Source organism: Onychomys torridus, chromosome 7 (genome assembly GCF_903995425.1).
Source record: "Onychomys torridus chromosome 7, mOncTor1.1, whole genome shotgun sequence".
In the NCBI taxonomy this organism is placed as follows: domain Eukaryota; kingdom Metazoa; phylum Chordata; class Mammalia; order Rodentia; family Cricetidae; genus Onychomys; species Onychomys torridus.
The window spans coordinates 111,864,101-112,007,786 of NC_050449.1; the positions used below are offsets into that span (position 1 = coordinate 111,864,101).

General features: G+C 49.9%; 2 protein-coding genes across 4 annotated transcripts in view; both read right to left on the reverse strand.

Moving 5' to 3' along the window:
* Positions 1-4,052: 4,052 nt before the first annotated feature.
* Positions 4,053-102,493, reverse strand: Scn5a (sodium voltage-gated channel alpha subunit 5). The gene is made up of 27 exons (XM_036193999.1): positions 102,367-102,493; positions 85,772-86,098; positions 83,511-83,629; positions 74,333-74,422; positions 72,981-73,109; positions 66,310-66,401; positions 62,448-62,678; positions 60,761-60,824; positions 59,617-59,758; positions 59,004-59,201; positions 57,780-57,959; positions 56,958-57,311; positions 53,319-53,451; positions 51,868-52,106; positions 41,899-42,072; positions 40,498-40,854; positions 35,249-35,689; positions 30,425-30,545; positions 29,643-29,797; positions 20,141-20,314; positions 17,396-17,518; positions 14,793-15,074; positions 13,350-13,403; positions 12,599-12,736; positions 11,914-12,018; positions 10,126-10,396; positions 4,053-7,345 (listed from the first exon to the last, which is right to left on the reverse strand). Exons 2-27 carry the CDS (start codon positions 86,042-86,044, stop codon positions 6,108-6,110), a joined length of 5,877 nt encoding a protein of 1,958 aa, XP_036049892.1. The 5' UTR covers positions 86,045-86,098; positions 102,367-102,493; the 3' UTR covers positions 4,053-6,107.
* A 27,043-nt stretch (positions 102,494-129,536) lies between these two features.
* Positions 129,537-143,686, reverse strand: part of Scn10a (sodium voltage-gated channel alpha subunit 10) — a 95,537-nt gene continuing 81,387 nt past the window's right edge. Inside the window, exons 21-27 of one of the 3 annotated variants that reach the window (XM_036193021.1) lie at positions 142,625-142,747; positions 141,417-141,701; positions 140,437-140,490; positions 139,281-139,418; positions 138,324-138,428; positions 134,460-134,730; positions 129,537-131,137 (exon numbers count right to left, since the gene is read on the reverse strand). In XM_036193021.1, the coding sequence (XP_036048914.1) occupies positions 129,921-131,137; positions 134,460-134,730; positions 138,324-138,428; positions 139,281-139,418; positions 140,437-140,490; positions 141,417-141,701; positions 142,625-142,747 (2,193 nt within the window). In that variant the 3' untranslated portion in view covers positions 129,537-129,920. Of the gene's footprint in view, positions 131,138-134,459; positions 134,731-138,323; positions 138,429-139,276; positions 139,419-140,436; positions 140,491-141,416; positions 141,702-142,624; positions 142,748-143,686 lie in introns of all 3 variants that reach the window. The other 2 variants (XM_036193024.1, XM_036193022.1) reach the window with 2 other exon arrangements.

Below are 143,686 nucleotides of genomic sequence, written 5' to 3' on the forward strand. Positions count from 1 at the left end.
AGCAGCTTGGCCTTAAGGTCCCTGTGAGACACCCTGCACCTCAGAGAACTGGGCACCTGTCACCCTTTGTCATTTCTGAGCAAAGTTCCTCAGCACCCAGTCTGCTCAAAGACTCCTTGGCCATTCTGCCTTCTTCTACCCCTGAGAAAGTACTGAGGCTGTGGTCTAAGGGGGTTTGGGACAGGAAGCCTGAGATTCATTCCTGGCATTTGGGTATAGGTGAATCCATCTGGGTGAAGATCCCAAATAGACTTGTATCTGGCTTTTTTCCAGAAAAACACAGAATGGGGGGGTATTCCTGCATGGAGGCATGGGGGCTGGGGACCTCAGAACAGGAGGGGCTCAAATGGAGTGGTCCAGGTGAAGCCACATGGTGGATTGGTTGATTGATCAGTCTACTGATTCTACAAATATGCTCACACCTCATTTGGGACAGGCGCCAGGGCTAGGGCTGGAGTCTAGGTTGTGAGCAAACAGCCTGGCCTGCTGTAGTCTGTAGTCTGGTGAAGACAGGATGTGTGCTCAGAGTACACAGGGCACTGTGGCAGCACAGATCCTGAGAAGCAGCCAGGGTTGGGAGGTACTGGGGGGCTCCCGAGTCCATTAAAGGTTTCTGCCTCACCCTTGCCTTGCCCCTGGTCACCTCCCTCATTGTGGCCTCTGCCTCTAGGAGGGCCCAGGCATATTTTTCCCTGCCCCTTTTGACCTCCTGGACACTGAGTCCCGTGGCTGTCAGGGCTGATGGTGGAGGGCTGATGGCATGGGGCAGGGCAGCTGCCAACGCTGTGGCCCTGGGGTGAGAGCTGACGTCTGTCCAGGAGCATCTCTCTCCTTGCCAAGGGCTGAGATTCCCGGCTGCATGCCTTTCCCCTTGACACAGGAGCTGGTATCCGCCACTCACAGCCGTCCGTATCCAGACCCCAGCCTCAACCACATTTGGCCTGGTGATAGCTGTGACATTTTAGTAGGTGCAGGCCTCCTCTCACAGCCTCAGGCCCCAGTCACAACACTCTCCAAGATGGTTGAAGGCTTACCTCAGGGAGCCAGGGAAGGCCTCACGTAGAGGAGATCAGGAATCCCCGACTCGGAACCTCTGGAACGGCGGGGAGATGCTGATCTAGCCTGAGAGTGTAGTTAGTGTCCCTGGAGCATGGGAGAGAGAAGAGCTGAGCCCTGTACATCCCTGTGGTGGGGGCAGCAGCCTCCGACTCCTTTTTCTTCATGGAATCTTTCCACACCCAGCCTCCGAGGGAGGTCTCCAGGACACAGTGGTGAGGAAAAGAACATGAGCCCAATCCTGGTGTGTCTCTTAATTCTTTTTTTATGTATATGAATGTTTTGCCTGCATGTATGTCTGTAAACCACATGTATGCCTGGTGCCCACAAAGTTCAGAAGAGGGTGTAAGATTCCCCTGGAACCACACTACAGTTACAGATAGTTGTGAACTGCCATGTGGGTTCTGGGGATCAAACCTAGGTCCTTGGGAAGAGCAGCCAGTGCTCCTAACCACACAGCCATCTCTCCAGCCCCTCTGGTATTTTAAATTCTATCCTGTGGAAATTTTCATGAGACATTTATTTGCCGTCCCTTGGCAGGGACCACACAGACACTCCCCTGAGCTTTGGACATATGACATGGGCTCCGTGAAGTCACACGTCCCCACCACACAGGGTGCCATTGGGCTCAGGTGCTTATTAAAGAGCTGGTTGTGTCCCCCTGCCCTAGGACACGGACTGCCCTTTGAAAGGCACTGGCTGGTTGGAGGAAAGACAATGAGGAAGGTGACCAAGGGAATGACCAGCAGTGTCAGAGTGTCAGATTATTATCGTTCACATGGGGATCCGTTATAAGGGAATGTCACTCAGACCCCTGGTCTCATCGAGGGTGTAAGAAGACTCTGCAAAAGGGGAGTTGAGCGCTTCAGTGAGCAGGTTCCTTTGAAGAGTCTTAATCGTCTGGGTTCCAGGACCCTGGACCTTTTCTTGAGGAAGGGCCTGGGAGACAGGTGTGTGCCACCTCTAAACTCAGGCTTCCCGGGGTGTGGGGTGGGGGTGGGGGTGCTTTGGAGGCTTCTTGGGTAACCGCGACATGTCAGACATGGAGGATGGGGCCTTGTTAGGCAAGCTCAAGGGCATGGTGATTATCTTGGTAGGAGGCTGGGTGGACCTATGGATACCCAAAGAAAGGACAAAGGTCATCCGGGGTCTGGAAAAGGAGCATGTCTTGGGAAACTGCAGGGAGAAGGCACAGCGGTGGTCTCCCAACAGACCAATGTGTCCCTAACTGTACGCCTGGCCGGGAGAAGCCACCTAGCCACCTAGCCACCCTGTCCCTAGCACCAGACATGACCATGCCAGGCTGAGAACACAGGAAAAGCGATGGTAGGCTGCTGTTCTGGTCCCCAAGCAGACATGCCACATGCTTGTCCTCACCCAGGCCCAGGGAGGGAGTCCCCACTGCGCGAGTGAGGGGCAACGAGATTGATTTGTTACATCGGGGTTCTGTTTGCTCACCACGCCATAGGCATTTGTAGAGAAGAGAGCTGTGAGGGGAAGTTTCAGGATGAGGGCCAGTGATGGGCAGGGAGCTGGGCCATGTCAGGGAAGGTCCCCAGAGGAGGAGAGTCCTGACCCTGAGAAGAACAAGGGGTGTTCTGGGTAGAGGGAGCAGCAGCTGGTGAGGCAGGCAGGAAGAGCCTGGAGCCTTACAGACTAGAGATGTGGTTACAGAGGACGGCAGGACCAAAGGCAACAGAAGCCACTGAAATATCACCCTGGCCACTGAGGGAAGGGTGTGCAGTGGATGAAATTAGCAAAGGAAGTGCTTAGTGGTATCCAAGAGGCAAGGCAGACCCCTAACCTAACAAGGAGGGCAAGTTAGACCTGAGCAGTCACTGAGGAGCTAGGGCCCCCAGAGCTCAGATGAAGTGTGTTGGTGTTAGGGTGGGCATTAAAGATGGCATTAATGGGCTTGGGGCGAGGCAAGGAAGTTAGTTGAGTTCAGCATTAGGTGGTCTTGCTGGAAGGTCTAGAAATACCCAGAGAAGGTTGTTGAACACACTGGCCTGGGGCTCAGTGGAGAGGCCCTGGCTCAGGACAGGTTCTTCAAAGACACGCTTTTTTCACTTTCTTGAAGGGCTTGGGGGATGGAAAGACACAATCAAGAGCCAGGAGAAGGCAGGGCAGCAAAAGAAAAAAGCAAAACCAACCCACCAACCACAAGGGCCTGATTATAAGGTCCTTAGAGGTGTCCGAGGCACAGAGATCACGGGGCGGAGCTGTGGGGGGGACTGAGGGCAGGTTTGCTGGGTACACGTGCTCAGTTCTACCAGATGAAGAGCTCTGGAGTCTGGCAAGATGTTGACTATCACTGAACTGGGCACTTAACACAATTAAGGCAGTGAGTTCAATGCTATGTGTACCTTACCACCATTGATTAATTTTGAAACAGAAGTAGTTGAAAGACTGGAAAGGGTGATTTCCAGGCAGAGGAGGGAAGGGCTTCCTGAGGTGACCTGCTGCACACTGAGCTAAGGGTTTGCTTATTATGACAAAGGGCATTACTGAGTCTAGCCCAAGGAGGTCCTGTAGGCTGGCAGAGCACATGGTCACGTGGTGAGTGGGCTGGCAGCACGGAGCTGAAGTGGACTGAGGGATGATGGGAGGAGAGGAACACGAAGCCAGGGATCCGCCCTGAGGCTGCCTCTGGTTTGGCACTTTGGGGGTGCAGTTTCCTTCCTCCACAGTGCCCTGGAGCAGGAGGTCAAGGAACGGCCTGGGTATCCTCTTCTCCTGGGGGGTGTGCTGCCCATCTGCACCCTACTTGTGCTGGCTGGACCCTTGCCTCTGGCCAGTCTCCATGGGAACCACCTGAAGTCATTCTTGAGTCCTGCTTGAGGACCACCACCGCCAGTCCCCGGACCTGCTCAGCCTCCGCTGTCCTGCCCCTTCCTTGGCGCCCATGTTACACCTCTGCACAAGAACAGAGCCCAAACAGGTCATGTAAGCCATTTATTAGTTTGTTTGAAAAATAATGTATTTCATTTATACACGAAGCTTGGCGAGAAGTGCTCATTGATTTCGGACACCACCTGACATATATGCATGTCCTCCTCCTTCTGTCTACTTTCTTCTCCTCTCCTGCACATCGCTGTACAGTTCTGGAAAAAGAGACCATGTCGAGCCAACGAGTTGGGGCTAGCTGGCTCCTGCCCTTGGTCGTCCTGTCTGTGGCCAGCCCCAGGTCACATTCCTGCCTATGCAGCCTGACATGAGTGCCAGGGAGGGACACACTTCTCTCCAAGCCTTGAGAGCAAAGCACAGATCTACAAAAATAAGATTTCCACTCAGAGAAGCGTCACCAGGACAGTTAAACCAAGCTCCCCACACTGGACTTAATGGGGACACTGGATAAGTCTCCAGGGGTGGGTGGGGTTGCCACCAAGGGAATTGAGGTGATAAAAAGAAAGGTAATACTTGACTCGCCCACAGCGCCCCTCTTCAGCACTGCCATGAGCGTCCAGCCCTCCGACAGCTTGGCGAGGTAGGTAGGAGCAGCCAGCCTGCAGTGGGCAGTGAGACTGAGGTGGCCTGTGAGGTGGGTGCCCCCAGCCGAGGGTGGCTCCGCTGGAGAGCTAGACCTGGGCAGCCGTGCCCCTGCCTGCTCAGGCTCCACCAGCCAATCACGTCACCTCAGCGGTTCTCTACATTAAAAAGATTTGCATATGCTAAATAGGATTGTCAGCAGCTGAAGAGGTCATGGGGATAATTGGACCAGTAAAATCATTTTTCCCTGAAAAAGCCTTCTCAGAAGACTCCTGGGATGGTCAGACCCCTGCCCTCAGGGATCCTGTGTCCGGACAACTCCAGACCATGTGCTGGGTCTCGATGCCACACTGCCTCCTCCCCTAATGGGATAAATGGCGTGTCCCCTCCTAGGGCCCAGGTAGGACCATCCAGGGCCTTTCTCTAGGCAAGGCAAGGCTGCTCCCCCTCCCACTTCCAGTGTCTGAAGAGGAGTTGGGGCCTGATGGGAATCCTCTCCACATATGGTCAGAGGCAGAGAAACACCAGGGGAGCCTGGGAAACGGTGATTTTCTTTGTCGGGTGGACTGTGCAGCTGCCAGGGCTGGGCACCATTCAACAGCCCACATGGAACAGCCTTCTCTTCCTTGGCTTGTCGAAAGGGCCTGCCATAGCCCTGGAGCAAGCCAGTGCCTGGCTGTGAGTGGGGCTGGCCCCCTCATATTCTCGGCCTCCAACATTAATACTTATGGGAGAGGGAGAAAGAGCAGTCTGTCTGAGACCTAGGCTGCTCGTCAGGGAGCTTTTCATTTTCGTAGCACTGACCCCAGTGAAGCCTGAATAAAAAGGAAAATGGAATCCTGGGGACAACTCGGGTGCAGAGTGAGAACCACTGGAAGAACCTCACGCTTTGGGAGCAAAGGAGGCAAACCTGTCTCCCTTGGAGCAGCTCACCACACTTGCCTGAGGGGATCCTGGGCCCCTGTGGCCTGTGTCTGGCCCCGGTGTGTGAAGTGTGCGCATACACGTATGTGAGTGTGTGTGTAAGTGAAGGGAGTAGGCCTTCCTGGTTCCTCCTTTGGGCATGAGGCCTGAGGAAGCCAAGCTGGATCCCACTTAGCTCTGAGAGCAGAGTTCCGGCAGCTCAATTGACACTCTTGTTCAGGGTTAAGAAGAGGCAGTGTGAACTGCTGCAGATGTTCATGGAAAAAGATGTTCTTTGCTCAAGTAAAAAAAATATCAAATATAATAAATCTATGAAAGCCTGTTCATAACATGTACAGTGTGTTTTCCATTCCACTTCAGAGGCTGGGACAGAGTTGCTGTTCATAGCCTGGCCAGATAGGCTACTAGGGTGTGCCAGGCCTCCAGGGATAGGCCTCTACCAATAGGGGTTCCTGCAGCTGCTTCTGGCTTCAACGCAGAGACACAGAACTCTGCCTTGTGGTTCCTCCAAATCAAGGGTCATCTATCACTTCTGAAGCCCAAAGCCAGGAAGGCCTCAGCCGACACTGGTTTTAACTGCATTCAGGTTTGTCACGATACAACAAGGTATGCCACGGCCAGCAGTGGATAGGATAGGCTCACACTATCGATTCTCGGTCCCTATCTGGAGATGGAGGGAAGTCTGCAAGATCTTCACTACGGCTATAGTCAGACGCTCGCACTGGGAGGTTGTCGCTGGTGGCTCTCGTGACACTGTCGTAGGAGGGGGGGAAGGATGTGGAGGAGATGGAGGAGCTGGAGGGTGGGCCGCTGCGCCGGGAGAAGTTCTCATTCATCATGTAGGCAATGAGACCCTCTCGTTCAGGAGCATCCTCATCCGAGAGGCCACTGCCCGCTTGCTGGCGGAAGAGGAAGGAAGCATGCTTCACTGACCGTTGCAGCAGGTGCCTCCGGAAGGCCCGCTGGATGACTGTGGCTGATACTTCCTCATGCTTTCGTCGGAGGGTGGTGGTGATGGGCTCGTAGGAGATCTTGGAAGGATTGGCTGCCATGAACTTCTCCTCCATCTGGATCTTCAGAGCATCCATTTCTCCGGACTCCCCGAGCACCCTCTTGGTGAAGGCAAACAGGATATCCATACAGTGGATACGATCCCCACTCACCATGGGCAAATCCATGTTGATGAGGCTTATCTGGTTGGGCTTGGCGATACGGAGTGGTTCAGACAAGGCGTCTGCGAAGTCAGACAGGGCCAAATACTCAATGAACTGGGTGGCCTCTGGGTCGAACTTCTCCCAGGTCTCATAGAACATGTCAAAGTCATCTTCACTCAGGGGCTCGGTGCTCTCCTCGGTGGCCACACTGAAGTTCTCCAGGATGATGGCGATGTACATGTTGACCACGATGAGGAAGGAGATGATGATGTAGGTGGTGAAGAAGAGGATGCCCACTGCTGGGCTCCCACAGTTCCCCCGGGAGCCATTGCTGTTGGGTAGGTTGGGGTCACAGTACGGGGGGCCTGTGTTGAGGATGGGGCTGAGGAGGCCATCCCAGCCGGCTGATGTGGTGATCTGGAAAAGGCACAGCATGCTGTTGGCGAAGGTCTGGAAGTTGAACATGTCGTCGATGCCAGCTTCCCACTTGACATAAGCAAAGTTGGCCATGCCGAAGATGGAGTAGATGAACATGACGAGGAAGAGCAGGAGGCCGATGTTGAAGAGGGCAGGCAGGGACATCATGAGGGCAAAGAGCAGTGTTCGGATCCCCTTGGCTCCTCGGATCAGCCTGAGGATGCGGCCGATTCTGGCCAGACGGATGACCCGGAAGAGCGTCGGGGAGAAAAAGTACTTCTGGATGATGTCAGAGAGGACAGTGCCTAAGGGAAACAAGCAAGATTGTGGTCACCATGGCACCTCCACCCTCCTTCCAGGCCAGGCTCACTAAGGGAAAGTGTGTCTGTATAGGAGAATGCCCTTCTAGGAAGACCAGGTCAATGGGACATTCTAGGACTTTGCCTCCTCTTGCCTCTGTGACCCAGGAGATGAAAGACCTATACTTTGCTAAATGTCTTCTCAGTGCTGTTCTACTTGTAAGGATGCACCTGTACAATGGAGGTATGCTAGGACACCACTACATGGGTTCTGAGGCCAGAGGGTACGCATTCAGCACTCCAGCAGCCCAGCAGGAACCAGAGCTCAAAGCTTCCAGCTCCTCACTACTCAAAGTATGTTCTGAGGACGAGCAACCTAGGGCTCTCCTGGAGGCTTGTTGGAGATGCAAAATCCCAGCTCTACCCCTCACCCATTTCCTCTTCACAAATTCAGACACTGCAGGTGCATCCTAAGGGTCAGGACACATTGGCTTAGGATCAGTGCTATCCACACAGAGCAAGCTCAGTGTCTCTGTGATGGTTCCTATCATCCTTCAGCTCCAGGACTTTTCTATCTTTGGATCTCTAAGAGCACAGGTATATTACAGAAGAAAGTATGAAGTAAGCTTGCCTCTTGGGGTTATAAGGACCTCTCCTGGCTCCCTATTGTAACGCTGATGGCTGGCATGTGTCAGGAGCATTGGGTCATGCCCTTCACAGCCTTTATTTCATTAGACTCCCAGCACTCAGGAAAAGGGAGCCACCTAGCATCATCTTCCTCCTGGAAGATGGAACCAAAGGAAGGTCACTGACCCAAGTGACAAGCTGGGATGAAACCCAGACCTCTGGCTCCATGGCTGCTCTTAGCCACACTCTGGCTCTGTCCAGCACCAGGGTCAGCAGGTGATTTAGAAGTACATGCTGTGCTTCCCAAAGCCTCCAAGGTTTCATGGTCCACTCTAGCTGACATACTGCATCTCCTACATTGCCCTCCGGCCCCAATGAGGCACAGGGCTGTCCTTACTCCACCTGGGGCCTTGGGGCATTTCTGAGCCTACTTCATGTTCTACATGCCTGCCCATCACTGCCACAGCAGGAGTACCTGCCCTCACCTCTGTGTAGCTTCACCAGAGGTAGATGATGTTTCTGGCAGAAAGGCAAAGGTAGATGTGTACTCATAGGAATGGGCGTGGGGTCAAGGATTTGGGCTCTAAGTACAGCAACAAAGGAAACTATATAGGGTCAACATTAGACTTCACTGAAATGGAAGCAAGACAAATGGCAACACTTGTGCTTCCACAGACATCACAAAGATAGGAAGAAACAGAGAAAGGGAGGGAATATTTTTGATTTGTATATTTGATAAGGGACTAGAAGCCTGAATAGATAAAGTGCTCTTGCAACTCAACAATAAAAAAGATAAAATACTCTAATTTTTAAAATGAACAGAAGTTTTGAACAGCTGTTCTCTAAGGGAGATAAAAATGGCTAGTAAGCAGAGGAAAAGACACTCGGGCTCATCAGCCACCAGGGCATCAGCAACCCAGACACCAATGGGGCAGCACTCTCACCAGGACGGCCGTGACCATCATAGAAAGCCAGGCTGTGTGTTGGCGAGGAGGTGGGTTAATGGAAGTTCTGGTCACCAATGGTGAGTATGTAAAATGGTACAACCACTTTGGAAAATGGTTTGACAATTCTTGAGTATTTTAGATTAGTGGTTGCCAGGGGCTGAGGGGGGCAGACATGGAGAGGGGACATACCAGTGGGCAGAGTCTCTCTTGGGGGTTTTCTAGATTATGCAGTGGCAATGGTTGCTCAGTCTGCTGACAATCCAGTCAGCTCCACATAACCATCGTCAAGCCCACGGCAGACCAGTGTGATGATGGCCTACAGGATCATACTGCCCAGTGGCCTTGTAGCTCTTTGTGTCAGACAAATCCTGTGATGTGCAGACAATGCTGAAATTGCCTAATTACACGTTTTTCAGAACATATCCCTTGTGTGAAGCAATGCCTAGTGGTATTGAGAGCCACAGAATGTTCACTGTCAAGTGAATTTTAAGTTAACCTTCTGTGAATTTTACAGCACATGAATCACATCTTAATAAAGCTGTCATAGGAATTTGGGTTCTGGGACTGAACAGACTTGGTGGGGACTGTGTCTGTGTTAAGCTCTTGTCCTATGTTGTCCCTCCTCAGGTGAATTGCAGGAGGCAGTAATTCTGCAAGAACCTAGCACACAAGTTGGACTGTAGGATTTTCCATTCTCAGGAACGATTTATGTCTTCTACACTATCAGGCAATCTGCCTCTCATTCTTAGGGACTCAGCGTGACTCTTCTTCCTTTAGCCTAGGCTGTAAGCTTCTGTCGGGAGGGTAGGAGAGTCCCACAGTGGCCATGCCCTTTCCTAGCCTTAATCTTGACATTTTCTGAATAGCCACAGAGCTGAGACCCAGGGATGGTGAGGTCAGGATGGGGTACTGGGCTCTCTTCAGGTTGTCCACTTTGGCCTGAATGGGTCCTCCCAGACAAATTCTTTTAGAGTGATATGTAGGTCTGTGCTAGTATGTGTGTGTGTGAGAGAGAGGGGGTGAGGGGAAGGGAGAGGGGGAGGGAGGAAGAGGGAGGGAGGGAGGGAGGGAGGGAGAGAAGGAATACGGGGTGGGAGGAGGAGGAGGTGAGGAATACAGAGAAAGAAGGTAAGAGAACTAGACATGAGTTCTCTAATACAGGGCTGGATCAGGGCCCGTCGGGACCTTAGCCCCGCTCACTTGCATACCCACCCACGATGGAGAGGATGACAACCACGAAGTCGAAGATGTTCCAGCTGTTGGTGAAGTAATAGTGACGTAGGGCAGCCATCTTGATGATGCACTCGCCTGTGAAGATGCCCACGAAGAGCAGGTTGATCTTGGCTAAGATGTTGACCTTCTCAGGGCTCTGGTCATCTGTCTCCACCATCATGGTCACCATGTTTAAGCAGATGAGGAACATGATGGTGACGTCGAAGGCCTGCTTGGTCACAATGTCGAATATGAAGCCCTGGTACTTGTTCTAGAAGAAGAGACGAGGGCTCAGTGCAGCAGGGACCCCAGGAGACTCTGCTGCTTTCAGCCCAGACAATGTGCATCCTACTCACCACCCTCTGGGAGACTACAGCCCTCACCCCCCACTGTATGGCACTTGTCGAGGAGGAAACCATGGAGGTAGGTCAGCTGGCCCTCCTGCCTGATAGCCCATCCCCTCCAGGAACCGAGGACCAGCCCTGAGGCTCCCTCTTCCACCAGGCCATCCTGGTAGACTTCAGGTGGACCTTCAGGTCGACTTTTATCCTGTGTTTCAGCACATCATCCACCATCCTTCTCTTTTGTCTTACGTCCTGGAGGTTCAAGGTCAAATTTAAACTTCAATCCTAGCACTTGTATTTGCCTTCAGATTAATAGATTTTCTTCATGCTTTTTATGAAATGGATATTATTTATTCTACTGAATAAAATTATTTCATATGTTTAGAGAACATTTTATTTTTCAAATGTGTATATTTGTGTGCCTGCATGTAGGTATGTACACATGAATGCAGGTGTCTGTGGAATACAGAAAATGTTATTGGACCCCTGGAGCTGGAGTTCCAGGCAGCTGTGAACTGCCTGATGTGGGTGCTAGGAACTGAACTCAGGTCCTCTACAAGAGCAGCACACAGTCTTAATCACTGAGCCATCTTGTCAGCTACTCTATGTCTCTTTAATTATAAATCAGCCCAGATTATTTGAAGGAAGAGACAGGATTAAAAGTATGTCCTTTCTCTTTGAGACACACAGACACACACACACACATGCGCACACACACACATGTGCACACACAGACACACACACACAGACACACACACACACACACACACACACACACACACACACACACACCCCTAATTTAGGAGAGGACAGGGTGAGTAGGGAGGAATCAGAAGGTTTGAAATATTGGGCCTCTCCAATTGGCTGGTGGTTTAGAGACATCTCACCTAATTTGAATATTCCCCCATTCTATTTGTTTGTTTGTTTGTTTGTTTGCTTGCTTGTTTGTTTTTAGGTCTCAACATATAGTCCTGGCTGGTATTGAACTCACAGTGATCCTCCTTCTGCCTTCCAAGTGCTGAAATTACACACAACTCAATTCCTTATCCTGCTTTTGAGAAGGGTTGATGGAAGCGAGGAGCCAGGCTAGCCGAGAGCCCAGTACCCACCCTGGCTCTGCTCACAAGGGGAATACTTCTCTGCTTACCGATGTTCTGAAGATGGGACTGTGAGTGGGTGTAGGGATGTACAAGCTCACTACACTCCCAGGAAAGAACCTGGACCCCTGAAGAGTCCTGGTGAGTATGCTGTGTGCCCTGGATGTCATGGCCTCCTCATGCCGTCCCCACCATCTGTGTGAGGCTCACACCTCTGCATGGGTAAGACTCTGAGAGTGCCTCTCAGCTGGGCCGAAGGCTCAAGAGCTCTTGACGACTGGCTTCGAGGGAGGATCCCAGGACTCCTGAGAAGACCCTCCCTGACTCTGCCAGGGAGCTTAGCTCACCAGGGGCCGTGGGATAGGCTTCTGAGGCTTCTTAGAGCCCAGCTTCTTCATGGCGTTGTAGTACTTCTTCTGCTCCTCTGTCATGAAGATGTCCTGACCCCCTAAGTATAGAAAAACAGCACTCGCATAAATTTGGGGTTCTCAGGATCTTGCCTCCCGAGTGAAGGTGCCAGGCCCAACCACTTCATAATTTCCTGTCCCAAAAGGTGTACTTGGAGAGATTTCACCCCAAATCTGCCTTTCCAGGGCCCCTCCCTGTTCCTGTTCCCTGGGAAATCCTTATGGTTTTGTGGCCTGCAGGTCCAGTGTCCACTTAACCCTCTCCCTTGGCTCAGTCAGCAAGACCGAGGCACCTCTGAGCATCTCACTTGGTTTGGCTACAGATTAATCATGGCCTCTCTGGTGTGTCTCCTTGGGCCTCTCTGCACAGCACCACCCATAACTCTAGACCACAGTTAGGTTCATAATCCAAATTCTCACCCCTGAATCTCTTAGCTAGATGGGGGAAGGCAGAGACCCACCAAAGTCCCTTCTATTCTTCATGGCCATGTCTACACTCTCCCCACTGTATTTCATCAGAATAAAGAAAGAGGCTCGTTCCCAAGAGAGCAGGTGTGACAGGGGGCCTCTGGCACCCCATCCTCCTCTGCGCTCCCCACCCAGGTGGAGCCAATATTCTACGTATCTTTTTCTTCTGTTGGTTGAAGTTATCAATAATGACACCAATAAAGAGATTCAGGGTGAAGAAGGAGCCGAAGATGATGAAAACCACGAAGTAGATGTACATGTAGAGGTTGTATTCCCACTGCGGCTGCTCCTCATACTGCGGGGAGACATCAGACAGGGTTGTCACACAGGCAGGATGGGGCTGCAGTGGGGGCCATGGTGTGTGTGTGTGTGTGTGTGTGTGTGTGTGTGTGTGTGTGTGTGTCCAGAGGCCTGGCTGTGATTAGAGTGGAGGTGGGTAGGTAGAGGTAAGTGGAAGCCAGAGGTGGATGGTAGGGGTGTGTGGAGATGATGGAGGAAGGCAAGGACATCTGGCATGCCACGCTAAGGGGTGACCCCATATTAGTGTGTATCCAGTCCCTGGGCCAATGAGAGACTGGGTTACACTGACTCATCTCTCAGTCTTTCCTCAGTCATCAGTATGACTGGGTGAGGCACAAGGACAAGGAGAAACTCATCTACATCTTGGCTGCCTCCCTTCCCCTGTCTCCCCCCAACCCCCGTTCCCTTCCCCGTTCTCCTGAGTGAGGATGAATAATCCACAGTGGTTGGATTTGAAACGTGTTTGGGAATTTGGGGACTCCATGAAAGACCACATGGCCTTGCTGCAGGGCCAGGCCTCAGCATCCCCAGGAAGCTGAACCTGAGGATGACCTGAGTACATCCTGCTACTCCTGCCATGAGGCTGGGAGAAGCTAGTGGCAACCTACCCCTCTGGAATCCACAGCTGCATACATGATGTCCATCCAGCCTTTAAATGTCGCCTGTGAGGGAGAGAGCATGGAGGTCATCAGACTTGACCCTCTGTTTCAGCTACAGAGAATTCCCATCTCAATGAAGGCTGGAAATAGCCTCCTATAAGAAGCAAGAAGGCCCCAGTGACCCATTCAGTAGTGTCCAAAAGGCTGAGTGGCCCAGGGAAAGGCCTTCAGCAGGAGGAGGGATGGAGTAGACACTGAGCAGAAACCCCAAGAAAGCCATGCTAAGCTTCTCAATGGAGGCCTTGGGACTGGTAAAGCCAGGAGAGGGTCCACTCCTCAAAACACACACACTTCAGATTCTAACACAGCATAGGATCCAGACAGTGGCCTTGTTCAAAGACTGACCCCAGGGCTGATCTGAACAGCTGTGTCCTGCCTGTAACGACGGGATCCTTTTTGCTACCGTGTTTGTGAGTGGCTAGTAGCAACTTGTTTTCTAGAAGGAAAGAAAAATCCCTAACATATTTACCAAATTCTCTGATGGAAATATTCCCGCCACGACCCATTCCCACCACCATGGTGTGACCTCTGTGAAGAGAGTCAAGAGCCACAGTGTTACAGAATTCACACCGTGCAGGGTAGTGACCTGGACAACCCTCTCATTTTTTTGAGACAGTCTTTCACTGAACTTGGAGCTCAGTGGCTAGACTGGCTGGCCAGCAAACCCTAGGAATCCTCCTGTCTCTACCTCCCCAGAGCCATGTTTACAGGCATTCGCCATTACACCTGGCTTTTGATGTGCGTGTCTGGATCTGAACTCAGATCCTCAAGCTTGTGTGGCAAGCATTTTATTTACCATGCCATCTCCCCAGCCCTGTGGGTTGATTTTCCAGCAGATGTTATAATCTCTACACCATCCTTCTCATAAAATAAATGGACAATGGAGAGAACCTACACATCAAAGATGGAAGCAGACATGCTTCTTTCAAGGGTGGGGCAGGGATCAGGAGTCCAGGGCCTTGCGCATGTTAGGAAAGCACTCTGTTATATCCCCATCTCAAATGTATTCTTTTAAACAGCCCAAGATATAAAATTGGTCAATTACAATTTTACTAACAGTTCAGTCCCTGGGGAGTCGACAGTCTTGTATCTACCTTGTGCCACCTAACGAGGTCCATTTGACTGAAGGCTGGGGATTTGGTCCTGTCTAGTGCTGGCTTGATCCCCAAGCCATACACCTTGGACAGTGTAGGCTCAATATAGAACTGAGACTTTAGGAACTTCCCAAGGAGCCATGTGCCTGGGAAATTCTAGCCTCTTTGGGCTCTGTGACCTTACTTCAGGGACCCAGCATGACCCCACTGGCCTGCTCCTGCCCACACCAAGGATATGTGAGGGACATATTTCTGATGCACCAATGGAGGAAGGGGATCCTTTCTCTCCCATACTTACCACCTGCAGAAGGGCCAGGTACCCGGCCCCCACGTTGTCAAAGTTGACTTTCACCTTGGTCCAGTACAGTTCTCCAGTCACGTTGAAGGACTCACATTCACTCTTGTTGTTCACGATGGTGTAGTTCAGAGGCAGGTCCCCCTCAGTCTGGTTGATGCACCTACCAAACTTTCCAGCGAAGAGGTTCACGCCCATGATGCTGAAGATGAGCCAGAAGATGAGGCAGACGAGGAGGACGTTCATGATAGAGGGGATGGCGCCCACCAGCGCGTTGACCACCACCTCATGGATGAGAGTGGACTCAGTTCTCAGAGTTGCCGAGAGCATGTGCTCTTTTCAAGACAACCCCCCCCCCCCGCCCACCACCACTGACTGGACTTTCTGGCCACAGGTGGCTGTGGGAGTGGGGAGCTTCCAGTCATGGAGGAGGTTGACTTCACGGCAAGAACTCTGGTGGCAAGTAAGGAGAGTCATAGAGAATCAAGAGACCTTTTCATCTACGCCCAGTGCTGAGGTAACTCCAGAGCACACCAGCCTTTCCCCTTCCAGCTCTCTTTTGCCTTTAGCTATGATCTGAAAAACTCAATTTTCATAAAAATGGGTTTTCTACTGTTTGAGGCTGCCAGGAGTCCAATGGGTAGGGACAGGCTTAGACACAGCTGGAGGCTTTAGGTCCTGCGTCAGGCAGGCAGCCTGCTGGTCCTTGAGTTCTCTGTGCTAAACTTCTGGTTTATTTCAAAGCTGCTGCTGCTGGGAGGGGATGGTTCCCCCAAGTATACCCAGGGGCTCCCCTGCTATGTCTGCAGAGTACTGTCTGACTCCTCACACTCCTTCTGAGCCCCCAGAAGGTGGCTTCCTGACAGATGCATTTGAAAAACTCTGGCCCACTCATGGGCCCGGAAGCTATTGACCACAGTGACGGGGTGGAGCTGGGGTGGATTCTGTTGTGGCACAGAGGGTTCAAAGTCAAGATGGGGGATGGCATGCTAAAGCCATCCCTGGAGCAGGTGGGAAACCCAGCTCCCTAGGGCACCATGCTTTCTGCAGAAACCTCAGGAGTTTGCCCTTGGCTGGCACTGAAACCAGCAGCCACATCAGAGGCATTCCTGGCACCTCGCATCACCGTGTCCCTCTGGAATCAAGTGTCCTTGGCTCCCAAAGAGACATTTAATGCTGGTCTGATTACTCCCTTGTGGGTGGGTTCCTGCCAGGACTAAGCAGTGTGATGAATTGGTGGTGTGGGCAAAGTTCAAAGCCATCAACCAAACGATGAGCTGTGTGATGGGACCTGCTGGGGCAGGGGACACAGACATTGTTCTCTAAAGCCATGAAGAACTGTGTGTGTTAAAACACAGACACAGACACACGCACACATGCACTTACTCACACATACACACACACACATACACTTACACACACACGTGCATGGGAGTCTTTCTTCTTGCTGCCTATCATAACTAATTTTTTTTCAGTGCTGTGGCAGGTGTCAAACCCAGGGCTTTACACATCGAGGCAAATGCTCTGTTAGAGACCCACATCCTCTCCCTCACAGTTGTTTTTCTTGGGGGCTTTAAAATTTGTCTCATAGAAATGGATGGAACTAGAAAACATGAAGTGAGGTAACCTAGCTCAGACAGACAAATACTGCTTGTTCTCTCTCATGTGGATCCAGCTTCTAGTTTTTCTATATGTATATCTGTGTGGGAGTGAGTGTGGGTAGAGACCTGGAAAGGGGCCCATGAGGGAGAGGTGTGGGGAGGGTAACACACACACGATATGAAAATGGGAAGGGACAAGCAGGGGGGGGGGCAGGGAGAGGGGAGGTGGGGGAACCAACGGGAACTAGTATATATAAAAATGTCAGGAAGAAATCCGTTACTTTGCACGATAACTAAAATTATTATTTTAAAAAAGAAATAGGGCTGCGGAGATGGTCCAGCTGATAAAGGTACAAGCCTGGTAAGCTGAGTTTGGTCCTGAGAACCCAGGGTGGGCGGACACAACCACTTCCTGAAAGTTGTTCTCTGATCTCCACATGCATGCCATGGCACATGGGCCCCTATGCTCATGAGTGTAACACACACACACACACACACACACAAAATTTTTAAAGATGATATTAAAATTTGCCTTACATGCTCACATTCTTTGGTAAAATGTGGCACCCCCTAAATGTCTGTGCAATCACAAAGGCATTTGCTAGGCCATGAACTTATGCAAACTGTCACCTGAAGGTGAGAACACAGTCTACTCACACCACCTTCCTTGGCCTCGCTACACTGCCCTTCACCATCACACAAAGACACGGAAAGGCAGGAAGTGAGGAACTTCAGGCCAGCCTGTAGCGTGGCATAGGAGGTGCTGGGCCCCTGTGGAAGAGCAGAAGTAGAGGATCCTGGTGCCAATGGGCCTGGGTGTTGGCGAGACTGTGCTCTGGTGAGTTCCCTCCTGAAGGTGAAAGCTGGAAGAACCCTTTGCAGAGATTCCAGACCACACTCCTCAAATTCAGCAGGGAGACCATCTTGGCTTCAGGCCTTCTGGTTAGGGGGTGTGGGTGTGTCCCCGCCTCCTCCACCTGCTAGGATGGTGGAGGCTCCACTTACCCTCATGCCCTCAAATCGTGACAAGGCCCTCAGGGGTCGTAGTGCCCGCAGTGTCCTCAGTGACTTGATGGGACCCATCTCAGCAAAACCTAAGGTGTTGGCCACAAGGCTGATCAGCGAGACCTGCAGGGAAGGAAGTGGGTGGGAAGGGGGGTACAGCTCCAGAGACTGGCTGTAGGATCTCAGCTCATCTCAGGCAGGCTAGCCAGGCTTCCCGGAGCCTTGAAGGGCTGGGGCAAGCCATGACTGTCCTGTCTACAGGCCTTTAGAGAGCTGGCTATATGCATGTCACAACCACTAACCCCACCCTTGGGATATGTTGTTCCTATTCCGTTTGTGTGGCTGAGCAGAGCGCGCCTGGGCTTCTAAGTACAATTTTTGAGTTGGTCCTCTCCTCTCCCAAGAAGTCTATTTTGGGGAAGAAAGAGCAGTCCTGGGCTGCATACAAGTACCAGACAGTCATGGGGTATGTCCTTTAAGCTGGACTTTGTAACATTCTGACATCTTTTGAGGACCTAGGCAGGGATGGGCGGCACTGGAGCCTCTACTGTGTACTCCCTCCTTCCTTCCCTAGCATCCCCGCTCCATGTACCCCATCATGCCAAAGGTCTGAGAGCCAACGCCCTTACTTCTCTACTCTCTTGTGACCACAGTCTGGACATGGCGTCTTACCTGGACCCCTGCCTTTTACTCTGGTGCTGCAGAGGCCTAGGAGCCAAAGCCCTAGAGCTTTCTCCTAAGTTGGGAAGCACTGGGTGGTGGGGGTGGCCAAGGGGTACTGAGGAAGAGGCCTGGCTAGTCCCCTTTTCATCCTAAACAAAAGCCCGAGGTTTTACAAAGGCCTTATGTGCCCTTTTCTGTTCCTGCTCCCTCTGCCCAGCCACTCTGGAGTGGTTTCTCAGAGACGGCAGGCATAGTGTGTGGAATGTTCTGACAGACACCTACAGAGTCAGCTCTCATCAAGCCACCTCAGGGGTCCCACTCCTGCTAGGTTATTTAAAGGTGTGGCTTACATCTTCCCTCTGCCCTACATCTGGTTCCTGTACTTCTAATGCCTTGCCCTCCCTGGTTTCTTTTCCCCATGCAATTCACCCTCCAACGTAATACCGACTTGGCTCCCTCTCTCCCCTTCTCTCTCTCCTTTTTGAGTCAAGGTTTTGTTATATAGCCCTGGTTGGCCTGGAACCCATAACAATCCTACTGCCTCAATCTTCTGAGTGCTGGAATTATAGGCTGTACTCTCATACTCAGCTAATGTGTATTTAAAAACATCATCTTCATTTACTTATTTTGTGTGTGTGTGCACGCGCATGCGCATGCACATGTTTAGAGATTACAGGACAGCTTGTAGGAGTTGGTTCTTCCATCATATAGGGTTGGAGGATAGAATTCAGGTCATCAAGCTTGGTGGCCTTTTCCCACTGAGCCACCTCACCAGCCCCAACAGGCTTCTTTCTATTACTTTATCATCTGTTGTCACTTTGCCTCAGGTGGGTTGAGACTTCCAGACTTACCATGATCCTTGAGTGTGGGCCTGGGACCACCTGAGGCTGGGGCCACCTGAGGCCTGGGACCACCTGAGGGTACTTGAGGGGTAACCACAAAAGGTTATATGGGACACCCAAGGGTCTTTCTATATTCTCCATCCCACACTGCTTTGGTAGTGGCTCAGCTATGCCTTGGCCAAGAATACTGGGGCTGGGTCCCTTCTCTGCCTCTGAGTCAGGTGTGAGAACTTAGCACGGATCTGGGCCTCTTCTCTACCAAGTCATCCCCTGCTGGTGTGCAAATCCCAGCGCCAAGCCCAAGGGCCACCAACAAATCCATACTTTCTGGAACGGGCTGTAGATCCTGATGCCCATTCTTTCCTGTGGAACCCTTCCCAGGGATGCACAAACACCTGGGCTCCTGAGCTCCATTTCCCGGGGACACACACTCCTGGGTTCCCAAATCCTACTTCCCAGGGATGCACAAACACCTGGGCTCCCAAGTCCCTCTTCTCTCACTCAAAGTAGATTCGGGGCTGCTCCTCACCCTGAGCATTGTCTCCCCCAAGCTCTGTCTATCCCCCAACTTGACCCATTTGTCCTAAACTCATCCTGCAGTGCCCTGGAGTCCAGGAAGTTCAGGGAAAGGGCTTCCTACTCCATCTGCCAACTGAGAGCTCAGAGAATATGCTCATTCCTTGCACTGGCCATCCTAGGACACATCCTGGGCAGACAAGGTCTCCCAATGGTCTGATGGTCCATGCAGCCTCAGTTCAGGCTTCCTCCTGTTCACACAAGATGCCTGTCTCAATCTCCCAGTGGTTTCTGCACCTAAGTCTAACTGACATCCTCCCACAATCCGAGCTGGCATGGAGACTCTGTTAGTCCTAAGTCTAGGCGGCCTAAGTGGCTGTGGTCCACCCTTGGGGTCCACAGAGCTATCTATTCACTTCCTCCCTCTGGTCACTCTGACAACATGCCCCACTGTTGATTCTGGCCCAGGACCCTGCCTGAACAGATCTCTGCTCCTGACTGTCTCCTACAGATCCTGCTCTGAGGCAGGCCTTCACTCTCAGCTGCCCTCTTCCTCCCTGACCAAAGTCTAGGCTTTAGACGCTTGACTTCCTTCTGCTCACCTGCCACACAATGCAGCTGAACACCCCCACTTCTGCATGGTGGTTCTGCCTGGCCCTGTCCTTCCATCCCTTGCACGGCCATGAGCCCCTGCCTCTTGGGTCCCCTTCATGTGTCCACTCACATCCACAATTAAGAAGTCAAGCCAGCACCAGGCATTGGTGAAGTACTTCTTGAAGCCATAGGCCACCCACTTGAGCAGCATCTCCAACACAAAGACATAGGTGAACATCTTGTCAGCATACTCCAGCAGAACCCTGATGGTCTTCCGCTCCTCCAGGTAGATGTCCTCAAAGGCCTGTGGGCAAGGCACACAGGAGGGCTCAGAGTCCAGATCCCTGCCGAGCAGTTCACTCTGCAGGGGACATAACTTCTAGCAACAGCTGCTGCTCAGGAGCAGGGAAACTGAGGACAGACACATAGGAAGTGAGGTAATGCCTCCTTTCACAGCTGTGACTTCCTTCCCACCCATCCACTGTGGATGGGCCAGGAGGCTGTCCTCACTGTAGGTGGGTAGCTGGGCAGTGTACTACACTAAAGAGCAAGTGTTAGTTCTGGGCTAGCAACCTTTAGGGTCACGTTCCTGGCTGGGCTCGGTGCTGCAGGCCTGTAATCCCAGCTACTTGGGAGGCTGAGACCATAAAGCCTGTTTTAGCTGGAGAGAGACGGTAAAGGGGGAGAGGTAAAGGGGAGGGGAAAGATACCAATGCTAGCTGGGGAACTTTGTGAGATCCTGCCTCAAGATAAAAAGTAATTAGACACTAAATAGATAAATAAATGCTGGGTTGTGCCCCTGTAGTCAGCCCTGCCTTAGCATGTGTGAAGCTCCAGGCTTGATTCCCATCACAGGAGAAACAAATAAGTGAATAATTTGATATAGACAACAATGAAATAAATTAAGCTTTCCAAAACTCACCCATTTTAACCAGAGAGAGGGAACAGACCCTCAGCTCATAGCTCTGTGCTGAACATAGTGTACAGTGCTGCTCTGGTTTTCCCTTCACTTTGGATTTACCCCACTTACCTTGCACATTTACCATTTTCCTTGGGAATTTATACTGGACTCCATTCTAACGACGACTGAGAGTCCTCTTATAATGAATACACTTAAGTAAACAAAAGCCCAGCATCACTTGGTCCAAAGCAGAATTTTCTGTCTTTTAAAATACACATATTCAGACATTCCCCAAATACTAGCCATACAGCACTTACTATTTTTAACTGATTGATTAATTTCTTGTTTTGACACAGGGTCTCACTATATAACTCTTTCTGGCCTAGAATTTGTTCTGTAGACCAGGCTGGCCTCAAACTCACAGAGATCTACCTGCCTCTGCCTCTCGAGTGCTGAGGATTAAAGGCGTGCGCCACCATGCCCAGCCAAAGCGGAGTTTTCAGTAAATGACTACAAACGCTGTGCGCTCTGACATCCAGGACAAACAGGCTCTCCTCAGAATCTAGGAGTCACATGTGTAACCTCAGCCAGGAGCTCTTGCTTTGGCAGATTGCCTGTCCCCGCACACTAAAGATGACAAAAGATTCCCCCCTTTCCTTATTCCTGCTTCCACCCAGCCTCCCTTCCGAGCCACTGGGACACTGCCATACTACCGGGGTTTCCGCCTGCCCTTCCTCCTTTGGCCTTCTGCTTGTTCCTTCTCCAGCTACCTCTCCAGTCAGAGTGTGCTCTGAGGCTCCCTGTCTAGGCAACATGTCACCAGGGATCCTGAGGAGCTGCGTCCTTCAGTCACCCCTGGGTTCCTATCTGACTTCAGGGCCTCTGCTGTGGTCCAGGCATAGGCTTGGTTGGCAGTGCCTGGGGACACACAGCTGAGGCCTCTGTGTGGCTAATTGGGCCTGTGTGGGCAGCACAGCAGTACAATGCAGGCCCTCAGATGTACTCAGAAGCTTCGAAATGAAAGTGGAGCTCTATTAATCTACTTATGTCTGCGTTTTTATTTTTTCTGAAATAAAAAAATATGCTACTCATGAATCAAACAAGGCCTAGGAATGTAGCTCAGTGAGAAGCATGAATAAGGCTCTAGGGTCATGCTCAGAGCCCTAAATAAATACACAAATAAAATAAAATACCATAGAAATGATCAAAATTGGCATTTCCAATTTCATGAGCATACAGGAATGGGCACTAACATTCAGATACCATTCGTGTGAGTGCGTGCATATACATGTGTGCCCACACATACACACAATGTGAATTTACAGGCTACATTAAACATTTGCTTTGGAACTACTTTTTAAAATTATCTTATTTTTAAATCATGTGTTTATGTGTGGGTATGTGCATGTAAGTGCGGTGCCCGTTGAGGCCAGAAGATGGCATCAGATTCCTTGGAACTGGAGTTATAGTTGGTTATGAGCTGCCAGGCATGAGAACTGACTCAGGTCCTCTGCAAGAGAGCAAAGCTGGGTGTGGTGGGGGGCATCCCAGCGCTTAGGTTGGCTGAGGCAGGAGGCTCACAAGTTCCAAACTACTTTGGGGCTATGTGGTAAGACCCTGCCTCAGAAATCAGCCAACTGGGCTTCACAAGATGGTTCTGAGGATATAGGTGTTTGAGATCCTTGGGACCTACATGATGGGAGGAGAGAACCAACTCCTGTAAATTGTCCTCTGATCTCTCTCTCTCTCTCTCTCTCTCTCTCTCTCTCTCTCTCTCTCTCTCTCTCTCTGGAATGTGTATACACAATCTATTCTGAACTTTTACTCTTTTAAAGTGAATACATTAATACTTGTCAATCTTTTCAAAGATTGCACATCTCAGTTGTTCCCAATTTACCTCTACCAGGGGCAATTGAGGATCAATTTCTAGGCTCCTGATGTCAGAACAAAGCTGTGGTTTGGGAACAGACTTCGAGCAAGCCCCAGAAGAGACCAATTTACACTCCATCCACATAGTACTCTAGTTTGCTGTGTGCTCTAAGTCTTGCTTATCCTAATTCATTATCACGTCATGTAATATAGTTATATCATCGGTTATAATGCTCCCTTAGTAAATCTTTGATATCACCAGGGGGCTGGAGAGATGGCTCAGTGATTAAGAGCACTGACTGCACTTCATGAGGACCTGGGTTCGATTCCCAGCACCCATATGGTGGCTCACAAACACCTGTAATTCCAGTTGCAGGGGATCCAATACCTTCTTCTGGCCTCTGTGGGCACCAGCCACACACATGGTGCATGCATACATGCAAGCAAAACAACCAAACAGGAAAAAAATCTTTTTTTAAAAAGCCCTCACCCATTCTGAGACAGGAAAGAATCTTCCCTCCCCCACCTTTAAGTTTTGTGGTTTGTTTTTATATTATGATTTCAAAAAAAATCTAATATATATTTGATAAAGAGTAAATATATATTTTAATAAAATTTTCTCAGTGGTTTGTCAACTGCCCCAATATTTTATTTAAAAATCTGCATAAAATCCACTAATCAAAAGTTGATCTTACTGTATGTGACATTTCTCTGTTTGCTTAGATCTGCCAAAGGTCTTTCTACTGTTTGTTCCTTTCGGTGCTGAGATGGAGCCCAGGGCCCGACCTGTTTCTAGACAAGTGTTCTGCCACTGAGCCGAGTCCCAATCCCTCACTCAGTGCTGTTATTGAGCTGCAGCATCAATGCCACCGTCTATTATTATAACTGCCTTTTCCTGCATATGTGTGAGTGTTTGCTTGCATGTGTGTCTATGTACTACATGCATGGTTAGTACCCTCAGAGAGGTCATAGGATCTCCTGGAACCGGAGTTCTAGTTGGTTGTGAGCCACCATATCGGCACTGAGAATCAAAAACAGGCCCCCAGCAAGAGCAGCAAGTGCTCTTAACCACTGAGCCATCTCTCCAGGCCTATCATTTTTCTATCTTTCGTGTGTGTGCTATGTGTATATGTATTTGGGTGTGTACGTGTTTGTGTGTGTGCAGCATATACATGTGGAGGTCACACAGACAACCCTGTCAATCTTCACCTTCCATGTTGCTACTGTGTGTGCCAGGCTAGCTGGCCCATGAGCCTCAGGGATTTTCTGGCCTCCACTTCCCATCTTGCTGAAGAAGTGCTGGGATTACAGGTGTGCACTAATACATCCAGTTTTACTGGTGCTGGGGACCCAAACTCAGGGCCTGGATCAATCACTCTACCCTGAGCCACGGTTTTAAATTCTTGCTTCTTTTCTTTTCTTTCTTCCTTTTTGAGACAAGGTCTCACTATACAGCTCTGGCTGACCTGGAACTTGCTATATAGACCTGGATGTTGTGGAACCCACAGAGAGCCACCTGCCTCTGCCTCCTGAATGCTGAGATTAAAAGGGTGTGATACCATGCCAGGCTTCAATTCTTGCTTTTATGTTCAACTGATTTTCTTTATTATATTTAATTAATAACACTGGTAAGTACTTAATGATTATTATTATTATTATTATGGTTAATACTAGAAAGTAGTTAAATGTTTTTTTCATATTCTTAACTTTAATGAAAACATTTTGAGTGATTTACTACTAATGATGACAGAAACTAGTGATAACAATTGACTTTTTCAGTAAATTAAGAAAATGTTTTATTTCTATCATCATCAGATTTTATGCCTTCATTTAGATAATTGTATGTTATCTTTTTTTCTACTCATAAATTGATTTTGAGACATTATCATCATTTTGGCATTTTAGAATATATATGTGATATACCTAATCTTTAAAATCTATTACTGGATTCAGTTTGCATTTTACCAGATAAATACACCATTATTTCTAAGTATGGAGTCTGAGGTCTGAAAACTGGTGTGTCTTCTTTTCAATATTCTTGAAGGTTTTGAAATCAGCTTTAGTTTGAACAGGAATAATATATGTACTTTCCATTTTTCCATACATTAGGATATTTTTCAAATTTTTATTTTTCTTAAATATTTATCTATTTTTATTTACATATATGAGTATTTTGGCTGCATCTATGTCTGTACACCATGTGTGTACAGTGCCCACCGAGGTCAGAAGAAGGCGTCAGATCCCTGAAACTGGAGTTACAGATGGTGTGAGCTGCCACATAGGTACTGGTAACTGAACCTAGATTCTCTAACAGAGCAGTGAGCACTCTTAATGACTTAGCCATTCCCTTAGGCCCTATTTTATTTAAGTGTGTGTGTGTGTGTGTGTGTGTGTGTGTGTGTGTGTGTGTGTGTGTGTGTGAAGATGCCCATGGAAGCCAGAAGAGGGCATCATATCCCTCTGGAGTCACATGTGGTTGTGAGCTGCCCACTATGAGTGCTGGGACCCAAACTCTGGTCCTGTAGGAAAGCACAAACACTATTAACTATCCAGCAGTCTCTCCAGCTGCCACATTAGAATATTTAAATAGCAATGGAATTATTTTCTTCTCTCCAATTGTGATAAACTCCATCCTGGGAAACATGAGAATTTAGAATAGCTAGTGATTTATGATTCTATTTTCAAGGAATTAGCTATAGAATTTTATGCCAATTTACTATTTATTTTCTAGTTCATTAATTCATATTTTATTTCATTGGTTTGCTCAGGATTGTCTTGTTCTTACATTTCTATTTTTAAAACAATTTTATTAACTGATTGATAATTGTATGGGAGAAGGGGTTGGTGAATGTGCATGTTCCAGTGTGTGTGGGGTCAGGGAACAACCCTATAGAGTTGATTCTTTCCTTCCACCTTTACATGGGTTTTGGGGAAGGAATTCAGGTTGTCAGGCTTGTGTGGCAAGGGCCTTTACCTGCTGAGCTATGTGACTGGCCTTGTATTTCTAATTTCTTGAATCAAACAATTAATTGGTCACTAAAAAAATCTTGAAAAAAAAACCCCTTGCTGTTGTGGAATATTAGTTAAAGATGTGTTACATTCATTTATGCTGAGGAATATTTGTTTAATGATGCAAAGATGTGCTGCATTCTTTTATGTTGCATTTGTTTAACTCTGTGAAGCTGTGTTACTCTGCCTGTCTAAAACACCTGATGGTCTGATAAAGAGCTGAATGGTTAATAGCAAAGCAGGAGAAAGGATAGGTGGGGTTTCCAGGCAGAGAGAATAGTAGAAGGAGAAAGAGAAAAAGAGGTGTCCAGGGGCCAGCCACACAGCCACACAGCCCACAGCCACACAGCCAGCCACACAGCCAGCCACACAGCCACACAGCCAGCCAGACAGCCAGACAGCCAGACAGTCACACAGCCAGCCACAGAGTAAGAAGGAAAGAAAGGAATAGAGAATAGAGAAAGGTAAAAGCCCAGAGACAAAAGGTAGATGGTATAATTTAAGAAAGATGGCTAGAAATAAGCCAAGCTAAGGCTGAGCACTCATAAATAAGAATAAACCTCCGTGTATTTATTTTTGGGAGCTGAGTAGCAGGCCCCCAAAAGAGTAAAAAAAACAAAAAACCCAAAACAACAACAATTGCTTTTTTCTGTTTTCCTTCAGTGATTTTTTTGCTTTAGTTTTAAGTGCCATGCAATCCCAAGCAATAATCATAACTGTATTTTTAATTTTTAAAAAAATATTGTATTTATTGTTATGTGTATAAATGTTTTTACCTGCATGTATATCTGTGTACCACTCATATTCCTGGTGTCCACAGAAGCCTGAAGAGGGTAGCACATCCCCTGAGACCAGAGTTACAGGTGGTTGTGAGCTGCCACATGGGTGTGGGGAATCGAACCCAGGTCCTTTGGAAGCACAGCCAGTGCTCTTAACTGCTGAGCCACCTCTCCAGCTCCCACAGTTGCATTTTTCCATGAGTTTATTCACATATTACACATATTTTTCCAACTAATGCAGTTGATGGTGTATTTTTAATTACACATGTGGTGTGTCGGTGTGGGGTGAGTGTATGAGTGTGAGCACAGGTGTCCACAGAGGCTAGAGGTGCTGGGGTCCTCCGGAGCTGCAGTCACAGACGGCTGTGAACCACTCCACGTGGCTGAAACCCTCTGTAAGAGCAGTGCATGCTCTTAACTGCTGGGCCATCTTTCCAGCCCCAGTAGTTGTATTTTAATTGTAGGTTGGGGCCTTCATTGTCTTATTTCAAGCCTTTTACCTTGAATTCAACATTGTTTTATATTAACACACCAAGAAACGCCCTGATTTCTGTTGTCATGTCTGTTAATGAGAGAGAAAGAAATTCATTCTGAGGAAAGAAAATAATTCTATTGCTATTCAAAATATTTTAATGCAGGGCCTGGAGAGATGGCTCACCATTTGCAAGCACTGCTCTTGTAGAGGACCAGTTTGGTTCCCAGCACCACACTGCGCAGCTCCCAACCACATGTAACTCCAGGGGGATCTGATGCCCACTTCTGGCCTCCACGGACACCTGCACACATACATACACACAGATATGCACAGACACACACACACATTTACACACATGTACACAATACCACCCCCCCCCACACACACACTCCACCCCCACCCACCCCACCCACCCACCCACCCACATCCACACACACACACACACCCACACGTATGAGATCTTCATTGTTGACTGGATCTAAAATTACCATGGAAACATCTTTGGACACATCTGTAAGTGTGTTTCCAGAGAGGATTAACTGAGCGGTTAATCTGCTCGCTCTGAAGTGAGTGGCATTATTCCCACAGGTGGGGGGGGGAGAAGAAAGCAAGATGAGGGCCAAAAGTCACTTCTCTCTGCTTCTCGATCAGCCTAGATGTGGGCAAGCAGCCTTGTGCTCTGGCTGCCATGCCTTCCTAGCCAGGGTGAGCTGTGCTCTCTTATGCTGTGACCCTAAACCAGACTTTCCTCTATTAAGGGGCTCTTGGTCAGTTATTTTGTCATAGCAAAGAGAAAAGTAACTAGTATACATCCCTAATGCAAAAAAAAAAAAAAAAAAAAAATGGAATCTGAAACTTTTTGAAAGCTGATGTGACACCAAATCCCAAATTTTGTGCATTTATGGAATTTGTGTTTAGGCTGCTCAATTGGTTAATTTATGCAAATAGTCTCAAATGCCCACACCTCTAAGATCTGAAACACTTTTGGACCCAAGCAGTTTGGATAAAGGATATTCAACCAGCTTAAATTTTGTTTCATGTTTACTATTTGAGTCACTTTGCTGTACAAGGTTGACATTTTTCAAGATCAGAGTCCTTTTCCTTTTAAAAAGTTAATTTTATCCAGTTACACTTATTATTAAAATATGCTTGGTCTTGCTTGGCCATATCATTTTCTGTTTTCTACACTTTTCTTGTTGCTTCTTTTTTTCTTTTCTTGAAAGATCTGTTTTCTCAATTTTTCACCCTCAGCACTTTGGAAGGGATATAGTTTGCTTTCTGTTAAACAAGTTTATAACTTTAAGTAACACATCAGACTTCTTTTTCCCCATATATCATTGACATGGTTTTTTAGCAACAGTGTTTGGCTGTCTACCCTGATTAGATTCACCAGATGCTTGCCAAAACTCCTCCTCACTTATGCCAGCCTGAGATTTTCCTGCACAGCCCAGACTAAATGGCTCTGGCTGCCCTTGTTTGTGGCTGTTTAAAAACAAAGCTTGTTAACATATTGTCAAATCATACTTCTCTGAAACCTACGGAGACTTGGCTCGGCTGCCAATGGTGAAGCAGCAGGCGGGCTGCGAGTCATGGCTCCAGGCCTACAGCAGGGAGGGGCATGCAAAGTGCTCCCCATTAGGGCTCACATGCTGCCAACAACACAAGGGCTTGCTCCCCACTTCCTCTGGATTATTTCCATCCCTGCTCACTGGCACCTCCCAGAACCATCTCCAGGGCTGGCCCATCTCTTTGTAGAAGGCCTACAGACCCAGAGCAGCATGTTTGCAAGCCAGATGGGGAATTTCCAGAGTGTCCCACGGCTCCTCCTTGGCCATCCTCCATTGTGGACCTCTATGCTTACTCCAGGGAGTCCTCCCTGACTGCCCCAGCTCCACTTGGCACCTCATCACTGAGTCCTCTGACCCATTCTTGCCCTCTTCTAGCCTGTGTTGATCTTTGACATCTCAAACCTGCTGAATCTGGTTTCTCTAACTAGAGTGGAAGACCTCAAGGCTAGAAACACAGATTGCTTAGAAAAGACTACTGAATAAAGGAAAGGTCAAGACAGCTGATCTAGGAATCCAACTGCCTGGGTTTGCACACCAGATCTAAGGCTTTTGAATGGTGGAGCTTTGGGTAAGTGACTGGCGTTTTCATAGAAGCTGATGTATGCCCAGAATGTGACAAGGAAGGTGTGAACTACATGGTTCAGCTGGTGGTCCACAGAAGGCAGGTGTGGTGTGGTGCTGCCTCATTGGTCATGGCTAGAGTTTAACAGCCTCACAGCATGGCTGATGCACAGGGCAGGTGGATGAGCTCCAATGTGGGAGGCTGGAGAGCCAGAGGAAATCATTCCCCTTTCGTGGAACAAGGCAGTGGGCTGGACACAGGGCACATGCCAGCCCTTTTGCCTGGCCTCTGTACATGCTGTGGGTGTTAGGCTTATGAGCCTATCTGCTCCAGGAGGCTTGGGGAGCATATCTCCAACAGAGACACTGCCCCACTTTCTGGCCAGGTGTTGCAGCTGGAGACTTCTTTTTCCTGCCCCCCACTTCCTCCCCCAGTCCTCCCTGCCCATCCCAACATTCCCAAGAGGTACCAGCGCTCCGCTGCTGAGCAGGATCATGAAGATAATGAATGTCTCGAACCAGCTGTGCTCGACGATGCGGTAGCAGGTCTTGCGCAATCGCCACCAGACCTTCCCTGGGGCCTGCGTTGTGTCTACTGTGCAGCAGGGACAGCGTCGGACACAGCCTACAGGGGAAGGTGACAGGGCCCATGAACACTCAGGTCTGATGGCAGAGGCTGGTTGTCTGAGGGAATGATTGAAAGGTTGTGACGGTGGGGTTCATGGTGTGAGGGATTGTGGGAGGACTAAGGGTGTTCTCTGCAGAACCACACAATCGCCAATGGCTCCGTGAAGAGGCTGGCTGGACTGGGCATTGGTAGGGCTGGGGATAGCATGAGTGCCAGCCTGGACTCTGGAAATACTTATCTCCCATGATCTACCTCATCTTTGCAGTGTCTGAGCCTTGGGAATAGTGAAGCCCTAAGTGACAGCCGGTCCTGCAGTGGCATGGGACAGAAAACCACAGTGGCACTCCAAATGCACCCGTTGACAGGCTGCAGATGTCAGTCACCAACATGGCCATATGCCACACCCACATGGATAGACAGCAAAAGACTCCTAGGCGCAGGGTGTGGTGGACCTGGGTTAAATTCGCACACCACAAACACGGTGCTACCATCCCTTAGTGATGCTGACCAGTCCTGCACCATGGGTAGGCAGACCCACTATGACCCATGTTGCAGGGGAATGGTAAAGGAGGGCAGACTCCAGCTCAGGGTGAGGAACTCCTGGTCCTCCTGCCCCCTCAGCACCTTCAGTGAAGCAGTCCTCTGGGTCCTTGACATCTTCACCAAGGTCTGGGATTTGCTCCAGGAGGTCGGCTGTGTTGGTCATGTCAGCGGTGGAACCCTCTGAGTAACTGTCCTCGGGGGCCTGTGGGGGAGTGGGAAGGGAAGGGATGACCACAGGCTGAGGACCAGCCTCCAGCTCCAGCTTGGCATCTGGGGAGCCTAGGGTGAGTCCAGATGCCCCCCCTCTTTGCACACCCTGGGAATCTGAGGTGGAAGTGGGTCAACACCTGTCACAGAGCCTCTGAGTGAGGATGGAGTGAGGACTTGGCTTCAGGACTCTTGGGTCTGTGGTTCTGGTCTACTGGATTTAGGGCTGGGATGTGGGAGAATGAGGGGCTTTGGGGGAACCCAAGGAAAAGAAACTCATCTAGCTTGAACAAGACAGACACAGTCGAGGAGACAACCGGACACCCATTGGTACACAGACATACATCCTGAACAGAATCAAAACCAAGACACAGGCACACAGCAGCAGGTCAGACATGCAGAGAACATGCCAACAACAGTCCATGCTCCCCACCCAGCTAGCGTGGGTTTTTGGGTGGGGGTGAAGCCTGGAGTGTGTCTGAGAAAGTGCTGGAACCTTCCCTCCCTGACCCTAGACCTTGGTTCCCAGGGAGGCTGTAGGTCAGCAGTTCTCAAGCTGTAGGTCGAGATTCCTTTGGAGTCCAATCACTTTTTCATAGGGTCAACCAAGACCGTGGAAAACACAGATATTTATTTACATTATGATTTATAACAGTAGCAAAACTACAGTTATGAAGTAGCAACAAAAGTAACAGTTTTGAAATAATTAACATAACAATTATGTTTGGGGGACACCACAGCAAGAGGAACTGTACTAAGGGTCGCAGTGTTAGGAAAGTCGAGAACCACTGCTCTAGGATATGATAGCCTGAGAGTGTCTGTGCCGCTGTGGCTGTGGGCAATGCCAGGGTCTGTGGGTAAGTAAATCCTACCAAGGTGAGCCCTGTGGCTTAGTTGGCCCCTCCAGAACAGTTTAGCTGGTGAATGGAGAGCCTGGATGGTTACCACAGGCCTTATGGTAGGACATCACAGGGTCTGTCTGGCTCAATACTCTGCAGTTCCCCACTGTCACATGTTGAAGTCTATGCCATCGAACTTGCCTCTGGCCTTGGCCTACCTCCTTTCCTCTCCCCATCTGCTTCCTGTGTCCCTCCTGGCCTCTCCGGAGAGCACTGCCCCCATGAGTCATTTACACCAGTCCCCGTCCCTACCTCTCCTTCTGGGGACCAGAACCTTAAGATAGAAGAATCAGAAGGGTCCATCTGCTCCCACCCAGCCTCACTCACTCCTATCTCAGCAGGCAGCAGAAGGCTTGTCAGGCCCTGGACTGGATGCCAGAGCCCGGCTATGTGGCCTTCTTCCCCTTCCTTGGGTGAGTTACCATGCCCATATCTGGACCTCCTATTTTTTTTACTTCTGAGGTTTGTGGCAGAAAATAGCCAGGTCTCAGGGGAGGGGAGAGCTTGCTGTTTGGAGTGACCAGAGGGTTGGGGCTCTGTCTTGTGGTCCCCATGCAGACACAGAGCTGTCTAAGGAGCAGCTGGCCATCAGGCAGAAGAGTTCTCAGGATCCTACTGCAGGAGGGAGGAAGCCTCTCTCACCCCTTCCCTCTCTTCTTTCTGAGACAGGGTCTCATGCAGCTCAGGTGGCCTTGAATTCACTGCACAGCTGCTATTGACCCTGAACATCTGATCCTCCTGCCTCCAGCTGTGGGTCACCACACCAAGTTTGTTTAGTGCTGAGGATCAAACCCAGGGCTTTGCAAGTGTTAGGCGAGCATTCTACCGACCCAGCTACATGCCCAGTCTAGAAGAAGTCCTTCCCCTGGGAACATCCTAGCATTTTCCTCTCTTTCTCTTCCGGGACTGCCCACACCTGGAGGGAGGAAGCCACAAAGCTCTGCGTAATCTCACACTCCCTCCTGAGGCTTTGCATTGGGAATCCTCCTACTCCACATGATGTCAAGTGTTAGAGCATCCAGGGAGGGGGCTGTGACCTGCAGTCAGGACACAGTCTGCCAGGGACTTGTGCTCCGGGACCACCCATGACTGGCAACGGTGGTGGAGCATCCTAGGGCCTTTCTTATGGGACCAAAGTCACAAGCACTGAGCTGGGGATTGAGGTCAGATACAGGAAAATGAATGGTACCCAGCACTCTCTTTGAACACAATGACCTCCCTTCCACATACAAGTGAGGCTGAGCAGTGTGGCTAGCCATGACACAGGTCCCTGGGCTTGGGGGCTCAAAACCCAGATGTGTAGAGGAGCCGGGCAGGTCACACATGCGATTAGGAGGGTGGTGTACAGCAAAACAGAAAGCTCCAGCCTGAGGCTGGGGGATGGCCACCACCTGTCTACATCGTGGTAGCACCTCTCAAGTTTTCATGTGAAATGAGAGATGTAGGTTTTATTTTATTTTTTTAAACAGAAAGGATCCCAAGTGTGTTGTGAAATATTAGTTTAAGATGTGTTACATTCATTTATGCTGAGGAATATTTGTTTAATGATGCAAAGATGTGCTGCATTCTTTTGTGTTGCATTTGTTTAACTCTGTGAAGCTGTGTTACTCTGCCTGTCTAAAACACCTGATGGTCTGATAAAGAGCTGAATGGCCAATAGAGAGGCTGGAGAGAGGGATAGGTGGGGCTTCCAGGCAGAGAGAATAAATAGGAGGAGGAATCTAGGGAAGGGAGCAAGGGGCGAGAAAAGGAGGAGAGGAGGAGGCCAGCCACCCAGCCACCCGGCCAGCCATGGAATAAGAAGGAAAGAAAGATATATAGAATAAAGAAAGGTAAAAAACCCAGAAAAAAAGTGTAGTTAAAGAGAAACAGGATAATTTAAGTTAGAAAAGCTGGCTAGAAATAAGCCAAGCTAAGGCCAGACATTATAAGTAAGAATAAGTCTCCATGTATTTATTTGAAAGCTGGGTGGTGGGCCCCCAAAGAATAAAATAAGCCAATTACTTAAGTAGGTGGTAGTTAGTTCAGAGTAAAGCCTTTCAGTGGCCACAGTAAATCCTGATGACAGGCTGGGCGCCCCCCCCCCCCACACTTGAACTTTTGCAGGAATGAGGCAGCAGGTGACTGATACAGCCGGGACTGTTCTGAAAGACTGATCAAGTCCTCACAGGACAAACGCTTGCCGAATGATAGAAGATGACAGAACACAGCATGGGGTGGGGTCAAACATGGAACTGCAGGCTAGTCCTGCCTCAGAGTTCTGGGCTGCTTGGTTCCACAATTTTCTTGTGACCTCAGGGTGGGCACCATCTCTCCCTGTCAGGACACTGGTTCCCACCCTCCTCTGCAATGGGTCTCCATGCTATCTATGACACTGGCTCTGGTTCCCCTTAGTAAATGTTGGGCCTGTGCTGTGGCCTCATGGCCTGGCTCCAGCCCCAGCAGAAGACCCCACTGTTACCTCACTGCACCCCGGGGCCCGGGGATCCGCTTTCGGCTCTTGCTGCCAGTCTGCCTGAGACGTACTGGCCTCAGCTTCAGAGGATGCGATCTCTGACACCTGGCTCCAGGCCCTGGGCTCCTGAGGGGGCTCTTGGCCACCAGACACAACCTGGGATTCCTGCTGAAAAGATCTCATGAGCAGAGTCTAAACACCCAGGCAGAGGGCCTCCAGAGCCGTGGCTCTGTGGGTTTCAGTCTCTGCCCACCTCTTCCTGGCATCTTCATGAACCTCTATGTACTGAAGGCCCCTTCATCAGCTGATGTGAGTCAGTAAGTCAGAGGTTCTTGATGAATATGGGCAAAGGACACATAGCCAAAGCTCAGCATAAACCTCTCCAATTCAGACTCCCTGAAAGAGCATAGCTGGACCATGATGCCCCACGAGTGCTACCAACTCAAGTCCACAAGATACTTCGGTTTGCCTGCACTGATTCCCACAAGTCTCTAACACACACACACACACACACACACACACACACACACACACACACACGTCGCAAGGGTAAAGGGAAGAGGAGGAACAGCCAGAATTCTGCTCCAATACAGGAAATAGCGGACGCGGTGGTCCTACCACCCCCACCTTCCCACCCTCACCTCAACCACAACAGCTACAGCTCTATAAGTTGGCTACGAGGGCCACGGCTGGACTCTGCAGTCATCGGAGGCAGGAGGCAGAACCAAACCTAGTTCTCCTGGGCTAGGCCCACCTAGTATCAGCTGAGGAATCGGCCAGGAAGGGCCATTGGGCGTGCTTGACCTAGAGACCGAAGGAGCAGCCATAGAGCCCAGCTCAGGTCAAGGGAAACCTGAGGGGCAGACACTCTTTGTTTGGGCCAGACCCTGGTCCCAAGTGTTAAAAATAACAGGTTAGGAGATAAGATAGTGCTGTCCCTGACACCTCCATCTCAGGGATGCTTATTTTTAAATCTCAGAATTAGCCTCAGGCATGGGAGGAGGGAAGGGACAGTTGTGAGGTCACCAAGGCACAGCCCTCTCTCACCCAGACATTCGTCCCTGCTGGTCTTGGTACCAGAGAGCAGTTAGAGTTGGGGGCTGGGGAGACAGAGGCATTCATGAAGAATGCCTACCCATGTCTCACTTTCTCTGTCTGTACAGTTAGGTGGGGATAGATGGACGGATAACAGCTGGACTTGGCACCTTTCTGAGAGACCAGCTGTTATGGGGCTGGCCTGTCTTCTTCCCACCATGCCACTGCTGAAGTAGTCAGGTTGAGGCTAGTAGCTGTGTTCTGGACCCTGTACAAGCAGGTGGCTGCCCCGTCAGGACAAGGGCTTACCTGTTTGCTGGATTCTTCCTCGGTGCCAAGGCTGTCGTCTCCATCCTCCTCTGGGTCGTCAGTATCTGACTCAGCCATGGCGATGGGCACACACACTGGCTCTGTATCCCCAGGGGTGCCCTGGCTGGGCCGCCTGTCTTCCTCAAATCGTGTTTCCTTGCGGGCTGGGGGTGCCTTCTCCACCTCTGGGGGTGGCGGGGACCTGGGGGCGGTAATACAGCTGGGCAGCTGGCTGTGGGCGGCTAGAGCCACTGGCTTCTTAGGCCGCCTCCGCAGGAGCCCACAGCAGAAGTCCCAGGTGGTCCGCTTGACGAAGCGCAGGCCCCGCTGGATGCGGGCCAGAGCCAGCTGGAGGTTGTTCATCTCCCCATCCTCGTCAGGGGCGGTGAGGTTGTCTGCACTGAAGGAGCTGAGCAGCAAGGCCAGGAAGAGGTTCAAGACCTGTTGAGGCAATGGGTCAAGTTCACCCAGGCACTGCTGGATCATGGAGGGGAAACTGAGGTCTTAAGAGATTTTGAATACTGCTGATGCCAAGAAGCACAGAGCCCTGGGCTCTCGCCTACCCCTCTCCTTCTCTTGCATATGAAAGCTTCATCTGCAAAAGGTCCAGGCAACCAGAATGAAAACTTTCAGATCCAGGTCCTTTGTATTTTAGCACAGGGTCAAGAAGAGAGCTACAGACGTCCCATGCAACCTAAGTCGGAAGCTCAATTTTTAGTAAAAGGAGGGGACCTGTAGGTCCCTGGCCCCCGTTTTGGGTAACTGTTGCATTGCTTGCTGCCCTTGACCTTGATATCCTCCCTATGCTAATTCCCTGCGAGATTCCACCTTCCTGAATGCTTAAGGGAAGCTCCTTGTCTGTGTATTCAGCATATTGGGCGTTAACAGCTTAGATGCAAGATTGTAAAACATCAGAAGCGGGGGTGGTGTGGGTGTGTGGGTGTGTGTGTGGGGGGGGGGGGACGACTTAGCTTAGTGGTAGAGCGCTGGCCTAGCAAGTGCAAGGCCCGAGGTTCGATCCTCAGCTCAAAAGAAAAAAAAAAAGATCAGGAGCGAATTTCTGCCCTCAGGGATTCTCCCATTGTGCTGTAAGCCAGTATTTAAGACCTACTCCATCCTTCAATAAACAGCATTCGGCATTCAAAAAAAAAAAAAAAAAAAAAAAGAGGGGGTCAAGAACATGATGGGGAAACCCACAGAGACAGCTGACCGGTGCTAGTTGGAGCTCACTGACTCTGGACTGACAGCTCGGGAACCTACATGGGAACGAACTAGGCCCGCTGAATGTGGTGACAGCTATGTGGCTTGATCTGTTTGGGGTCCCTGGCAACAGGACCAGGACTTATCCCAGGTGCATGAACTGACTTTTTGGAGCCCATTCCCTGTGGTGGGACATCTTGCTCTGCCTTGATACAACGGGGAGGGGCTAGGCTCTCCTTCAACTTGGTATGCCAGACTTTGTTGACTACCATGGGAGGCCTTCCCCACTCTGAGGAGAGGATGGGGCCAGAGGGGGAGGGAGGTGAGGAGGCAGGAGAAGGGGAGGGAGGGGGAACTGGGGTTGGTATGTAAAATGGAAAAATTTTAGTAAATAAATATATTTTAAAAAGAGAAAAAAAGAGCTACAGATGGCGACAGGTGAGGGCTTGCTCCAGGTCACACAGGGAGACTGGAAAGAGCCTTAACCAGGCACCAGCAGCCTCAACACGGGCCTCCCTCTCCCTTCCCAGTCCCCTCCTGCCTTTGGACTAATGGGTGGATGGGGCACAGGGGATGGGTGGGCCCAGGGATCCCTCCTGGGAAGCGAGGAGTCAGACAAGGCAGAGGGGGCCCCCAAAGAAACTACTTCCCCCTCTAAAGGCTTTGAAAGGGCTGGTGAGTCTGTGGGTAAAAGGGAAGTGATTAGCTTTGGCTCCCCACAGAGCGGACTATCTGCTCAACTGTATGGCTGCTAACAGAGCACTCATTCTGCCTGTGTCTTGAGATGGTCATTGCACCTTTCCATGCGAGGGTCACAGGAAAGAGCAGAGAAGGGACGATGGCAGGAAAGGAGCAAGAAAGGTGGGCATACTCAGACACCTCAGACCACTGTGGTGCGTGACATCCCGGATGGGAGTCATGGGACAAGGTGTACTGCCTCCCCCCAGGGAGACGGTGACGATGGCAGTGGGTCTGTGAGAATCCCCCGGCACCTTCTCTGTCTCCAGGAAGGAGTTTGGCTGAAAGGGCCTTGTAGCAGGGTGGCCATACACATCTCAGCCCTGCTCCCACTTCTCCCAAACTGCTCAGGGATGCACACTGCCATATTTGCCAGAAAACTAGGGGTGAGCATTCTGATGAAGGTGGTGGTGAAGAGGGCCAGGCCTCAGGAAGAAGCCATTGATTTAAAAAACAAAAAAAGCAGCATGTATTCCCTGGCCAGTTAAAGCTTAAGGTGCTTCTGTGATGACTCTGTGGAGAAGTGATGGCTTCTGACACCCGGCCACCTTTCTCACATCCTCACCAACGACGAGGGATTCAGCATTAATCAAAACTGCTGTCGATGTTGACCTCAACCCTGGCCCCCGGCCTCTTGTCCTCTGCCCACTGAGGGTTCTCCCTGTGACCCATATCCCTCACCCATGCCTCATCCCTAAGTTTCCTGGGTCCAAGCTCCAGGAAAGGCAGGAGGCCTTGTCCACCCACTCAGCACCCAAGGGCCTTCCATCTTAGCTTCGGAAACTTATTCTCCCAGGGCTTCCCCGTCAATCACAAGTGGCCCCAGCCTTGCCCGATCACTCCCCATTTCAGTAGCAAGCTTGCTTCCACCCACGTGGCTGGCCCCAGCAGCGGCCCAGTTCCCGAGGCAGCAGCGTGGGAAGCAGTAGCTTCCCTCCTCCAGAGCCTCTAATCTTCTGTCCCCAGGCAGATCCGCTCAGAAATGGCAGGGCTCTGGTGAGGGGCGGCTCAGCCGGGCATCAGGCGGGCTGAGTGTTGGCATCAGATGAGTGCTGGGCACATTTGCTTTCTTTTTGGAACACAGGGGTCTGGCAGCCCCTGGAGTCAGGTAGTGACTAGATGAGGCTCCACCCCTAGGGGAGGCTGCTTTGAGGGGACAGAAAGGAATGAGGGGGCCTCTGACACTGTGCATTGATTCCTCTCTGGGCTCTGAGCTTTAGTCTGGGGACAAGGGGGTGGACAATCTGTTAGGTTCTGGCCTGGCCAGGCTGAGGCACATGGATAGTGAAAACAGGCAGGTTTGGGGAATGGCTTTGTAACCCATAGTTCTCAGCCCATGGCAGGCTGGAAAGTGGATCTAAACCTCCCTATATGCTGGTGTGACATTGTGCTGTCCATGGGGGACATGGCATTCACAGTGGAGCCCCACCATGCAAGTGTTGGCCCTGTGTTGGTCACCTATGTATCCAATGAAGAGGTTCTTGTCCTGAGCCAATGAGTGTCTTCTGGGCTGGAAACCTTCCTAACTTCCCTATCTGGGGAGGAAGGACACTCATGGACTCTTCCTTAGGGGCACTGATCAGTTATTTCTGGTTGAGGGTTATTTCTCCACATCTCTCAAGTTCATGAGCACCACCAGTATCTGGGATAGGCCATGCTTCCCTCTGTATACCCACCAACAACCGGCATAATGTTTGGCATGTCAGAAATACTTTGCAAGTCTTTGTTACTCTGAGCAGAGAACCAAGTAGTAATTCACTGTAACAGGGGACAAGTCAACAAATGAATGAATTAAAAACAAGCAAGTGTGGGTAATGAAGGGCAAGGTTTGAGGGAAAAAGAGCTTAGGGGAGCAGGAGATCCCAGCTGGATCAAGAACAGAGAGGGAGAACAAGGAATAAGAGACCATGATAAATGAAGCCCACATGAGAATAGGATGAAGCAAAGTGCTAGAGAGGTCCCCAGAAATCCACAAAGATACCTCCACTTTAGACCACTGGCAATGGTTGAGAAAAAGCCCGAACTGACCTACTCTGGTGATTGGATGGCCAAACACCCTAATTGTCATGCTAGAAATCTCATCCAATGACTGAGGGAAGCAGATGCAAAGATCTATGGCCAGGTCCCAGGTGGAGCTCCAAGAGTCCAATTGTCGAGAAAGAGGAGGGATTGTATGATTGAAAATTGTTGAGACCAAGATTGGAAAAAGCACAGGAACAAATAGCCAAACTAATGGAAACACATGAACTATGAACCAATAGCTGTGGAGCCCCCAACTGGATCAGGCCCTCTGGATAAGTGAGACAATTGAATAGCTTCAACTGTTTGGGAGGCACCCAGGCTGTGGGACCTGGTCCTGTCCTTAGTGCATGAGCTGGCTGTTTGGAACCTGGGGCTTATGCAGATACACTTTGCTCAGCCTGGAAGGAGGGGACTGGACCTGCTTGGACTTAATCTACTGGGCTGAACTGAATCCCCAGGGGAGTCTTTGCCCTGGAGGAGATGGGAATGGGGGGTGGGGAGTGGCGGGGGGGGGGTGGGAGGAGGAGGACAGGGGAATCCATGGCTGATATGTAAAATTAAATTAAATTATAAAATAAAAAAAACAAGCAAGTAATGAATGCACTTATAGATGAGTGTGCAGATGAATGAATGAGCAAACTGCAAAGAAGGATGGATGAGTAGAAGGATGAGTGAGTCAATGGCTAAGTGAACAGCTTGTTGGATGGATAAATTAGGTGGATGGGAATGGTGAATGCGGGATGCATGGGTAGGTTGATGGATGGGGTGGATGAATGAGTGGAAGGTAGAGAAGAGAGTAGATGAATGGGTGGGTATATGAACAGGCATGGATATGTATGTGTGAATGTGAATGGGAAGGTGGTAGACAGATGAGTGAATGAGTAGATGTGACTAATGGATGAATGACTGGTGATGAATGAACACATGGATGGGAGAATTGGTAACTAAGTAGACAGGCTGATGAAAAGGTGGGTGGTGAATGGATGACCAGGTAAGTAGATGGCTGGATAGGTGAGCATATTGATGAGTAGACAGATGAATGGGCAAATGAGTAGGCATGCTTATTGTAAGTGCATAGGTGGATGGATAAGTGTGTGCACAGGTGCATGAATGGATAGTAGAGAAGAAAGGGAAAGATGGGTAAATGAGCAGATGAATGAATGGTAGGCAGACCAGAGGCTTATGGGAAGGTGGATGGTTTGATAAACAGCTAGGTGACTGGCTAGAGAGAAGGAAATGGAGGTAAATGGATGGGTAGGTGAGTAAATGTGCATTATGGGCAGACTCACCACAAGGTTGCCAATGACCATGACAAGCAGGAAGACGAGCAAGCACAGTGACTGCCCAGACACCTCCATGCAGTCCCACATGGTCTCGATCCACTCTCCACAGAGGATGCGGAAGATGATGAGGAAGGCGTGGAAGAAGTCCATCATGTGCCAACGGGGTAGGAGGCCAGAGTCGCTGATGCGGTGTCTCAGCTCTGAGTAGTTCTTCCCGAAGAGCTGCATCCCCACCACGGCGAAGATGAAGACGATGATGGCTAGCACCAGGGTCAGGTTGCCCAGGGCCCCAACGGAGTTCCCGATGATCTTGATCAGCATGTTCAGGGTGGGCCAGGACTTGGCCAGCTTGAAGACCCGCAGCTGAGAAAGGAGGGAGAGGGGGTGCCTTTGTAACGGGCTGGGTCATAGATGCTGTTATGCCCCCAGATCCTGCCTGAAAGCCCTGGGAGGTCTTGTTCCCTCACCTGGTTTCTCTTAGGGGATGACTGCTGAATTTTGGCAGTCTTTGGAAAGCCTCCTGAGTTCCAGTCCATCTCTTCTCGGCCCCCACATTACCTCTTACCTTCCCCACTCGCATTTCCAAGGGCTGCTCTATGGGTTCTCCCAGCCTGGGACACCCTTCCTCCATTGGATTCTCTAGCCATCTGACTCATGGACACCTTTCTTGCTTCTCAGTCATCACAGAGAAAGATGATGGGTGCTTCACATTTATTGGGCACCCAGCGTGTCCCAGGCCTGTGCCTAGGAGGGACTGACTAAATTTGAGTTTCTGATAACCACACAAGGTTGGAATAGTTACCATCCTCCTTTGGTCCTTAAAGGTAAAGCGACTTCTGTGAGTTCCTTGGCTTATAAGAACCGGGTCAGAATTAGAACCTATAGACTGGACTTTCCATCCCCACTGGAGCTACAAGCTCCTCTTCCAGGAAGCCTTCCCTGGCTACACCACCAGGCCCAGAAGGACCTCAGGTATTCTAGGCTCCAAATGTGATCCACAGACAGAAGATTCAGCGACATCTGCAACCCACTGAATCTGCCTCTGCAGTTTAGCAAGATCCTAGGTAATTTAAGCAGTTCCAAGTTTTTTTTTTTTTTTTTTTTTTTTTTTTTTAAAGCCATTTCAGTAGGCAACGCTTGGAGTGAGCCACCCACAGACCTGGCCATGCCTGTTAACTTGCCATATGACCCCACTCCTGGATCCTGTACATGCAACTGTCAGTTGTCTCCCATGCTGCCCCCTCTCTCTGATACTCCCCCCCACTAAGCCAGGCACCCAGAGACACTCAACAAATGTCTTGCCATCACCAGAGCAGGAGAGAGCAAAGCAAGAGCATTTGGATAGTGGCTGCAGAGATGGTGTTCTCAGCCCCTGCTCCACCCCGCTGCGGTGGTCCAGGCACATACCAGGCGGAAGGAACGCAGCACAGACAGGTTGCCCATGCGGGACAGTCCCAGCTCCATGAGACTAAGGATGACAATAATGCTGTCAAAGATGTTCCAGCCCTGCTGGAAGTAGTAGTAGGGGTCAAGGGCAATGATCTTGAAGGTCATCTCTGCTGTGAAGATCCCTGTGAAGACCTGAAGGGAGAGCAGGAGTCAGCGGGTCCCCAAGTATGGGCCGGAGACCCTGCCAGCAAGCACCCTGCTTCCTGACTCTTGTCCTGCCCAGGGTCTCCCCACAGGGCCTCTGGGCTCCTCGCCAGGCTCATCAGCTCACAAACAGCCCACATTCATCATGGGCTCTGCAGACATGACGTCTAATGGCCACCTGCAGGGGAAGCTGGGGCAGTTACAGCATCCTCACAACACTCCAGGAGCTCAGGGCCCTTGCTTCTGCCTTTCATCATGTTTCCCATGCTTTCTCTCATCTATAAGCCGACTGCCTCCCTGTAATAGCAACCAGCCACTGCTTCCCGGGGGGCTGGCAATGTGCAGGCATTGCTCTAGGGTACTTGTGGGTTTAATGTGCATGTATGCATGTGTGTGTGTTGGGGGTGGCTTATGCGGTATACACACATGTGGAGGTCAGAGAAGAACATCGGGTATCCTAATCTACTGCTCTTACGCCCTTGAGACTAGGTCTTTCACTGAACCTGGAGCTAGGTTGGCTTTCAGCAAGCCTCAGCCATCCTTCCGTCCCTACCACTCACATGACTAGAGTTATAGGTGCATGTGGCCACACTGGCTTAAAATTCCTTTTTTCAACAAGATCCTTACTATTTAGTCTTGGAGGTCCAGAACTCTCTATACAGGTTGGCCTTGAACTTGTAGAGATATGCCTGCCTCTGCCTCTTGGGTGCTAGTTTAAGGTGTGTGCCATTAAGCCAGGTGATGCCTGGCTTTTCATGTGGGTCCTGGGTATTTGAACTCAGGTCCTTAGCCTTGCAGAACAAGCACTCTTACCCACTGAGCCAACTTGCCAGCCTATGTGTATTTAAAAAAACTCATCCAAAAACCTGACCCATGGCCTGTAGCCCACATGTGGCTGAGGCCCCAACACAAAAACGCAAACTTAAAACTTAAGATTAAAAACCATTTTTTTTTTATCTCCTGGTTTTTGAGTGTGAACTTCCTAGGTGGCAGTATCACATTGCAATGTCCAAGGCTGGAGGTGCTCTCCCAGGGGCATTCCTGAGGGACAGAGGCTGGCTTCCCTGGGCTTGTTGACTCATGACTACATTGCCTGACATTGGCCTATGGAGTCTGATACTCAGGAGCCTGTTGTGTTGGTGGGCAGCCATGACACAACCCAACGCTCTGAAGGATGCCAGACTGACAGGATATGGTCTTCAGAGGAGGGCATGTCTTCTGAGGTCATAGTTGTGAAGTCAGGGTGAGCTAGCTTGGCCATGGTGAGGAGGTGGTGACTGGCCTGAGGAGACAGTGGGATTCTGGAAAGGAAGTGGTAGGCAGCATGCCCTGGGAACTGTACCAGGCCTGCAGCAGGCATGAAGTCACAGGAGCTAAAGGCGCACACTGGGGTCAGTTATACGCAGGAGGCTGTCTGGCCTGAGTACCCTCAGGGAACTCTGCCCAAAGCAGAGACAGCTTGGCTTTCCCTCTCTGCTCAGACAGGGCTCTGAGGAGGTGGGCCAGGGGAATCTTGCCACATACTAGCCCGTCCTCACTGCTCAGAAAGAATTGTTTCCCAGAGGGGATCTCAACATCCTCCAGGCTCCACCCAAATATATGGCTTGCCCTCTGACCCACCTCCAGCACATAAGCCTGTTCCATAGTTTCTCCATGTCACAGACCCCAACTCCTCGAGGCCGCCTCATCTCTCTATTCCACCCAGCCACAAGACTCACTCCATTCAGGCCTGTTCAAAAGTCACCGAGTCCCTGGTGCTTCCTGACATGTGTAATAGGCTCCTTCAAGCACGGTCCTTGGCCCCTCCCCCTCACAGCATAAGCACCATCTGGACATATGTATCAAGTCTTCTCTCTCCGGAATAAGCAGCAGTTAGATTTTTGACCTGCAGGCTACCACGTTCCCCATCTGGCACCACTAAGCTCCTTTCCGCATCTTGTGGGAGCCTTATGTGCCCAGCCTTAGTCCTCACTCAGCTGTCCTCAGGACCCCCTCCCCCCCATAAAGCACTCAACTTCCCTCAGAGCCTCTAGGAGGGACCACTGGCTGCCCCTTTCCTTCAGCAATAGGCTGGGACTTCCCTAGAACCTGTGTGGGCACACGAGAATGGGTGCTTTTCTAAGGCCTGTCTGATGGGCTCCTGAGTGTTATTCCTCAGTTCAGGGAGCAGTGCCCAGTAAAGACTCTTGCTCCCCACTTTACCCAAGTTCCCAGCTGTCTGGCTAGCAAGGTAACTGAGAAGAAAAAGCCAAAGAGGCGTTTAAGACCGAAACCAAAGGATCCTTCGGGGATCAGTAACATCTGTTGAACACTGTTAAATACTCAATCTGGGGAACCCCAAACCTACTCAATCTTCCTGTTTGGTAGCACAGTTTGGCTATCCTTTGTATACCCTGGAAACACCCAGAAAGCCTTGAAATGGGAGAGGCCTGATCCTCCCCTAGAGACCTTGGGCTGGAGGGCAGCTCAAATACAATGGCTTAAAAAGAAGTGTTTATTTTTAATTACGTGTCTAGGTGTGGGCATGTGCATATAAGTGTAGGTGCCCATGGAGGCCAGAAGAGGTCATTGGCTCCTCTGGAGCTGGAGTTACAGGCTATTGTGAGCCACTGGATATGGGTGATGGTAAGTCATAGTCCTCTACAAGAGCAGCAGATGTTCTTAATCTGTGAACCATGTCTACAGCTCCAGACAAGGGGCTTTTTAATAATTCCCAGGTGACTCTGGCTAAACTTGAGAAGTGCCTGAAATCTGGCCTCAGACCTTCTCCTTGTCCAGGGTCACACCATGCATGCTAAAGCCACGAGAGTAGAGCTGATGTATATGATGTGCACAGTAACACAGAGTAACAACCAGATGTGTGGTACAAAGAAAGCTCTGATGCTCTGTGATCTTAGCCCAGCCTCCATCTAAGTGGCCCATACACAAAATGGGACAAAGTTACCCAAGAGTTACGTTAAGGAGTGTGAAGCAGATGCTCATGTGGAGCACCGAGAGTGCCATGGTTACCGTCAGCAGCATGTACCCCACGCCTGGGCGGTGCCAAGAGCGCCAGACCTAGGCAAGGGCTGCTTCAGACCTGAAAAGTCCTGGATGTTGGGTGGGTTCTGAGTATGGCTTCTCACCTCCTGACTCCTCAGCAAGGGGCGTCCCTATCAGTGCTGATGGAGACATCCCAGCAACCGTGAGACTCCTGGGGAAACTCGAACAGTGGGTTTGGTGTTTGAAGAGATGATGCTACCGTCAAAAGCACAGACTGCTCTTCTAGAGTACCGAGTTCAATTCCTAGGACCCAAATGGTAGCTCATAATGGGATGTAACAGCAGGTCAGGGAATAAGATGCTCTCTTGTGGCCTCCTTGGGAACTGCACACATGTGGTGCACATACAGGCAAAACATACACAAACAATTAAAAAAAAACTATTTTAAAAAAGGGGGTTTCTTTGAGACAGGGTTTCACATAGCACAGGCCAGTCTTGAACTTGACCTCTTTCCTGAGACTACACGATTCACATAGTAAACCTGAACTTAACATGTGACACTGTGGCCTCTTTCCATGCTAATTAATCACAATTTACAGTGTCCTTTTCTATTATTATTATTATTGTTATTGTTGTTGTTGTTGTTATATCTGTGATATATTCTATGGCAGAAATATGCCATACTAGTTTAACCAATTCTTCATGATAGACAATTTTCTTTGTTAGAAAGACTGTCATAATAAATAGCATTTTGCAGACATATTGTTCAATTCCTTTCATAGGACAGAGTTTTAGGAAAGAAAGTGTCTATGACCATTGTTAGGGATTCTGATGTGGCTAGCTGTCCTTAGAGACAGGTTTTTTAACCAACTCCATGAGCAGTGTGTGATAACTGTCTCCTCTGCCTGCTAATTCTGTTTCTGTTCCCAGCACATGCTCTTTTTATCAGCCATTCCTTTATTTTTGTATTTTTTCTTTTGCCAAATTGCTGTTCAGAGCCTTTGCTGATGGTCCTATTACAGTGTTTGTTTGTTTTTGAATTGTCCTTTTTAGATTACAGATGTTACCTCCCAGTCTGCTGAATGGACTGCTGTTATTTCCCTGGCTTGTCATTTATTTATTTATTTATTATTTTTTAAGTTAGTAAATAATTTATGAGTTGGGCATGATGGTGAATGCCTATAATCCCAGAACTGAGGGGTAGGGCAGGAAGATCAGGAGTTCAAGGTCATTCTCAGATATATAGTGAGTTCAAGGCCAGCCTGGGCTACATGAGATCCTGCCTCAAACAAAACAAAAGAGTAGCATCTTTCCTACTGGCTTCCAATGCTGTTGTACTCATTCTCACAAAACAGTAGTAAAGACTGGACTGAAGTTTGCCATATGCTATGGTGGGCACTCCTACAGCGCTTCTCCTAAGTCCTACCATTTGAGCCTCACAGCAGCTTTATGTGATATATAATATTTATTATTCTCATTGTATAAATGAGAAAACAGATATATAGAGGTTAAGCCATGGACCCAAATGACGGCTCCCACTGTGGTTTTGCCTGCCATCTACCACCACAGGAAACTCACAAAACCACCACCCAGTGCTACCGTCACACCAAGTTAATCACCATCCTAAATGTGATGTGTATTGTCTCTCATATTCTTACATATTAAACGCATGGTAACAATATATCATATGTGTGTATTATATTAAACTTCATGTAAATGGTTTGTGTGAAAGTGTTCTTTTTCTCGTTTATGAATTTATATACATTATGCATACTGTGTACAATATTTTATTGTATGAAGGAGATGGAATTTATTTATCTTCCCCCATCACCTTGTTTTTTTGAGACAGGGTTTCTCTATGTAGCCCTGGCTGTCCTGGAACTCACGCTATAGACCAGGCTGGCCTCAAACTCACAGAGATCAACCTGCCTCTGCCTCCTGAATGCTGGGATTAAAGGCGTGCACCACCATGTCCAATTTTATTCACTTATCGCTTGAGTTCTTTTTCTCTGTTTTGAGATATGGTCTCACTGGCCTCATACTCGCTGTCCTCTGCTTCTGTCTCCTGAGTGCTGGGGCTACAGTATGAACCACCATGCTTGGCTACACCTTTTCAGTTTTTAGTAGATAGACATTTAAGCTTATTTTCACTTTCCCTGTAACAAGAAATGTGAAGAGCTTCCTTGTACATGTTAACTTGTACAGATGTATGAGACTTTTTTTTTAAGATTTATTTTTATTTAAGTGTATGATGTATATGTGTCTGTGAGTGCATAGCATATGTATGCAGTAACCATGGAGGTTAGAAGCGGGTGTCAGATCTCTTGGAGCTAGACTCAGAAGTGGTGGTGAGCCGCCTGATGTGGGTTTTGGGAACCAAACTCCGGTCCTCTGGACCACCTGCAAGTGCTCTTAACCACTGAGCCATCTTTCCAGGCCCCAATGTGAGACTTCCTTAAGATCGTATATATATGAAGCAGTTGAGTTGTAGGGAGTTCATGTATATGATTTATTAGACAGTATAAACTGCTTCCCAGGCTGGATGTCTCAAAACTACACTCCAAGAATTGACATCCCAACGTGCCACATTCTTGCTAACCAAAGAACATCATTTTTTTATTCTTTTGTGGGTGGGAAATAGCACATTAATGAAGCTTCAATTTTTATTTCTCGGTATTTCTCTTCATATCTCTTCATATTTATAACCACCTGATTCACCTGTCAGCGTCTTTGTTCATGCTGTGGTCTTCCCCACTGTCCCAGCTAGTTATAAATGTCAACCTGACAGCCTGGAGTTACCAGAGAAGGGAGTCTCAATGGGGCTGCAGAGCTCAGACTGGCCTGGGGCATGTCTGTGAGGAATAGTCTTGACTGTTAGGGATGTTTGGGCAGTAAGAAAGCCAGCTGAGCTTGAGCCTGTGGGAGCCATCTAGCAGTGTTCCTCCATGGTCCCCATCTCCAGGTCCCTGCTCTGACTCAACAACGGATGGTGACACGGAAGTGTGAGCTAGCCAAACCCGATCAATGGTGGACTGAAAGAGAAATGTCCCCTGTAGGCTCACGTATTTAAATGTTCGGTCTTTAGTTTGCAGGGTTGCTTGCTGAGGTTATAGAGCCTTTAGTGGGGCCTTGTTGGAGGAAATCCAGCACTGGGAGCAGGCTTTTTCTGGTTCACTTACATATTTCAGCTTCCCCTCCTGCTACCAAGCTCTCCCTGCTGTCATGGACACGCAGCCCACAGGAACCGTCAGCCAAGATAAACTAACTCTCCCTTAAGCTTCTCCGGCCATAGTGTTTTTATCACATCAACAGAAAGGTAACTACCACTCCCCAAGTTGCTTTTGGTTGGTGTGGTTTCCACAGCAACAGAAAAAAACTAGGACAGATGTCAACTGTCCTTTTCCTTACTGATATGTAAGGGTGTCCTAGAAGATGTGTGTGATAATACCAGTGTCTGCTGGGCACTAGTGACTTTGCTTGCTTTACAGTATTTTATATACATACACACACACACACATACACACACACATACACACACACACACACACGCATGCGCGCACACACACACATACATACACACACATACATACACACATACATACACACATACATACACACACATACATACACACACATACATACACACACATACATACACACATACACACATACATACACACATACACATACACATATACATACACACATACATACACACACATATACATACACACATACACATATACACACATACATACACACATATACATACACACACATATACATACACACACACACACACACACACACACACACACACACACACACACACACAGGCTTTTTGAGGCAGGGTTTCTCTGTGTAGCCCTGGCTTTCCTGGAACTCACTCTGTAGCCCAGGCCGGCCTCAAACTCAGAGATCCACCTGCCTCTGCCTCCCAAGTGCTGGGATTAAAAGCGTGCTCTTCCACTGCCCAGCTAGTATTACATATTTTAATGCAAGTATAGCAAGCAATCTTCTTCCATGTTCTCAACTTTAAAAATGTTTTTAATTATAATTAAGTGTTAAAGTCAGTTCCTCAGCATCTAATTGGTGAGTACGAATCAAGTACGGGTCTAACTTAAGTTTCCTCCACAGAGAGCAACCATTGTTCCCAATATCATCTGTGGAACACATCATCCTTTGCTTATTGATTTATAAACTGTTTCCAATAGGATTGCTTTATTCCCAATATTTCAGCCTTACAGCATTGATCTCATTTATAGATACCACATTTTAAATTTTTATTTATTTATTTTTATTTTATTTTATTTGCATTGGCACTTTGCCTGCATGTATGTCTGTGTGAGGGTGTCAGATCTTGGAGTTACAGACAGTTGTGAGCTGCCAATTGAACCTGGATTCTCTGAAAAGCAGTCAGTGCTCTTAACCACTGAGCCATCTTTCCAACCCCTCCCTCATGTTTTCGGTTTTCTAATATATCTTAGTATATGGTAGGAAAATGCAACCTTATTCTTTTTTCAAGTTTGTTTATTTAGTGTGTGTGTGTGTGTGTGCGCGCGCGCGTGTGTGCCCATACAGGTCAGAAGAAGGAGTCAGATCCCCTGAAACTGAAGCTTCTGACAGTATTGGGAATTGAACCCAGGTCCTCTGCAAGAGCAGCAAGTGCTCTTAACCACTGAGACATCTCTCCAGCCCCAGCCCAACCTGCTGTGTTTTTAATTCTTTCATGGTGGGAGGCTTTTCAAACCACTTTCTCCAGGATGCTGCCTTTGATTATGAAATGGGCCGAACAGTCCCATCTCACAGTCCTCTCCTTTATGGAATCTGCTTTTGGAGGCATGCCAGGAGAGTCTGTGTCCAGATAAGGTTACCTACCTGTGCTTATGTTGGTGATTCTGTTCTTTACATTAATATCTAAGCCACCTGGACTATATTAAATTCAAGAAAATCAAAGCCTTTCACAGTAGCAATAAAGCTATCCAAACAGCACAAGATGCAGCTGTTACCATAACTGAGTGGCAGGTCTAGCACAACTGTCACTAATCACAAACCAACAGCTCGGCCAAGCCACCAAGGCTCTTCATCACATCCAAATGCTGCCCAGTCCTGCCCAGGAAAAAACCACGCTCCACTTCAATTCCACAGTGACCATTTGATGATCCCTCAACACCCGAAGGAGCACTCCCAGACTCTGCATGCTGAGGTGTACCAAAGACCACCTGGTCTCCCTGACTGCACCTCGAGACTCTGCATGCTAAGATGTGCTTCTCCTTCGATTTGCAAGCAAGAAAGTACAAGAATAGCCAAATGGGCTCAGATGATTGGAAAATGTTGAAAAAAATCTGCAAATGACCACTTAAAGTTCTGGATTTGTAAGCAGTCATGGAAGAAATACCCACAGCTTGCAATGTGTGTGAGGTCTACTTGCCTGTGTGAGCTGTCTGAGCAGCTGGGCCAGGTCTGCTGTGAGACAGGCCTGAGGCCCAGCTAAGGGCCTCCCCACTGGCCGAAGCAATGATCCCCAGGCACTCTGGCCAGTCCTGCTGAGGACCTATGGAGGGGAGCTGGCTGTGTCCGAAGGAACCCAGACATTGTGACTTCTGGGGTCAGCTTCTTTAATAACAACACACACAGCCCTTATCTATGCTGAGGGCTTGTTGTTCATGAAATTTGGAGGAAAACACGTTATAGACATTATCTTATTCAGCCTCATTAGCTTCCTATGAGGCTCATATTGTCTGATTCTTGCATTTATTAAATTCAGCAAATACTTATCGTGCCAACTACCAGGATTAGTTAGTAAGGGCTGAGTCAGAATTCAAATCTGGTTCTGTACATCCTTGATTGACTCACTATATTCAGTTATCAGTCTGTCCATTTACCTACCGACCCAGCCACCATCTATCTACCCATCCACTGACCCAGCCACCATCTATCTATTCACCCATCCACTGGCCCAGCCATTATCTGTTCACCCAGCCACCATCTATCCACCCACCCACTGGCCCAGCCATCATCTGTTAACCCACCCACTCATTTCTTTCTTTTCCTATTTAAATATCCATCCACCTACCCATCCCTGTCTCCCACTCTCCTGCTCTCTAATCATCTACTTAACATCACCTACATATCCAACTACTTTCTCTACCTCCTCTTTCCACACCCATCTCTCATTCCACCACCTCTAATCATTTGTTCATCTTTCTGTCCTTCCTTTCCTCTCTCCCTATTTAATTATCCACCTGTCCTTCCATTTAGTCTTACTTCTCATTGTCCATCTGTCTGTCTGTCCATTCATCCGTCCATCTATCCATCCACCCATCCATCATCTCTCACTACTTCTTTCCAATAATCCATTCATCTCTCTCTTCTTCCCTCCTTCCCCTACCCAGGCACTCACCCTTCCTTTTCCCTGTTCAGTAACACTGATGCTCATCTGTACAACACTCTGCCATACAAGAACAGCCCTGTCCTTCATGCATTTCCCTGTCCATTTACTCCCCATTAAGTCTCATGTCCCCACACATTTCAGATGCCCTCACTCACTCACTCACTCACTCACTCACTCACTCACTCTTGTTTTGCACCATTCGAGCACACTGACAAGCTCAAACCCTAGTCTCCCACTGCAAATCTATACATCTTTGCTCCCCAAAACTTGACTTTGAAACTTCCTGCTCCAAGATCTCTTCCACGACTCACATTTTCAAAAGGCCCTGTGATGTTCAGAATCCCCTCCCCGTGTAAGCTGTGCCCTTCAGGGATGCCCATTCACGAGTCAGCAACATGTGGTCCTTACCAGGTTTCCAACCTGCAGCATCTCCTCAAACTCGACTGTCATGTTGTAGTGCTCCAGAGCCATGAAGAGCGTGTTGAGCACAATGCACATGGTGATAGTGAGGTCAGCAAATGGGTCCATGACCACGAACTTCACCTTCTGCTTAATGGACATCCAGAGTGGGCAGCACTCCCAGATTAGATAGCGCTGGGCAAAGCGGTTCCAGCACGGTGGACACTTACGATGGGACTCCTCCAATTCTGAGGACAGCCAGGGAGTTAACTGGGTTTGTTGACCAAGTTGGCTGCATCTGGTGGCATTCTAGAAAGGCCTTGGGACTCGTATGGGGAAGATGGCAGGGTGCTAAATGACAGTGGTACAAGGAGGGAAGGCTAAAGAAATGGGTGGCCTGTGTCTCAGCTCTTTACTCTGGAAATGTGGGGGGAAATGGCCACATGGACAAGAAACTAAGATGGAGCCGGGAGGTGGTGGCACACACCCTTAATCCCAGCACTTGGGAGGCAGAGCCAGGTGGATCTCTGTGAGTTCGAGGCCAGCCTGGGCTACAGAGTGAGTTCCAAGAAAGAAAGGCACAAAGCTACACAGAGAAACCCTGTCTCAAAAAACCCCAAAACCAAACCAAACCAAACCAACAAAACCAAAACCAAAAAATTAAGATGGACATGGGGGAAATGAGGGTATGACAGATTGGGATTAATGTAGTTCATGTAAGATAACCATCTCCCATAGATATGAACAGGCTCAGAGCAGAACAGGCTGCTAGGTCAAGAAGCAGAACAGTCGAGGTCTGACAGGAGGGAACCCAGGACAGACTGGGTGGGGTGCTGGGACAGGCTGTGGAACACAAGCATATACCTGGACAGGGTGACGCGAAATAGGGTGTCAGTTTGTCTTGGAAGGCGTGTGGAGTTGCCTAGGGTGGGACCAGCTGAGATGGATGCCCGTTTTTTGTTTTTTTTTGTTTTTTTTTTTTGAGACAGGGTTTCTCTGTGCAGCTTTGCGCCTTTCCTGGAACTCACTTGGTAGACCAGGCTGGCCTCAAACTCACAGAGATCCACCTGGCTCTGCCTCCCGAGTGCTGGGATTAAAGGCGTGCGCCACCGCTGCCTGGCTCTGCAGGATTGTTTTAATAGTGTCAGTGGATATGGGAATGGCTGAGAACAGGCTAAACCAGGGAGGGCATGCAGGAGACAGGGTGGTTCTAGACAGACTGGGGTGTGCTTAGGAGGGCTGGGTGAGATGGAGAAGGGTCTGGGATGGTCCGGGATGGATGTGGGAACACCTAGGAAAGAGGGAGCAGAACCACAGAAGAGCCCAAGGAACAGGCAAGGACATCCACTGCCGGAAGAGACGTCTGGGGGAGCCTGAGGGTGGGGACAAGCAGAAGATGCTGCGGCTGGAGTTAAGGGGGCTGGGGGAGTGGGGTGTTTAGGGAACACCAGGACACTGACCTTCCAGGGCGCTAGTGAGAACGCTGACGGCGCTGAGCGCCCGCTGCCGCGCTCCGGGCTCCTCAAAGCCGTCTGCACACGGAGCCTGCGGGGTCAGCATCTGGGGCCCACCTGGCTCCTCTGATGGCGTGGTCTGCGTGCAAGCAGGAGACATGCATCAGCCTGGAAGGGCGCTCAGGCTGGGGAGGACTCAGGATGGCAGATTGGAAGTCTTGTTTTTGTGTTTTGTTCTTTTCATTTTAAAACTACTTATTCATTTGTTGACTTATTTATGTGGTTGTTTTGACAAAGAGCGGGAGTCAGTTTGTCCTTCTGCCAGTGGGTCTCGGGGACTGAGCTCAGGTCGCAAAGGCTGGCAACTATTACCTTTACCCGTTTAACCATCTCACTATCCCCCCACACACACACTTTTTTTTTTTTCTTGAGACAGGGTCTCACACAGCCCAGGCTGGCCTTGAACTTGGCATGTAGCTGAGGATATCCTTGAACTCCTTGATCCTTCTGCCCTTATCTCCCAAGTGCTGCTGGGGTTATAGGTGTCTAGCACATGTCTAGTTCATGCCGTGCTGGGGATGAAACCCTGGGGCTTTGTGCATGCCGGGTGAGCACGCTAACCACTGTCGCCAAGGATAGAGGTCTTGATGGGATACTGAATGCTGGACTTGGAGAACCAACCCTACTCCAGCTAACAACTTCCTGATCCTTGTTCCTCCTGTCTACCATCATCTCCTTCTGTCTTGTGTTCCCAGTGTACATATGCCATATGGGCCCTTCCAGTGCCAGAGGCTGCCACATATATTAGTACACGCAAACATGATCTTAATTAAAGCTCTCTATAGCTAAAGGCAGAAAGAGGCTAAAAAACAAAAACAAAAACAAAAACAAAAAACTAACATACTCTAGGATGACATTCACAGAAACACAAAAACAGCACAGTGGAGGCTGGTGGCAGGCCATGTCACCTGGAGGAAGTGTGGCTGTATCTACTTAGAAAATTTTAACTTTTAATAATTATTATTTATTTTACATGTATAAGTGTTTTGCCTGCATGTATATGCCTGTGCACCATGTGGGTGCCTGGTGCCCATGAACAATAGAAGAGGACATTGGATGCCCCGGAACTGGAGTTACAGACAGTTGTGAGCCTCCACATGGTTTCTGGGAATCCACATGGTATGCTGGTCCCTTGGAAGAGCAGTCAGTGATTATAACCACTGAGCCATCTCTTCGGCCGCTACCTACAAATTTTTAAATGGTCCTGAGAATCCTTGTCTTGTAATCTACCTTCTTAAATACTTTCACATGCCCACCAAAAATGCCGAGAAACAATGTTCATTGCAGCACTGTTCCTAACACCGAAACAAAACAACCAGCCAATAGGAAGATTATTAAAATCAGTCATGGCCACAGACCAACCCTGAACTCTGGTACAGACAATAATGAGAAGCCAACCTGGGTACACGCCCATGGGAACACCTCCAAGACAAAGAGTTAGATATAAAAACAAGACAAAGATCTGGGGTATAACTGCCCAGCTGTTAAAAAGTGCTGGTACTTGTGGAACTGAGCCGAGTGGAAAGGGACAGGCTGGTCCCTGTTCACGTTCTGGACTTTGCTGGGTTGTCTTCCAATAACCACTTGCAGGTAGAGAGTCTGGCAGCAGGGCTCTGGGCTGTCTGATGGCAGCAGCTGGTAGGCAGGCACTCTCTGGGCTGAACCAGAGAGGGCTCCTCCTGTTTCCCCATGCCACTAGAGCACTATGTACCCAACACCGGGCTCTGTTTGCAGACTAGAAATGGGGTCACTAGGGACAAGCTAGGAGTGGGAAGGTATTCCCAGGGCTTCTGCCTGCTAATCTCTTTGACTTTTTAAATGTCTCCATCTTGGTTGCTAATTCCTTTAACCTTACAAACGACTCCGTTTTGGCCTGCTAATCCCTTTAAAGTTACAAATGGGTCCTGCAGAAGTGAGAATGGCCGAAGTCAGAGTTCCCGGTAATGAAGTGTGTGAACTTGGATTCCTCCCGACATGTGCAGTACAATGAGGTGATTTTCTCCCTAATGGGATTAGGAAATTCTATTAGTGCTCCTGGCTGCCGAGCTCTGCCTGCCTGAGGCTGGGGCTCCAGAGCTGGGCCTGCCTGCTCAGGGCTCCTGGAAGCCAGATACCCACCCTCCAGGTGATGGGCCCTAAAGGACACAGATGGCTCTGAGCCCCTCTGGGCCTTGAAGTTCCTCCTCTTCACTTCCTTATACAGGACTTAGCACTTGACACTTGGCAGGACATCCCAGAAGCCTTTGCTCACTCACGTCAACAACACATAGTAACAGTAACATGCTCATGAGGCAAGGTCTGGCCTAAGCCCTGGACCTGTTTCAACTCTCTTGGTCCTACCACCTGCTGACATACATGTTTAATCTGATCTCCATTGCAGGAAATTGAGGCTACAGATGATTTAACTGTATAAAGTCCCACAGCTAGCGGCCATGTGAGCCACCCCTCACCTCCCCACCCCCTGCCGCCGCCACCTCCACCGTCCTGACCAAGATCGCATCATCCAGTGGTTGCTGTCCTCTGTCCTATACATGTGTAAGCCACACTTCAGTCCTTTCCTGAGCGGGCTGTTCAGGCACTGTATGTGGAGTTGCAGGGGTCAGCGCAACACCTGTGGCCAACTGGGCAGGCTCCAGTGTGCCACTGACAGGCCTCTCATGATGAGCACCTTGCTGACAACGGTTCTAAACATTGTTCCCTCTTTCAGCCACACTGACCTCGCAGTGCCACAAGCCAGACAGGCTCTTCCCCAGGCAGTCGGCACTCTTGCTGTCTGTGACACACTTTGGTACTGATAGCATGGTACTACGACATTTTAACAGTGTCAACCATGTCCTGTATGCCTTTAGTCCTGTCCACTTTAGCCACTTCCACAGTCCCAATGGTCCCACTGTACAGATGAGACCCTTGAGGTGCAGAGGAGTAAAAAGACTTGCCAATAGGCACCAGCTGGTAAGCTGCAATCTGGAATCCAAACCCAGCTTAATGTCGAGAGTGTGGGCACTAACCACTCTGTCCGCCAGCCCTCCCTGCAGTAGAAGGCAACCCAGCTCCTCTTCTTAGTCACTACTTAAGTGTCTCCTAGCAAGTGTGCTGGGGTTGCTCTCTCCTCTGCCTGATCCCCATTCCCAACACTTACTACCTTGGCTGGCACTGATTACAAGTCAGTAAAGTACTATTCAGTGACTACTTCTTACTTACTGGAGAACTGTTATCTAGAATCCTCTGACCCACAGACCCAGAAGGCGTCCAATACCGCACACAGTCTCTGGGACACTGGTCTCGGTCTATCGTGACATCTTGGAACTGATACTTCATCACATGTGAACTGTGTGACTCCTTCATCACTACATCACCATGCAGGTTCACATATACAGTTTTCCTCCCTCCTTTCCTCCCTCCCTCCCTTCTTTCGACTTGACTGCCTACCTGGTTAGCATGGAAACTGGGGGGGGGGCGGGAGGATGCTCTGGGAGTGGGGCACACGGTAGGTGCTTGATCAACATTTAATGAATAGTTTTGAACCTTGTACTCATCACCAGTTTGGGCGACAGATCTGGGCCCGTAGGCCAGGGGTGGGCTCACCGTGTCTGGGGCTCGTTCCAGCACCATAGGGCGGAGAAGGTGGCTCCCTGGGGAGGTGGCCTCTGCGTCACCTGCCCCCAACAAAGAAACTACCCCATTGCAGTCCACAGTGCTGTTTCTTTTGCCATTGAGGACGTGAGCAGGAGCTGGGGTCCCAGGGCTGGGCTGTCCCTGGGCACTGGGACGGCGCAGGGGCCAGGGCACCAGCAGCGACGTGCGGTGGCTCTCACTCTCCCCTGCGGTGCTGTTTTCATCATCTGCGAAATCGGCCTCGGAGCCCTGGTCCCGTCTTCGGAAGGTGAAAATACTCCCCCGGCTGGAGCGGGCCTTCATCGATGTCCGGCTGAGTCGGTTCTGAGGGCACAGGGAGGGCATTGGAACCCACACGGCTCTGCCTATGCCCCCCCTAATTCTCATGGTGTCAGCCCTGCTCAGATTCCTAGAGCACTGATGCTTTTGCTGGCCACAGGGGAGCTGGCTGGGCTGAGATGGGAGGGTGGGGGTATCTTCTGTGCTGTCAGGTCTCTACTCACTTCATGTCTGTATCTCTGGGTCTGGAGTGGGAACTAGGCTAGGCAGCAAAAGATAGGACCCACAGGAGGCCCCCAGTCCTGGCCCCCATACTTGACTAGCTCTAGGCAGGAGGCATCGTTAACATGCGAACCCACCCTGGCTCTCCTCCACTTTAAGAATGACTTTGGGAAACTGGAATGGCTGGGAGGGATTCAAGGGTGCCTTGCTTAGAGACCAAGCTCGGGGCTGTGACATGCCAGGGGCCCACCATGATGGGCTTTGCAAGGGCCAGAACCATGTCGGGATTACCAGTGCTCTGGGACCATCTTCTGAGTCAGACTTGGGGAGTCTGTCATCCCCACCATCCTCTGTCCCGGAAGACAGCCGTTTCCTCCTCTTGCTCCTTCTCTCGTGGTTGGTTACTGGGGCCAAAGGGGACATTTCCAAGGAGCTACGGGACACAGTATCCACAGCCCTGATGGTGAGGGCCTGGGGAAAGATGGAAGGAAGGGTGTTTTGGCCATGGAGAACCCCAGGGTAGCTGAAGGCTTAGGCAAGCAATATATCTCTCAGTGGTTTGGTGACCCAATCACTGAGACTCCCACACTTGACTCAGACTGGGGATGCCATGGAAGTCATCCTAGGCAGATCCACAATACCTTGAGAAAGATCAAGAATCTGGAAGGGAGAGCAAGCAGCTAAGTAGAGGTGTGGGACAGAGAGGGAGGGGTGTTGGTGACAGAGGAAATAGATGAATAAAATGACAGGAGATCTCCTGAGGTTCACCTGGTCAGAAGGACAATGGAGGGATCACGGGGCAGTAAGCACACACAAATGCCTCCAAACTGCTTATTTTTGTAATTCTTTTCTGTGTGAGTGAACTTGTGCATGTACAGGCCAGAGGTGGGCCTCCAGTGCCATTCCTCAGGGTCATCCACCTTCATTTTTGAGACATCTCTCATTGGGACCCAGGACTCATTGATTTAGTCTCGGCTGGCCACCAGTGAGCCCCAGGGCTCTCTGCCTGTCTCCACCTCCCCAGTGGTAGGGCTACAAGTCACATACTGCTTTTTGATGGGGGTTCCAGGGATTGAATTCAGATCTTCATGCTTGTGTGGCAAGCGCTTGCACAGGTGAGCCATTTCCCCAGCCCCTTCATCTTGGTTTCCAACAGCTTCCTACAGCTACCACAGGGGAAGCTGGCTGTGGGCAGCCAGGAAGAATGACCAGTGCTCAACCTTGGCCTTTATTCACTAGCTCATCAGGAAGAATCCCTTGACCAGAGTAAACTCTATCCGTGGGCATGGACCTTGTACCAGGCATGTGCAGTGCCCACAGAAGCCACATTTACTGAGAAGCCATCAATGCACCCAGCTTATACTACCTAGGAAACATGGTGGTCACAGGGAACAATTTTACCCAGTGTATACCAACAGGTTCACCTTGCCCAGTTAAGTATGGCCTTCCACTCATTATGTACCACCTACCGGCCTTACCCAGCATACACTGCACCTCCAGTCACTGGTCACTCACCTCATGTTCTTTCTTGAGCATTTCCATGGCCTCTTGGAAGCGTTTCTCCTTCTCCTCCGTCTCAGCAATAGTGGCTTGGTTTTGCTCCTCATAGGCCATGGCCACCACGGCCAGGATCAAGTTCACCAGGTAAAAGGAGCCCAGAAATATGACAAGCATGAAGAAAATCATGTAGATCTTCCCCGCAGACCTCAGGGTCTGGAAGAGCAAGGGCCAGAAGTCACCCTCACTGGGGCTCCTTCTGAATCATGGCATTTTCTAAGTCACCCATCTTGCTGTGTCCTAAAGCCTGCATGGTGGAGAAGAGCATGTCTCCCCCCCCCCCCACATGCTAACCCAAAGGAGAGTGCCCCACTTACAAGTAGGCGGGTATCCCCCACTTAATGGGGAGAATGTTATACCTAAAGAGAATGTTCCACCATACAGGGTGGAGGAAAATTTCAGCCAGAGCAGAGCATCCTCTATAAAGGGACTGCAATTTAGCCCTCCCCCCTGCCTCCTCTGTAACTCTCAGCAATGAAAAGCCACAGGGGACATTTCTGGCTAGCCATTTGTGCGGCCTGACCTGGAGCCCATGCCCAGCATCCCACTGCTGGTCCAGCCACCCGCACACCTGCTGGTATAGGCGTTCCCAACAATCCTGTGTCATCAAGCGGAAGAGCGCAAGGAAGGCCCAGGCGAAGGAGTCGAAGCTGGTGTAGCCATGGTCTGGGTTCTCACCTGCCTTCAGGCACCGGTAGCCCTCAGGACATGTCCTGTAGCCAGACATACACACTCTTGTCCCATGCTGCGAGGGGCCCTGGCTCATTTCCCTGGGCAGCCCAGCCTGTGCCCAACTGCTCTGAGGCTGTCACCAACACAGTGCCAGGCTTCTGGGTCCTGTCCCCATGATCTTGTTCTTGCCATGTTCACGGTGAGCCAGGCTGCCACCTTCCTCCCTCCTAGACCTACTTGGAATCTCTAAGGCCCATATCTGGTTCCTTCTGCCCACATGACACACCCTTCCCGGTGGCTGCTGTTGTTACCACTGTTGCCTCCCCCTTCCTTGGCCTGTCCAGTCCGTGGGGAGCTGCACACAGTGGGAGCCCCAGAGGGAGAGGAGGAGCAATAAGGTTTGGCTAACTGTAGGTAGAGGCAGGGTCACCAGGTGAAGGGATGGACTGGGTTGCATCTGGAAAAGTGCCTGATACACACACACACACACACACACACACACACACACACACACACACACACACAGAACTATGGTGGGAGAAATTTGGCAAGTGCCAGGATATTCCTAAGGGCAGCTGTGCCTTACACCAGGACACCCAGACATCTCTCCCATGATGGAAGGAGACAGCAAACATGAGCCCCAGAGTCTCTCAGCAGAATCAACCCCTCACATGGTGAGCCTCTAAACCCTTACCCTGTCCCAGACTACAATGTACACAGAGCCCTGGAGACAGGAAATGTCAAGGCACTGTAGCCAGGCTGCTGGACTGAGGCCACACTCACCCCTGAAGGGCGGAACAGCGGAGATGGAGTCAAAATCTAGTTCGGATACTGCAAGGTACCCTGGGTGGCCTCCTTCTCCCAGCCCCTCTTTAGGGCCCTTCAGATCTGCTCTCTTTACCAGTTATCTCCTGTGGCAAGGGAGGGTATGGAAGCTCCAGGAAAGAAGACTATGGAGGGTGTCACTGCCTTAGGGCTGGGGTGTCAGCAGATGAAGCAGCCGGGAAGGTGCCAAAAGCAGCCTGGAGGAAAGTCCCACCTACCCGGCGTCAGAGCTGTTCCCACACAGTAACACATCAGTGGTGCCATTCTTGAGCAGGTAATTGTCTGCAAGGAGAAACCTGGATGTGAGCGGCACGGGTAACCCCGACTCTGGGTGCCCGCCTTACACTGGGTTTTGGGAAAGACATTGCCAGTCACTTTCTGACCCTCGTTTGCCACTGTCCTGGTCCTCGCCCCTATGCCTGGCCAGGACTCAGTGACCCTGCTTCCCTCTCAACCTGCTCACTCACTGCCACTCCTGAAAACACAGGAAGCCCTGGGCAGGCTCAGCTGTCTCCAGAGGCAGCTTCCGTACCCTGCTCCAGACCACTCAGGGGATAGCCAGGGCCAAGAGAGGCCCTGAGCCAAGAGGCAAGGGTCTGGGCAGAGCTCCAACCTGGCTGCTGGGTCATTGTGTGGCCCACTGACACAACAGAAACTGGTAGAAGAGATGCCTGCCCGTCACCATGGCAACACTATGTTCAGATGGGGCTGGGTCCATACCAGGTGAGACACAGGCCACCTGCCCTGTCATCTCCCATCAGTCACCATGACCCACCTTTGTCTTGGGAAACATTTCTCTAAGTGTGGGCCTGACCAGTAACTGTCTGGGAATAGGTTGGGCTTTAGCTTCTTCAATGCCAGCTACACTTGACTCAGGAGCAGGCCAGGGCCTGTAGTCTGTGCCTTCTGGAACTTCTAGGTGACTCTGGTGTATGCTGAAGTTTGGTGCCATTCATGTCTGCGAGGCCACAACAGAACCATACCCGCATCCACTCACTGAATCTTCTGTCTTCTTGTTTTCCAGTGGGGTGCTAGCGCTTGTATGTAAGAGGCCCTAACTTCAGGAGAGCCCTCTGCGTCCTTGTGGCCTGGCATCTGGCCTGGCCTCAGCATCTACCTTTGATCTAGATGGTGCTTATTAAAAGAGGCGGTGCCCAGCAGCCTGGAGAGATGCTGAAATGAAGGATGTGCACAACCACACAAGTCAGTTTGTCACAACCTTCTTAAAGGGTCTTCGGGTGTGCACACTGGAGTGGCAGCCTGGATACTCGGCAAGGGCACTGAGTTGAAAGCTCTTAACCAAGCATGGTGCTACTCAAGCTTCTCAAGAGTTCAGGGAGGCTTGTCTCCTCACCATTGCCTGCACTCTGGACTCAGCCTGTCCCCACACTATATAGGAGCGTGAGTGTGTGCGCGTGCGTGCGTGTACATACACTCTTGAGTGTCAGGTGTCTTCCTTAATTGTTTTTCATTTTGTCTTTTTTTTTTTTTTTTTGAGACATGGCTTTTCCCTGAACCTGGAGCTTGCTGATTTGGATAGTCTGGCTGGCCAACAAGCCTCAATGACTCTCCTGTTTCCACCTGCTCAGTGCAGGGATTACAGGTTCAAGTTATCACATGTGGCTTTTAAATTCAGGTGTTGGGAGTTGAACTCAGGTCTTCATGCTTGTGGCAAGCACGTCACTGCCTGAACTATCCCCCTACTCCCACAAGTATCCTTCAAATACCACCCCTCCAGCTAGCCTGAGGGCCTGCTCCAGCTTCTGGCCTCCAGCTGGCTCTTGAGGCCCAGCACTGGTTGGGTGGTCCCAAAGGCCTGCCCGCCCACTGGTGAAGCCTGGGTGGAAGATGCCCAGCTTCAATGGTCTCCCAGCACCCTCTCCTAAGGCATAGTTGAGTGCATACCTGGGTCATTGAGGTAGAGGTCCAGAGAGGCCCAGACCTGGCCGTCAAACTCCACAGAACCATTGGTGCCATTGAGCTCAGTAAAGTTGCGCACACACTTGTGCCTCAGGTTGCCCATGAAAAGCTGCAGGCCAATGAGGGCAAAGACACTGAGGCAGAAGACGGTGAGGACCATCACATCAGCCAGTTTCTTCACAGACTGGATCAGGGCTCCCACAATTGTCTTCAGGCCTGAGAAAGTGAGACTGTCACCCACAGACACTCTGCTCTATGATCCTCTGGATGGAGGCTGGGCCTGTAGGACACTGAGTATCCTGAGTCCTGCGCTGAACAGGCCTGGGGACAGAGATGGCAACCACAGCCAGGGATGTGGTGAAGGAGGCTTTCTGGGCCCTTTTCAGAAGGGTTTGAAACTCTTTAGTCTCCACCAGCTCAACATATGAAATAGTGTGGAGAGTGTCTTAAGGTCCCACTCTGGCTGGTTCCAAGGTATACCAGGTCTGGCCCTTTTAACATAGCTCACAGCAAAGGAGGCTGAAGACCCATTTTGAGCCAATGCAGGGACCTCAGTTTGATGTGGAAATGATAGGCACAGCTGCTCCTGGTAGGGGTCTTCCTGCTCTACTGTTGGGCCAGCTGTCTTGGAGACACAGGGAATTTTAGTGATTCGAAGGGAAACCAGGGTCTGGCTTGGGCTGAGTGGTTAGTGTTCAGGATGGATACAGGGCTCTGGAGGAAGGTTTGGCAAGGTGAGGTGATGTCCTAAGTGGGGGTGGTGGTGGAGATGCTCTGGGTTTGGAACCACCTTTGGGAAGGTTATGGGCAGGGGCTAGGTTTGAGGTACGCCTCTCTTCCTCATCTGCCCTGACTCTTGGGGTCCTCTCCATCGCTCCCATTTTCCCAAAGTGGAGTGGCTGTGATCTGTTAGCTGCACAGTGCAACGCCATACAGCAGATGACAAAAAGCGTGTGTACACATATCCCATCTGACCCTCAGCTTCTGTCCTAGGGCAAGTGCGAGCAGAGCGTCAGGAGCAAGGGGCTCCCCTGCCAGCAGCAGGGCCCCAGCCCCACCCCCAAAGCGGCCAGATCTCAGGTTAAGCTCCATCCATCCATGGTCCAGCCTGTTAAAGTGTTAGGAGCACCTGTGACTCTTGTGTCCACGACCCAGAGACAGAGAAGCAGTGATGGGCAGACGAGAGAGGAAAGGGGACAGCCTCACCACCATGACACCATCACTGCTGCCTGCCCAGGGCTCTGGCGCTCGGCACTCTATCGAAATCATCCTGGCACATGCTGGCAACTGCCCAGTGGGTGGGGGAGGGGCAGGGATCCACATGTTTGGGTCTGGTCCTCTAGCTTGGAGATGGCTTCATTTCAGGGGTACACGGCAGGGATGTGGTTGTAGCTTAGATGCCCACCTTGGACTGCACCTCAACAGTCAGGCTAAAGGATCTTGGGCCCCAAATAATCTATTCAAGGCTGGCAAAGCAATCCTACTTTGGCCTGTGGAGACAGCAGGAAAGGCCATCCACCCCTTAAAACCTTCCCTCCTAACGAAGACACAGCTCACTTAGGTCAAGAATGGTTTCAAACACTGCAGGAGTTTGGAGTCGGGATGTTTTGACTTCATTCCTGGGTTTCAAGAGGTGACAGAGAACGCTGAGGCTCTTTAGGATGCAGCCCTGGGGACCCTTTCTACGGACATGTTGGGGACTGCTTTACACTGCCTCACTTAGCTGCTGGAGAGGCTTCAAAAGGCTTGTTAAAATTTTTCTTTACCTTGTGTCTTTCTGTAGTACTAGGGCATTGAACTCCAGGGTCTTGAATGCCCTAAGCAAACCTTCTATACCCATCTGTATCCCCAATTCTCCTCCTCCTCCTCCTCCTCCTCCTCCTCCTCCTCCTCCTCCTCCTCCTCCTCCTCTTCCTCCTCCTCCTCCTTCTTCTTCTTTCTTCTTTCTTCTTTTTCAAATTATAGATGGTTGTGAGCCACCATGTGGTTGCTGTGAATTGAACTCAGGACCTCTGGAAAAGCAGCCAGTGCTCTTAACTGTTGAGCCATCTCTTCAGCCGCATGTGTCCTTAGTTCTTTCATTTTAAAGTTCTGAGACAAGGTCCTGGTCTGGCCTTGAACTCATTCCATAGCTAAGGCAGGCCTTGTCTCCTGTCTCAGGCTCCCACATAGCTGAAACTGCAGACCTACACTCAGCTAGTGACATCTGCTTTCATGGGAGTGCCTGAGGGGTTTCCCAGTCATGGCAGGGGTTTGGGACACTAGTGCAAACATTGGGAAGATGTGATCCTTCCTGTTCACATACTAAGTGGGTTCAGAGCCCAGGAGACACATTTGGAGACATAGTCTAAATACAAGATGGTCAGGAGTTATGCTCATAAAATTGCCATGACCAGGCGTCTCTGGTTTTCTGATGTGAATTCAGAGCTGGGCGTCTCATGCCTCATGGGTAGCAGTAGGCACTGAAGTCACCAACACTGTCCTCTAGTAGAGGCAATCACTGGTCCAAGGGGCTCTATTCTGAGGCACCCACAGATGTAGGGGCAGTCTGGTGCCCTCCTCCATCTGGTGCCTTATTTTTGTGACAGTCTCTTATGGAACCTGAGGCTCACCATTTCTGCTAGACTGGCTGGCTAGTGAGTCCCCAGGATCCACTGACCTCGCCCCCAGCCTGAGATCACAGGCACATGCCGCCATGATCAGCTTTTTAAATGTGGCTTCTGTGGGTCTAAGCTCAGGTTCTCAAGGTTGTGCAATAAGAACTTTACCCACTGAGCCATCTCCTCAACTACCTTCTTGAAAAGTCTCCGTCTAGTTCTGAGGACAGAGTGTTCACAGGAACTCCTAGGCTCTGGTCACTGCTCCTCCAGAACAAGTCCATAAAAATAGTTTGAGCTCATGCTAACCTGGGGAGAGTGAAGTAAATGGGGGGAGGGAGTAAGAGGCTCCAGGGATCACAGTGAGTGGGCACCCACTCTGCACACGAACAGGCTTCTGCATACTTTTTGTGTGGGCAAGTGGAGCAGTGACTGCTGTCTAGGCTTAGATATCCTGGGGATAGTTGCCAACATCTGTCAAGGAGGATTTCTTCCCGAGGCTACCATGCACTGTTTGCTAAACCTCTACTGCGCCATGCAGCGAGGGCTGGTAGACGCCAAGGCCTGATGATGCCTGTCCACAGAGTACACTTCATGTCACAAGATGGGGGCCGAGGCTTCCATGTGTCACATTAGGCTGGGATCTGGCACTCAGTCACAAAAGACTGCTCAGGTATGCCGAGTCCCTCAGACACGATCTTTTTTGGCTTCTTATAATGTCTGTCCAGGCTTTTCACTAGGAAAGCAGCTGGGTTCAGTTTGGAGAAACAATTAGTATTTTGGGAAGAACTGGGGATCAGTCATGTCTTGTTCTGGGCTCCTGGTGTCTGAGAGTGGGCTTGGCTGGGGTGGACAGCCCAGAGCCCATTCTGAGGTTCCAGGTAACTCTTCCACTGCCCCGACCTCTAGGAAAGGTATTCTGGCGACAGGCACATCTGAAGGGCCTTCCAGGGGGCAGCCACAGCTCCCAGGTAGCTGGAAGGGTCCAGGCACGTCCCTCTAGCCTTGGCGTTTAACCTGATTTTTTCACCTGAAATGACTGATATAGTTTTCAGGGCCCGGAGGACTCGGAAGGTGCGTAAGGCAGAGACATTGCCCAGGTCCACAAATTCAGTTGTGTATCTGTAACAAGGGAGGTTCACACAGGACAAAGTGACAGCACACAAGAGGAGACACAGTCACAGGAAGAGGGGCGGGAAACAAAGAGAGAGTCACTTGTGGCTGAGGTTGGTAGGCAACCCTGCTCTTACCTGGAATGACCGAAATAGTTTTCAGAGCTCTCAGGACTCTGAAAGTTCGAAGAGCCGACAAATTGCCTAGCTTTATATTTTCTGATACATACCTGTGGGACCAAACCACAGTTACGGCGAGTTACGAAGCGGAGAGCAATGTGCCCCCCTCCCCCTTCCCCCCCTCCCTCTGCAGTGTGCCCACCCCCCTCTCTCCTGGTCCCACTGTGGGGCGAGGTGGCAGATTTGGGTCCTCCCCTGGTCTTTCCTCCTTCAGCCTAGGAGTCTTAACAATGTGCACAGCAAGCTCCCAGATGGCTTTCTCCATGACGGTCCCAAGATCAACTGGTACTAGAAGGCAGCTACTCTGGGGATCCACATAAAAGCCCACGACTAGGTCTGAGGCTGGGGACACATCAGTATGCAGAGGGAAATGGTCCCAGAGGCAATGCTGGGCGTGTGTGGGCTGCTGGTCTTCCTAGTGCTTCCTGGCACCTTCCAGCATCTGTCATCATCGAGTACGTGGCTAACTCTGAAGGCCTGGTTGAGGCCTCTGGACAGATCTCTCCATGCAGGGAACGATCAGGGATTGTGATGTTACAAGGAACGGCTTGAGGATTCCTGAGGACCATTCCTGAGATGGAGGTGTTTCAGAAGAGGGAAGGGAGGTTGTCTCTGTAGGCTCTGTCCTGCGTGGGTCTGAGGGATGCTCGGCAGGGCTGAGTGGCTATGAGAGTCCCACCTTGAACCTGACCATGGTCTAGCCCTGACCTCCAGAGACACAGGAGGCGCCTATTTGCATAAGACAGGACATGAGGCCATGCATGGACTGGGCAGGCCACATGACCACAGAGATACTGGAGAGGTGAATGTACAGTATGTGACCAAGGCCATAGGGACAGTGACAAATGACCTGTGATATTTACCCAAAGGCCTCACATGCAGGGCATTTGACATTTAACTGAAAGTGTCTGATGTTTAACAAAGGATGTCAAACTCAGGGTGTCTGATGTTTAACCAAGTGTGTCTAGCCCAGGAGTCTGGGTGGTGTCAGGTCAGGTCACCTGCAGTGCTTGGCGAGGGTCCAGACTTGCAGAATCCACACTTCTGAATCTCTCCTGGGGCTGTTGGTGTCTACAGGTAAGACTCCAGTTTGGTCCAGCTCTGTTCACTCTTGGGATCCATCCATCTTCACAGGGTCCTGTGGATGTGTCTGCTCCCTTCTTAGACACATATTATTCTCAATGCCTTCCTTCTTCTGGCTACCCAAGGTCTCTTCTGTGGCATGGTTTCCATTCTGTTCTCTAGACTGGTTTCAGTTTACAAATTCCAATGCAGCAGCCACAAACATTCCATCATCCACTGGGAAGCAGAAATCACCTCTCTTGTTCTGGCCCATATGATGTTGAATTTGACACAAGCTATCCCTTTTATATCTTTAGAGTTCCTCCCTTCTCCTGGATGGCTCAGACCCCCAGACCTCTGTCCCTAATCCCCTTTCCCTGGTTTCTGTCTAGACTGCCACAGGGCTGTGAAGTTGAGCCTGAAACATTGCTAATGTTGCCATTCCATGGAAGACATGGCTCAGATGTTCAAGAAACCAACCCCCATTGCTGGTCTCCTGGTTACAGGGAGTAAGCAGAGCTAGTGTATAAGAGAGAGAGGGGCCGACCATCTTGCTTTTCCCCTCCTATCCCTGAAAGGCCTGGTTTGTCTGCTGACGTCTCAGGAAAGGCCCTGCCTACCCCACCTTCAAGGATCCAAGAAGACAGGGCTGCCTGTTGAGCAGTGAGTGCTGGGTGCAAAGGAGCCAGGACCCCTAGGTGACAAGGACAGGCTGCACAGCATGGGGGGTGCACAGCTATGTCCCCGGTAGGTTTGCCACCATATGGCTGGAAATGAGACATAAATGCTGGTGATATTTGGCTGGAAGACAGCCTGAGGTTAGAGGAAGTCTTGAAGGAGGAGTCTGAGCTGAGTGGAGGCAGGTGTGTGGGGATCACAGGGTGACAAGGTGGCTACTGGCTGGTTTCATTCTCCTTAGATAGAACTTGGCCACCTCCCACCAAAGGAATACCAAGTTTCCACTAAGACATCTCTTGGAGCTCCCAAATGTGGCAGAACAAAGGAGGCCCTTTCAGAGCAGCCAGCCAACCTCCTAAGTGATGTGGAGAGAATGGGTAAGGGGTGGGCAAAACTCTCCCCTAGGCCAATCTACCTCTTGGCTAGCTGAGTGGCTGGCCAACGGTAGGCAACTGGGTAAGATGATAGACCTGACACAGAAGAGCAGAGGGTGGTGGGTGAGAATTCTGCGCTGTCATACCAGCCCCAGCACACAGGAGGCTTTCTGGGGGGCTGAGAAACTCCAAGGAACGGCACATGCTGGCCTTCTTCCTGCCCCACCCTATCCTAAGACAGTGGAGCCCACGCTGTTAGCTCCTGTGGCGACTGGCCCCCTCCTCTGTGCCCTCCCTCCTTCCCTCCAGGTTTGGTTTCCATAACAACCCCAGAAGGTGGGAGGCTGTTAACTGGCAGGTAATGCCCAGCTTGGGGGGTGGGCATGAAAATATCTGGATGTTGGACTGTGACCTGAGCTTGGTGAGGTTCCCAGCACCCCTGTACCTGCTTCTAAATTGGATGGGGTGTCAGAGGGAAACATGGTAAGGAGAGTGAGCTGGGGAGGGACCTCTTCAATCCATCCCTGGCAAGGAGCTGGGACACTGACCTTTAGTTCCAGAACAGCTGCTGACTCTATCATTATGGGTAGGTAGGTTCTCTCTGAGCCTCACTTTCCCCAGAGGTAAAAGGGAGGGTTGGATGTTGAATTTCACTTCATTCAATTTTTGCACCACCCAAGACTCCTTTGATCATCCTGTGGGCTCATTTTATACAGTTTGTATCTCAGAGGTGGGAACTAGTTGGCTTTCAGGAGGCAGAGTGGACATCAATCAAAGCTGCGGGACAGGTTTGATTAGTGACAGAGAGCTTCCAGCAGTCCATGCAATCCTGGCAGAAGCAACTGGCTACTTCTGTAGATGCTCAGATTTCCAAGAATCAAGTCCAGTTTCCCTGTTGCGCCTGGTTTTGGCACAGGTGTGGCTGTGGTGAGGATCCAGCTCCCCTGCCATGACTGTTTTTGGCACAGGCGTGGCTGGGTTCATTAGGAAGCACATCACATTCTCTTCATGGCTCTTAGTAGGAGTGGTTGGCCATGAATTCCATGGGGGAAGGAGACAGGGATTCTCTAAGACAGGACCCTGTAGGACTTGCCAGGGACATGAAGCCACATAGACCATCTTCTAGACATCAGGGCTGAGATCAGGGTGAGCTGGTCCTGGGTGAAGGCTTTCCCTGGAGTACAGCAGCATCTCCGAGGTAACTCCAAAGGCTCCAGGATGGGGAAATAGGAGGCCCGGGCAGACGTTGGCCACTTTCTTGTCTCAAGCTCTTTATGCTCTGTGGATTGCTGGTCACCCCACATCCTACAGAGACCCCAGAACCAGAACCCAACCTGCCACCACACTCCAAACAGCAGGACAGTGAAGCCTCCAGTCTGACAAGTTCTCTCTCTCAAACCCCAGACCCGCCTCCCCACTATGTTCTCACTGATGATCCTGCTTATTTCACGGAGAAAATAGAGGCAATCAGATGAGAAAGTCCTTCTCCTCTCTTCATCAGCTCTATCAATCTACCTCCACCTCCGGCCAGAACTCTGCCTCCCTGAGCTGAAGGTCAATGCCTGCCTCAGCACCTAGACTCCCACTTGCTCGAGGGCTTTGTTCCTGAAATTCCTCAGCCGGCCCTCTCCTCCCAGCCTCACTGGAGGCTCTCTTCAGGATCATTTCCATTAGTCTCTCTTCTTTCAAAGTCCTGCCTTGCCGTTCCCCTCTGGCCGCCACGCCATTTCCTGTCGTGTTTCACAGACACTCCATGAACCACACACCCGTGTTTCACGTGTCCTTCCCCACCCAGACCCTCTCTACCCAGACGCAGAGTCTCCCACTCCACCCCTCCTCAGGGGCACCCATGGCCACTCACAGTCCATCTGCCCATCTGTCATAACCATCGCCAGCCTCCTCCCGGTCTGCCCTACGATGGGTTTTCTCCCTTGCAGGCTTTCAGGTACCACTCTCCTCCCCACAGCTGGCCAGTTCCCTCCAGTCTTTGTGCAATTCCCTCCTTTACGTATGTGGGTGTTTTGCTTCTATGTATGTGTACCACATGTGTGCCTGATGTGCCCACACAGGCCAGAAGAGGGCATCAGATCTCCTGGAACTGGAGTTACAGACACCTGTGAGCCACTATGAGTGCTGGGAATTGAACCCAGGTCTTCTGGAAGACCAGCCAGTGTTCTTAATCACTAAGCCATCTCACCCTCTGCTCCCCTTTTTAAAAAAGTATTTACTTATGTATGTGGATGTGTGAATGTGCACCATGTGTGTGCAGTGTAGTGCCTGTGGACACCAGGAGAGGGCATCTGGTCCCTTGGAACTGGAGCTGCAGGTGTTTATGAGACACTCAAAATGGGTGAACTGAACCGCATTCCCCCTTCTGAAGAGCAGAGAGTCTTTTTAACGACTGAACACTCTCCAGCAATCCTCATCTCTGTTTCTTGACCTGAAGATGTTGGTGTGTTCCAGAGCACAGTCTACAGCCATGCTCGGGCCTAGGTTATCTTGTCTGGCTTTCAATGTCTTTAATTCCCCAGTGGCTTCTAATTGATTCATCCACCTTGGATCACATTCCCAAACTCCAGACTGGAAGATCCTGTTGTATCACACCCTTCCACACTTAAGATATCCCCAACTATACTTCTGACTCCCTTCCTCCTTCATCTGACTCTTCCTTTGGAGTCTCCATTTCCACAAACGGTGCTGCCATCCACACGTCTGTTACAGGCAAAACCCATCAGTCACACCTTCAAAACCCCTCTACCCTGCTCAGACACTGGTCTCAGCTACTCCTCTCTCTCCTAGCTATGAAAGTAGACCACAGGCTGCTGCCTGTCTCTGCCCATTTCTGTCTATCTCCACACAGCAGCTCAATGATCTCACATCTCTGCCAGCTTTCTTCCCCTAGTGATTCTCATCCTGTGGCTCTTACATGACCTTTGAGGACAGACAGTATGGTCTACCTCCAACCCACCACTCTTCAGCTTCGTCTCCTACTAGTCTTTGCTCATTCAGCCCCACCCAGGCGTGACTCTACACTTCAGGTAGGTGGTATATTGCCTCCCTATCTGTAGAATGGGAGGCCTGGAGTCAGTTTATAAATACCTAGAAACAGTCTCAAATAAATGTTCTACCCATCATGCTCTCCATCTAGTCTGGAAGTGCCCCAAAACATTCCAAGAGTCCAGCTCCTCTAAGTTCACTCCCCTCTACATCATAGCTCAGGGACATTTAAGAGTCCAAGACAATGGGAACTGAATTCAGCTCTGATCCCAGCAAACTCTTCTGTGCCAGGGGAAGCCAGGTGCATGGGCATGGAGTACAACTCCCAGCTCTTTGCTGAGATGCAGAGCTCAGTCCAGGACACACCGGGTCCTTAGCTTGAAAAGGAAGGGTCTGCCAGCTCAGTTCCTGACCAGGACTTTGACACGATAGATCTGCTCTGATCAGCTGTCTCACTAGAGCCAGGTACCTGGTCTACGACATCCTTCAGGGGGAAGCACCTGATCTCTATGCACGTTCCCCTAGGAAAGGAAGAGGCGGTCGCTGGGGCTGCAGGAGGCCTGGGGTCACGATCACCTTCCTGGGGTCATGACCACCTTGTGGTGGGCTCCCTGTGTGTCCTGTCCCAGGCACGAGTTTTCTTGCTGGTAAAATGTGACTAAGAGAGACATCTAATCCTGCAGCCCAGAGGCTTCATGCTGCTGCACATGGCCCAGGATAATGATGAATGGGGCCCAACAGAAAATTATAAACTTGCTTAAAATATTAAGATGGTGTGGTTTGGGTGTGTACTTTATAGATGATTATATCATTTTCAAGGTCAAAAGATTGACCATGGCGGGCTGCCTCTGGCATACCCCTTGGCTGGTGTGAGGATCCTTCAAGCTGGGTCAGTGGCTTTAAGGAATGCCACACAGGAGTTCTCCTGGCCCAAGTCCCAGGGGAAGCGGGCTGCCTCCCTAGGCTGCCCTACGGCTATTTCACTATTAATGACCTTGGATGCCAGGTCACTGGTCACAGCAGGATCTGGGGCTGGACTTGTGGAACAGCACAGAGGATGCTAAAGCAGAACCACCCCCGCCCGCGCCCCCTCTTCTGAGGTAAGGTCTTGTTAAAAGAGGCTCACCTCAAACTCACTATGCAGTCTACATTGGTCTCAAACTCATGGCCATCTTTCAGTTTGTCTAAATGGCCAGAGTAGACCCTTCATTTGATCTTAGCCCAAACACCAAGACATAGAATATTAATATTAATGATACCCCTTTAACACAGGCCTGTTGGGGTCCCCAGATGAGCAAGGTTGCTCAGGTACTTTGACTCCCTGACGACCTGCCTCGCCTTACTAGAGTGAGCTGTGAGTCTCTATCCTGTCTTCAACTTGCCACAGAGCAAGGCATATGTAGTTTATGTGACCCACAGCAGGGAAGCCCAGAAAGCCTGGGACCTGGGGCACAAAAGCCCACTCCCACCCTACATAGCTGATGTGATGCACCCTGATGCGATGCTCTGGATACTTACGCCATGACTATCACACTGAAATCTAGCCAGTTCCATGGGTCCCGAAGGAAGGTGAATGCATGCAGACAGAAGCCTCGAGCTAGAATCTTGACCAGAGACTCAAAGGTGTAGATGGCAGTGAAGGTATACCTGGAGAGAGAGGCCAGCGGGGCTGGAGCCCATGACTGGGTTCATAAGCTTCCCCGCACAGTGTAAGCCCCGGGGCAGCTCCTCACACCAGAGCCCTCACAGTGGGCTGTGCCCCGTGATAAAGCTTTAGTAAGGGCTGCAGGGCTGTGGTGAACATCTAGCCAACAAGTCCACCTGACCGTTTGCTTTACAGAGAGACTGTCATGTGTCTAGGGAACTCTGCTTTCTCCCTTACTAGAAGATCCTATATACTCCTCACTCCACTGTGTGGGGGCATGTTACAGGCATATGGTGACTACCAAGTCTACATCACGGGACACCATGGATAGGGAGAGTCACTGACCCTTACCCGTGTTTGTGGGCTCTCCACAATTGGTGATGGGGATCAGGGACACCCTCAAGTATCTACAGGGCCAGGGTTCTAGCTGCCTACCCTAGGCTAGAGGGAATGCAGACCTTCTAGCATATAATGCTGGTGTGTGCTTCCTGCCGTCAGTAGCCTGAGGAATCCAAAATGCCTGTGTGCTGGGACTGGCCCATGGGCTGGGAGAGGCTTCAGAGCAGCTAGACACAGCCATGGCAACACCAGCCGAGTGGTCCTCTGTGCAAGCCACTCTTGTAAGAGAGGCTGCTGCACCTTCCAGGGATTTCCATTAACCAGGAGCTAAGTGTGGTAAGGGCCTGCCAAGTCCGCTTGGTTCGGAGGAATTAGACATTTCTTCAGGAAGGGAAGACTCTGAAGCAGTGGTCTAAAGCCGCAAAGGGTTATGGGAGACAAGACTTGGGTGGGGGTCAAGGCAATGGTGTAGCACTGAAGCCCAGACAGCCCCTGCCTTCCTGCCAGCAGGTCCCCCCCCCCCCCCACGAATGCCATGTCAGTCAGACTCCAATTCTTGGTGTTCCCATCTTCCAAACAGGACAGGGCAGTGTTGACCCCTTGTGTGGGGGGGGCGTTAATGGAGAGGATGCTTACTGATCTTGTGACAGAGCCCAGCATGTCCCTCTTTGGGGGGGTTGTTGCCAGTTTTCAGAGCTTCCACTCCTAAGGCCACAACTTAGAACAAGCATGTGGCAGGGCTGAATGCAGGAAGGCAAAGGCTGGGAAAGGCCACCCTCCACGGGCTGGGGCTGCAGGTATGCACAGCCTCTGTCTCAGACAACTCCAGGGCCCATGGCCTGGGACAGAAACGGAGGAGTGAGGCAAGGCCCTTGAAGATACTCACTCAACGTATTTGGTCCAAGGCGGAGGGTCGTGCTGGGCCATGAACACACAGTTGGTCAGGATGGTACACATGATGAGCATGCTGAAGAGCGTGGCGCCAGAGTTAAGGAAGCCATGGGAGGGCCTACTGACAAATGCACATTAGGGACCCACAGAGCAAGCCCTGGGAGGGTGTCACCCACAAACAGACATGGAAGGGGACAAGAAACCATGGGAAAACTACCCCTAAAGCCACAGAAGGGGCCCCCACAGAAAGCCATGGGAGGGACTGTTGGAAGCCATAGAGATGCCATCCACAAATCCACAGAGGGAGCCCCAAAAAAGCTGCGGAAAGAGCCTATCAGAAACCCATGGGAGGGGGTCAGCCAGGCCTTGGTGGCCACTGAGGCTGTCCTGATGTCACCGCCAGGCAGTGCTGTGGCTCTTCTGGACCAAGCCCTCTCTACAGAGCAGTCTGGTCTCTGTCCCCTCCACAGCATTTGCTGTGAGAGCCTGCCTTTTCCATAGCTCTTAGCAGGCACCAGACAAACTGGAGAGCACATCCTCCACAGGGCTCTCTGTGGGACCCCGTATGGAGTGAAGGGACACCCCAGACCTTAGGGTTGACTCCTGCCCCAAGTCACATGGGAGGGAGACAAGCTTTCAAACTGCTCTTCAGTTTAGGGAAGGCCAGGAGGGTAGGCAGGGTCCCAAGTTCCCCTCCTCAGGCTTTAGCTTCAAAGCACACACCTGGAGGTGACCTGCCAGGTGTGCGGCAGCATTTCCTGTGTGCATCTGGCCATTGCACCTGCCTCTCACTCTGGTCCTACATTCCCACACTGCTTGCTCTTCAAAAGCTCCCTCAGCAGGAACCTCCCAGCCCTCTCAGACCACCCCAACCCCTTGGCGGTTGCTGCTTTACACCCTTTTTAGCCTGTGGCTCCTCACTGAGTGACAATTATCTGTTCTTTTGCTAGAAAGGGGGCTCTGCAGACACTAGCACTGTGTCCTGGTTATCTTTGTGGGGCCTCAGGTATTTTCTACTCCCCCCCCCCACCAGCTGTGTGTCCCAGCTGTTGCTTCAGGCTGGACAGAGCTCTCTCTGCACTCCACTCTTTTTCCCTTGCCTCTGCAAGTTAGAGGAGGAACAAGGATCAGAGCCTGAGCCTCAGAGGGGAGGGCACCCCAGGAGCCTGGCTGCACCCACAGATCCCCTCCCTACCCCAGAGAGAGGCTGCACGGACCACGTCCTATGGTTGCCTCGAGGCTTGGGACACCACAGCTCTGCCTCAGCCCTGAGCACAGCTGCCAAATGGAGACTCCCAAAGGTAGCCCCAGCCTGACCCCAGGCTGGCACTTAGCCGTGTATTGCTCTGAATGGGGTGTGTATGTGTGGGGATCCAGCCAGGTGAGTACTTCTACCTTCTACCTCCAGGTTTCCAGAAAACCCAGTTAATTAGAAAAACAGCCTTCTGTTTACAATTCTCCAGTCTCTCATAAAAAATGAGAAGTGATCAGGCCCCTTTATCAACTCAGGGCTAGCCTACCAGACTAATCATCCAGGGAGGGCACCTCTCCAGGCCCTGGGGTCCTTACCTCAGTGTAGCACGCAGCTGTTGTTAGGGCCACTGTCATGGTTAACTTTAACTGCCAACTTGACAGAGCCAAGCCTCAAGAGGAAAGCCTCAACTGAGGGACTGCCAAGATCAGACTGACCTATGGGCATGTCTGTGGAGGACTGTCTTGGTGGATCAGTGATGCAGGAGGGCCCAGCTCACTGTGGGCATAGCACCCCAGGGGAAGATGGTGGTCCTGGGTTATATAAGGAGTCTGGCTAAGCAAAAGTCTGTCTGCAAACCAGCAGGCAGCATCCTCCACGGTTTCGACCTTATGTTCCTGCCCTGGCTTTCCTCAGTGATGGACTGTAATGCATAGACTGAAATACCCCCCCCCCATACACATACACACACACACACACACACACACACACACACACACACACACACACACTGCTTTTGGTTGGTGTTTCATCACAGCAGCAGAAATCGAACCAGAACAGTCGCCATGCCAGACCTGTCTTCCTGTCTTTCAGAGTTCAGACACTCATCAACATCCCATCCCTATCTCTGACGCATCTCCACACCCAGGCTCCGTGATGAAACTTCTCTCACTGGGTGAACCATTTACAATCTCCAGCTTCATCCATTTCCAAGGGTTCACTGCTGAACTGCAGGAATCTCAGAACATTTCTGAAGTACATATGGGGATGGTGCCAATGGCAGATGTCCACTGAGTCCCTCCTAGGAGCCAGGTTCTGTCCATGAACCGACCTGATTCCTAATAACCCTAAGAGGTGAGAACTTTGCCTCCATCTAAAGAGATAAGAAAACTGATGCACAAAATGGTCAAGTTGAAGGTCACTGTAGCAGGCAGGCTACTGCCCCAGCGATGCCCACTCCTGATCCCCTGGCAACCATCACTGTTTATTTAGATGTGATAAGGCATTGCAGATGTGATTCTGTTAAGAACGTAGGGTGGGAAGCGATGTTTTCCCGGATTATCCAGTTAGGGTCAATGCCATCACAGGGTCTCTATGACAGAGAGGGGCAGGTGAGTCTGAGGCTCCTGACTGGGCAATGCTTGCTTACAGACAGAAGATCATGAGCTCATGAATGCGAAACAGCCCAGGAAAAAGAAGGAAAACCTAGAAAACTATCTCACCCCTAGAGCCTCCAAAAAGTAACAAAGTCCTGCTATACTTTGATTTCCACCCAGTGAGAGCCTCCAGAGCTGTAAAATGCCATGTGCTCTGTGATGCTAGCTTGTCTGTGACCATGAATCTCAGTGGCACCAGGAGTTGCCACAGGAACACTGATGGAGGATGGAGGTGGTCCCATCCACACCACATTCCGGGTTCAGGAGCCAACTGTTACAGACTTCTGCAGGAGGAATTCAGCTGTCCTCTGGTCCACTCTCATGCTTCCAGAATGGAGGGTTTCATGTTAGTTACAGCACCTCGGCCCTCACCCGACAGCAAGTATACCATCCCTTACCTGCCACCTGCTGTATAAAAATCAAACCAGGGGATGGGCTCTTGTAAGTGGCAGGAGAGTGCCTCACAGGAGGGGCAAGGAGATTGTTATTCTGTGTGTGCATATTTGTGTGATGGTGTACATGTACACGTGCATATGATGTATACATATCTGTGTGATGGTGTACATGTACATGTGCATATGATGCACACATATCTGTGTGCTGGTATACATGTACATGTGCATATGATGCACACATATCTGTGTGGTGGTGTACATGTACACATGCATATGATGCGCACATACCTGTGTGATAGTGTACATGTACATGTGCATATAATGCATGTAAACTAGGGGACAATCTTGGGTGTCATTCCTCAGGTATCATTCACCTTTTCTTCTTGAGAAAGAATCTCCCACTGGCCTGGAGCTTGCCAAGTAGACTAGGCTGGATGACCACTGCTCCAGCAATCCACCTGTCTGCCTCCTTAGTGCTGGGATGACAAGCCTTTTTACACAGATTCCGAAGATTAAGCTCAGGTCCCCAAGCTTGAAAGGCAACTACTTTACCAACTGGGCCATCTCTGCAGCCTTTATGTGTCATTTAAAGAGCAAATTTTACTTGGTCACAAGTGACAGCAGAGATATGTCCTGAATCTCTACAAAATTGGACATTATGCCTCTAGTGGAGCTGAGCAGGAGGGCTCCCTGGAGGAGGCAAGTAAGGCTACTCATGGCTCTTCCAGCAACTTCCAGCCCAGACAGTCATGGTGAGACAGCATAGATGGAGATTGTCGACCCTTCTCTGTAGAGTCAGGATTTCTCTACTTTGGGTGGACCACTCACAAGTCCTCAGAGTGGGAAAAAGGCCTCTCTACAGAGAGCGGCCTTAAGCTGATGTGGACACCCTTAAGGATGTAGCTAGGCAGATGAGCACAAACTGGAACATTAAGATGAGGGAAGTTTGGGGACACTGTCTAAGTTTTCCAGATCCAGTGATGACCTGGGGTGGGGTGAACCAGGCCCCTGTCCTTCCATTTACACCTCAAAATTGTCACCTGGCTTCTTTGGCTTTGGGGATGGCTCTGACGATACTCTCATCGGTTTTCTGCAGGTGACGAGAGCCATCTCTCCCTACCTAGACCAAGATCCTAGTCTTCAGGCCTCTTCCCTAAACACTGAAGACGCCAAGGAGCCCAGCATGGGCCAATGCCAGAGTTACCCAGATTTCCAGACTGGACACATCTGTTTGTACTGCTTGCTACTTTCAGGCCAGCATCAAGCTGGTCCTTTGTGTGGGCAGCGGCAAAGGCCAGCTCTACAGGCCTGTGAACAGCAGAACATCTTCAGCCCTGTTGTGTCATTGTCCCAAACACCCACTCCTAGCCTCACAATTAGAATGCCAGCAAAGGCTGCCTGCTCCACAACAGAGAATGCCTGACACTTGGGCCACGTAAGTCTTCAGCTCTAGGAGTCAAATCTCCCAAAGAGGAGGGAATTAACCATGGGTGGATACTGTCATGGGTTTGTGCTATTCAATGAACATGCACACATGTACATATGCACATTCTCTCTCTCTCTCTCTCTCTCTCTCTCTCTCTCTCTCTCTCTCTCTCTGTCTCTGTCTCTGTCTCTCTCTCTGTCTCTCTCTCTCTTAATTTGATTGCCCATTTGAATCTGGTAGAGAAACGTGGGAGGGTTTTGTGAGCAGACCCTGGGCACCGAGGAAGACAAAATGCTTCTTGGCATGAACATGAGGTCTCTCTGGATGTGGCTGCAGTGGAATTCACAGTTCTATTAGTTTCTTTTATTTAATCATGGCAGGGACACATTCTGCAGGATTATAACAAAAAGGCATAGGAACAAACCAATTCTACATGCCCATATTTACTTTCCCAGCCATTTCCTAAGGATACATACACCACAAGCTCAGAATAAAGTTCAGAGCCCAACAGAAAGATGGCACCAGCCTGTCACACCATGAGCCTCAACTGTCACAGAAGACCAGGCTGCATTCTTTAAGTTTGTCTTTGCCCAGCCCATCCAAAGAGCATCACATACAGTTCTGTACACGAACAGACGTAGTGGGTATTTGAATGGATGTGAAAATTTAAGCACAGTACAATTTCACAACTGAAAGCTTAGACTGTTCACCATGAGCCAGGCATGGTGGTCCATGACCTCCTGGCTCTCCAGATGTGGAGGTCAGAGGACTCTGAGTTCTAGGTTAACCTGGGATAGATAGTGAAATGTGGTGGTATTGTGTTCCCTGAAATATTGTGCACCCTAATAAACTCATCTGGGGTCAGAGACAGAACAGCCACAATATTAAACATAGAGGATAGGCAGTGGTAGCACACGCCTTTAATCCTAGCATTCCAGAGGCAGAAATCCATCTGTTCAAGGATACAGCCAAGCAAGGTGACTCATGCCTTTAATCCCAGGAAGTGATGTCAGAAAGGAGAAAGGTATATAAGGCATGAAAACCAGGAACTAGAAGCATTTGGCTGGTTAAGCTTTTAGGCTTTGAGCAGCCCAGTTCAGCTGAGATCCATTTGGATGAGGACTCAGAAGCATCCCAGTCTAAGGAAACAGATCAGCTGAGGAACTGGCAAGGTGAGGAAGCTGTGGCTTGTTCTGCTTCTCTGATCTTCCAGCATTCACCCCAATAACTGGCCTCAGGTTTGATTTTATTAATAAGACTTGTTAAGATTCCTGCTACAGTGAAACCCTCTGCAAAAAGCTAAAAACCCCAACAGTATTGCTTTGTGTTTCATGGCATGGTGGCTCACATGTTTAATCCCAGCGTTGGGGAGACAGAGGCAGGCAGATCTCTATGAGTTCTAGGTCAGTCTGGTTTACATAGTCTTGTCTCAAAAAGAACTGCCCTGTGGTTGCTAATGGGCATAGGTTCAGACCAATTTGGGGGGTGGCAAGGTTGATGGAATCTTCTAGAAGTAGGTAATGGTAATTGTTTAGCCTTACAAATATACTAAAAAAAATCACTGAATCACACACCTTAAAATATGGTTTTATGGGCTGGAGAGATGGCTCAATCGTTAAAAGTACACACTGTTCTTGCAGAGGACCCGAGTCAGCTCTGAGCACTCACACTGGGCAGCTCACAATCATCTGCAACTCCAGGTCCAGGGCGATCTGATATCTGTATGCACGCATACACGCACGCGCACACACACACACACACACACACACACACACACACACACACACGAGAGAGAGAGAGAGAGAGAGACAGAGAGAGAGAGAGACAGACAGAGAGACAGAGAGAGACAGAGAGACAGAGACAGAGAGACAGAGACAGAAACAGATAGAGACCCAGGGACAGTGAGAATTAAAAAATAATAAAAATATATCTAAAATGTTTTGTGATATGTGAAATAGATCTCAACTTTTCAGAAGGAGTCAGTGGGGAGCGTGTGGATTCCTGGGTCTTTAGCTGGTGGTTCTGATCTAGAATGGCCTAGAAGTTTAAACAAACTTCCTGGGTGACATGAAATGGAACAATTAAAGGCAGATTCTGAGGTGGGTCCTAGGGTTCTGCAAAATCCTAGTGATGCTGGAAGGCCTAGGGGGTGCACCATCACTCTGAAGGGACCCAGGGGACTGAGGGGATTGGGAGGTGGGCTTCCAAACGCCACAGATCTCCACAGATCTCAGCTTCTTCCACTAGGTGGTGCTGTCACGGATTATTGTCTCAGTCCCAGGTAATGGAGTACTACAGCAGCCCCAGAGCCTAGGGTAGGGCTGCTCACACACAGATCGCTTCCCTGGGGTGGCTGCCTTGGGGAAAGCTGGTCTTGTCAGGCAGAACCAGCAACTCACAGCCTCAGAGCCACCACTCAACGCACCCTCTGGCTTTGCTGAGCACCCCAACACCCCCACTTTACTCTTCATCTGCTTTCCGATCTCTCATATGCCCTAGCAAGTCCCAGCCCAGTGCCTGGAGAGAGCCATGGGACCCGAGCTGCCTCCCTGGAGATTTTCATGGCTGCCAAACATTGTTGGGTTGGTTAGCTACCTGGAGAAGCAGCCCCCAGTGAGCTCGGAGGATGCTTTTGGAGTGGCCACACCCCTACAGCGGGCTAGAGACCAGCTCAGAGCACTAAGGAAACTGGTTTTTCCTCTTCCTTCAGCTCTGTTCTCCCAACAAAGCAGTAAGCAACTCAGTAGCTGACTTAGCTCTTAGGGAGCTCTCTTAAGGGGAAATGCCCATTCAGAGTGGGGGCAGAGGTGGCTGGGCGGGGGGGGCTTGGGGAGCTCTGCCCAGCCAGTTCACTATCCCCACAACTGGTCCCAAGCATCATTTGGAGCTCAGAAACACAACTGAGACTCAGAATGGTACTTCCAGGCCTTGGAGTTGGCTCAGTGGGTAAGGATGCCAAGCCTGACAAGCAGAGTTAGATTTCCCACATCCACATGGTGGAAAGAGGAGACGGACTTCTGCCTGGACACACGGGGACACACACACACACACACACACACACTCACACACACACACACAGACACAGACACAGACACAGACACACACGCCGTGATGTGGGCATGCTTCCCCCAACATCACAAGTAAATACATAAGTATAATGAATAATAATAAAATGAGCAGTGGCAACAGACAGCCGAAACCAACCAACCAAACAATGGCGCTGCCTACACGCACGCCCTCATCCGGGTCAGCAGCGGCCATGGGAAGGGCTCCCCAGGTCCTCACAGTAAAATGGGAATGTCTCTGCCTTGGTGGACAGCTCCGTCCCTCTCTGAGACCCCTCAAATCCCTTCCTCTGAAATCCGGTGAAGGCTGAGCCGGTGAGTTGGCCCAGTGCAAAGGTACTGCTGTCAAGCTTGACCATCCATGTTCAATCCCTGGAACCCTGACCTCCACATTCCCCATACACATAAAAACACAATCAGTAAATAAATATTCTCATCAATGAAGTCCAGAGAAGGGCTGGTGCCCCTCTCCAGACGCTGCCTGGACTAGGACCCCGAAGCGGGTTTGGCACTTTGTCCCTGGCTTCATTTCAATAGCCCTGTCAGCAGGCAGGAAGCATTTTTTTAGGCTGAGGTTTATGTAATTGGACGCTAACCAGAGTTCTTTGAGAAACTCTCGAACTGCAAACATTTTGTCAACACTTAGTTCAGAAGCAAGCAGTGTCTCCTTCGAAAGATGCCCACGTGAGAAGAAAAAACAAACAAACAAACAAAAAACTAGAGGCCCTTTAACCAAGGGATGGCATTTCCTTTGCTGAGCCTCTGCAAGGGGCAGCAGGAGGTGGGGGTGCCCAGGGGTGGTGGTGGGTGGGGACATTTGGAGTCATTAGAGACAGGGTAATGTTAGGGCCTGTAAGAAGTCCCATAAAAGACCACCAATCATGTATGCAACCAGCAAGAGTGTTTAATAAAAAAAATCCCAGCATCCTGGGGTCAAACCATCTGACAAAGTGGCAGGATAGAGACCCGGAGAGAAGCTCCCTTTCAGCAGGATTAGGGGATTCCAGCTGTGGTCAAGTGTACTTTGAAGTGGTTGTGTACAGACTCTTACTGGTATAGGAATCCTTTTATGATTGGCTCAGGACATCTGGTCAGCAACTGTGGTTGCAGTGTCAGGGTCTGTCTGACTGAAAACAGCAAGAACTGTTCCTGCTTGTGGCTGTCAGACTGGACATACTTCCCGAGGGTCTGATAGAAGCCAAATATGAGTCAACATAGGATGGTGGGGGAATATGGGGCAAAGGTCTTAGCAAACTGCCCCCTGGAGAAAAACAAAACAAAACAAAACAAAACCAACCAACTGGCCCTGTTAGGTTCAGTTCTGCTCCAAGAGGGGCCGGCCTCATCAGGGAATGCTGAGGACATCATCTTTCTGGACCTCCACTGCTGGCCTCAAGGCTACTTTTCCTCTTGAAGCAGAGGGGATGTAAGGTTTCTCACACTTCCCTACACCCCTGGGACTCCCTAGGGTCTTGCTAAAGAGCAGGGACTGTCTAGGGTAGTGGTCAGGGTTCTATTTTTCTAATCAGCTGCTGGTGGTGACCATGCTGCTTGTCCTAGGAGCAGTGGGGGGGGGGGCAGCACCACCCTCCCCTGAGCACAGCACCTGTGGATTACCTGGGACAGATGCTGACAACAGGGATTAACAGCAAAGGATATGAATGTACCAGAATCTTCACAGCCGCTCTGCGCACGGGGTGGAAGGGGCTGAGGATGTACAAGGCATTGGTCGCACTGAACCGGAAGATGGTTTTGCCCTTATTCAGCACGATGAAGGTCTGTGGACACAGGGGGACAGCTGTTATCTTGGAGCCCTCAGGCCATGGCTAAGGAGTTGGGGGAGGAATACAGTCCCTTTACTGTGGACCCCCATGTCTGGGCCATGAGTGAAGAGGGAGGAGGTAGAAGTCTGGGTGATGTCAGGTTGGTTGAGATTACTTCAGTTTCAGAATTACCATCTCAACAAGGGGCCTTTCAGCTGGGTGTGGTGGCACATGCCTACAATCACAGGTCCTGGAAGGCTGAGGCAAGAAGATTCCCCTGTTCCACGCTGGGTGCTTCCACAGCCCTGGAGCCAGTAAGGCTCAGGAATACTTCCTCCCTACCCTTCCCCCACACTGCACAGAACTCTAGCAGAGAGGCCTGCCCAGAGTTACCTCAGCAGAGACATACAGGTGAGGAGGGAAAGGTAGCTAAAGAGTCATCCGGGCTTTCCCTAGGACCCAGTCTGCCTGAGGTCAGGCAAAGGTCAACCACCTACTCACATACAACCTAGTGTCTCCTTCTTGTAGGGTTATGAGCAGCCCAGGGTGGCCTGGACTTTGAGGTTTCTAGAAGATACCTGCCTATCTGGCCCAACGGGGTGGGTCAGCTGTGACAACCTGCAGAGTGGAAGCTGGAGCCAAAGGCAGCCAGCATGCCAAAGGCATGGCGAGCAGGGATGAGAGATGGCTCACCTCCATGGGCTGAGTGGATGGGGCGAAGCTCTATTATCTGGGCAATTCCACGAGGTGCCTCCCTCCCCAAGCCAGGGTCGGCAAGGGACACAGGATGGAGTCCAGGGCACTAGCAGACCTCTGGTCAAACATTCTCAGATACACAGAGACAAAAAAAAGATGGTGTCCTTGGCTCCACCCACATGGACTGTTGGGGGCGAGGGGTTCCAGAGGCTCGAAGCCCACCCAAGCTGGACTCTATCCTTAGGTTCACCTACCGTCCCTCTACTGGGCTAATCTGACCCCAACCTAATCCTTTCTGTTCCTCTCACGGTGGCCTAGACTCTCTCTCAGCCATGTCCCTAACCCCAATCCCAACTCTCTGTCAACTCTGACTGAGTATGACCTAAGCCTACCCACTCACTCACCCAAATTCTACCTTTTCAGCAGCCCTGGAAGCCCCAGAATAGGTCCAGCTCAGCTTTCCTGACTGTATAGACTTGAGTGTGTGTGGGTACCTTCACAGCCACAGCTGATCACACATGGACATGCACACTCTGAGTCCCCAAACACTACCTCAAACCATGGTGACAGACGTACGGACACATTAGACAGGTCCTCACACTGACTACAGTTGTCTTTCTGGCTCCACAGGTGTTGCTCTGCCCTTAGCTTGGAGCTGGCCACAGTAACCCTATGAGCCTCCTCGGTCTCTGGTGCCTGGCCTTCAGGAAAGGCCTTCCTCCAGATTCCAGCCTGTTGCCTGACCACCAGCCCCCACAATTAGGCCCAGGACAGTTGGGTGGGCATTCTCTGCTTCTGTGGGAGCCCTATATGTCTGTCACCTTGTTTACAAGATGGTGACCTGTGGTCGAAGAGGAGTCCAGGGCAGGGCCTTGTGGAGAAAAACCACTCCCTTCCCTTTCTCCAGGAGCAACGATGACAGAGTTAAGTCTTCCCTCCACTGCGGGCCTCACCAGTCATGGCCTCCTCTTCCCTCTCAGCCTTCCCGTGGCCTCTGTCGTTCAGGGAAGGCCAGAAGGCCCAGGAGACAACCACTGTGGCTCAGCTTGAACCAGCTGGCTCTGATGCTGCTGCTGGCTAATTCTCTGGGCCACCAGAGGGATGGGAGGAACACACGCCACTTTTACTTAGGAGGGAGACCACTTGGGGATTCATTCCAAGTGCCCACACGTCTGGGGACAGGAAGGAATCCCCTAGAGGTATATACCAAAGCACTACACTAGGCAAGAATTTTGTGGTCCTCCCACCCCAAGTTAGGGGCCCAAACACCATCATTTATGTCTTTATCCCAGAACTCCAAAATTAAGGTGACTGGAATACAGATCAGTGGTTAGTCACTCCCCCGAAGCCCAGGGGAGCCAGCCCCACACAGAACTCCACATAAGCAGAGCCCCATCTGCCTGCTGCCTTCGTAGGAGCTACCTAGAAGGGTGAGGAGGGTGTTGAGGGGGTGGCAGTCACCTTCTGGGTACTATAGAAAGGGTCCAGGTCTTCCAGAGGCTCCCCAATGAGCTCTCGGGGTGGGTTGCCATAGAGATCTGGCAGCTTTTTGGAGGCCTGTAGGTCCAGCTGGGGCTGGGGAGCCTCCTCCTCTGGCAGGCCCTCACGACTCTCCTGTGATGTGGCTGAACCTCGGGCCTGCTTTTCCGCCATTCGCTTCTCGATGGCCGCCAGGGACTCCCGGGTGAACCTACGGAAGCTGCTGGTGCCCCGAGGTAACAGGAAGTTTGCCATCTTCTCATCCTGCTTCTGGGGGCACAGGCTCTCCTCAGGCTGCCTGGGGGGAAGCTGGAAGACACAGACATAGGTGTGATGGGGTGCCACGGACAGAGGGCAGGGTGGTGGGCTAGCTATGCTGGTGCAAAAAAACACATAATTTGCAAATGTGCACAGGGTCCCCAGCTGCCAATCACTGAACAGGCACACGTGATTGACAGTGGCTGGGGCAAACACTTATGCTCTCCACGGTGGTGTGTGTGTGAGGAACGGTTCCGAAGTGGCCCCCCACTCCTGCCCCATTGTGCGTGTCTGAACACCCGTGATCAAGGGAAAATGTGCCATCATGATAGTTATATTGTTCTCACTCCACACCAAAGAAAACATTTCAGCTGTCCCCTCTCAAGACATTTCCATCCCCAACAGCTCCTTAGGCTCCACAGGACAGGGGTGGACAGAGAGGTCTTCTGTTTTATCCCAGACCCTGTCAGAATGGTCTTCTGCTCCCCAGTGTAAGATGAAACACACAGATGCCAGGAGTTGGCCCTGGATGGGACCAGGTCCTATCCCTCCTCTCCAGGGAATATTCCCAGACCGAGCTCTGTCCAGTTCCCACAGTCCCCATGCTCTCACATGAGAGGTGGCACACATCAAACCTGGGCATAGGAGGTGGCAATTGAGGGGACATCAGCGTTTGCCCCAAGGAACCCAGGAAAACCCTGTAGGTTTTCAGAAACATCTGGGCAGCAACACAGGAGTTGGCATCCAGATGTTGGCACTCCCGTGTGCACAGCTATGCCGACCTCCTGATGAGGATCTCATAGGAATCCCCTGGGTGCAGCAACATCCCTAACTAGACTGATTCTAAAGATGGGAAACGTGACGGGTGTGCCTCTGGCTCATCACACTGCCCCGTCTTCCCCCACAAGAGAGGACAAACAAATGCCAATCCCAAGGGGCCAGCAGCACCGGAAGACAGTGACCACTACTAAAGAGGACATCCAACAGGCACATGTGTGTGACGTCAAACCGGGAAAATGTGGCCCCTGGTGGCCTCAAAAGATTCAGAACCTGGTGCAAACACACTCTATCTATGACAGCTAGGCAGGAGAATGCATTCCTGACTGGCTCACCAAAACAGGATGTGGCCAGAGGGCTCCTGACTCTGACACCGAGCTGGGGCTGCACCAGAGGACTAATCACCACATCAAACCCGGGAATGGCTGGGCACCAGCTCAAGAAGGCAGACGGACACCTGCTGGAGATCTCTGCCAGGGACACACTCCCTTCCTGTCAGCCAAGGGCTCTGCTCTGATCTCACTCCCGTGGAGCATGTCATGAATGACCCCTATAAGCTGTTGTGGCACCCACCCCAGCACGTGGCCAACGAGGACCCAGATTCAGGTGCCCTGAGCACCATGGATTGCAGGCATTCAGCCAGGCAGGTAAAAAGTGAGCAGACGCAACCAGTCTCAAAGGCACCTCTAGAGCTGTTGAGATAGTTTAGCGGGTAAAGGCCCTCACTGTCAAGCCTGGCAGACCTGAGTTCCATCCTTGGCTCCCCACAAGATTGGTGGAAACAGCTGACTCCTGGTAGATGCTCTTTGGCCTGCACACATGAGGGGGAGGGAGAGTACACATACATGAGAATATAAATGTAATAAAATAAAACATAGAGAGAGGCTGGGGATTTAGCTCAGTGGTAGAGCACTTGCCTGGCAAGCGCAAGGCCCCGGGTTCAATCCTCAGCTCCAAAAAAGAAAGGAAGAAAAAGAAAAAAATAAAACAGAGAGAGAGGGCACCTCTAGGGAATGGTCAGACGGCTCAGTTGGTAAAGTGTTTGCTGTAAAAGCTTGAAGATCTCTGTTTGGTCCCTAGTATCCACAAGAAAAGCTGTGTGAGATAGTGCCTGCTTGTGATTTTAGTGCCAGGGAGGCACAGACAGGAGGCATCCTGGAGTTGGCTGGGCCATCAGCCTAGCCCAGATGCTAGTGAGAAATCCCAGCTTAGAAAACAAGTTGGACACCTCTTGAAAAATGGCATCTCAAGTTGATCTTTGGCCTTGACATGCTAGCACATATGCGTTCCTGCACTGGGAGACATACATACATACATACATACATACAGACAGACAGACAGACACACACACACACACACACACACACACACACACACACACACACACACACGGGAGAGAGTGCATCTGTGTATGTATGTGTGTGCAAGCATGTGTGGACACCTGGAAAAGCACAGCATGAAATGAGTGTCACAGAAACAGGGAGACAGAGGTTTCCTTTATAGCTTCCCATCAGTCTGCAGCTTCTCGTTGGGTTGGAGAAGTTAAAGGACCATCTTCGTTAAAAATAGCAGTGGGAGAGTAGGTCCCCACTTCATAAGAGCCTTTCCCTGTCTAGCCTCCACCTCTAACAGAGCAGGCGGCCTCTATCTCCAACACTTATCACCAAACGTGATTGGTGATTTTTCTTCCCCTAGCTGAGGAGAATTTGGGTCATTCTAAACTTCCTTTGCACCTTCCCCCATGGCTGGCATCCACTATGATGAGCTTGCAAAAACAATAAAATCATTATTCATTTCATGTTAGAAACCAAGAGCCTCGCTGGGAGGACAGTGGGGCAGCCCTCTCCACGGTGAGCAATTGCTCCTTCTGTAAACTGGGGAGCTACCCCTTAGCTTGGGATTATTTGCTAAAAACAGTGTCCTTTGGATCCCAGTATCCATCTGTGTCCACATGCCTGCAAGGGTTCTAGAGACACGTGGATGCCCAGGGATGTACACACCCTGGCAGAAGCGTGTGTGTACAAGCCTGCACCTGTACATGCATCTGTCTCTGTAAAGATGTGTTTGCAATTTGTATTGAAATAAAGGATTCATGCAAACAGATGCCAGGGAGTGCACAGGTGGGGGAATTCTCACAAGCTGAACCTCCGTGGTAACCAGCACCCAGATGGAGAGACAGCTCACCATCACTCCCTTGTGCCCCTCCAAACACCAACATTAAGGGTAGCCACTCACTCCCTGACTAAGGGTGTGGGGGAGTTTTGTCTGTTTATAGAGTTTGGGGATTCTTGGAGGGACCGGGAAATGATTTGGGGGAGGAAAGATATCTCTTCATGAACTCAATGAAATATTTCCTTCATCTATGAAGGGAACATTAACATCTATGACCCAAAGACTCGGTCTCACAGCCCTGTCCCATCACTGCAGCTGTGGCTACCTCAGATATTATTACTGCCCACAATTTCAATGTCATAGTACTTCCAGTTCCTGCTTGATCCCATTTAAGAAATTAGAGAGGTCCACACACTATTGAAAACAGTGTTTTAAGTGTCCCAGCACCTATATTCAATACGACAGATTTCCCTTTTAATGCCACATATTTTGTCTTGAAAACTGTGATTCCAAGACGAGCTTCTCTCAGTGGGCAGAGAACTCCAAGACTCTGGTTCAGTCCCCTTTTAGTTACTGACCCACCCTGGGGTCCATCCTCCTTAGCTGTGGGCAGGAGGACCCTCTGAGTGCCTCCTGGAGTTCTTGGATGCCTTTCCCATGATCCACCACGGTGTCAGTCTCACTTGGGCTCCCTGGGACTTTGGAGCATCCCTGGTCAGGGCTGGACTGACTTTCTAGAGAGAGGCCTCGCCTTGGGAGCCTGCCCTGCCCTGCCCTCAAACCTGACAGATTCCATTCTGAGTCCTGCTGGGTTCAAGAGTGAGAGACAGAGCACTTTTGGGGGGCCAGGGAACCTCAAGAACAGCCCAAGGTTAGAGGGCCATAGGTTACCATGTCCAAGCACCGCCACACCCCTTTGCCCCCTCCTCCCCAAGTGACAGGGCTGTGGGTCCCAAAAAGCACCCACACCCTGGGGAGGCCCTGGCATCAGAGGCCTGTCTGAACTAGATTCCAGATGAAGCCTCGCTGCCTCCCAGCAGCAGGGGCAGCCTCAGGTTCCAATGTAAACCTGCAGAAAGTGGCCTTTGTGTCTGGGCTACTCGTGGTGGGCGGGCAGGATCAGCTTTCTCTCTTGTTCAGCCTGCACCTGGCCCTGGTCCTGCCTTCCTCCAGCAGCTCAGAGCCTGCAAAGCCGGGTGTAGCTCAGCTGCAGGATTACAGGCTGCCAGGATGAGGTGGGCTCCAGAAAGAAAATACAGTGGAGCAAGCCTCTATCTCCCAGCTCCCTAAGCTGAGAGGCTATGGCAGGTTAGGTTCCAAGGTAACAGTCCCCATTGCACAGCAGGCAAGGTCAGCATGCCACTCCCCTGCTCCAGGGCAGCTTCCTCTCTGTTGGTGCCTCTCTTGCTCCAGCTACCCTGGGCTTGCTTCTTCTAGCTGACCCCTCTGCCTGGGGCAATCTCCCCTGTCCTGGTAGCCTTCTCTCAGGAGCCCACGCCACCCTAATTACATTCCTCTACCTCAGGTCACAGGGCACGCGTCTCCCTATGTCCCGCCAACCGTGGAGTTAGTGGGAACAAAGGTTTGGCCTCCTTCAAACTAGCTCATACCGGCACCCTTTCTGGCCGTGTGCCCTCCACCTTTACTCAGTGTTTCCCCCTCCATTTCTAACAGCCCAGGACAGGCTCCTAACCACAGCCTGGATTGTTGTGATGGTTAACAACGTCAACTTGACAGCATTCAAAATCACCTAGGAGACAAGTCTCCGAGCGTACTTGTGAGGGATTTTCTAGACTGAGTTCACTGGGGTGGGAAGACCCAGCCAGCGTGCTGGTGGCACCACTCCATGGGATAACTGAAAAGGAGAAAGGTGAGCAGAGCACCAGCGTCCATCTCTCTGTTTCCTGACTGTGGATGCCGTGTGACCAGGGACCTCGCTTCTGCTGCCAGGTCTTTTGAACTGTGAGCCAGAGTAACCCCTTCCTTCCTCAGACTGCTGCTTGTTAGGCACTGATCACAACAGCAGGCATATTAACCACTACAATGACCATGTCCCACAGTGCTCATGCTCCTCTCCTTCCCAGTCTGTGACAGACATTTACAAGCACTGCCTGTGTCCTGGGTGACGCCCTTCCTCCTCTGCACCCCCAGCTGGCTCTTTTCCCTTCTAGATTTCCCTGGCCACTAACAGTCTGGGGACAAATCTGTCCAGCTGAGCCTGGACGTCTCAACTTAAGGCAGGGATAGCAGGTTCTACTCTAACCTGTAGGACAGTAGGGTGGAGATATTGTAGGGGAGTGAACACCATGCCTGCTTGGAGCAGGCTCCCACTGCATGGGCCTTCCGGAGGCTTCCTGAATACATGTGGCTCATGCCAGTGGCCAAAGATGTCACTGAAATAAACACACATCCTAGCAACCTAGAATGCAGTTGTGGGTACTGTCCCTGTCCTTAGGGTCAGGGACCAATGTCAGGTTGCTTAACTTGCCCTGGTTTGCACAGGACTTTGCTGGTTCTAGCAGTGAACTCGCAGGATGCCTACTGTGGGGTGAGGAAGGAGGCAGCCCCTCCCTGCCTACTTCAATCCCAGAGCCTGAAGGCAGGCTCACTCCAGCCTCCTGCCTGAGTCATGTCTGGCATTTTGGTCGCTGTGGAATCAGAGTCTCTGGAACCCAGCATGCAAAGGATATTCTTTGCCATGTAAATTTATGCACAACCCTCTGTGGAAGTGGTTCCCAGGCTTCCTAGGAAATCTCTGCAGCTTCCTCTGTTTTACACGCCTTTCTCCTGCTTGACAGCCCCATGGCCAGATGACCTTCCACCCTGGCACCCATCCTACCTACCTAGCTCCATCTTCCCTGGCCCTGGTACCCCCCTTCTGCCTGCCGCTGGGTGCTAAAGAGGACTATGGAAAGGGAGCCTGCAACCTCAGAGCAGAGACTTGACCCAGAGAGGGAGGCCAGGGCGCTTGTGACTCCCTGAACATGTCCTTTGTCTTCCATCGAGCTGACGGTGTGTGCTAAGTGGGATGGATGTCTCTTGCCCACTGGGTGTCGCCCCATGACAGTCCCCTACCCAAGGCTTGTGGCCCATGCACGCACCAGGCAACTTTGTTTCTTCCTTCAGGAGGACATACTAATACCTCAGCTCAATGAGCAGGCATTCGGCGCCCACTGTATGCATGGTCCTACAAGGATTTCAAAGGGTGCTTCCCTAGATGACGGTTCTCAGGTCAGCTGTGGTGATCAGATGGGAAGAGGCCACCGCAGCACAGAAGGAGAAATGCTGTGTTCAGAGGCCCTCCTCCATAGCCGTCTCTGCCTCCTCGTCTTTTGGCTCCCCACCCTGCATTTCCCTCTCTTAAGAGATTTCCTGTTCTTATATGGAGTGAGGAAGTGATTCCAGCAGTGGCTTGGAAGCCAGCCCATGCAAGTGAACCTGGGCCCCAGTCACTGGCTTGCCAGATGTCCGTGAGTGAGTGAATCTCAGTTTCCCCATCAGTCAACATTCCCCACGGGGCTAGGAACTGTTCCTGGAGACTGGACATGTGCTGCACGCCTTTAATTCCAGCACCTGGGAGCAGAGGCAGGGGGATCTCTGTGGGTTTGAGGACAGCCTGGTCTGCACATGGAGTTCCAGAACAGCCAGGGCTACATAGTGACATAGTGAGACCAAGTCTCAAGAAGTCAACAGAGAGACAGAGCGCTCCTATTTCAGAGGGCTGTTCTGAAGTGTGTAAGTACACTGCTGACACTTTCCCAGGTCTCGGCCATTGTACAAACGCAGTGGTCACTAGCTGCTGTTGTCATTGTGGGCTTTGTCATTACCATGTGTCATTGAATCCCAAGGAGCCATAGAACGACATCATTAGGCAGTTTTGTCCTGGGAACATCAGCGTGTATTTACACATACCTAGATGATGCAAATCAGTCACTTTTTTTTCATGCTAAGCGCATGCTCTACCACACAGCAGTTCCCAGAACAGAACACCCTACACTCAATGAGCCTCAGTGCAACATGAGGTGACACACGGGCCGAGTGAGGCAGCTGCCTGCTTTTCTGAAGCAGGAGTGCACAAGTATAAAGCAGCGCTGCAGAGGTGGTTCAGTGGATGAGGGCATGGACTGTTCTTACAGAGGACCCGCACCCATGTTGGGTAGTGTCTCTAACTCCAGCTCTAGGGGATTTGATGATGCCCTCTTCTGGTCTCTATGGGCTCCTGCATGCATGTGTGAACACAACCTCACACAGGCTCATACCTACACACGAGTAATAAAAATAAACACCTTGACAGTACACAAGCTAGTAACACAGTTGCTTACTGTTGCCAAGTATCACACACTATCTGTAACTGCACATATACTTTATTCTGCAATACAGGTTTGCTTCCACAGCAACCCCCCCCCCCCCCACACCACACATATCACACACATACTACACCCACACACCACACATACCACACACATATTACACCCACACACCACACCCACACACACCTCCCCTCCCCACACCACACACACACCCCCACACCCCTTCATCCCCACACCACACACACAACCCACTTCCCCCCTACCGCCCCCCCCAAGCCAGCACTGCACTGTGATGTTAGGATGGCTACAGCGTCACTAGGTGGTAGGTATTTTTCAGCTCCCTCAGAATCTCCAGAGACCATGGTCCTCTGTGTGGCCCGGTTGTTGTTGGGAACACTGTCACATAGCATGTAACTGCATTATTGTTCTCAGGGAGAGCCAGCTCAGTGGGCCTCCTTCCACATCAGACCTCCTTGTCTGTCTGTCTTTCCTTCTAAGACCTTGGTGCACTGAATCCCCATGTCACCCGGCAGAGAACTGATTTACACATATACCGGGCCCTGGCCCTCAACATGAGCTCTCAGAGCAGGGAGGAATGAACTGGATGGTTGGGGGGGGGGGGCACTAAATGCTGACTAGCCACAAAGCTACATGTTGACTCTGGCCCCCTTGGGACCAATGGGGCTAAGAGCCATACCAGCACTGTCTCACATTCTTTGTGAACCTGCTTCTGTGTGTGTGTGTGTGTGTGTGTGTGTGTGTGTGTGTGTGTGTGTGTCCGTGTGCATGCATTCATAGCTGCAAGTGCTCTTTTGGATTACAGTATTTTATCTTTGCTGCAATCCCAGAAAGGGAGGAGGTCTTATCCTCTTTCTTTCCCGGTGAGAAATCTGACACTCGGGGATTAGGAAGCTCCCAACCAGGGCACTATTTGTCTCCCACCTCTGTGGCTAGAGCTGGGAGAAAGGATGTGGCTGGCTTGTAAACACCCATCTGAACTGAGTGGTGTGAAGCGGGGCTGGCTCAGCCCTAGGAGGCTGGCCTGTGCCCACACCTGGGTAGATGCCGTTGGCACTTCTGCTGACAGAAGCGATTCTCTGGCAGTTTTCCTCTCAGCTCTGGCACTGCCCAACAAAGTAGTCACTCACTTGCTGTGTATGGCTATAAGGGCTGAGGACAGAGCTACAGTGGACAGACAGGGGCCGTATGACTCCGTATGACCAGTCCGTTCGTCATTTCTAATGTTGATTACAGTTAAATGTATAATATTTAACTTGATAAAATGCCTAATCAAAAGAAACATGTTAAAATAACTTATTTTTACCTTTTTTAAAGTGACTGTTAGACCTCCCAAACATGTGACTGGCATTCAGGGATCCTGTTCTATTCGGTTGGACACCACTGCTCAGCAAGTAGAATCTACAAGGTCCCACCTGCTTTGACATCAGACTCAGGCTGGGCTCTGGAGGTGGGGATGGGGCCACAGGAAGGATTGAAAAAGACTTGTCTTGGTAGACCAGAAAGTGGCCACCTGGTTTCTGGCAGTGGTTATAGGCGGCCATGGAGGCTAAAGCCACAGGTTGGGATGATGGGGGAGTCAGGGGGAGAGGTCGACAGCATGTTCACACCATCCTCCCGCCCAGGCAATTATCTGTACAGCCCCAGCTCTCTGGGGTTGCTGCTTGGACAAAGGCTCCATGGGGGTGCCAGCTGGTGCCCTGGCCTCTGCATTCAGAGGTCCCTGTTCCCAGATCAAAGGCACATTGACACGTCCTTGCACACGAGCCTCTGTTAACCAGCTCCCTGCTGGCTCCACTCCTTTGAGGCTGCTACAGAGGTATTAACCCTGCCTAGTCCAACACACAATGAGGAACAGGGCAAGTCTGAGCAACACGCCCCCCCACCTCCAGAAATCTCGGGGAAGTCCTGGCCAAGCACCCCCATCCCTCCCGAGGCGAACATGCTCACCCCAGCTTCTGGGGATGCCCTCATTTACATACATTAGCATCTCATTTATTCCAGCATCGGGCTAAGTCTGCTGACAAGAAAACCTGATGAGCTGTAGCCTCTGCAGAAGTGAATCCCCAGGAGGGGACAGAACCGGGCTCCTCTTCAAGGTGGCTCTGTCCAGGGCTGGGCGCTGGGGTGGGGTCTCGATTATCTGGTTCTACCTGTGATTCAACCACTGGCCAAAAACAAACCAAGTGTTCCCCTCCTAACCTTGCCTTTTTCTCTTCCCCCTCCCTCACAGCAAGCATGGGGCTTCTCCATTCCACAACTGCTTGACAGTGTCTAGATGCTAGGTCAGGGGAACGTGGAATCCCCAGGTTCCCCCTAAACACACACACACACACACACACACACACACACACACACACACACACACACTGCAGTACACAGTGAACACAGCACCCTTCCCCCATGCCCAACCTTCCTCTTCAGCCTTTTCAAAGGCCCATGCACACAGGATCTCTAAGAGCCCAATGTTGCCCAGCCCTGGATCTCCAGAGCAGGGACATGGATGCTCAACACCCCGTGACCACAAAAGGACGTATCTATCCCAGACTCTGCCCTGCTCAGGCTCCAGCAGACCCTCACAGTATACAAGGTGGGAAGATGCCACCAGCATCGCAACTCTGCCTGGTAAGGTTCCTTCCCACTCCTCTCTCTGATACCTTAGCTGAGAAAGCCTTTGCAGGGGAACTATATATGGATGCCATGGCAACTGAGGCATTTATGAAGCACCTACTGTGTGCATCGAAGAAGCTATACATGCCCCCAGAGGAACCTGGGAGGCCTTCCCTCTGAGGTCTTCTGTTGCCCAGAGGAAGGTGAACTAGCCCACAGAGACAATGAATCTATGTCACCAAGGCGTCCAGGACATACTAGAACTAAACACGAGACCTTCTTCCTACCTGCACCTTTCAGCTGAAGTAGAATTTAAACTCAAGAAAACACACTCAGAAAGTGTGTGCGGTTAGGTAAGTATTGACAACTGTGTACACATGGGTAAAGTGCCACCCCAACTGAGACAGCAAACAGTCCCTTCATCCCCTAAAGTCCTCGCTTCTGTCCCTGCCAGACAACTGCTCAATGCCTACCAGGTAGATTCATTCAGCTTCTTGTAGAACATCACAGATGTACATGGCTGTTTTGGGCAGGCTGCTTCTCATTTGTGGGTGAGTACACTTTAAACTTCTCCTGCATAGTGGCTAGAAGTGAGCCATGTGGGCACAAATCCTTAATTCTATCAGAAAGATGAGGACTGGAAGGTGCCCGCTCTCTCTGGGGACAGCAGGCTGCAGAGGCTCCTTAGGAGGATTTTTGTCTCCTCGCCTTGGACAGATTCTGAAACGGAAGCTCAGCAATTATACATCTAATCGGCACTCGGGCTCAGCGAGCGAGCGGGGGTTTTCCCTGGGTTTCCAGCGCTGTTGGCAACTAGCTGTCGCTTTATTTAACAGGCAGTCTGTGCTGCATCCGACCCAAGTGCAGTGGTGGGGTGGGCGCCGGGCGCCTGCGCCTTCTGCTCAGGTCTCCCTCCGGCTGTGTGGGTTGGTCTCTGTCCCTCAGCCTCCCTGCACTTCCATGCCAACTGGTGACCCTGGGTGGGGCCTTGGAAAGGAATGGGCTGGACTAGGCTTCTTCTGCTTACTTGGGTAGCCAGAGGGGTTTGTCTGGGTCCCTTGCCTGGACCAATGATGCTGGGCTTTAATGCCAAGCAGGAAGGACTGATTGCTGAGGCTGGTCCCTCCCATAGCAGGATACCCCTGTCCTGAGATCAGCTATCCCACCCAATCTGCCTCAGATGCAGCCTACAAACTGCTGTAGTGCCTCAGCTGTCAGTCAGGCTTCTCTCCCCTCCCGCCCGCCCGCCCTATGATCTCTTTGAAAGCCAACTCCAAAGCTGGTCCTTCCTCTTCCTGGGACTTCTAAGAATCCATACCTGCCAGAGAGGGGTTTTCTACCTTCCTCATCCAAGATGAACCTCCACTGTTCAGAATGCACCATTCAGGACCGAGGTGCTGACTGGCTAAGGCCTCCCTGTGTCCCTGGGTGACCTTGAGACCCCAGGGTAGTCAGTGCTGTCCCTGGCTCTAGGGTTGTGAGAGCAGCCCTTGGTACTCAGTACTCAGGGCTTTCTGAGGGGGCAAGAGAGCAACCCAGGGCCACACAGACACTGTAAGAACAGCTCCATCCCTGCCTTCAGCAAATACCCTTGGGGGACTGCACTTTCCACTGCTTCCCTGGGAGATTTAATGAGAAGACACTGAGGAGGGAAAGGACTCAGGCCTAGAGCATAAACACTCTCCAGACCCTGACTACGGACAGGAGACCTGAGCCCAGCCTCCCCCTCCCCCGCAACCTCCGCCCTGGGCTCCTCCAGGCAGGCTTCCTGTTTTCTACATTGATCAAGCCTAGAGGGGAGGCTGGACTTCCATTCCCAGCTTGTCTTCTACCAGGTCCTGGGCAGTCTTTCTGGCCCCGGGGTGATGTTGGGAGGCTCCAGGGTGCTTAGTGCCTGTCTGCCCCCTGACAGTAGAAGACAGACTGAGAAGTCAACCAAAGAGTCTACATCAAGGCCCCTAAGGTTGTACTGTGATGCCTGTCCCAGAAAGTCTGGGGGTCCCAGGCCCCAGGACTTGACATGGGGTCTCTATAAATAGTGCCAGCACATATTGATCATCTTCAAAAGACACGGTATGTTCTAGACCCACAGGAGAGGAGAGTCGGATCTAAAAATAGCTTCATTCCCAGGAACTGCTGCCAGCGCCAGCCCAAGGAGAGTGGTGTAGGCGCATAGAAGGGGCAGTCCACTGAGGGGGTGGGGTTAGAACAGAGGCTTGGTGTCTTTCCATCCCATCCCATTCCTTCTGCTCCAGGCACAGCGGACATTCATGGAGCTAGTTTCTGCCCCAGGGCCTTTGCACAGACAGTTTCCTCTTCAGGATTCTCTCCCCACACTTTTCCTGTTATTCAGGTCCTAGACCAGCTGCCTCGTTCAGATATCCCTGGTCCGCTAGGCTACACTGACTCACCATCTCTCATCAGGAATCCTGTTTCACCCATTCACGGCACTTGCCACTGCCTAAAATTATCTCTGTTTCATGAGGCAGTCTCTCTCCCCACTACTATGCAAACTTCACAGGGCAGTTATTATCCCTGTCTTAGATACCTAGAACCTTCCATGGCACAAAATAGATGCTGAATGTTCTCCCCCACTCCCTCCAGGCTGGATGCCCCTGTCCCTGAACTCTGTGAGACTAGCCTGGCCATCGGACTTAGGCCATTCCTACAGCTGCCCTGACCCCCCAAATGCCCGGCCTCTGTCTGCGCCTTCTCTTCTCTCTCTGCCTCCCCATGGAACTTTGACTGGGGCACCTCTTCTTCAAATTCTGTCACCATGGACACCTGCTCTACGCAAGCCAATCCTGTCCCCCTGTCTCCCAAGACCGCTCTCTGTATACCCTTTCCTCCCCAGAGAAAGGACCCACTCTCCATGCTGAGGCAGGGATCGGTTTCGGCCACCACCACCCTCCTTGCAGAAGCTGGCAGGAGCCATCTTACCCTAGCCCCTCTGACTGGCCCAGTGCGCAGACTGTGCTGCATGCACCTCACAGGAAGCTTCGAGCCACAGACTTCTGGTCCTTTCCTTGAGATCTTCTCCATAAGCCCTTGCTCAGGCATGCACCGCAGGCCCTCTAGCCTACGGTATCAGGTTTTACCTAAAACCAAACTGGACCCCACCCCTCATGCAGTCCCCCATCTCTCTCCTACCTCTCCAACCATCAAACCCTTGAAAGTCTGCCAGTGCTCCCCACATTATCACCCACTGCTCATCCCTTAACCCACTCCAAATCAGACTGCACCTCCAGTGTGTTCATTCAACAGAATCCATCACGCAGGGCACCATGTCCTGTGGGCTCAGAGTGCCGTTTCTCTTGCCCAGGTCACTGGCACCCTCGCTGTGGCTCAATCTAATGGGCACTTCTCTCTAAATTATTCATTCTTGTTCATCTATCCATGAACGGTGCTGAAGGTATCTTCTAAAGGTCTCTCAGCAGAAATGGGGGTTTTCCCTTTCCTGGGGAGGGCCCTTTCTGCCTCTGGTCAGTGCCACCTGCTCTCCTGGCTTCCCATCCTTCCTTGGCTGCCCAGTGTCTCTGAGCAGCTGGCTCCAGACTTGCCCTCTAATATCATCAGAATCACCTGTTTTCAGAAGGACGCCGGCCTGCTCCACCCCAGAACCAAGCGAATTAGCATGCCAGGGGGGTGGAGCTTCAGAGCAGACGGCTTTATGTAAAGCTTCCCAAGTGGTGCTCTGGTGGCCAGCCAGGCAGCCCTGGCTCCAGCGACCAGCTACCCTCTGGACTGCCTACCTCCAGCCTAGGTCTCCTTCTGGAAGCTCCTTTCCTGGATCCTTTCCTCTAATGCCCAACTGGAGTCATATTGCCCAGATCAAGCGTGCCCACCTATGTCCCCCACTATGCATCCAGGGTAAGGGGTGGGTATCTCTGGGTGCCCTGGAAGACAGGGGTGGCAGAGTGGCAGATTCCTCAGTGGAGGACACTAGGGTGTCACCAGTGGCCTGCCTGGTGACACTCCCTCCGCTGAAGGACTTTCTAAGTTTGCACAGGCCCTGTGCACACTGAGGTGGCACCACAGACCCCGACTACTTGGGAGAGCGGCGGCAGTGACCCAGAGGCAGTGACCCAGCTGCTGCTCCCTTCCAGACCTGCAAAATGTTTGTGACTGTGGTCCCCACCTTGGAGCTGACGTGGGGTACTTTGGGAGACGAACCCTATGAGCGCCTGGCTTGGTCTGGTCTACCGAAAGCACTCAGTGCCTGTTAGCTATTTTTAGAACCATTACTGAGGATAAATTCCCAATTCCTAAGCAGAGGTTGCAAACACCCCTGTGACTGTGACCTCCGCTTTTCTTCACATCACAGGACCCAACAGATCACTCAACTAACTGTTCTTTTACCCCTCCGTGTTTGTATTGGTTGGTCAGTGATGACAAGACTGCACTATCCTCACCTGGAAAACTCCTATTCATGCTTTAAAACCCAGGTGGAAGTTATCTATGCTAGAACAATACTTTTGACTTGACTAAAAGCATGACCTCTTGGGTGTTTCTGGGGCTAACTTCTGTCACTGCACACTCTTCCAAAAGCCTCCTCAAGGACTGACAGGAATGAGTCTCCCATGGAGGAGACTGCCATTTTTCACTGCTCCAGGTTGCCCCAGGAGTCTCTTCGTTGTGGATTGCCTGAGCACCAGCCTCTCCCACTCCCTCGTCCCCAGCTGTCTCTGGTGTCTCCATGCCAAGTGAGTCAACCATGGAATTCTTCCAGAGGTGCGTTCACCGCCACATACAGGGACTCGGCATTCTAGAGGATGACAGCTGCCCGTGCCACAGTGGGCTCTTAGCACCTGAGGGCCACACTCCCCTTCCTTTCTTCCTTTAGTTTAGTTTTGTTTTTTGTTTGTTTTGTTTTGTTTGAGACTGACAGAGTTTTTCTGTGTAGCAGCCCTGGCTGTTCTGGAACTTGCTTTGTAGACCAGGCTGGTCTTGAACTCACAGAGATCTACCTGCCTGTCTCCCAAGTGCTGGATTCCAGGGTCACTCCCCTCTCTATTTAGACCCTCTTTGGTCAATTCTAGGCGGCCACCAAGAAATAGATTCCTAGGGATTTTACCCTGAGTGTCCCCCCCAACGAACGATTGTGTGTGTGACCTTGGCTAAGTCCTTGACCCCTCTGGGTCTCAGGACATGGTGGCGAGGGGTAAGGTAGAAAGTTAGTGGAGGCTCTCTTCAGCACCTTTGCATTCTAGCAAAGAACTGGTGTCCCATGTTCCAGCTGCTCCTGAATTTCCCTTGTTTCATCTTCCCAGGGATGACCATCATTTATGGGCTTCTGTCCAATGTCAGGGAGGGGCAGGGACAAGTAGTGAAGTAGACGGGTGGACAAGGTGGCCCAGGCTGCATAGGGCCTCAGTCCTGAAAAACAGTGAATCTACAGAAGGTCTGGGGCTCATGGGGGTCCTGTTCTCTGCATGGTGCTTAAGGTCATTGCTGGAAGAGGCAGCTCAGGACCCCAAGGCCACACTGATCCCATGTTCCAACAAGACTGAAGTCGCTAAGGAGACAAGAGTGAGTTCTGAGGTTGGTCCTTGTCCGCTGCCCTCCAACAGGTGTTTGGAAGGCCTGCCTACAGCCAGGGCCTCGTCCTTAGCATTTCCTGCATCATGATCGCCACCGCCACCAGTCCCCACCATATCGCTGTCCCCACCAGTACTCAGACAAGGCTAGGCACCTCCACTTCCTCACAGGGCACCTCCAAAGACGATCAAACAACACAGGGTCCAGCGCCGCCTCCCTCTCCCGTCTGGGTGCCCAAGTCTGCCCAGGTCAAAGCAAGGAGAGCGAAGAATTCTCCCGAATTTCCCCGAGAGAGCCCACAGAGACAAGAGGAGATGCGACTGCTTCAAGGCGACAACAAGGCACGGAGATCTCAGCATGGTGGGAGCGCCCAGAGACAGAGCACACTAGTAGATCTGACCACCGATAGCGCGCACAGATCCCTTCCTGGGGTGCAGAGATTTCGTCTAACCCAGGGCATAGCCCAGGTGCCGGGTCCCCCACACCCCCGAACCCAGGGAAAACGAGCGCTCGGCCTGCTCCCTAGTCCTGGTCGGTGCCCGCTCAGCCCTTTCACCCCCAGCTCTCCAGAGGCACATTCTCCGCGCGCCTTGTCGCTGCTCTGACCTTGGGGTCTCCGGCCTTGGGAATCCGGGTCCCAATCCCAGCCCCTAGGCGAGCCTGCGCCAGCGATGGCCCGGGAGTCGGGGCCGAAGCTCCCCATCCCCCGGCCCTCGACAGCGCACGGGAAACCCGGAAGGAGAGGGGACGGGAGGAGACCCACGGCGAACAGAGACGCCCCAGGGAACCCCCGGCCCGGGCCACCTGCGCCTCTCGCGCCCCTCCCCCCTCGGGGACAGCGGCTGCCGGGGGCTGGGGACCGGGCCGGGCGGCTCCCGGCCATCGGGGAGGAAAGTTGGGCGGCGGCGGACGCAGAGGCGCGGGGGGCTGCGGGACACGGGGGTGCTCGCTCACCTGCTGGTCCCTGGCCCGCGCCCCGGGGTGGGCGGCTGCAGCGCGACGCGGGCTCGGCTCGGCGCAGGGCTCGGGGCAGCGGGCGCAGGCTCAGCGGTCCCGGGGGCGCGATCCCCGCATCCCACGGGCGCTGCCGCCGTCTCGGCTCAGCCGCTCGGCTCGGGCTCCCGGGCTCCCGGGCTCGGCGGGCGGCGCGGGCTCGGGCTGGGGGCGGGGTCGGGGGCGGGCCCCGCCTGGGCTCGGCCTGGGGCTCAGGGGCCCCGGGCTGGCTCCGCCCCAGAGCGACGCGTCCGGGGCTCCGCACGTGGCGCTGCGCCCGCCCGGCTCGCGGGGAGAGCTACCCAGCCCCGGCGGGGCGCACGCCCACCGCCCTGACCCCGGGCGCGCCCTGTCGGAGACGGCCGCCCACGCGGACGCGGACAGACAGACACGCGGACGCACACCGACCTGCGGACGCCTCGCCACAGAGAGCCACCCACGCAGACCTGGACAGGCACACACCGACAAACGTTGGCACACACGCTGCCCGAACCAGCGTACGCAGACACGCCCCTCTTCGCTGCCTTGGGGACCCTACCCCAGACTCCCCATTTATCCACTTGGACACGGGCATGACCTGACACCCATGCTGAGACACAGTGACACACCCATACATGCACACGGATACAGATACCGACGCACAGATATGCACATGGACGCAGACACCATTGGCACACGCTGGCATTGAGGAACACACACTGATAAACTTAATGTCAGCCACTGACACATTGGCACGGGGACACTTAGAACCACATTTCTAGAGACACAATGACTTACAGAAACGTGTTCATTGTAGATATCTATGTGGACATGCTGACACACAGGTGCAGACCCAGTATCCAATACATAATCACCGAACACAGACACCTCCACACACCCTCTTGAACCATGTTCAGCCTTCTACTTGACACACACAGGGATACCAAGTCACATGCTGTCGAAAGCACTAACTGTCCCACAAGGACACTGTCCCAGGCACACACACACTCAGACAGCTGTGCATGTGTAGGCACAGATTCGTACATTTGCTCACACAGACAGGCAGACCCACAAGGAAAGCCATGACGCTGTGGGAGTACATCCCCCGTATTTAACAAGACAGGCCACTACCATAGACCATCGCAAAGGACTGTCCAGGGCTGTGACAGGAGTACACACACACACACACACACACACACACACACACACACACCAGAAGCAAGCTGGGACCAGGCACTTGTTTGTTTTGTTTTGAGACAGGGTCTCTTTATGTATCTCTGGTTTGTCTGGAATTTGCAATATGGACCAGGCTGGTCTTGAACTCACGGCGATTTGCCTGTCTTTGCCTCCCAAGTGCTGAGATTAAAGCCCTGTGCTACTGTGCCTTGTCCAGCAGCTTCATTATAGGAATTTTGAAGAGGTGGCTGTGGGCCAGGGACCAGTGGTGTCTCCAGGAGTTTCTGGAGGACATACATATACAGTGATGTTCAAGACACTAGATGCACTGGCTCTGAACCGGATGGGACGCCTGGAGGGTCTGACAGATGGACCACCAATCAATCTGCCACCGCAGGCCTCTAGCTCCTGCCAGGCCTGAGGTTGGCCAGCAGCTCCCACTAGTGGTCAAAGTAAGAAGTGCATCCACCGTCCCTAAGCAGATCCCGCTGTGGGACCCGCCTTCCCAGAGCTGGAGCCCACACCCCATCATACAGGAGGCAAATGCACTGACCGCAAGGTCCCTCCCTCCCTGATATCTTTAACCACCTGCCTCTGGGTCCAGAATTCAGATTCAGACTTCCAAATGGACTTGCCAACTGGAGAGAGGCTGACGCTAAAAGGTGGTGGGGGTGAGAGGGGGAGACTCCCTTACTCCTAATCCTGCACAGTTTATCCTTTCCCCTCAGTGCTGGGCCAGATGTTGCCAGAAGAGGTGGGCTACACAGTGAATCAACAAGGTTTAAACCGTGTGAGTGTGTGTGTGTGTGTGTGTGTGTGTGTGTGTGTAAAGCTTGTGGGAAGGAGAAATGAAAATCTATACCAAATGGAGATTCCACCTTGAACACACATCTGGGGCTCTGAGACAGGATGCAGCCGACAAGAAAGGGCAGCTGGCATCTGGAGTATTCAGGTACTACCCTCACTATAGCCTTCACAGGATATCCCCTTCTCCTTGCCGGACCTTCTCTAGTGAATGAGGAATATGTGGCAAGCAGTCAGAGGCAGCAAAGATTTTTCTTTTGCTCCTTTATTCCACCCTTCCCCCTCCCCAGGCTTGAAGTTGGAGTAAGCACACCATTTCCCCAGGCTGTAAGACTTGTATGCCTGAGGCAGGGCAGGCTGTTATTTTGGCTCACTGCTGGAGAATGCGGTCCATCTTGGTGGGAAGGCAGGGGCAGAAGGTAGAATTATGTGACCCCATAGGCAGGAAGCTGGTGCTCAGCTTCCTTTATTCTCTTTATCCAGTCCAGGACCACAGCCCATGGGATGATGCCGTCCACAGTTAGGGCACATCTTCCCACCTCACTGACCCTAACCTAGGAACTCCATCAGACACACCCAGAAGTATGACTCCAGGCTGCAGTGAACAGCAGCCATCACGTGCTTTCTTTCTTTGCCCTGTTGCTGCTAGCCTCTGCTGTCCTCCTACCAAGCACCCTTTCTAGTCTAAGGGGGCTCTCGAGAAAGCACACGCCCCTGTAGGAGGTGTTAGCACTCCAGTGCATGCTGCCGGAATCTGTTTTCTCTCTCACTGCCCCAGGCTCTAATTTTTATGTGTCCTTCTATCAAACTTGCACATAGAAAAGTACACGTCTTAAATGTTTAATATCAGGGCTTCCCCCAAATACATCCCTATAACCAGCACACGGAGACCAAAGACTGCCAAACCCCAGAAGTCCCTTCACAGCCCTCACTGTCAGTTTCCACCACTGCCGGTGTTAGCCACATCACATTCCCTTAGCTATTCTGCTCTAAGTCACTTCTATTTATTTTGTGTATGTGTGCATGTGCACATGTGGCATGTCCTGAGAGTGTGTGTGTGTGTGTGTGTGTGTGTGTGTGTGTGTGTGTGTAAGGCAGAGGACAGTTTGCAAGAGTCAGGTCTGTCTTTCCACCATGTAAGTTCTGGGGCTTGAACTTGTGCTGTGGAATATTATTTTAACTGGGCAAATATGTGTTATATTTGTTTATGCCGCAGAATATTACTTTAACTGTGGAAAGTGTCTTACATTTGTTTCTGCTGCATTTGTTTAACAATGTAAAGATGTGTGTTTAATTATGTAAAGGTGTGTTACATTTGTTTCTGTTGTATTTGTTTAACAATGTAAAGATGTGTGTTCAATTATGTAAAGGTGTGTTACATTTGTTTCTGTTGTATTTGTTTAACAATGTAAAGATATGTTGCATCTGTTTCACCTTGCCTGCCTAAGGCACCTGATTGGTCTCATAAAAACCTGAATGACCAGTAGCTAGGCAGAAAAGATAGGTGGGACTGTTGTGGAGAGAGAACAAATAGGAGAAGAAATCTAGGCTCAAGAAGAACGAGAAAAGGAGAGAACAAGAGGCATGCCCGGGGCCAGAAGCCAGGCAGCTTCTTCCACCAGACACAAGAAGCAGAGAAAGCAAGACATACAGAAGAAAGGAAAAGTAAAAAGCCCCGAGGCAAAAGGTAGATAAGGAGAAACTGGTTAGTTTAAGCTAAAAGAGCTCACCAGAAATGTGCCTAAGCTAGGCTGAGCATTCAGAACTACTAATGAATCTCTGTGTCGTGAATTTGGGAGCTGGTTGGTGGCCCAAAAGAAAAAGCCTGGTACAAACTAAGGTCATTAGTCTTGGTGGCAGGTGCCTTTACCCACTGAGCCATCTTGCTGGCTCTGCCTGCTTTAATTTTTTTTTTTTTAATTGATGATGATGAAGTGTGTGGGTGGGTGCTTATGTTGGGATCCACTTAGACAGCTTAGAAGCCTACTTTATGGAGCTGGTTCTCCCCTTGTACCTTTGTGTGGATTGGGTGGAATCCAACTCAGATTGTAGGCTTACGCTGCGAGCCCTTTGCCCCCGGCCCATCACACTAGCCTTACGTTTGCTGACTTTGAATGTGTGTTTGAAGAGGAGTCACAAAGTGCAAACACTCTTATGCCCCACTTTTCGAAATTAGTTTTATATTTGTCAATCCCCCCGAATTACTGTTTTGTTTTTGTTCTAGTCCATTGGCCCTTCTGTGAATATGTAAACATTGACTTATTTATCCATTGTACTGCAGATGGACATTTGAGTGTTTCTAGTTTAGGGTTAGTACAAGTAGCACCCTGTGAACATTCTGGAACATGAACTTGTGTGAACGCATGTGCCCCTGAACCTGACAAGTGTGTCCACCTTTGGAGACATGGATAGTTCTCCAAACTGGTACTACCAGCATTCAAGACACTTACAGTGAGTAAATACTCCAGGCCACCTCCCCAGCACTGGGTGTTTCTGTCATTTGTGACCCTTACAGTGAGTAAATACTCCAGCCATCTCCCCAGCACTGGGTATTTCTGTCAGTTTTGCTTTGGTTGCTTGAGTGGGTGTACAGAGGTTTCACATTGTGGTTTAATTGACATTTCCCTGGTGACTAATGAAACTGAGCACTTTTTCATGGTTTATTGGCCATTTGTGTGTTTGTACTCTTCATTTATATAAATGGGCATTGTTCAAGATTCTATTCTTTTCTTAGTGTTCTCTCTCTCTCTCTCTCTCTCTCTCTCTCTCTCTCTCTCTCTCTCTCTGTCTGTCTGTGTGTGTGTATGTGCTCTGTCTTTGAGCTCAATCCATGGCAGCATGGTGTATGAATGCTGCGGCGTGTCCTGTGTGAAACCCTGTGTCGTTTCTCTCTCTGTTCCCTTGGAGGTGAGGCTGCCTTGTGGACAAGAGTAGTCACTGTCTTGGATCTCTGTTTTCTTCACCTTGCTAATTCAAGAGGTGGAGAGGGGCTGAAAAGGGAGTGTAGTGGGGTCTGAGAGTCCAGAAACACTGCCATAGGAGATTCTTTGGAAGATGGTGGTGCAAGGCAGGGCCGATGCAAAGTCTTTACAGATGTCATATAGAGACATCACCCCACTGCCTCCCTCCGGGCACTGCTTCTCCCAGTTGAAACTGCTGGATCTCAGCTCTGTAAGGTTTATCTGCATCTTACAGGCAGGAGATGTCCTAGAAGAAGGGAGGTTTAGTAAGACCCCCAAATCCCATAGTGCTGTGTGTGCCAGAACCCTCTCCCTAAACCTCTCCATGGTGCATGTGAACAATCTCAATGGTTGTTCCTCATGAGCCATCTGTCTTTTAAAATTGTTGTTTTGAGACAGTCTCTGGCTTGGAATTCACCCCTTACATGATACTGGTTGGCTAGTGAGCCCAGGGATCTGCCCACCTCTGCCTGCCCAGCCTTGGGATTAAAAATACACACCACTACATCTGGCTTTTTTAAAAAACATGGGTCTGGGGATCAAACCCAGGATGCCATGCTTGCACAGCACACTCTTTGTCATCTCCCAGCCCCAGAACCCTGGTTCTTAGCACTCACTTCACATCCATACTAGGGGTTCAGCCAGTGGGAAAGGGCTCTTGATACTGGGCAACTCCCTCAGCAGCCAAGCTGCCGATTGTCTGGAAACTCAGTCTTGGTCCCCCCCAGCCCCACCCTTCCTTCCGGTGTCTCATGAAGCTGCAACGTTTGGAGTCAGTGTGGACATGGAGTGTGAGGATGGCCAAGAGTCCTAAGCACACCTTGACAGGGAAGGAAACTTTCCTCAGAAGAGCCTGGAACTGTGGGGCTGTTTGCTATCCCTCTGCCCCTCCTGCCTGGACACCTCCCCCCCCTCTCTCTCTCCCTCTCCCCCTCCCCCCCTCCCCCCACTGCCCAGACACTTCTCTCTCTTCAAGTGTTTTTGAATCCCACTCAAACTTCCAGAAAGCTCTCACCTCTGCTCTTGGTTCCTGTTCCACTTTTCCCTTCATTGGCACCTATACACAATGGAATTTTAAAATTACTCCATATTAGTGTGTGTGAGTGTGTATGGGGTATGTGTGGGTGCCACTGTACTACCATGCATGTGTGGAGGGCAGAGGACAACTTTGTGAGTCAGTTCTCTGCTTCTACTGTCCCCTGGGTTCCTGGGACAGAGCTCAGGTGGTCAGGTTTGTGCAGCAAACATTTTATGCTCTGAACTATCTCACGGGCCCCTCTTCTGTCCCCTTTTTTGTCCATATGGGGTTTGTGTGCTGTTGACATACCTTGTTGTCATCTTAGAGAAGTTTCTGGAGATGTCATTGATTTTTAAGATTGCCCGCCCCTTTCTGTTCCTAGTCCAGATAATATCAGACAGGCAATGGATGCCCTCTGGGTTATCATACTCAACTTTATTTCCGGTGCTCTGACAGCTGAGACCCTCTATCTTAGAGTCAGGAGAGGGGCAGGGAGAGAGGGACAGGGACTCATGGCCAAGGGCAAGAATACGCCCTCCCACCAGAGGGAGATGGTAATTTGATCCCCCTTTACACCTAATTCTCAGACACATGGATACTTTTATCTGAGGGACCATTGTCAAGCAGGCAGCATGTGCTGTTTCCTGTAGACACCCAAGTCAGACACACATGTCAAAGATGCCCATCTGTCCCAGAGGATGCCTCTTCCTCAAGACATTCCACAGCTACCAGCTGGAAACTCAAGAAAAATAGAGGAAGCTCTGACTTCAGAAGTGAGTCATTCAGCATAGCGAGCTCATTTACCTGCCTTACGTGCCTCAGTTTACCTGCCTTATGTGCTGTCCTTCACCTATCAGCTGTGGCTATTGCAGTAACCAGAGTGCAGAGCTTGGCAGTGGGCAGAAGCTTAGGTCAGTTCATCTTATGCGGGTGTATGTCAGATATGTGATCTTTCCGCATCTTCTACTCACTTAAGAGATGGGGTGATTGTCTACCTGCCTCGAGAGTTGTTGAGGAGAGCAAATTCACACAGTGAATGTGTTGTTGTTGTTGTTGTTGTTTTTGAGACAGGTTTCTCTGTGTAGCTTTGGAGCCTGTCCTGGATCTCTCTTTGTAGACCAGGCTGGCCTCGAACTCACAGAGATCCGTCTGTCTCTGCCTCCCGAGTGCTGAGATTAAAGGCATGCGCCACCACCACCCGGCCAACACAGTGAAATATTTTTAAGATGGAACATATGTTTTACAGATCAAATTTGATCATCTTGGTAACCTAAAGCCTGTTCAATCAATACACAAATATACAATTGCTGTGGATATCACTCTGTATAAATAAAATGCCAGTGGCCAGGCAGGAAGTATAGGTGGGACAAGAGAGAAGAGAATTCTGGGAGGTGGAAGGCTGGGGGGAGGTGAGGGGAGACTCTGCAGCCGCCGCCAGGACAAGGAAGATGTAAGGTACTGGTAAGCCACGAGCCGCGTGGCAAAGTATAGATTAATAGAAATGGGCTAAATATAAGAGTAAGAGCTAGACAATGGTAGGCCTGAGCAGTTTAAATAATATAAATGTCTGTGTTTATTTTATAAGTGGGTTGTTGGACTAACAGGGCTTGGCGGGGGCTGGAGAGAAGGTCTCCAACTACACACAATCCCTAGACTTCCAGGGAGAGACTTGCTGTACGTTTCTTCTTTCCTCTTCCCTTTCTTTTTTACTTCTTTTTCTTTCCCTTCCTTCCTTTTTGTCAGCGCCTCTTGTAGCCTTGGCTGGCCTTGAACTCCCTATGTAAGAAAGGGTGACCTTGAACTTCTGATTTTCCTGCTTTCTCCTTTCAAGTCCTGGGATTACAGGTGTGTACAATCATGCCTAGATTGTGTGCTGGTAAGGCTCTAGCCCCCGAGCTACATCCCCAGCCCATTACACATAGGAGATGTCTACTGAGCACGCTTAGAAGGACTATCCTCAAGGCTGAGAAGGTGGCAGGGATAGGGATAGGGAGGAGCTGAACATGAGTGCCGCGTCATACCAGTGGGTCCAGCAGCCAAGGCTCCAGGAAACCCCTGAGCTGAGTTGACCCCTCAGTGTAGTATGTTGAAGTCAAAGAGAGATGGGGCAGCCCTTCTACCTCTTGTAGAGCCTGCTGTTGGCAGCGGGCGCTCTTGATCAGGGGCGGGAACTTTGGGTGGTTAGATGGCGTGTGCTGGGCAAGGGCAGCATGAAGGAAGAGGTTCAGCTGGAGGCCTGCAGCAGCTGGCGGTGAATCAACAGCACTCGGGTCCTAAGAGGCGTTGAGCATCTCCGCACAGCCTGTTCTCTGCCCCTGTTTGTGGTAGATTGAACTGCTCCTGGCGGTGGCAAGCTGAAGGGACAAGAAGAGCCAGTGAATGGTTCTGCATATTACAAGTGCCTCCCGGGTCTGACTTTGCGGGTGAGCAGCACTGGATTGCTGGGATGGGTTGTCAACATCTCCCGGGGTCACCTTCCCCAGCAGCCACACTAGGCACCTGTGTCCCTATGGTCCTCCACATTCCACTGTGGACATAGGGCTAGCCACTCTGAGTTCTGCCACCCCAGGAGGTCCTGTCCCCTGTGGTCTTGCTGCACTCACTTCAGTGCTGCATTTCTCAGAGTGAGAGGGTCAGGGTTTGGAGGGCAGACTGCAGATGGAGTGCTGGCGCCGGAACTCAGCCCACAGATGTACTGGGAGCGGGTGGGGGTGTCAGGTGTGTTCTGTCATCATGTGACCGACTTGAGCTGAAACAAGCATTCTTCAGCTTGCATTTGCTTATTAGTAGGACCTAGTAATGGCTGTGGAGCGCCCCCCCCCCCCCCCCCTCAGGGTCAGCTGCCTGCAGGGACTCTGGAGCACCTAGTAATGCCATGTGAAGTAAGCTCAGAACAGGTAGGTCCCGGAAGGGAGCGTGAGGAGGTCGGAGGATTTGGGGCTCTGGGTAGGCTATGTGCAATTAGAGCTAGAAGGTCAGGAGAGGAGCCGGACTGCAGATAGCGGGAGGTGGAAGGAGTTAGGGAAGCGGAGCCTGGAAATTCTGGGTGGGGACTGAGAGAGGTGGGAGGCTGGGGAGATGGTTCAGCCCATAAAGTACTTGCCCTACAAGTGCAAGTTTGACCCCCAGAACCCACATAAGAAAGCCTGGCATGGTGACTGTAGCCTGTAATTCCAGTACTAGCGAGGTAGAAGGCAGGTCCTTGAAGCTTGCTGGCTAGTAGCTTAACCTAGTCAGTGAGCTCTAAGCTGGTAAGAGATGGCATCTCAAGGTCAAAAAGAAAAGAAGGCAAAAGAGATAGATAAACAGATAGCCAGAGAGACACTCAGAGACAGAGGCACACACAGAGACACACATTCACACCAAACACAAATACACATGTGTGCACATACACAGAAACATTTCCTGCATATGCAGAACATAGAGGAGTCTTTAAATATGTTAGTCTGGGTGAAAGGAGCAGTGTGTGTGTGTGTGTGTGTGTGTGTGTGTGTGTGTGTGTGTGTGTGTGTGTGTGTGTGTGTGTGGAGAGAGAGAGAGAGAGAGAGAGAGAGAGAGAGATAGATAGATAGATCAGTCCTACAGCATTCAGGAGATGCTGAAGAGGAAGTAATTCTGTGGTGGCCAGGGACTGAGGTGGAGGGAGGCTTGAGGGAAGGGCATCTCAGGGGCTGGAGTTGGACCATATTGAGTACACTGCATTTGTCAAAACTCACAGAAGCATATGCCAAAAGAGAACTTTCCTGAGTGCCAATTGAAATATAAGTAAAGAAAAAGAAAGCCTGTAAACACATGTAACATGTGTGGGTGTGTGGGTGTGTGGGTGATGAGTGTCTGTGGATGTCAGGGAGGTGTGTCAGAGCCCCTGCTCTCCAGGGGAGGTCCTGATGGCAGCTAGTGTGGTATGGTATCTGGTCCTCACCAGGAGCCTCAGAGTTCTTGGGCTTTCCCAGAACCTATGGACATCATGGCTGGTATTAAAGGGCTAGCCAAGCCTTCACCTCCATCAAGTCCCAGACTCACCGGAAGGCTGCTTTGAGTCTGTGTCCCCATGCTGACTGACTGAAATCCTCTGGTGGGCTATTCTCAGCTAAGGCTGAGTGAGAGTATCTGTCGTCTTAACACAGGAAGGGAGCGCTCAGGCTCTCCATGGTGTCCTCCCAGCTTCAGGACCACTTCCCTCATCTCTGCAGTCTAGTGCTGACAAGAGTCCCCAGTGTCCTCCCACCACCAGAACCTGCATGCTCAAAGAAGTGAATGAAGCCAGGTGCCAGGCTTGACAAGTGAGTTCAGAAGATTTTGCCCCCATCCCTGGAAGTCAATGCTCAGAGCCAGAAAACACTCCACACTGGCATCATCAGATGACAAAGGCTGCCTCTTGTCTTGAGCACATCGGAGGCAGAGACTGGTGTGCAGGCTACTCAAGTGAACACTGACAGGAGAACAGAAACGCTACCTCCCACTCCCCCTGCACAGCATCCCATCCAGGCTCAGACATGCTGTCACTGTAGCCCCGCCCTGATACAAGGACCTGCCCAGGGCCTGTCAGGGCCAGTGTGGTGGTGGGGATCTTAGAGGAGGAGCCGAGGGAGCAGTCAGCATGACACATGGGGCATCGGAATATGGAGCTCCTTGGACTGCCCCACTGAATGCAGGCAGCCTTCTCACGTTGGACAGCAGTGGAGTGAAGGACCTGCTATGGGTTCCTTTCTGGGAAGGCAGCGTTAAGGCCTGGTTTAGCCACATTGCCCACCTGCAGGGCCATGCTGTATGCATGTGCCTTTCCAAGGGACTCTCAGTGAAACCCTGTACTTGGCTTTGCTTTTTCAAAAGTACCTACTGAATAGTTCTCTCCCACCCTCAGGGTTTAGTTCCCCTTCTCTACAGCCTGGGGTCCCATTTGGGACACCCCTGCAGGCAGATGAACACCAATAGATTGCCTCCAACAACATTCCATTCACTGCAAGCTCTCTTTAGGTTTCTGAATGAACATGTGCTCATCTTCCTCTTGGCTGAGTACCTTGCAAGTGAGGTGGCAGATCTGGTGAGAGATGCACGTTTAGTCTTTAAAGAGGTGGTCAGACCAAGCAGGGTGTGGTGGCTCATGCTGTCAATCCCGGTGTTAGGAAGATGGGGGCAGGAAGGTGGCCTTGAGTTCAGAACTAGCCTGCTTGCCCTGTACAGTGAGTTCCAGGCCAGCCTGGGCTATAGTGAGAACCTGTCTAAAAAATAGGGGAGGGCTGTGGTGAGACATGCTTTTAATCTCAGCACTTGGGAAGCAGAGGCAGCTGGATCTCTGTGAGTTCCAGGCCAGCCTGGGCTACTAAGTGGGACCCTCTATCAAAGAAAAACAGTCAAAGTGTTTTTAAAAGTGGCTGCATCACTCACATCATCAGAGAGAACTCCCCTTTATTGCCCCCAACACCCACCGTGGTCAGCAATTAAGGATTTGAGCTATATATGATCTTGTTCAGCAGGTTGATTAATGTGCAGCCATTAGCTCTGTTTGTAGCTTTTACTTTCAGTGTGTGGAACGTTCAGATCCTTTGCCCACTTATTCAATTAGATTTTTATATTTATCATTGAGCTTTGAGAGTTCTTTGTGTTTTCTGCATCTAAATCCTTGGTCAGTGTGCTTTCTGTATGTGGCTTGTCTTTAGGTTTTCGCTCCTCCTTCCTCCCCTCGCTCCACCCCTCTCCCTTTCTTTCTTGTTCCCATGTTTGTTCTTTGACAATTAGAAGCTGGCCTTGACCAAGGTGGCCTCGAATATACTGGATAGCGTAGGCTGGATTCACACTCCTGATCCTACCTCAGCTTCCCGAGCACTAGGATTACAGGTGTGCACCACCACATCCCATGCTTGTCCTTTCATTTTGTTAGCGGTATGCTGTGCAGACAGCCCTTGTGTTTAGTGGTTTTAGGACAGGGTGTAGCTGTGGCTAGAACTGAAGCTGTCATCCTTCTGCTTGACCTGTCAGTGCTGTGTCACCACGCCCAGCACTTAATTTTTAATGAAGGACGGTATGTCACATATTTTAAAACATTTCTTTTAGATTTATTTATTTTATATTATATGCATGAGTATTTTGCCTGAAGGTATGTATGTGTCCACAGAGGCTAGATGAGCGTATTGGATCCCCTGAAACTGGAGTTACAGATGGTTGTGTGCCACCATGTGGGTGCTGGAAATAGAACCCAGGTCTATACATATCTACACAAAGGAAATTCACATACGTATCTATACATATGAAATCCACCAAGTGTTTAATCATTTTTGGACCTTCAAAAGAAAATTTCTACTTAGTATGTCACCATGGGAATACGTTAAAATGCTTCAAACAAATGAACCCCTAAAACTACCGAGCTATGCACAGTTACATTCTAAAGGGGATCTATCATTCATATAAAACTGTTTTTGGGTTCATTCTTGTATTACTGAGGCAACTGAGGAGTCTGCTGAATATTTATCATCAGACCCAATCGCCATAATATGAAGAGTGACATGACATGGATGAGTGCCCTTGCATTCACAGAATCTGCAAGATAAATGTGCTTACACTGTATCAGCGCAGAAATGGGTTGGTTTAAAGAGCATGGTGGCAAGTTGGTATATTGCTGGTCACACCAGGTAAAAACAAGATGAGCCATGCACACTAAGAGCATGTTTTAGTCACCTGTGTCCAGGTGCCAGGGGCTGTGTTGGTTTATACCAGTGAGGCTGCACCCTCTGACAAAGCTGTATTTGGAAACACTACCTGGTTAGCCATGTAATAGTCTGCAGTTGAGGTTGAGGTTCTTCTGTATGGGCCACTCTAGTGAATGAGATGGGGTGTGGTTCATAGTACACCCTTAGAAAGTTTAAAGTTTTGCTGGTGGCACTGACCTGGGACATTTTCCTAGGCACATGAAACCACTGTTATTACTATCCTAATCAAGAGAGCTGGCTCAGGGGCTTCCTTTGGGCTTTTTCCACATAACAGCCCTGGTATCAAGTATGAAAGAACCAATGTGGTGATCCTGCTTCTTGCCAAATACATCCATTCCAGTTGTCAGGAGGCCTTGAACTTCTGATCCTTCTGCGTTCACTTCCTGAGTGCTGGGGTTACAGCTGAGTAGTGTGCGCCATCACACTGTTTATGTGGTGCTGGGGAGAGGGAGTTCTGGTGCCCTCTTCTGGCCCTTATGAACACTCACTCATATACAAGTAACACACACACACACACACACACACACACACACACACACACACACCATGAACACATACAAATCATACTTGTAGACTCTGGAAGTTTTTAGACTTGGATGCTCCTATCCTAAATATTACATGGAAAGGCTCAGAATCACAATAGCTAAGCTAATTCTGAAAAAGACAGAATTGGGAGGAATCACTGCTCAGCAGTAAGATTTACTATCTGGAGCTGTGACAGTGCAGCATGGGGAAGGAAAAACCACACAGATCCACGGAACACACTGTAGTTAGAGTTTGCCTGCCTGGTCCACAGTCAGGACAAATCTCTCTCACCCACCAGTCCCATGGTCACTCAGACCCAACCAAGTAAGCACAAAGAGACTTATATTACTTATAAACTGTATGGCCGTGGCAGGTTTTTTTGTTATCTACTTCTCTTATCTTAAATTAACCCACTCCTATTAATCTATACTTTGCCACATGGCTTGTGGCTCACCAGTGTCTTTACATGTTGCTTGTCATGGCAGTGGCTGGCAGGCTCTCCTCTGCCTTCCACTTCCCAGAATTCTCTTCTCTGCTTGTCCCGCCTATACTTCCTGCCTGACTACTGGCCAATCAGCATTTTATTTATACAGAGTGATATCCACAGCAACACACCAGGGGACCCAGAATGGAGCCTCGCCAACATGCCTGACTGAGTTCTTACAGAGCTACCAGAGCAACTCAACACACAAGAGTAAGCTTCAAGCTGAGGGGCAAATGTAAAGGCAAGAGCAGAGGCCCAACCTCAACTTCAAAATTAACTCAAAGGGGCTGGGCATACAGCTCAATAGTAGAGCAGTGGGCAAGCATACAGAAGGCCCGGGGTTCAGTCTCTAGCACCATCAAAAACAAAAGGAAATCAAAGTACCACACTAGTGTAAAGTGAAATCCTCAAGACTCATAGAAAACCGCAGGTGAGAACTTTAGGGCTTGAGGGCTTAGACTTCACACTAAAAACACGACCCACAGAAGGAAAACTTGGCAAGTGGCCCCCACCACTGTGAGACTGGGGAAGGCTCTGCTGTGAGGCTGTGAAGACAAGCTGAAGACTGGGGGGAGTTTGTTGGTGGTCACATACCCAGTGAAAGGCAACTCTGTAACATTTAAAGTACTGCCAAAGCTCAACAGTGAGCATCCTCAAAAAGGATCAGATGAGAAAATGGGTAATGAATGGGGTTTACCAACTGCTGTCAAGCCCACAAAAATGGGCTCATTGTTTTTAAAGACTGTATTCATGATGTGAATGTGAGTGTGCATGAATGTGTGTGTGTAGATTCCCATGGACACCAGGAGAGGGCATTAGATCATCTGGAGCTGGAGTTATAAGCATTTGTGAACTGGCCCAAAGCTGGGAGCTACGAACTGAATCTGGGTTCTCTGGAAGAGCAGGAAGTACTATCAACTACCAAGACATCTCTCCAGGCCAGAAAATATGCTTGCTGCTGACAACTGGGGTACTGTAAACTAATACTGTAATGGGCATGTTGCTGCATACCTTTCAGTATGGCTAAAATGTATAATAATGATAATAAATGCTAAACAGAATAGGCAACTTCAGTGAACAGGGAACAGTGAACCCAGGTAGAGGATATGATTGTTGGATGTGAAGGAACCCAGCATATATTGGATGAATAACACCTTAACTAGGAAATATGGGTAATGAGCTGGAGGCCATGGCCTTGATGAACCAGCCTGCCACAGCTGATAGTCCACAGCGTTTATCAATGGAGGAGGGCCTGTGGTCACGGGTCCAGAACTAAGATGAAGCACTCCAGGTGCCATGGCACTAAAGTTAAGGGTACACTGTCAGGCTTGTGCAAGCTCAACACAGTGTTTAAGAATGAGTGTCCTGGGCTGGGAGAGATGGCTCAATGGTTAAGAGTACTGACTGCTCTTCCAAAGGTCCTGAGTTCAATACCCAGCAACCACATGCTGGCTCACAACCATCTGTAATGAGATCTGGTGCCCTCTTCTGGCCTGCAGCCATATATGCAGGCAGAACATTGTACATAATAAATAAATAAATCTTAAAAAAAAAAATGAGTGTCCAGCTAGAGAGATGGCTCAGCAATTAAAGCATTGGCTGCTCTTCCAAAGGACCCAGGTTTGATTCCCAACATCCACATGACAGCTCACAACCACCTCTGGACTCAGGGGATTCAATTCCCTCTTCTGGCCCCTGGACCTATATACTCCATTGTGCAGTCAGTGAAAGCTGAGGTGGTGATTGAAGCAATGGAGGCCTAGATTCAAACTGGATCATTCTTCCCTCTCATCCAGAGTGAGTCCAGGACAGCACAGTGCTTAGCTGATGAGCTGAGTATGGACATCTTCAGTTGCCAAGTGTTTCTGAGTCTCCCTGTTCCAAACACAGGAAGTATCATTATCCAGCAGACACACACACACACACACACACACACACACACACACACACACATATCACTCCCTCTAGTTTACCTTATAATATAATTACATTTGGAAGCAGGAAGCACAAACAGCCAGGTTTCTAATCATCAATTAACTGAGTCTTGACTCTGGAAAATGAGTGTTCTCCACATACAACCCTCCACAGTTATCTTTGCCAGAGAATGGCAGTGTCCAACTTTTGCTGTTGGCTGAAAGGTCAACAGTAGCTGTGAACCTATGAGCTGCATATTTGGTGCCTACAGGCGAACCCGCCTCTTTCTACCTGACTCACTTGGGTGATGACTCATCTCCAGCCCTTCAAGAGGACATACTTCAAATGGATTTCCACTTGAGCGGATGGATGGATGACTGGGAGCCAGAGTCCACTGTGGGTAGTGGGGAAGAAAGGGCACTTAGCTGCAAGGAAAGGACTTGACTTTCACCACAGAAGACCACAGGAGCCGGCACCTTGGTGCCTGTCAGGAACATCCTCTCTGAAGAGGCTTCATCTTTTTAATCAGTTTACCTGAGATTCTAAAGAACCCCAAAGCAAGCAAGCAAGCAAGGAAGGAAGGGAGGGAGGGAGGGAAGGAGGGAGGAAGCAAGCAAGCAAGCTAGCAAGCTAGCAAGCAAAAGCCATAGCTCAGGTCTTCACTGGCCACAAGCTCTCCCCTAGCCTCCCTCAGGCTGAGTTCAACCCTCTTGGCTTTGTCATAGTTTCCAGAAGGATCCTTATGAAGCAAGAAGCCAGTTGGTAATCTGTAACATCATGAAGCTGTCTAGCCAGTGTCTCTCTGTTGTCAGATTCCTTTGTCCTCTCCTCCTCCCCTCTTCCCTTCCCTCTTCTCCCCTCCCTTCCCCTTCTTCTCTTTCCTTCCTTTATTTCCCCTTTCTCTTCCTTTTCCTTCCCCTCTCTCCCCTCTGCCCTCCTCTCCCTCTCCTTTTCTTTTTCACTTTCTCCTCCCCTCTTGCTCTACTCCAACCTCTTCTCTCTTTCTCTGCGCTCCTGTCTCACAAGAGAAGGATGGTAGAGAAGAAACTCTTCTGTACAGCAAGACCAAGATCCTTATCCTATATCCTTGCATGTCAGTTGGGTAGTTAGCCTCTGGGTACTGGGCTATGAAGAGCTATTTATGTGCCAACCATTTGACATTCATTTGACAAAGGTCTATGGACTGACTTGGACATTGTTCTAGTTGCTAGTGATGCATCTATGAGCGAGGAAGAGTCATCGAGAGCTTATACCCTAACAGGAAAGACAGACAGACAGTGAGAGCATATACTATTTCAAAGAGGGATAAGTGTCGTGGAAATGGCTGGTAGGTGGACAGGTTGGTCATGGAGGAACTGCAGACAGTGTGGGAAGAGGGTCACACATGTTCTGTGGAGGGTAAAGCATGTTTCAAAGACCTCTGCACCACGGCAAGAGCATACCAGGTTTAAGGAGCAGTAAGCAGCCACCAAGAAGGGTGAAGGAAGTGTGAGGCAAGAGGAGAGTGAGGGGCAGGTCACATAAAGCCACTGTAGTGACAGCTGTTCAGAATACTGAAGGCACCAGGGTGGGCTTTGAACCAGGCTGCTGTTTGAAAATAGACTGTTGGAGGCCAGAGTGGGACTGGGTGGAAAGCAATACAAAAACAATACTCGTGGAAGAGGACGGTTACTTGGGTGGAGCTGAGTGTTGCTGTAGTCAAGGCTGTGAACCTGTGACTCCTGCCTGTGGTTTGGAAGAAGAGAGTTGCCCGTTTATCTCTGGGGACATTCTCTACTTGAAGGAAGACACACCAACTGGACTCTGGAGTTTTCCCCTCCAGGAAGAGCGTGAGTGTGGTTCTACTTATAGCTATAATATGTTAGAAAGCCATTTGCATGTCTGGTAAGGACACTGTATGCCAACCTCAGGCAGCCAAGGGCTGCATGGAGTGGTAGACGTTCTTTTAACAGGTCCAGCATCCATTCTCTCTTTGGACGGTGGGAACTGCTCTTAGCTTGGCTCCAGATTTCCAGGATGAGCTCATGATCCAGGTGTGGCTGCTGTGCTGGGAGCAATATTTGCTTAGGATGAGGAATGTGATATGTTCACTCATGATATACACGTGTGAACTCATGATACATGTGAGCCTGTGATATACACTTCTCTGGAGTTTGGTTGGAATTACTGAGGGAAAAGTCAAATTTTTCACTTAGAGATCACAGATACAATGACTTACAGGGGTATCTTTGCTACTGCATGACCATAACTTACCTGAGAATGGAGCTAACTAACTTAAAATAAAGTACATTGGAGACAAAGAGGCTACATCCTGATGGTGTCAGCTGCCTTTTGGGGTTTTCTATTTAGTGAGAAAAAAAATGTTTTCTTTATTTCTCCCCCATGAACTAATTTAGGTTGGACTTCTTCTTTTAAGGATGTGTTTTATTATTTATGTGTATGTGTGTGTCTGTATATGTATGTGTGTATGTATGTATGTATATATTGTGTGCCTCTGGAGGCCAGAAAAGGGTGTCTGATGCCATGAAGCTGGAGTTACAGACATTTGTGAGTGCTGGAAACCAAACCCCAGGCCTCTGCAAGAGCAGCAAGTGCTCTTAACCACAGAGCTCTCTCCTCAGCTCCTGGGTATTTCTGTCACCTACCGTGAAGGCCGAGATCTGGCCAGTGTGTGCTTTAGTGCTGGTTCTGTGGCTGTCATAAAAACCAACCTGGAGGAAGAAAGGTTTTATTTGGTCACAGGTTGCAGCCCATCATTGTGGGAAAGTCAAGACAGGAACCTGAAGCAGCCAGCCACACCTTCAGTCAAGACCACCGAGAGGGTACAGGTATGTGTGTGCATGCTTGTGTTCAGTTGGCCTTTTCCCATCTCTCCACAGTCTAGGACCCAAACCCAGCAGATAGGGCTACCCACTTAGAGGCTGGCTTTTCCCACATCACTTAACATCATCAAGATAGCCACCCCCACCGGTATGCCCACAGACCAGTTTGATCTAGAAAATCCCTTATTGAGATTCTTCTGTGTGATTCTAGACTATGTCAAGTTGATAACTGAAGCTAACCATCATTAGTACGTCTAGGTTGAGTAAGATATTCCTGTGCTCTCATCCTGGATGGTAAATGACCTCTCAGAAGGGAGGCCTGTGGCAGCCATGCTGTTTGAAGTAACCCAGGGATACCAAACTTCATTCCCAACTGTGAGCAACCCCCCCCCCCCCCCCCGGCCTCCTCCCACAGCTGTTTCACAATGGCTTCGGCTGCCTGAACATCTCCTGTGCTGTGTGCGGTTTTGGTATACTCTGCCTAGAATTTCTTGTTTTAGTTATCCACTCCTGAACTCCTACTCACCCTCCAGGGGAGGATGACCTAACTCCAGATGGAAATGCCATGATGGAGAGCGGTAGACAGTAATTACTTCTGTGAAGAGGGAGGGAAGCAAAGCTTAGCCACTTGAAGTTTCTTTCTTAGTTTTGCAATTGTGAGGGGAAACACAGAAAGCACACTAGACAAACATGCTCGACTCGCTGCATCGCTATGAAGATGCTCACAAAGAGATGTAATCAGAGTGCTGCCAGAAGTCAGTGACCAGAGCCCTGCTCCACCTGGTCTGAACTCCTCCCTGGCTTTTATAACTAATTGTTGTTTTTCTGTATGTGTTCCTAGACAAAACAGTTTAATTCAGCCTGTTTCAGAATCTCCTAGAGCCATATAGTACAGTTTTGTGTCTGGCTTCTTTCATTCAATATTACTTCTATAAGATTCATTTATAGACTTGTGGGAGGCTATTTCTCAGTCATTTTCATTACTGCATAAGATTATATTCTTTAAAAAATGACATGTTATTAAATTATTCTATTGCTGGTAGACAGTGAATTGTTTCTAATTTGGGTCTATTAAATCTATGAGAAATATCTATTTTTTTGTTTTAAATTTTTATGTGTATAGATGTTTTGCCTGCATGAATATCTGTGCACCACATGTGTGCCTGGTCCCACAGGGGCCAGAAAGGGTGATATTGGAGATGCATATGGTTGTGAGCTGCCATGTGGGTGCTGGGAATTGAACCTAGGTCCTCTGGAAGAGCAGCCAGTGCTCTTAACCACTGAGCCATCTCTCCAGTTTATTTGTTTTTAATACAGGATCTCATAGAGCTCAGGTCGGCCTTCAACCCTGCAGGTAAGGACGACCTTGAGCTCCTGAGCCTCCTGCTGTAGCTTCCAAAGTGCTGGGTTATATAGGCACGCACCACTGTGCCTGGCTTCATGAGGAACCTTGGTGTGCATGCCTCTTAAATCATGCGTGAATGGATTTTTTAGGTGTCATATCTCAGGGTAGAAATGAACTTGTGTACCTTCAACTCCTCTAGATAAAATGATGTTATTTCTAAAACTGGTTGTATCTATTCATGCTCTCTCCAAAAGTACATGAGTTCTTATCTTTTTTCATTTTCAAAATATTTAATTTTTACTGGACTCTAACATATTTTGTAGATTCAGTCAACATATAATGGTATTTCACTGTGGTTTTAATTTGCATATTTCCCTGATTGCTAATTATGTTGTGCAACCTTTTATATGTTTATTAGTTATTCAGATTTCTTCTATTATGAAGGGCCTCTTCAAATCTCTTGCTTTTTTATTTTATTAACTAAATTTGTTCATTGACAATTTCACACATGTACATGAAGCATCCTGGCAACTCTCACCCTCATGCCCTCCCGTTCCCCTACTATACCCTGCCCCCTCCATCTTCCCTACACACTCCTTTCTCGTGCACATGTCTATTGGTTCTGTTCTGTGAACCACAGGTTTAAATGGGGCTGTCTGTGTGGCTGTGGATTTGGAGCTATCCCTTGGATTCTTGTGGGCTCAGTGGTGGATCTACAACAGAAGACAGATTTCTCAATATCTACCAGTAGCCAATAGTTCAGCAGTGAAGGGTAGAGCCCCATAAACCACACCCCTTCCATGATTGATTGTTGACAGGGCCAGTCCTGTGGGAGCCCAGTGCAGGATTCTTGCAAAGGCTGTTTTGAGCCTAGAGGACAGCACTTCACCACCCTTTCCTGTCTTCTGAATCTTTTAGTTGGCTGATATTTACATGACTCCTCTCATCTTTCCTGAGTGCCCTTTTGGAAACTGCACGTTTGAAGTGAGTCATTCTATAGAGATCATATGTTTGAAGTTATAAAGTCCTGCCTGACATTGTTTGCCTATTTTCCAGAGCATTTAGTCTGATTTTTATTTTATGGAATTACTGGTATATTTGTATATAAAGCTACTACATAATTGTTTGAGGAAGTAGCTCAGTTGGTAAAGTGCTTGCTGTGGAAGCTTGAGGACCCAAGTTTGGATCCTCAGGACCCATGTAAGAGCTGAGTGCACCTGGTGTACATCCATAACCCCAGCTTGAGGCTAGGGGAATGGAGACAGGATTCCTGGGACTTGCTGGTCGGCCAGCCTAGCCAACCAGTGAGCTCCAGGTTCAGTGAGAGACCATGTCTCAAAAAATAAGGTGGAGACAGATGAAGAGGAACACTGGCTAGTTTTATGTCAACCTGACACAAGCTGAAGTTATTTTGGAAGAGAGAACCTCGATGAAGAAAACCCTGCCACCAGACTGGCCCATGGCAAACCTGTGGTATGGTTTTTGTTGTTGTTTGTTTGTTTGTTTGTTTGTTTTGGATTGATGACCGCTGTGGGCAGACCTAGCACACTGTGAGTGGTGTCACTCCTGGGCTGGCGGCCCTGGATGCTCTCAGGAAGCCATCAAACAACCCATGGGGAACAAGGTAATAAGCTGGACCCCTCCACAACCTCTGCGTCAGCTCCTGCCTTCAGGTTCCTGTCCTGACTTCCCTCAGTGATGGGTTGTGATGTGGAACTGTAAGCTGAAATCAATCACTTCCTCTCCAAGGTGCTTTTGGTCCTGGAGTTTATCACAGCATAGACACTATGACTAAGGCAGGGGACACCTATGTCAACCTCCGGCCTCTGCACATGTGCAGGTGCGGGTGTCCCACAACACAACATAGCTGTTTCTTCCCACGTGTTCCTCTTGATCCATGTTTCTCATGGATCCCTCTCCTTCCACCCCCCTTTTATTTACTGTATTGTGTGTGTATGCACAGTCATGTATGTGAAGGTCCATGTGTACATGTGTACACGTGTGTATACACAGTCATGTATGTGAAGGTTCATGTGTATGTGTGTACACATGTGTGTATGCACAGTCATGTATGTGAAGGTCCATGTGTACATGTGTACACGTGTGTATACACAGCCGTGTATGTGAAGGTCCATGTGTACGTGTGTACACATATGTGTGGAGGCCAGAGCTCCACCTTGGACGTCTTCCTCAACTGCTTTCCACCTTCTGATTTAAGATGGGGTCTCTCACTTTTACCACTGATTTGATTTGTTAAGCTGGCTGATCAGCAAGTCTCAGGTACCCCCTCTCCCCTCATCTCTCCCTCTTGATCGCTAGGATCGCAAGCACATGCCACCATGCCTAGCAGCTTTTTTATGTATGTTCCGGGGGTCAAACTCAGGTCCTCATGCTCCCACGGCAAGCATTTTACTCACCCAGCAGTCCCCCAGCCCTCTTAGCTTATTTTCTAATTGTTTCTTAGTGTTCTCCTCTGTCCTTTTTGGAAATTATGTATCTTTCTGCTGTGTTAGTGCGGACTCTAATTAAGGCGTTCATTCTTAATTACCAGAGTCTACACAGAGTAAGACGCCTTTATTCTCCTAGCTAACCAGGCAGCTTTCTGAGCGCTCATCTCCTCATGCCCTCCCTACTTGTTGATTATCTGGTATTTATCTGCCATCACCAATGTTTTCAACAGCAGAGGCATTTCAGTATGCTACCCTGTCGCTACTAGAGTCTGAGAATTGCCGTTTAATCTACCTATTGAAGCCTTCAGCCTGTGTCAACTCCCCACTGAGGATCTATCGAATTTTGCAACCCCAGAACTAAGGAAAACATCCTAACCTATGTCTTAAAGTGAATAGCTATGCCTGGCCTCTCTGTTGACAGTGTTCTTTGTTAACTATGTCCGTGGGATAACTGGTATAAAAATTAGCAGTTTTGTTTTTAAATTTAAAATTTAAGTCTTTTTTTTGAGACTTTCACACATGAGTATGAAGTTAACAGCATTTCTATTCTTTCTTGTCCCCCAAACTTCACCCACGTCTCCCCAACTCCCTCTCAAGCTCACAGCCTCTTGCTCTTTAATTTTTATTGTCTGTCTGTCTGTCTGTCTGTCTCTCTCTCTCTCTCACACACACACACACACACACACACACACACACACACACACACACACACACGCATATAGAAATATATCCTGACAAGTCCTCTCACTGTTTTCTGTATACATATGTTTTAGGGCCGACTACTTGGGATTGGATACCTACCAAAGAGCTGGTCCTGGAAAAGACTGACTCTCCCTCACCCCCCAGCAGCCATTAATTCCCTGTAGCTCTTCATCTAGGGGTGGGACCTTTCCCATGGACATGTCGACTGGTGTTGTGACTATGTAAGTCTGGCTTAGGCAGCCCTGTTTTGGAGATGTCCTGGTTGCTGGGCTCTTAGTATTGTTCCACTTCCTCTTCTGAGATATCCCTGGAGCTGTAGGTATAGGGGCCATGCTGCAGATGGATCAGCTGGGACTGGGCAACCCACGGTCAGCTGTTCTCTGAGGTGGTCTTCACCAGCTGTGAGAGCCAGCTTCTCCCGAGAGCTGCACTGGAAGAAACAGATATTAAGGAAAACGCACATTCTGGATATTTGCGCAGTTGGCACCATTGTTCTGTGTCTAATCTCCCTCCAGTGTTGAAGGATGCTCCTGTCTCCCGAGGGGTGTGTGTGAGATGATGTCCATGTGTCTGCACTTTTCACATCTGCTACTCTGGGAGACTAACTCCTTTCTTGTAATGAGGCCACTAGGAGAACTTTAGAAGTGGATTGAGTGACTATAGTTATTTATTTTGAGTGTGTTGGGATCAGAGTGCATGTACCACAGTGCATATGTGGAGTCAGAGGACAACCACCAGGAGTCAGTTCTCTCTTTCCACCACGTAGGTCCTGGGGAAGAGATGATCCTGCATTTGCGTTGAGCACATTTCTGAAAACTATGAGGAATGAGGTCCGTGCTACATCCATTTCTAATGGTTCCCACTGAAACTTGACAAATTCCTCTATGTAGAAAAACTGCAGGGTGTATTAGTTTTCTAGGTATACTATAACAAATTACCACAGGTTAGGTGGCTTAAAGATCAAAAATGCATTCCCTTACATTTCTGGAGGCAAGACATCTAAAACTAAGGCATTGGATATGAGATGCTCTCTCTGGTGTCTAGGGGAGAAGAATTCTTGTCTCCCTCTTCTTCTTCCTCATCTTCCCCTGGCTTCTGAGAAATGTCAGCAAATTTTTACATTCCTTTGCTAGCAGCTGGATCTGTCTTCACATGGTGTTTTCTTTGCATGGGCATTGCCCCACTGCATTCTCCCCTCTGTGGATGTCCGAACCTCCCTCCTGTCATAACACCAGCCACAAAGATGAGGGCCTACCATGATAATGGCCTCATTTTGATTTGGTTATCCCTGAAAAGAACCCACTTCCAAATAAAATTGGTTAGGGTCTCAATAGATCTTTTGGGACTACACAGTTCAATCTACAAGCTGGGGCCACAAATAGGGTAAGAAATATTGTCACAGTTGGTGTCAATTGTCAACTTGACATGCCTGGGAAGAAGAAATCTCAAATGAGGAACTGCCTCCATAAGACTGGCCTGTGGCCATGTTCATTAGGTGCTTCCTTGATTGGCAGTTAGTTTAAGGGGGCCCAACCCACTGTTCCTTCATGGTCTCTGCTTCAGTTCCCGCTTCCAGGCCGAGTTCCTGCCTTGACTTCCCTTGACAATGGACTATAAAGTGTAAGATGAAAAAGCTGTTTTGATCAGTGTTTTATAGTGACAGAGAAACAAACTATACCAAATACCTTTGAGAATAACATCATCTCTTTTGTAAAATCCAGTCTGAGATTTGGGAACTTCTTATATTTTTGGTTGTGAGCCTAGCCTTTAATGGCCGAGCCATTTCTTCAGCCCAATATTTGGCAACTTCTAATTTCTTCACATCACACTGTAAAAATAAACCAGTCCCCAGGCTGTCTGTCTACCCAGCTGTCTTGTAAACACTTGTGTGGATATAATTTCAGATAGCTTCTGCCTTGACTGCATGAGATTGAGATGTTGATAGAGTCCTACATAGTCAGTATCTATGTTCCTTGGATCAGTGGCACTAGGGAATGAGTGCCGTTGGGTTGGATACATCTTTCAGATGTGTCCAGAGAGAGTCTGGCTTAGACCCTCCATGACTCCACCATTGCCTTGCCATCATGTATCTGTGGATGCTGGCAGACCCCAACAGGTACCTTGAAATGTTTGGGCCACTGATGGGCCAACAGTGACAGAGAAAGAAGGGATTTGTAACTGTGAGGACCTCTGTGCTTTGTGACTATACCAACAGAAAATCTTCCCATTCAACACACAGCCAGTGAATTGGCCCAAACTTTTCAGTTATGGCTAGGGATGTCTCAAGAGTTAACAGAAGATGACAATTGCCACTAAGATTCCTTATGTCCTATGCAGTCATGTGATGGTTGTTCTCCATTGTCAACTTGACAGGAATGAGAATCATCATAGAAACTCATCTCTAAGTGTGCCTATGAGGATGTTTCTAGAGAAGTTAACTGGGAAGACTTGCCCTAGGTGTGGGCAACATCACCTCATGGGGGAAACTCAGCTGGGTCCCAGCATTCCTCTCTCTCTGCTTCATGACTGCAGACACGATGTGACCGTCAACTCCTGCTCCTGTGGTCATGTCCACAAAGGACACTGTGCTCTAAAACTGTGAGCCTAAAGAAACTCTCCCTCCAGTGGCTTCTGTAAGGAGTTTCGTCGCAGCAACCAGAGCAGTGACTTACACACTGTCCTCGGATGCTCCTGGGGTGATGTGCACCACGACCAACCGCTTGGGGAGGAAGGGTTTGTTGGCTTACAGATTGCAGTCCTTTATCAAGGGAAGCCAAGGCAGGGCCAGGAGGCAGGAACTGAAGTGGGACCATGGAGCTGTGCTTCCTGGTGGGTTGCTCTCTCTGACTCATGCTTAGCTGGCTTTCTTCTAACCCAGGACCACCTGCCCAGTGACGACACTGCCCTTTTAGACATTAATCGTCAATCAGTGACAATCTCCACAGACATGACCACAGGTCAGTCTGATCTGGGCAATCCCTCAATTAAGGCTTCCTCTTCCCCAGGTACTCTTGGTTGTGTCAAATTGACAATAAAAACTAACCAGGATGTACACCAAATGAGCTTCAATTCATATATGGGGCTCATTTCATTTCTTGTTCTTAGAGAAATGATTGCCATATAATAGGAACTTAAACATATTTGTTGGATGGATATAACCTACTGGCCACAATCTTTTATCCATCAGATTCTTCTCAAAATAGTCATTTGCTTTTAATTATACTAATTATGGAGTCTTGGCCCCATGGGACAATGATGTCCTTCTTAAAGTTCTGAGACAGGAAACTGAATCTGGAATGTAGTCAAAATCTGCCTTGGTCACCTTGGACATGCAATGCTGTCTTCCCCATCTAAAGGGTCAGAGTACCACCAAGATTTAAGCATGATAGTTGAGAGCCATACAAAGCTTCTAGTTTGTTTCCTTCTCCTACAAACATCACAAGTGGAGAAACTGAGGTTCATAGAGAAAGGTCTTAGCATAGCTAGCATGGCAATCAGTAAGAGGGCTGGAGATATGGCTCGGTGGTTAAGAGCACTTGCTGCTCTTGCAGAGGGCTTGAATTTGGTTCCCAGCATCTGTATCAGGCAGCTCACAACCATCTGTAACTCCAGCTCCAGGGGATCCAATGCCCTCTCTGGCCTCTGCACCTATACTCATAAGTACATCTCCCCCATATATATGTATATCTGAAAAAAACTTTAGAAGTTAGAGCTAGGCTCTCCAGCTTCTAGGACAGTGCTTCTTCTGGTCACAGCCATCTTCAAGTTCTGACTGCAAACCATCAGGGGCCCTTAGAGTGAGGGGAGAAGTAGCTCATGTTAGTGTCGCACAATTAAGAAAACAAAGTGATACTTTAAGAGATAATGCTAGGGGTCTGGGGAGATATCTCAGTTTGCAAACAAGCATGAGGACTTGAATTTGACCCTGTGACATATGTAAAAAAAAAAAATTCAGAGAGTGCACATGTAATCTCAGAGCTGGGAATGCAGAAGTAGGTAGATTTGTTGCCTAGCCAGCCAAACTTATGTGGAGAACTCCAGGCCAGTGAAAGACTCCATCTCAAAAAGTGCCTGAGAAATGATATCAGAGATTGACCTCTGACCTCCAAATGCACATGTATATGTGTACACACACACACATGTGCACACGCACACACACACACAAGATATGTTACTCCTGCCATACCTTTAAAAAATATTCATTTTAATGGCTCTCACAGGTATTGTCCAGAGGCTGTGAGCATGCAGTCATGCAAACTCGAATTAGCAATGCCCTCCCTATGTGCTTATCTAAGACTACCCGAGACCATATGAAATGTCCTTGCAGCGTGTCTCTAGAAGATCTGGTTCTGAGGAGTTAGTCATGGGAAATCATATCTCTAGTAACAACCAAAATAAATGGAGCAGTGACATTTTCTGGAAATTCAGAAGAGACATCAAAGTGGAGATGTATTCTTGTCTTTTGATTCCTATTGGTATGGGGGCTTTCTCAAGGATGTCCCCACTCAACTCTGGCACAGTGACCAGTGGCATGCATGAATAAGGCTGTAGATGAGTACCACCTCTCAAGGGAAAGAGGCCACAGCAGAGGAAAATATTTGAACCTGCCCTGTACATGCTGGAGGGTCTTCACTGAGGTCCAGGACTGTCCCCCTCCTTACTGGTGACTTCATCTTCATTGTGCATTGAGTTGGATGTGCTAATGTTGACCCTGTCACTCAGGCCCCTGGTGACGCTATCATAGGATGGTGGAAACGATGTGGCAGAAGTAGTTTCTGATTTATCTGGGAGCCTGCCACTGTCATTTGCCATGAATGTGACATAGCCTTCACCAGGGAGTGGCGCATCATCATCCTCAGCCCTGGGCACTCTCAGGGGGTTGGAGAGCGTCAAGGAGCGTTGTAACACATAGCTCCGATAGGCCTTTTGAATGACAGTGGCTGAGATGTCTTCCTGCTTCCACCGGAGGGTGGTTGCTATTGGTTCGTAGGATGCTTTGGAAAGGTTAGTTGCCATAAATTTCTCTTCCATATTAGTCTTCAGAGAATCCAACTCTCCAGATTCTCCCAAGACATTCTTTGTGAAGGCAAAAAGGATGTCCAAACAGTGAATCTTATCTCCAGGGACCAATGGCAGGTCCATCTGGATTAATATATTCTGATTGGGTTTTGGGATTCTAAGAGGGCCAGAGAGTGTGTCTGCAAAATCCGAGAGGGCAGAAAAGGCAATGAACTGGGTGGCCTCTGGGTCAAACTTCTCCCAGGTCTCATAGAACATGTCAAAGTCATCTTCACTCAGGGGCTCGGTGCTCTCCTCTGTGGCAACATTGAAGTTCTCCAGAATCACCGCAATGTACATGTTGACCACAATGAGGAAGGAGATGATGATGTAGGTGGTGAAGAAGACGATGCCCACTGCTGGGCTCCCACAGTTCCCCTTGGAGGTATTGTTGTTGCTCAGGTTGGGGTCACAGTACGGGGGGCCTGTGTTGAGGATGGGGCTGAGGAGGCCATCCCAGCCAGCTGATGTGGTGATCTGGAAAAGGCACAGCATGCTGTTGCCAAAGGTCTGGAAGTTGAACATGTCGTCGATGCCAGCCTCTTCCACAACATTGGCAAAACTGGCCATGCCAAAGATGGAGTAGATGAACATGACAAGGAAGAGCAGGAGGCCGATGTTGAAGAGGGCAGGCAGGGACATCATGAGGGCAAAGAGCAGTGTTCGGATCCCCTTGGCTGCTCGGATCAGCCTGAGGATGCGGCCGATTCTGGCCAGACGGATGACCCGGAAGAGCGTTGGGGAGAAGTAACTTTCAAGTGACTTAAGGATTGCAGAAAACACCAGACCTGTGAAACAGGGTAGAACATTATCTGATTAGTGTCTCATAGCATGAGCTCTGATTAAGCTGGCTATGATCACATTTCCTCCTCTTTTCTCAGTATAGGCGTCCATATTCAAGGGGTCTGGGCCGTAGCTTGACCTGCTTGTCAGTAACTGTCGATTGCGGCAGCCATTCCTCCCTTCCTCCCCAGGTTGTTTTTGACCTTTCTGCTATGTTCTTATCTTTCTCCCTACCCAGAACATCTTATTAGTCAGCCTCTATGGTTAAACCCTGTCTTCTTCAACACATCATGCATGCATGTGGGAAAATCACAGTGAATCCCATTAATTTGTTCAATTAATATGTGTTAATCATCATAATAAACAACCCTCTCTCTTCCACAGCCAAGTTCAGCTGGAAGTGCCTGTAGTCTATTCCACATGCCCAAAATGCTTTGCTTCCAGTATGACATAGCCCACCATACCCATTTCCCCACCCTGGTTCTGTGCTCCGGGTCGGCCAGGGCCCCCTGTGATTCATCTCCCCATCTCTTCCTGTGAAGATTGACTCAGTCCCTGGCACATGGTCCCACAGATAATTGTATGGAACTCGCATTAATTATAAGGAAGGCTAGGAGTTGGGCCACTTGCTGACAGATAAACAAGAACGGTTCTGAATGCCAGCTGTCTGCACAATGGATTTCATTTATCTCTTTCATTTCCAGCTGTACTTGAACTCCATGTTAGGGTCTAGAGACAGGATTTTTCAGGGTCAGTTATGTCCTCTAACACTAGCCATGAGAAGGAAGGAAGATGAAGAATGCATACACCCCTATATGACATATAATATGAGATCATGGATACATCATGTGTGCATCTATGATGTCTAATATGGGATCATGGATATGTCTAGATTACAAACTCTTTGTGAAAACTCTTAAAGTCTAGTTTGACTAGAACATTCTTCCCTCACAAGTATATGATCTACTCCTTCCAGAAAAGCAGTATGCATCTGTGACATCTAATATGAGATCATGTATGTGAAATGCATGTGTCTTTAGTTTTCCTAGGGTTGTTCAAAAGAAAAAGAATTTATAACTTGCAACAACAAATGTCTTTCTGGTGGGAAGGGGGAATGGGAGGAAAAGAGGAAAGATGGACAGGTGGTCTCTTCAGGTGGTTTCCCATCCACATCTATAAGGGATCCCTGCCCAGTGGATGGGGCTGCTTTGAAGGAATCAGAAATGGTTAGTTAGAAACCCTCATCACAGGGCCACAGGACATGTGGTCTTTCTGTATCATTGATGTAGGGAGTCAGACAAGCAAGCTCCCACCAAAATGTCCTTGTGAATCTCTTTGAAAGATAGATGAAACAAAACACACAAATGAAAACCAAAACTCTCTAGCCAATCAACAACAGAAGCTTATGCTGAGTCACAGAAGCCATAGAGGAAAGATCTTCCTCAATCCCCTTTTGTTTCTTACCATCTGCTTGATTTTTTGAGAAAGTCTCACTCTATAGCCAAGGCTGGCCTTGAACTCATTATAGCCCAGGCTGATCTCAAATTCACAATATTTCTCCTGCCTCAGTATCTCAAGTGCTTGGGTTATAGGCCTGCAACAACACAGCTAATAGGGTAGATCTCAGGTAGTTCACTGGTTAGTTAGACTTACAGAGGCAAAGGCTGTGTTTATGGTGTTGACAGTGGAAATGCTTTCATGGATATACAAATCTCCAAGCCTGACAAGTTGTATATATTAAGTACATGTAGTTTGTTTGTTTGTTTGTTTGTTTGTTTTTTTGGGTATGTCAATCTTAACTCAAAGATGTTTTAGAAAACCCAACAGCAATGCCAAGATAAAGCAAAGCCAGATTAAAACCTCACACAAATAAATGCAACCCAAGCCCCTGTTTTGCCTTGAGGGGAGGGCGAGGGGTGAATGTGAATTGTTGACAGTTTTATCTAGATGCCATTAGCTCCTGGTAGTAAATCAATGGAAAGTTAAACCCACAGCTGAGCTCTAACATGAGAAGTAGGTGGGCCAGAATATAACTGACAAAAATGTATTTATGATTCAATGCAGAGTTGGTGAGTCAGGATGTGTCCTGTTAAGAGTCAAGCATCAGTTATACCATGATGTGACAGTCTTTGTTGTCAACTTGACTGAATTTAGAATGACCTAGACACAGTCCAGAGCATGTCTCAGGACATTTCTGAAAAGTTTAGCTCTTAGAGCAACCCTAAATGTAGGTGATACTATCCCATGGGCTGGGCTCCTGGACTGAGTGAGGAGGTGAGCTGTGCGCCAGCATCCATTGCTCTCTGCTTCCTGACTGGGAACACAACCTGACCACACACCTCATGCTATTGCTGCCGGGTCGATCCATCACAATGGCTGCATTCCTTCTTAAATTACGAGTCTACAGCAGTCATTTCCTCTTAAACGGCTTGTTAGGTGTTAAGTCACAGCGGTTGGAAGAGTAACTAATTTAGCCAGTCTCTTGGTTGTTGGTGGGAGGGAGCTTGTTATTAGAAGAACACAGGCTTGTCTAAGTTCAGATCTGCCTCCTGCAGACTCCGTTACCCTGATAACATTCCTAATCTCTGAGGTTCCATTTTAGTTATATAAGGTCAATGACATCTCCTTCAAAGGGCTGCTGATGTGTGGCACCAGTGTTCAGAACTCAGTAAGTAGTCAGCTCCATTTCTCACACCAGATTCTAGCTCTAGACACCACTACACCCAAAATACAGCACCTTCAACAACCCAGTGTCTTTACAGCTTCAATCTCATTGCATTGAGCCCCTCACTTTTCTGTCGCCCACAATAACAGTGAAGCCCACTGAACATTTTCTTTTGCTGAGAACATCCTGGGGCATTTAACATCTGCCTTTGGAAGACTACACATGTCGGGCTCTTCTGGCCTGTACCATGTGTGTTGAAAAAGCAAGTTGAGGCTGGGGAGATGGCTCAGTGGGTAAGGCCCTACAAAGCAGGGTAATGGAGCATGTGTCTATAACCCCAGTGCTCTTATAGCAAGATGGGAGGCGGAGACAGGGGAATCCCCAGAAGCGTGTGGGCTAGCCTGGTGTACACAGCAGAGAACAATAGAGACGCTGGATCAAACAATGTGGAAGGTGAGGGCTGACACCAGAGGAGTCCTCTGACCCTCACATGTACATCATGGCACACATGCACCTGTGCGCGCGCGCACACACACACACACACACACACACACACACACAGAGTTTTTTAAAAGTGAGTTGGCTCTTTCCTTGGTTTGAAAAGAGCTGCTAAACCATCCCAACAGGCATGAGACTTCCCCAGTGCATGGGCTGCCACTCACTCCCAATGGACAGGATCACCACGATGAAGTCGAACACATTCCAGCCATTGGTGAAGTAGTACTGCCGCAGGGCAAACATCTTCATTACACACTCGCCCGTGAAGACAGCCACAAAGAACTGGTTGATTCTGCCCAGGATCTTTGTCTTCTCCTCACTCTGACCATCAGTCTCCACCATCATGGTGATCATGTTGAGGCAAATGAGGACCATGATGATGATATCAAAAGCTTGCCTGGTCACGATGTCAAACACAAAGCCCTGGTACTTATTCTGAGAAAGAAAGGGAGGTATTAGGCCAGCCTGATCTAGCCTCCTGCTTCTAACTCCTAGCTCTTCAGGCTGTCTTAGGCATCCTTGGCTTCTTACCCCATGCTTTCCCTTGCTGCAATCTCTCCAGCCTGTGAGTTGACATGTGTGTGGCTTTTGCTAATTACTTGCTTCTATCACCAGACTGCAACCGCTGTGAGGGCAGGAACTGTGTCCATCTTGTCCACAGTTCTAACTCTAGCATCTGCACAATGCCTGCCATACAGAAGGACCTTAAGAAATGGAGTGGATGGAAGACAGAATGAGCAGCTGCTAGTTAACCACACCTCAGCGTTTGAGAGCCACCTGACTAGCTTGACTAATTTCTGTACAGAGACACTTGCAGAGTGGATACTGTGTTCAGGGTCCCACATGTGTGGTACTAGGGGTGGAGAGAAGAACCTGCCGTCGTCCTACCAGCATGCTTCCAGAAGCTTCTGAGTGGGAGGAGGGAACTGCTACCACAGGCTGATCCCTGCTGATGCTTCACAGTGTGGGTGGGTGGCTACCCTGTGGGTTAGAGCAGAGACTCGGACCACAAAGGGCCTGGCTCTTTACTTGACTGTTGGCTTATGTTCTGGGATGGGAGGGGCTTTGCTGAGCCACTTAGCCCTTCCATGTCATCATGAAAATGGAGAAGAAAAAACAAAAACAAACAAACAAAAAACCAGAGACCCATTCTTGGTTACATGACTTCTAATTAAACCAAGCAAGCCTCAGGTTAGGGTTAGATAATCCAGCGTTTGTCTGCTCCCCCCCTCTCAGCCTGTGGGTGGGGCTCACATCTTGGTAACCCTCTGTGTACTTGGAGATGATGGAGGGTGAATGATAATGTGACAAGCCTGGAGTCTATTATTTTCTTATAATATGGAGCATGTGAAACCTGCTTTTAGTGATTTTTATAAGAGAGGACATTATAGAATAAAATTGTCCAGTCCTGTAGAACCTTTCACTCTTTCTCTGGATAAGACAAGATTTAGAATGTGGCCTTTACAAGAGGCAAGGGATGGGGTACATGTACGATTTGGGGAACCCCTCTGTAGTACTGTGTTAGCTCTGCCATTAGAAGCACCCACACACCTGAGGGGTGCAGAACTTCTCTGTCAATGCTCTGCTTGATCTCTTGGGGCTCCTAAACACACCAGTGGAACATTCCAGAGACAGATGGTGGCTGGAAAGAGAGATGGTCTTGGGAGGACAGATGTTAGTACACCTGTCCTGGCAGAAGTAGGGGTATTCTAAAGAGATGTTTGAGCCCTTCCCTTTGACCACCAGACTATTGGCACAATGGACCCCAAGCAATTGAATTTCCCTAGTAGTCTCACGCTGAGTGAAGGACTAAAGCCTGGTGCCAGTCAGAGGGGAACTTGTCTCTCAGGAAGAGATTTCACAGAGTTCTGGCAGCTGCTCAGGCCGCCTTGCAGGATAGACTGAAGATCTATCTAATGATGGGTCAGTGATGGGCAGGACCACACTTGACCAGGGCTCCTAGCTATGCAAATCTTTTGCTCTCTATTTAAAACAAGTAGAATATGGGCTTGGGAGGACTTCTTTATTCCTCCCTCCTACCAATATGGCCTGTGTTGAAGAACCTCCTTTCTCTGGTTCTCACTTTCACTTGTCTCTTTAATTGGCATTTTGAGGATGGGAGGTAGAACCCAACTTGTTAGGGCTGCCAGAGCCTGGACTTGTACCACAAAATTTCCGGTAACATTAAGATAGAGTAGGATTTTTTCTGTGAGTTTCTTTCTTAGCTGTAGACTTTAGGGAGGGCATATGATCAGACTTATGTCACTGGGCAGGTAGTATAAAGATATGAACACTGTCCAGAGCACAGATGGACCAAGGACTGTGGGCTCTAGAGAACAGCCACATATGGTCTCTGCTTAGACACTGCTCTTATGGTTTCCCTAAGATTTCAAAGCACTGCTGAAATATCACAACCTTGTCTCAGCTTTTCTTGATTGGGAACACAAGTGCTAATGTTCACCAGCCTTGGATCACAAAGAGAAGAAAGAGCCATTTGCTGTGGGATGTTCTGTACGTTAAATGTGTTGCTCTGATTGGTTAAAATAAATAAAGTGCTGATTGGCCAGTAGCCAGGCAGGAAGGACAGGGTAGGTAGGACAAGGAGGAGAATTGTGGGAAGTGGAAGGCTGGGTGGGGAGACACCGCCAGCAGCCTCCAAGACAAGAAAGATGTAAGGTGCTGGTAAGCCACAAGCCACGTGGCAAAGTATAGATTAATAAAAATGGGTTAATTTAAGATAGAAGAAGTAGATAACAAGAAGCCTGCCATGGCCATACAGTTTATAAGTAATATAAGCTTCTGAGTGATTATTTTATACATGGGTTATGGGACCGCGGGGGCTTGGTGGCACCTGGAGAGAAGTTCTCCAGGTACAGCCATGCTTCTCCACTAAGAGTACTGATATGGTCAATTAGTAGTGCACACTCTCCTCCCAACAGATGGAGAACCCCAGGAGCAGAGCCAGGCAGTGAGGCACACTCCCCTCCTCATGGGGAGGACAGACCTTATGCTACCACTGGGGGATGTGGAAGGTCCCATCTAAGACTTTATTGGAAGCAATGGTATCTACCTACAATTCCCGCTCTGACCCATGCCTTTGTATCTACAGGGCACTTTTGAATTTAGCCCACCCTATTCCCGGGACAATGAGGGGAAGAAGTCCCAGTGGCCTGTGGGCTGGTTGTTAAGAGGGGAGAGGCTGGAGAAAAGGTATCAGAAGCTTAATTTTTCTAAGGAGTGGCCCAAACACAGGACTCTGGTTCAGATAGTAGCTCAGCACTGGAGTTGGATCAGTGAAGGCCACAGAATTCAGCGGCTTGCTTCTATAACCCCTAACTTAAATCCCATTGGCTGGGTACAGCCTTTTACCTGAATCTTTTGATTTTGAGCCTGTTCCCACCCATTGGATTTTGTGCATGTGCAGGTGCTTATGCAGTGTGTGTGTGTGTGTGTGTGTGTGTGTGTGTGTGTGTGTGTGTGTGTGTGTGTTTCCCCTGAGAGCCCTCAGACTTATCCAAACCCAGTCATCTTCATCTTACGGGATTAGGAAGGACGTTTCTGCCGGTACAGAGTCTGGAATCTCCTGCCATCCTGATCCAATGTTTCTTTGCAAATGTTAGAACAGCATCAAATTGATACTCATTATTTACAAATAAAGTGTGTCAAAGGTGATAAATCTTTCTTTCCCTCCTGTAAATGTCCCGACACTGTGTACTCACCAAGTTTGGAGTAACTTATATAAGGACCAGGCTTTGATGTAGAAACTCTAACACCCTTTCTAGTTCATGATCTGTTTGCAAAGCCATGACTCAGCCACTTGTTGAGAGAAGCAGAGCTCGTCAGACAAGCTCGTTTGAAATGTACCCTTTCGAGCTGTTTTCACGTCAGTTAAACTTCTCACTGGGAGCCGAGGAACCTCATCACTTCCACCCTAGACTTACCCCAGACTCTCCTCCATATGGTGCTGCCCAGGTTAGGCTGAACTCACAAACCTGCTCTGATAGGGAGAAACCCAGGGGCTGGCTCACCAGGGGCCGTGGGATAGGCTTCTGGGGCTTCTTGGAGCCCAGCTTCTTCATGGCATTGTAGTACTTCTTCTGCTCCTCTGTCATGAAGATGTCCTGACCTCCTAGGTAGAGGAGCAGGACACACTGATGTTATTAAAATAAGATCCTCCAGAGATGCCAAAGCCTGCGGACCATTCCAACCTTCTTATCTCCTGAGCAGGAAGGATCAGAGAAATGTCTGGCCTGAGAGGGGGTGAGCCCATTGCAGATCCCCTGCCTGGGTCCTGCAGTCAAATGCTCTACCAGCGCCATGCTTGACAGTGCTATGCTTGATAAACTCGGAGGGAGCTCCTGGCTATGATCCTCTGCCTGGGTTTCTGAAGCAAAGCTAGTTTCTGTTCTGCAGTCCAAGAGCAGAGAGGGCTTGGGAACAGGAGAATATTCAGGCACAAAGAGAAAGCCCTTTATATCTTTAGCACTCATATTTTATATTGTAAATATAAATAAATATTTGGGATTAGGGTCCTATGAAGCCAAGGAAAGTATGGAGGCATGAATCTTCTTTTCCATTCCAAAAAGGTTGGGATTCTGCCAGTGCCTAAGGCCCTGGCCCTTCCTGAGGTGTCCTAACTCAATCCCTTGGGGCTTAAAGTTCTAGAGTCATGGGTCTTTTCCCACCCTAGTGGTACTTTGTAAGGAGTCATCTGTGACGCTTGGCTCCAGTTGAGAAGACCGAGGTCACTTTATTGGAGGATGGGAACCTTGGGGAACATTTATAACCCTGCAAAAACAGCTTCCCCAGCAGTGGCAGCATCAGGCACCAGACAGTGGTGAGGACCAAACCCAGGGGACAAATATCAGCTTAGTGCCACAGACAGGAAGCACTGTGCATTGGCCTTTAGCCACGAGGCTGCAGTTGTCCAGGGACAGGAAGTACAAGGTTCATTACTATGGCTGAGACACTTGAGCCCCACTTATCTTTTTTTTCTGTTGATTGAAGTTGTCAATTATGACCCCAACAAAGAGATTCAGTGTAAAGAAGCCTCCAAAGATGATGAAGACAACGAAGTAGAGGTACATGTACAGGTTGTCTTCCCACTGCGGCTGGCTGTTGATCTGTGGTCAAGACAAGGCAGGAGATACGAGGAAGTGCATGTCTTAGGTTTTCTCTGAAAGCTAACCCTGAGAGAAGGCCCTGGTACTTTATCCTGTAAGGCAGGATTGAGGAGTTGGGAAGAGGCAGCAGATGAGAAAGGGTGATGAAGGAGTGTTATTGATGAGCTAGGCTGATGCTGTAGGCAACTGGAGCTCCATCCTGATGGAGAACACACCTCAGAGTGTTCTACCAAGGAACAAGGACGCTGTAATGCTTGTCTATCAACTCCTGAGCTGCTTAGAAACAGCCCATCCCCGTCCTGCTGGGAGGGGCCGCTGAGTAACACCTGATGAACTAAAGAAAGGCTTCAGACAGAGGATGGGAATTCCAGAGGATTCCAGGGCTCAGAGGACAGGCAGGACATCTGTTGTGCCTGTCATGGCAGGAAGGGACCTTACCCGTTCCTGCTAGGATTGGAATGTGCAATGTCTCCCACAGGTCCATTAGTGTTTGGATGCTTAGGCCCCAGTTGGTGCTGCCATTTGGGAAGGTTGTGGAACTTTTAAGATGGAAAGTCTCTCTGGAAGAAGCCAATTATTTCCTGCCTGCTCTGCTTTCTGACTGGGACTGCAATGTGACCAGCTGCCTCCCACTCTTGCCATGCTTCCTAGGCTGTGAGAGACTGAGCCCCCTCGAACTGTAAGACAAAATAATCCCTTCTTTATATTCCTTCTTGTCAGGTGTATGGTCATAGCAACAGGAAAAGTAACCAATAAAACCACTGTTATCCAGCTGTCGGTCGACGGCCTCAGTGAGCAAAAGACGTGCTTGAGATGCTTGAGGAGCACATGTAGAAGCCTAATAGAGCTCAAATGCCCGAACACATAGCAGATGGATACTGCCACAGAGATGGGCTGTGGGAAGTGGTGTAAGTCTGACTCTTCTGGCAGGAAGGTAATTTAAATTTCATCACAGATACAGTCAGTGCAACAGGATGCACAGAGGGGAAGGCCATGTGCACCAGAAGCTGAGACTCACCTCTCGGGAATCAACAGCCGCATACATAATGTCCATCCAGCCTTTGAAGGTCGCCTGGAAACAAGGAGTAGAGGATAGTCAGCATCTGTCCAGCTAACTGTCAGTCCACGGTGGCTCTGTGGGAGAGGGTGGGATGCTAAGTGAAGAGGCTTGGGGAGGAAAGAGCTCAGACGGAAAGGGAAGAAAGGAAGTCTCTGGAATACTGGACTCATCTCACATGATTTCAAGTAACCCAGGGTAGTGTGGTATGGAAGACATGTAACTTTCTAGAACATGGCCTGAACTGGGACTCTAGTTGCCTGTTACAGCCTGTTACAGCATTTGTTGGGCTGTTTGAATAATGTGTTTGTCTATTTTTCTCATGTAGCCCCAGGTCCTGCACCCAGTTCTGACTGTTACTCCAGGGGCTAAGCACAGTGCCTGGCAGACCACAGCTACAAGATTATTTGTTCCCTGAATGCATGAACAGAGGGTGGACTATAGAAACTCTTAGGCAAATAGATGTCACAGATGTATAAGTAATTGTAACCACACTTCAATAAACACAGGACTGAATGAAAACATGGATGTAGACAAGTGAGGTACAAGTGAATAGTGTGAACACATTTCACTTTTATCACCAATATTATCCACTATTACAGCAAACTTAATTGGCTATAATTTGTTATCATATAGGAAATAATGAGAAGTGAAAGATGGAACCATATATACATGCCTGTTCTGTGCATCCCGCCCCATGAATGGCTCATCTTTTTATTCTGTTATCTTAGGCAGACTTAGCTAGAGTCAGCCCTGTGAGCCCACACTCATTAGTAAGGACCTCTGGTCTAGTGGTGTCCATGGAAATGGAGAACGGCTTCCGCTTACACACAGTGCTGCCTCCTGCAATGTCTCTATGTAGCATCGTCTGGAAGAATCTGGAAGCTCCATTTACTAAGCAGCCAAAGGAATAGAAATGATGGGTCTCAGCATTGACTCACCACCTGAAGAAGTGCGAGGTAACCCATAGCAACATTGTCAAAGTTGACTTTCACGTTGACCCAGAAGAAATGGCCAGTGTGGTTTTGATTTCGACACTCGGACTTGTTATTCACAATGGTCGAATTCACAACAGAAAATGGATTATTGCTGGTGTCAATGCACCTTGAAAATTTCCCTGCAAAGAGGTTCACACCCATGATGCTGAAGATGAGCCAGAAGATGAGGCAGACGAGGAGGACGTTCATGATGGAGGGGATGGCACCCACCAGCGCATCCACCACTACCTGGTGGGAAATGGAAAAGGACCTGAAATTCCCCAAATGTCACTTCTCTTTATTCTCTGCCACACACGTGCCTGCTGGATAAAGGCTGGAAGATAGCCTTCAGCATCATCCTTAGGAATTCCACCCACCCATGCTGAGGCAGAGTCTTTCATTAACCTTGAACTCACCTGGAAGGGGTAGGCTGGATGCCAGTGAGTCCCAGGGCCACTTGGCTCTCCTCCCCAGCTGAGATTATAAGTATGTACTTCCATGCCTGCCTTTTAAAATTATTCTTTTCACGTGGGTTCTGGGATTTGAACTCAGATCCTCATGCTTGCAAGGCAAGCACTGTACTGACTGAGCTATCTCTCCAGCCCACAAGCTGATTAAAAAACCCCATTGTTACTTGGGAAGCTATGGTGACTGCTTTGAGCCAGTGATAGAGGTAGGACAGGAGGAGGCTGATAGTAATAAAGAAGAAAAGGGGTGAGTGGCACAGAAAAGCCACAGGACATAAAGATTGTCCAAGAGATGCTTTTGGACAGATGCTGGCTCAGGTGCTTAGCCGAGGTTATCTCTGCATGTATGCAGAGTGTCAGGGAAAAGACTCACTTGTCATAGGAAATGGGAGAGTGGGTGCTCTGTGGGTGCTCAGAGTAAGTCCAGGAAGTGGGGAATAGCTAGGACAATGCCGAGGGAGTGAAGTCTGAGCCTGGGGGTAGTAGCATCTGAGAAAGGAGGTTCTTACAGTCTGACTTGAGGGAGACAAGGCAGTTAGACTGTGCAGTGTCACCAAGGTCTGATCGGGAAGGGACAACACAGAGCTGATATCTGGAAGTGGGGCCTGTCACTTTGGGTCAGGGTATGGAGGGCACAGGGGTGGGGGAAGTTGGGGAAGATGTGCCAAACGCTGCGGGTCAGAGAAGTTCTGAAATGGGTCTTACCCTCATGCCTTCAAATCGAGACAGAGCCCGCAGTGGTCGGAGGGCACGGAGAGTCCGAAGGGCTTTGAGGGATGCCACGTCTGAATAGTCAAGGATCTTTGCTATGAGGCTTGTCAGGGAGATCTGGTGCAGGCAGAAAGCAATGCATTATCTTGGAGTTCTAGAACGTTGGCTGGTGGAAAGAGAAAGCACCTCTATGCCCACCTCCCAGTCTCTGCTCTGTCTAGTTAGCCTGGGGGAAATTCTAGAAAGTCCTTTGCTTTTACTGAATTGAAAGGCTTATTAGCATATATTAATTATACACAATTATGGATTTCATTATGTTTTCACAAGTATATATCACATTCACCTTCTATGATTCTCTGCTATCTCCCTCATCCTCCACTGATCCCCTTCTCTTCCAGTTATTTTTATTTTCATGGTGTGTGTGTGTGTGTGTGTGTGTGTGTGTGTGTGTGTGTGTCTCACTGAGGTTCAGTGGGTTGTTTACAGGAGCATGGGCATCTAACTAGTGGCTACACCACTAAGAAAATGTTTCTCCTTCCTCTAGCAATCACTAGTTATCTATAGAGCCTCAGGGATGGGTGGGGCCTTGTGAGCCCCACCCCCACAACGACAGGATATTGATGGGCTCAGCTGTGTTCAGTGACAACTGCTGGGAGTTCAGGAGTGCAATGTCCCCACAACCCAAGGACAGCATTTCACAGCACTCCACCCCTTCCTCTGGATCTTACATTCTTTCTACCCCATCTTCTGTGATGGGCTCAAAACCTATTCATTACTCACATGGACTTCTGGGCATGTGTCGCAGGTAGGGAGGGTTTCTATTGCTGTGAAGAGACACTATGACTACAGTAACTCTTATAAAGGAAAACATCTAGCTGGGGCTGACTTATAGTTTCAGAGGTTCAGTCCATTATCATCATGGCAGGACATGGCAGCGTGCAGGCAGACATGGTGCTGGAGAAGGAGCTGATAGTTCTACATCTTGATCCTCAGGCAACAGGAAGTGAACTGTGTCATTAGGTGTGGCTTGAGCATAGGAAACATCAAAGCACATCC

What these genes read in the sequence shown, in the direction of transcription:
- Scn5a (XM_036193999.1), bottom strand. Translation starts at nt 86,044, where the DNA reads ATGGCAAACTTCCTGTTACCTCGGGGCACCAGCAGCTTCCGTAGGTTC. An exon ending in GGGAACAGCTCTGACGCCGG is followed by an intron (nt 59,759 to 60,760) that starts GTAGGTGGGACT and finishes GTCTGGCTACAG; the next exon opens with GACATGTCCTGAGGGCTACC. An exon ending in AGGAAGAATCCAGCAAACAG is followed by an intron (nt 30,546 to 35,248) that starts GTAAGCCCTTGT and finishes ACTCCCCCACAG; the next exon opens with GCCCCCGAGGACAGTTACTC.